This window comes from Salmo trutta, chromosome 7 (assembly GCF_901001165.1).
Source record: "Salmo trutta chromosome 7, fSalTru1.1, whole genome shotgun sequence".
Classification (NCBI taxonomy): domain Eukaryota; kingdom Metazoa; phylum Chordata; class Actinopteri; order Salmoniformes; family Salmonidae; genus Salmo; species Salmo trutta.
In genome coordinates this window covers 31,559,251-31,703,429 of record NC_042963.1, presented here as the reverse complement: position 1 = coordinate 31,703,429, position 144,179 = coordinate 31,559,251, and the positions used below count along the sequence as shown (strand labels likewise).

At 42.8% G+C, this 144,179-nt stretch overlaps 2 protein-coding genes and 1 pseudogene across 2 annotated transcripts in view; 1 reads left to right on the top strand and 2 right to left on the bottom strand.

Moving 5' to 3' along the window:
* The window catches only part of LOC115197238 (F-box only protein 40-like), a 46,381-nt gene extending 3,281 nt beyond the window's left edge, over window positions 1–43,100 (bottom strand). The window contains exons 1-3 of the mRNA XM_029758582.1: window positions 42,942–43,100; window positions 13,648–13,690; window positions 12,180–13,385 (exon numbers count right to left, since the gene is read on the bottom strand). Of these exons, the coding sequence (XP_029614442.1) occupies window positions 12,180–13,385; window positions 13,648–13,650 (1,209 nt within the window). The 5' untranslated portion in view covers window positions 13,651–13,690; window positions 42,942–43,100. The remainder of the gene's footprint in view (window positions 1–12,179; window positions 13,386–13,647; window positions 13,691–42,941) is intronic.
* Window positions 43,101–65,825: 22,725 nt separating this feature from the next.
* Window positions 65,826–68,884, bottom strand: LOC115196682 (beta-crystallin A1). The gene is made up of 5 exons (XM_029757516.1): window positions 68,852–68,884; window positions 67,753–67,944; window positions 67,358–67,499; window positions 66,886–67,028; window positions 65,826–66,478 (listed from the first exon to the last, which is right to left on the bottom strand). Exons 2-5 carry the CDS (start codon window positions 67,917–67,919, stop codon window positions 66,331–66,333), a joined length of 600 nt encoding a protein of 199 aa, XP_029613376.1. The 5' UTR covers window positions 67,920–67,944; window positions 68,852–68,884; the 3' UTR covers window positions 65,826–66,330.
* Window positions 68,885–75,146: 6,262 nt separating this feature from the next.
* On the top strand, window positions 75,147–139,529 carry LOC115197237 (protein unc-119 homolog A-like; annotated as a pseudogene).
* Window positions 139,530–144,179: the final 4,650 nt, after the last annotated feature.

The following is a 144,179-nucleotide window of genomic DNA, read 5'->3' as shown; positions in this document are numbered from 1 at the left end:
GTGGATGTTTTGGAGAGACTTCATGTGGAGTCTGGCATATGGGCTACGTTTGAGACCTATGAGGGCCAAGGCAGCAGCACAGATTCCATGGGAGCCTTTGCGTGAGATAAAATTGCTCACAGCTCCCGGGGAGGAGACAGTGCCAGGTGGCCAGATGCACAAAGACAGAACCCAAGACACTTGTGTCACCTGCAAGTGACGTGACGTGTTTGTGGGAAGTGTGTCAAGCAAGTAAAAGTGGACGATTTGTGTCAACTGTTAGGACAAGGAATAAGCGCTAAATGAAATCCAACTGATGTCATTGCGTGAAAATGCATGCCACGTAAGCATGAGCTGACAATAATTGACTATTTATGACTGCTGTCATATCGACACTTATATTAATTGTAATGCCATTATAGGTTTTGTGCTGATTTTCACTTTTTATCGAGCACACTTTGTGCTTATAATGATGTTTAAGCTACTGTTTTTATTATTTGATGGTGCATTTTGCTGACCGTGTGTCTTTGTGTCTAGGGTTAGGGTAAAAAAGGTATCTTTATAAAAATAAGCTGTTGCTGTATTCCAGCACTTATGCTTTCTGTTTAATAGCTGATACAAAAACACTCTACAAATACATTTGATTAAACAATTGAATTTGTGGGTTTTGTGGTATTTTGTTTTTACATAAAGTACCAGTCAAAAGTTTGGACACACCTACTCATACAAGGGTTTTCTTTATTTTCACTATTTTCTACATGGTTGAATAATAGTGAAGACATCAAAACAATGAAATAACACATGTGGAATCTAGCAGTAACCCAATGTTTTTTTAACAATTCTAAATACAGTGAGGGAAAAAAGTATTTGATCCCCTGCTGATTTTGTACGTTTGCCCACTGACAAAGAAATGATCAGTCTATAATTTTAATGGTAGGTTTATTTGAACAGTGAGAGACAGAATAACAACAACAAAAAATCCAGAAAAACGCATGTCAAAAATGTTATAAATTGATTTGCATTTTAATGAGGGAAATAAGTATTTGACCCCCTCTCAATCAGAAAGATTTCTGGCTCCCAGGTGTCTTTTATACAGGTAACGAGCTGAGATTAGGAGCACACTCTTAAATGGAGTGCTCCTAATCTCAGTTTGTTACCTGTATAAAAGACACCTGTCCACAGAAGCAATCAATCAATCAATCAAATTCCAAACTCTCCACCATGGCCAAGACCAAAGAGCTCTCCAAGGATGTCAGGGACAAGATTGTAGACCTACATAAGGCTGGAATGGGCTACAAGACCACCACCAAGCAGCTTGGTGAGAAGGTGACAACATTTGGTGCGATTATTCGCAAATGGAAGAAACACAAAAGAACTGTCATTCTCCCTCGGCCTGGGGCTCCATGCAAGATCTCACCTCGTGGAGTTGCAATGATTAGGAAGGACTGAAATCCTGCAGCGCCCGCAAGGTCCCCCTTCTCAAGAAAGCACATATACATGCCCGTCTGAAGTTTGCCAATGAACATCTGAATGATTCAGAGGACAACTGGGTGAAAGTGTTGTGGTCAGATGAGACCAAAATGGAGCTCTTTGGCATCAACTCAACTCGCCGTGTTTGGAGGAGGAGGAATGCTGTCTATGACCCCAAAGACTACCATCCCCACCGTCAAACATGGAGGTGGAAACATTATGCTTTGGGGGTGTTTTTCTGCTAAGGGGACAGGACAACTTCACCGCATCAAAGGGAGGATGGACGGGGCCATGTACCGTAAAATCTTGGGTGAGAACCTCCTTCCCTCAGCCAGGGCATTGAAAATGGGTTGTGAATGGGTATTCCAGCATGACAATGACCCAAAACACACGGCTAAGGCAACAAAGGTGTGGCTCAAGAAGAAGCACAGTAAGGTTCTGGAGTCGCCTAGCCAGTCTCCAGACCTTAATCCCATAGAAAATTTGTGGAGGGAGCTGAAGGTTCGAGTTGCCAAATGTCAGCCTCGAAACCTTAACCTCTCTAGGGTAGGGGGCAGTATTTGCACGGCCGGATAAAAAACGTACCCGATTTAATCTGGTTATTACTACTGCCCAGAAACTAGAATATGCATATAATTATTGGCTTTGGATAGAAAACACCCTAAAGTTTCTAAAACTGTTTGAATGGTGTCTGAGTATAACAGAACTCATATGGCAGGCAAAAACCCTCTCTGACCATTTCTTGGGCTTCTACACTCTCTATATTGAAAACTGAAGATCTCTGCTGTAACGTGACACTTCCTATGGCTCCCATAGGCTCTCAGAAGGCGGCAAAACGCTGAATGATGTTTTTGCAGGCCCTGGCTGAAAAACAGTAGCGCATTTGGATAATGGTCGATCAGAGAACAATGAGACTGAGGCGCGTGCACGAGGCGACACCATGTTTTTATTTTCTCTGTCTTTGAACGTAAACAGGGTTTCCCGGTCGGAATATTATCGCTCTTTTACGAGAAAAATCGCATAAAAATGGATTTTAAACAGCGGTTGACATGCTTAAAAGTACGGTAATGGAATATTTCGATTTTTTTTGTCACGAAACGCGTTGGGCGCGTCACCCTTCGTCACCCTTCGGATAGTGTCTTGAACGCACTAACAAAACAGAGGATATTTGAATATAACTATGGATTATTTTGAACCAAACCAACATTTGTTATTGAAGTAGAAGTCCTGGGAGTGCATTCTGACGAAGAACAGCAAAGGTAATCACATTTTTCTAATAGTAAATCGGAGTTTGGTGAGGGCCAAACTTGGTGGGTGTCAAATTAGCTAGCCCGTGATGACTGGGCTATCTACTCAGAATATTGCAAAATGTGCTTTTGCCGAAAAGCTATTTTAAAATCGGACATAGCGATTGCATAAAGGAGTTCTGTATCTATAATTCTTAAAATAATTGTTATGTTTTTTGTGAACGTTTATCGTGAGTAATTTAGTAAATTCACCGGAAGTTTGCGGTGGGTATGCTAGTTCTGAACGTCACATGCTAATGTAAAAAGCTGGTTTTTGATATAAATATGAACTTGATTGAACAAAACATGCATGTATTGTATAACATAATGTCCTAGAAGTGTCATCTGATGAAGATCAAAGGTTAGTGCTGCATTTAGCTGTGGTTTGGGTTTATGTGACATTATATGCTAGCTTGAAAAATGGGTGTCTGATTATTTCTGGCTGGGTACTCTGCTGACATAATCTAATGTTTTTCTTTCGTTGTAAAGCCTTTTTGAAATCGGACAGTGTGGTTAGATTAACGAGAGTCTTGTCTTTAATTAAAATGGTGTAAAATAGTCATATGTTTGAGAAATTGAAGTAATAACATTTCTAAGGTATTTGAATAACGCGCCACGGGATTCCACTGGCTGTTGAGTAGGTGGGACGATTTCGTCCCACATACCCTATAGAGGTTAATGACTTGGAGAAGATCTGCAAAGAGTAGTGGAACAAAATCAATCCTGAGATGTGAGCAAACCTGGTGGCCTACTACAAGAAACGTCTGACCTCTGTGATTGCCAACAAGGGTTTTGCCACCAAGTACTAAGTCATGTTTTGCAGAGGGGTCAAATACTCATTTCCCTCATTAAAATGCAAAACAATTTATAACATTTTTGTCATGGGTTTTTCTGGATTTTTTTGTTGTTATTCTGTCTCTCACTGTTCAAATAAACCTACCATTAAAATTATAGACTGATAATTTCTTTGTCAGTGGGAAATGTACAAAATCAGCAGGGGATCAAATACTTTTTTCCCTCACTGTAGATTTTAGATTCTGCGAAGTAGCCACCCTTTGCCTTGATGACAGCTTTGCACACTTTTGGCATTCTCTCAACCATCTTCACCTGGAAGGAGTTCCCACATATACTGAGCACTTGTTGGCTGCTTTTCCTTCCCTCTGCGGTCCAACTCATCCCAAACCATCTCAATTGGGTTGAGTTTGGGTGATTGTGGAAGCCAGGTCATCTGATGCAGCACTCCATCACTCTCCTTCTTGGCCAAATAGCCCTTACACAGTCTGGAGGTGTGTTGGGTCATTGTCCTGTTGAAAAACAAATGATAGTCACACAAGGCCCTCCCCTGCCCTCCCTCCATTTTGCTCCTCCCGTCCTGTAGGTAGAAACTCAAACAGGATGTACCCGTGATGAGAACTATTCAACGCTGGTCTGACCAATCGTAATCCACTCTTCAAGATTGTTTTGATCTCGCGGACTGCAGCTTCAGAGAATAATATCGATTTATACGCTGATTCTGTGAGTGAGATTATAAGGAAGTGCATTGTAGAAGTTGTACCCACTGTGACTATTAAAACCTACCCTAACCAGAAACCGTGGATAGATGGCGGCATTCGCTCAAAACTGAAAGCGCGAACAACCACATTTAACCATGGAAAGATGACTGGGAATATGGCCGAATACAAACAGTGTAGTTATTCCCTCCGCAAGGCAATCAAACAAGTGAAATGTTGGTATAGGGACAAAGTGTAGTCGCAATTCAACGGTTCAGACATGAGACGTATGTGGCAAGGTCTACAGGCAATCATGGACTACAAAAAGAAAACCAGTCACATCACGGACACCGACGTCTTTCTTCCAGACAAACTAGAACCTTCTTTGCCCACTTTGAGGATAATTTAGTGCCACCGATGCGGCCCGCTACCAAGGACTGCAGGCCCTCCTTCTCCGTGGCCGACTTGAGTAAGACTTTAAAACATGTTAACACTCGCAAGGCTGCCGGCCCAGACGGCATCTCTAGCCGCGTCCTCCTAGCATGCGCAGACCAGCTGGCTGGTGTGTTTAGAGACATATTCAACCTCTCCCTATCCCATTCTACTGTCCCCACATGCTTCAAGATGGCCACCATCGTTACTGTACCCAAGAAGACAAAGGTAACTGAACTAAATTACTATCGTCCCATAGCACTCACTTCTGTCATCATGAAGCGCTTTGAGAGACTAGACAAGGATCATATCACCTCCACCTTACCTGCCACCCTAGACCCACTTCAATTTGCATACCTCCCCAATTAGGTTCACAGATGACGCAATCACCATCACACTGCACACTGCCCTATCCCATCTGGACAAGAGGAACACCTTTGTAAGAATGCTGTTCATTGACTACAGCTCAGCATTTAACACCATAGTACCCTCCAAACTCGTCATTAAGCTCGAGACCCTGGGTCTCAACCCCACCCTGTGCAACTGGGTCCTGGACTTCCTGACGGGCCGCCCCCAGGTGGTGAGGGTAGGTAACAACATCTCCACCCCGCTGATCCTCAACACTGGGCCCCACAAGGGTGCGTTCTCAGCCCTCTCCTGTACTCCCTGTTCACCCACGACTGCGTGGCCATGCACACCTCCAACTCAATCATCAAGTTTGCAGACGACACTACGGTGGTAGGCTTGATTACCAACAATGACGAGACGGCCTACAGGGAGGAGGTGAGGGCCCTCGGAGTGTGGTGACAGGAAAATAACCTCACACTCAATGTCAACAATACAAAGGACATAGATGATCGTGGACTTCAGGAAACAGCAGAGGGAGCAGCCCCCTATCCACATCGACGGACAGTAGTGGAGAGGGTGGAAGGTTTTACATTCCTCGGCGTACACATCATGGACAAACTGAAACGGTCCACCCACACAGACAGCGTGGTGAAGAAGGTGCAGCAGCGCCTCTTCAATCTCAGGAGGCTGAAGAAATTTGGCTTGTCACCAAAAACACTCAAACTTTTACAGATGCACAATCGAGAGCATCCTGTCGGGCTGTATCATCGCTTGATACGGCAACTGCTCCGCCCATAACCGTAGGGCACTCCAGAGGGTAGTGAGGTCTGCACAACGCATCACCGGGGGCAAACTACCTGCCCTCCAGGACACGTACACCATCCGATGTCACAGGAAGGCCAAAAAGATCATCAAGGACAACAACCACCCGAGCCACTGCCTGTTCACCCTGCTATCATCCAGAAGGCGAGGTCAGTACAGGTGCATCAAAGTGGGGTCTGAGAGACTGAAAAACAGCGTTTATCACAAGGCCATCAGACTGTTAAACAGCCATCACTAACATTGAGTGGCTGCTGCCAACATACGGACTCAACTCTAGCCATTTTAATAATTCAAAAATGTATGTAATAAATGTATCACTAGCCACTTTATATAATGTTTACATACCCTACATTACTCATCTCATATGTATATACTGTACTCTATACCATCTACTGCATCTTGATGTAATAAATTAATCACTAGCCACTTTAAACAATGCCACTTTATATTATATTTACATACCCTACATTACTCATCTCATATGTAAAAACTGTACTCCATACCATCTAATGCATCTTGCCCATGCCGTTCAGCCATCACTCATTCATAGATTTTTATGTACATATTCTTATTATTCCTTTACACTTGTGTTTATAAGGTAGTTGTTATGAAATTGTTAGGTTAGATTACTTGTTAGATATTTCTACATGGTTGGAACTAGAAGCACAAGCATTTCGCTACACTCGCATTAACATTGCTAGCCATGTGTATGTGACAAATAAAATTTGATATGATTTGATGAAGGCCTGATTCGTACAGTCTCCTCCTCTCCTCTGAGCGCCTCGAACTCAGGCCCTGTGTGTAGCTAACTGACCCCTCTCTGCCCATTCATCGCCATTTACCCGTTGTTGCTGTCTTAGCTGTTTACCTGTTGTTGTCTTAGCCCTCCCAATCAACACCTGTGATTGCTTTATGCCACCCTCTAATGTCAATATACCTTGTATACTGTTGTTTAGGGCGGCTGTCATTGTTTTGTTTTACTGCGGAGCCCCTAGTCCCTCTCTACATGCCTCGGATAGCTCCTTGTCCCACCCCCCACACATGCGGAGACTGCACCTAGTTTCACTGGTGTTTCCAGAGATGCAGCCTCACTCATCGTCACTCAATGTCTAGGTTTACCTCCACTGTACTCGCACCCTACCATGCCCTTGTCTGTGCATTATGCCCTAAATCTATCCTACCACGCCCAGAAGTTTGCACCTTTTACTCTCTGTTCCGAACGCACTAGACGACCAGTTCTTATAGCCTTTAGCCGTACCCTTATCCTACTCCTCCTCTGTTCCTCTGGTGATGTAGAGGTTAACCCAGGCCCTGTGTGTCCCCAGGCGCTCTCATTTTTTTACTTCTGTAACCGGAAAAGCCTTGGGTTCATGCATGTTAACATCAGAAGCCTCGTCCCTAAATTTGCTTTATTCACTGCTTTAGCACACTCCGCCAACCCTGATGTCCTAGCCGTGTCTGAATCCTGGCTTAGGAAGGCCACCAAAAATTCTGAAATTTCCATCCCCAATTACAACATTTTCCATCAAGATAGAACTGCTAAAGGGGGCGGAGTTGCAATCTACTGCAGAGATAGCCTGCAGAGTTCTGCCATACTATCCAGGTCTATGCCCAAACAGTTCGAGCTACTACTTTTAAAAATCAATTTCTCCAGAAATAAGTCTCTCCTTTCACTGTTGCCACTTGTTGTAGACCCCCTTAAGCTCCCAGCTGTGCCCTGGACACCATATGTGAATTGATTGCCCCCCATCTATCATCAGAGTTCATAATGTTAGGTGACCTAAACTGGGATATGCTTTACTAGGGTGGGACGCAAACGTCCCACCTTGCCCAGGGAGGTTAACGCCCCGGCCGTCCTACAATCTAAGCTTGATGCCCTAAATCTCACACAAATTATCAAGGAACCTACCAGGTACAACCCCAAATCCGTAAACATGGGCACCCTCAAAGATATCATCCTGACCAACTTGCCCTCTAAATACACCTCTGCTTTTTTCAACCAGAATCTCAGCGATCACTGCCTCATTGCCTGCATCCGTTATGGGTCCGCGGTCAAACGACCACCCCTCATCACTGTCAAATGCTCCCTAAAACACTTGTGCTAGCAGGCCTTTCTAATCAACCTGGCCCGGGTATCCTGGAAGGATATTGACCTCATCCCGTCAGTAGAGGACGCCTGGTTGTTCTTCAGAAGTGCCTTCCTCACCATCTTAAATAAGCATGCCCCTTTCAAAAAAAGTGAACTAAGAACAGATATAGCCCATGGATCACTCAAGACTTGACTGCACTTGACCAGCACAAAAACATCCTGTGGCTCACTGCACTAGCTTCGAATAGTCCACTCGATATGCAACTTTTCAGGGAAGTCAGGAACCAATACACAGTCAGTTAGGAAAGCAAAGGGTAGCTTCTTCAAACAGAAATTTGCATCCTGCAGCACTAATTCAAAAAGTTTGGGGACACTAAAGTCCATGGAGAATAAGAGCACCTCCTCTCAGCTGCCCACTGCACTGAGGCCAGGAAACACTTTCACCACCGATAAATCCACGAAATCGAGAATTTAAATAAGCATTTCTCTACGGCTGGCCACACTTTCCACCTGGCTACCCCTACCCCGGCCAACAGCTCTGCACCCCCCGCAGCAACTTGCCAAAGCCCCCCCGCTTCTCCTTCACCCAAATCCAGACAGCTCATGTCCTGAAAGAGCTGCAAAATCTGGATCCCTACAAATCAGCTGGTCTAGACAATCTGGACCCTCTCTTCCTAAAATTATCGTCCGCCATTTTCACAACCCCTATTACTAGCCTGTTCAACCTCTCTTTCGTATCGTCTGAGACTCCTAAAGATTGGAAAGCGTCCACGGTCATCCCCCTCTTCAAAGGGGGAGACACTCTAGACCCAAACGGTTACAGACCTATATCCATCTTGCCCTGCTTTTCTAAAGTCTTCGAAAGCCAAGTGAACAAACAGATCGACCATCTCGAATCCCACCGTACCTTCTCCACTATGCAATCCAGTTTCCGAGCTGGTCACGGGTGCACCTCAGCCACGCTCAAGGTCTTAAACGATGTCATAACCACCATTGATAAAAAACAGTACTGTGCAGCTATCTTCATCGACCTAACCAAGTTTTTCGACTCTGTCAATCACCGCATTCTAATCGACAGACTCAACAGCCTTGGTTTCTCAAGTGACTGCCTCGCCTGGTTCATTAACTACTTCTCAAATAGAGTTCAGTGTGTCAAATTGGAGGGCCTGTTGTCCAGACCTGTGGCAGTCTCTATGGGGGTGCCACAAGGTTCAATTCTCGGGCCGACTCTTTTCTCTGTATATATCAATGATGCTGCTCTTGCTGCTGGTGATTCTTTGATCCACCTCTACGCAGATGACACCATGCTGTATACATCTTACCCTTCTTTGGACAATGTGTTAACAAACCTCCAAACAAGCTTCAATGCCATACAACACTTCTTCCGTGGCCTCCAACTGCTCTTAAACGCTAGTAAAACTAAATGCTTGCTCTTCAACCGATCGCTGCCCGCACCTGCCCGCCCGCCTAGCATCACTACTCTGGACGGTTCTGACTTAGAATATGTGGACAACTATAAATACCTAGGTGTCTGGTTAGACTGTAAACTCTCCTTCCAGACTCACATTAAGCATCTCCAATCCAAAGTTAAATCTCGAATTGGCTTCCTATTTTGCAACAAAGCCTCCTGATACAGCCCGACTCATGCTGCCAAACATGCCCTCGTAAAATTGACTATCCTGCTGATCCTTGACTTCGGCGATGTCATTTACAAAATAGCCTCCAACACTCTACTCATCAAATTGGATGCAGTCTATCACAGTGCCATCCGTTTTGTCACCAAAGACCCATATACTACCCACCATTGCGACCTGTATGCTCTCGTTGGCTGGTCCTCGCTACATATTCGTCGCCAAACCACTGGCTCCAGGTCATCTATAGGTCTTTGCTAGGTAAAGCTCCGCCTTATCTCAGCTCACTGGTCACCATAGCAACACCCACCCGTAGCACACGCTCCAGCAGGTATATTTCACTTGTCATCCCCAAAGCCAACACCTGCTTTGGCCGCCTTTCCTTCCAGTTCTCTGCTGCCAATGACTGGAACGAATTGCAAAAATCACTGAAGTTGGAGACATATCCCCCTCACTAACTTCAAGCATCGTCTGTCAGAGCAGCTTTCCGATCACTGCAGCTGTACACAGCCCATCTGTAAATAGCCTATCCAACCAACTACCTACCTCATCCCTATATAAAACATTTTCTGCTCTTTTGCACACCAGTATTTCTACTTGCACATCCTCATCTGCACATCTATCACTCCAGTGTTAATTGCTAAATTGTAATTACTTCTCCACTATAGCCTATTTATTGCCTTACCTCCTTACTTCATTTGCACACTGTATACAGTTTTTCTATTGTGTTATTGACTGTACGTTTGTTTATCCCATGTGTAACTCTGTGTTGTTGTTTTTGTCGCACTGCTATGCTTTAGGTTGCAGTTGTAAATTAGACTTGTTCTCAACTAGCCTACCTGGTTAAATAAAGGTGAAATAAAAAAACTAAAAAAACAACTAATGTTGAGATGTGTCTGTTACTTGAACTCTGAAGCATTTATTTGGGCTGCAATTTCTGAGGCTGGTAACTCCAATGAACATATTCTCTACAGCAGAGGTAACTCTGGGTCTTTCTTTCCTGTGGCGGTCCTCATGAGAGCCAGTTTCAACATAGCGCTTGATGGTTTTTGCGACTGCATTTGAAGAAACTTTCAAAGTTCTTTAAATGTTCTGTATTGACTTAACGTAATAATGGACTGTTGTTTCTCTTTGCTTATTTGAGCTGTTCTTGCCATAATATGGACTTGGTCTTTTACCAAATAAGGCTATCTTCTATATACCACCACTACCTTGTCACAACACAACTGATTGGCTCAAACGCATTAAGAAGGAAAGAAATTCTGCAAATTAACTTTTAAGAAGCCACACCTGTTAATTGAAATGCATTCCAAGTGATGACCTCATGAAGCTGGTTGAAAGAATGCCAAGAGCGTGCAAAGCGGTCATCAAAGAAAAGGAATGGTACTTTGAAGAACCGCAAATATAAAATATGAACACTTTTTTGGTTACTACATGATTCAATATTTGTTATGTCATAGTTTTGATGTCTTCACTATTATTCTACAATGTAGAAAATAATAAAAATAAAGAAAAACCCTTGAATGAGTTAGGTGTGTCCAAACTTTTTACTGGTACTGCATACTCTACAGTAACATAAACTAATGAAAATGCTATTTTGTTATTTGAAATGAGAAAATAAATCTTATTTTAATGCTACCTAATACCTTCATGAAAAGAACCAAATTATTATTTTAGCAATAGCATATATGAAATATATGAATTACACTGTTAGAATTTTACATTTCCTCAAGGCCCAGTGGTTCTAGTGTTAATGGGGTGGGTCTCCCATAGACACAAATGCAATAGCAGATGAGTCTGGTCTACTTAGTTCATTGACTTGAATTGATCCAGAGAAAAACAGCAAGTGGGGTCTCGCTTCCTCTTCCTTGTTTCTGCTGTAGCCTGCACCTGGCTGCCTGAGCCATGGAGCAAATTAAAATAAGGGGTGCAAACTAATGTTTTTGCACCTCCCTTTTTTCAACCATTCCATTGATCCTAAAGAGAAATCTCCACCCACCCGGGGCACCGGTACATGCAAAACAAACTCGCCCATTGTCTCAATAGTTAGGCTATCCATATTACCAGAGCTTATATTCTTTCAATTTCTATGGCGTAATCGCAGCCGCAATTGAGATAATGCATTGATATATTGCTAGCTTAATTGCATCTGGAATATGACACAGTTTCGCTGGAATGATCAAACGGGAAGAGTCAGACAAACGTCAACAGCTTGCACGGTTTAGCTGAGACTCATTTCTTGACAGGTAGTCTTTTTAAGAAATAATTATTTTCAACCTTAACTGAAATAGTGCTCACATAACTTTCATTAGCCAGCTAAGGTTAGCATACTAGCTAGTTACTCTGACAGCTGTCAGTCAGTAGCTTATTTGTCATTATTTCTCTGCAACACATGGAAATCACCACAACGTTCACACCCCCAATTTCTGAATATGTATTAGCATGAATGAGAATTTCCACTTTAGGAAAGGAATTACTCTAAATAGGTGCGGCAACTTCCTCTGAGGTGGGCACAAATTTTCAGTTAGGCATGAATTGATGCTAATAGGAGACTAATGAACTATAATGGGAGACTATTGGTCTGCAACTACTTTGACTGGAGATATCCAAAGAGTTCACCTTGAACTCTCACCTGCACCTCCTCCCAGATAGGCATGTCCTGTGGCTCCACCCCCAGGTCGCTGGTGTCCACGGCCGCATCCACCCTCTTCCGGTGTCCGGGGTTCCTGATGCGTGTGTGTTTGGCCGTGAAGCTGGTAGGAATCTTAAAGGTCCTCACTGTGTTGATTTTCATGGGCTCCAGCTGGCTGTAGTAATACATCTGCTTCTTCTTAGGGCCGGCCAGACAGGCCACACACTGGGGGTTGGGGCGTGTATCTGTGTGTGTGTGTGTGTCATTAAGTGCGTGTGTCCCTGTGGTGGTCAGGGTCTGTGATTGATGTGACTCCATCTCTTGACCTCTAACTCCTGATGCTTGACCCTGACCTCTGCCCCTTGCCCCTGCCTCTTGGTTAGCCTCAGCTATCATGCAGCCTCCCCTCTCCATGTTAAACATGCGCTCCCAGACGTAGGCCACCGGGCCCTCTGATCCTACCACCCTTCCCCTGGCCAGCTCCTCCCTCTCCTCCTGGGTCAGCTCTCTCTCCTCCTCCCTCTCTCTGTCCCGCTCCCTAACCGCCTCCTGAATATCCTCAGGGAGGGGTCCATACCATCCTCGATTAGCAGGAGACACACAGCCAACCCTGTTAGGGAAAGACACTCCTCCAACCACTCCCTGTGCCTCCAGGGCCTCCCTCTCCCTCTTCTTCTCTTCCTTCTCCCTCCTCCTCCCCTCCCTTCTCATCTGCTCCTCCCTCTCCTCCACTTCCACCCTCTCAATCAGCTCAGGGAAGAGATTCTTCATCTTCAGGGAGTGAAACAAATGGTGCTGATCTCTCAGAGCCATGGCCAGGTCCAGCGCCTCGCCGTGTCCTCCTCCCTCCTCCTTCACTAGGTTATCCTGCAGGGCCGAATGTGTGTGTGACTGGGCGTCCTCGGCTGGCCAGCGGTTCCACTCCATGGAACAGCACACCACGCTGGCTGGACAGACCTGCAGGTGGGCCGCCAGCCAGGAACGGGGCATGCTGATTGGACAGCCGAAGCCCGCGCTTAGGCATGGCACCCTCTCATTGGGGCAGAGTAGCGCATGCTCCTCCTCTTTGCACAGGTGAAAGAGGGCGCCACACAGCAGGCGGCAGGGGATGAGCACACATGACACCGAGATCTCCACAGGGGCCTTGCAGCACTGACTGAAACAGCTGTCACAGTGGCGGTGACCGCTGGGGCGGGAAGGACGAACCTTAGGGGAGGGCAAGACACAGGGAGAGAGGGAGGTAGAGGGAATGAGAGTGAGGGAGAGAGTGAGAAAAACAGAGAGAGGGAAAGAGGGAGGAAGGGAGCGAGGGACGAAGCAAGAGAGAGATAGTCATAGACAAAGAACAAGGGCAAAGAGTCAAAACTACTCTCAATCAAAAACATGAACATTTTATGACTGTCGTTATTTGGTTTCAATAGCTATTGAAATTTGATTCATTTTGAGTTCAAATTAATTTTGAACTTACCATATTCACAGAACTTCAGTGTGTCAAATAATTGGTGAATATCCTGAAAAACAAATAATTGATATGATTTGTCAATAAAGTTGTTTTGTGTCAACCTCCCTAAAGGTAGAGGTAATACCAACAAACAATAACAGGACAGATATAACACAGACAATCATCTGATCGGACTATCATGGGAATCACATTAACATTGTTTGCATGTAATCTGTCATTAATCTGCCATAAAGACATGCAATCATACTGTCATAATAGAGTCAATGTTGTGCCCTCCTCCCTCTATGTACACAACCATAAAACAAGAGTAGACATGGTCAGGTAGAGGCCTGGGGGTGGTCCAGCGGTTAGTCCCACCACCCCCATGGGTGGTAGTGTATGGTGTTGGCATGGGTACGAATCCGTCCCACTACCTATTTGACACAACATCTGTGTTCTTATTATCTACCCTTGTCCAGAAGTGTGCACTCGTTCACTCCCCCTTATGTATTTAAAAGCATTGGATTGGTGCAAGCATACCTGGTGGGAGTTTCCATCATTTCCCTCATACAAGTGCGCAATTCTGGGTAAGGTAGAGAATCTGAATGTAGTCCATGTTTTCTCCTGTCTTTCCTGTCCCCTCTAGTCACTTTCTATCAATGTAAGTAAAAACATGTTTAAAATTACAATGAACAAAAATATAAACGCAACATGCAACAATTTCAAAGATTTTACTGACTTATAGCTGAGGAAATCATTCAAATGAAATAAATTCATTAGGCCCTAATCTATGGATTGTTGGTCACAGATACCTTAAAAGATTGGGCCTCACAATGGGCCTCAGGATCTCGTCAAGGTATTACTTTGCAAACAAATTGACATCGATAAAATACAATTGTCTGCGGTTGTGAGACATTCCTGCAGTCAGCATGCCAATTGCACACTCCCTCAAAATTTGAGACATCTGTGGCATTGTGTTGTGTGATAAAACTGCACATTTTAGTGGCCTTTTATTGTCTCCAGAACAAGGGCCACCTGTGTAATGATCATGCTGTTTAATCAGCTTCTTGATATGCCACACCTGTAAGATGGATGGATTAACGCTCAATAACAGGGATGTAAACAAATTTGTGGACAGCATTTTGGAGAAATAAGCTTTTTGTGTGTATGGAACATTTCCGGGATCTGTTATTTCAACTCATGAAACATGGGACCAACACTTTACATGTTGCGTTTCTAATTTTGTTCAGTGTAGTTTATGAACAATATAATGATTTTCCTACATAAATGAATACATTTACAATATTACCTAACTTCCCCCATGATGTATTTTCTGAATACAGTCACGGATAAATGGCGTTGTCGTTCCACTCAACCCATTTACCTGTTTATTTATTTGGATCCCCATTAGCTTTTACAGAAGCAGCAGCTACTCTTCCTGGGATCCACAAAAAACACTAAGAAAGTAACAAAACACTGATACAGTGATAGACAAGGGGCCTGTTGCACAAAAGTAGAATTAAGACATCCGGGATAAATGACTCAGCTGAGCTCAATGAAGCCAAAACATGTGCGTCCAGGCTTAATTGGTTGCACAAAGACCAAGCCAGGATGAGCAGACACGGATTCATTAAGCCAGGTGAAACCAATCCTGGATAGGTGCGCGCTCACGGCTCACTCAAATAGACCCCGCCACAGATCACAGATTAACTGATTTACCATGGCAACTAGAGCCGCGTACTTTTCCCCGTCGGAAGCACAAATCCTCATGGAGGCATACGAGGAGGTAAAAGATATAATTAAGAAGAAAGGCAACACCGCCACAGTGATAAAGCAAAGAGAAAAAGCGTGGCAAAGTATTGCAGACCGCTTGAATGCGTAAGTAGTGCACAATTACACAGTCACCGCTCCGCTGAAACATCACAATTACAATTCAAATATTTAATTCACATCTCCAAAAATGCAGTTGTACTGTAATTATGAAACGGTTAAATTTTTAATTGAAATGCACTGCAGATATGAGTGAAATTGTGTAAAGTAACTCCATCACACTGTATAAAGCTATGATAGATTTTTAGATATTTTTACTGAAAACAAGACAAAAATACCAAGTAATTTTTTGCAGTGTGACTCCATTAAATGTGTGTGTGTGTGTGTGTGTGTGTGTGTGTGTGTGTGTGTGTGTGTGTGTGTGTGTGTGTGTGTAGATTAAACATGAACGGGCCAAAACGGACATGGCAGCAGGTCAAAATCAAATACAAGAACATTCTGCAGAATGGTATGGTCCCTGACTAATATTTAACAAAGCACAAGCATATATTGTACCCAGAAGGTGCCTGCTCACACATTGTCTGTACTGTTTTAGCAGTGAAAAAGAATACCCACAGACAAGGCACGGGTGGTGGGTCACCAAAGGCTGACCTTACCCCAGCAGAGGACATGGCCTTGGAGCTAAATAAAGGCAGGCCCGTCTTAGAGGGGATCCCTGGGGGGAAAGAGACGAGCATAGGTTCCTCCCAAGATGCCACCCGCTTCATTCAAGGTATGTCCTTCCATCTCTACATGGGATACAACCACATTCATATTGAATCAATTTGGACTGTCTGACTTTGGTTTACCTATTGCCTTGCAGTGTCTGGCAGCACTGTGTTCCTGTTAGAGCCACCAGCACAAGCACCAGACGATGTTGATCCAGTGAGTACTCCATCAAAGGCATACTGTAGGCCTGGCATGTCTTGTCTACTAGCTTCAATATGAATCCGATTAAATGTGATAGGGTGAAGGCCCCAGTGCAGCAGCAACAGCACATGATGGAGACGATGATGAGGAGGAGACCATCTCTCTGGATTCCAGAAGGCATGAGGTATCATGTTAAGACTGTGAAAGTACTATTTACTCTACAATGGTGAGGAGTCCTCATCAAAATCAAAAAATCTAATTTCTTTTACAGGACCCAGATGCTATACAGTGGGAAAACCAGCCTGGCAACATAGTGCGTATTAATAAAAGGACACCACATCCTGCCAAATTCCAGCTGCGCTAATTGTATTGTGTTCACAGAGCTCACAAGCTATCAGAAAGTTGTATGGCAACCACCTCCGGCGCCAAATAGAACTGGCAGACATAGACATTCAGTACAAGAAGAAAAAGATGGAAAATCTTGCACTGGAGTCCGAAATAAAAAAGAGGACAATTAGGAAACTGGACCTTGAAATAAAAAAACTTGAGAGGGAGGTGAGATATGCCTTCAATGTACACTGTATGCTAACTGTAACACAAATGTATTAATCATTATTTTTCTTTCCTCCCCCAGCTCCAAGAAGATGACACAGCTCAAAATAAAAATTAGGTATATTCTCGTAAAGTCAAGTGAGCCATGACATATGAGCTCTTATTGTGAGCACACAGGACGGTGGCATCTTTCTAAGGTTTTTTTAATTTTCCCAGCAATCAGTACAACCAAGTCATCGTTATAAGGCATCGCCCTCTTTTGCCCACCCCCCCAGCACCAGGTGTGGCCACTAGCCTATATGAAGGCCCAAAATTGTGTGTTCCTTTCTGCTCTGACAATGGCATGCCCATTCGTGCGAGATGTGGTGGATGAAGAAGCACTTGTGCTGAGGAGAGCCTTCAGGCGAGAAAGGGTCTTCAGGGACCGGTTGGACCCACTGGCCTTCCCTGATGACCATCTATATGAAAGATACAGGTTTTCTGCAGATGGCATCAGGTATCTATGCAGACTACTGGGTCCCAGGATTAAGCACCGCACTGCACGGAGCCATGCACTGAGTGTGGAGCAAATGGTTTGTGTGGCCTTGCGCTTTTTTGCTAGTGGAGCCTTCCTGTACTCAGTGGGGGATGCAGAACAGCGGAACAAGGCCACAATTTGCCGCACAATAAGGAGTGTGTGTCTGGCTATCAAAGCATTAGCAGATGTCTTCATCTCCTTCCCTGGCCACAGAAGACTCTGTGACATCAAAGAGGAGTTCTATAGGATTGCAGGTAAGAGGATCTACAAATTACAGGACAACTGTTAACACATAGTAGGATACTCATTACTTTGTGTGACAGGTTTCCCCAATGTCATTGGTGCAGTGGACTGCACACACATAAGGATAAAAGCCCCCTCAGGTGCCCATGAGGCCGATTTTGTGAATAGGAAATCCTTTCACAGCATTAATGTTCAGGTGAACATAACTTTTTGATATTGTCCATTGACGAACACTCTGCATTGCCAGTGATGTGCATTGATTGGTGTAATATTCCTCATCTTATGATTTCAGATGGTCTGCAATGCTGACTGTGTGATCAGCAATGTTGTGGCAAAATGGCCTGGCTCAGTCCATGACTCCAGAATCTTTCGGGCCTCTGAAATCTATCAGTGCCTATCACAAGGTAAGCCACACAACCCCTATTTATAACCATCATGGCTGTGTCAAGAATATCACTGTGTTTATGAGGTAGTAATGATGAGATTTTGTGTTGACAGGTGAATTCTCTGGTGTGTTGCTGGGAGACAGGGGGTATGGCTGCCAGCCTTTTCTCCTGACACCTTTCACAGACCCCCAGGAAGCACAGCAGGCCTACAACCATGCCCATGCCAGGACCAGGGCCAGAGTTGAAATGACCTTTGGCCTCCTGAAGGCACGCTTTCACTGCCTTCACAAATTAAGGGTCAGCCCTGTTAGGGCATGTGATATTACTGTGGCTTGTGCTGTCCTCCACAATGTGGCCTGCCTGAGGAAGGAGAGGGCCCCCAGAGTGCCACCAGCCATGGACTGGGACAATCCGGCAATCTTCCCTGATGACGACAGTGGTCGGCTGCTGAGGGACCAATATGTGTTGAATTATTTTAGTTAGTATGTGTGCTTTCAATTTTGGTTAAATATGTCCTGCGGTGGCAGAGGAATTGGGGTTTTTTTGGGTTCGTTTTTTTACGAATTTGGCCTCTTATGATGTTTGTGCGGTATACTGTGTGTAATACAAGGCTGCAGGGAGGCTACTGCATCCATTCATTTGTCTGTTCAGTTGATGTGTATGGATTTGTCCTGCATTTATTTTAGTGTGCAGACATGCAGGGTGTGTTATATACAGACCTTTGAATGTGTATGTATCATTTTGTATAATATGCTTGGATTCTGTGCTTTCCATCTTGTAGTCACTGTGACTTCAGTTTCGAAAGGAGCTGATGGTTTACCTGCTTTGTTTTGTCCTTATTCAATAAAGGAACATAATGTTACACATTGTGTTTTTATATTCATATGGAATGTGTATTTGTTTATATGACAGAGTACTAGGGCCACACTGAAGAAAAAGGATAAAGTCATAATTTTATGAGGCTGGTTCTTTCTGCAGAAAAGCTACATATTGTTTTTACAGTTTTGATACTTATGACAATGTGATACTTAATATTCTGGCACATCAGCATGTCTTTGTTTATGAAACCATACTGAAGTACAATTTCACGAAATGCCCCACATCTGTCATTTTAACAACTGTCCTCCTTTAAAACAACCGGTTACAATATTATTACTTGTGTTTTTTTCCCCTCTGTGGCCCTAATATTCTATCATTTTATATATAGCCTTATAGTCTATGGGAAACTGTAAATTATCTAATGATAGCAACATAATCTAAAAATTATTTTTTATCCAAAATAATTGAAATGAATGATCACAAACGTTTAAATAATGACAGTGGGTCTAGTTATATGTGATAACAATGTATAGTGAGCAGTGAAATAACTATTGGTTTCCATTTGTGGTGACTGCTGACTGACATTAGGGATGAGATTAAATAGATCCTGGAATTTAGCCTGGTCTGGAGCAGGCTAGCTCCACAGAATAAATCTCCATGGTAATTTATACCATAACATATCCTCCTGCCCCCTATCCATCTTTAGTGCAACCGGATTACGGATCAATTGAGCCAGGATCACCAAGATATCCTGGCTTAATCCCTTATCCTAGTTTTGTGCAACAGGCCCCAGGACAGTCACACAAACCAAAAAAGAATACAAACAATACAACTAAAAAACAGATGTGTGTCTTAGAGTATGTCTGTGTGTGCGTCACCTCACAGTCCCCGCCGTTCCTTTAGATGTTGTTTAATCCATTTTTTAAAGTTAATTTCGTTGATGTTTGGATCCTGACTGGACGAGCAGTGTTCCAAGCTCTGCTGTATTGGTCATCACAGGCACACTATGCCAACCAACAGTTCCATCATCACTGCACATTCATAAGAATATCATCATGTTGCTGTCCAAATCATCTCTTGTATTTATCTCAACTTGCACATTATTTCCCCTTGCTTCTGTCCTAACATTTTGTTTGGTACCAGTTGATTGATTTGCTATAATATTGCACTTCACTAGCGAGTCAAGACAGATAGAAAGGAAGGCAGACTGGCTGAGTAGAGAGATAAATGAAATTGAAATAGCATGAATTTTTATCAGGATATATTCTACTGTTTTTATTTGTTGGCTTTAGGCCTACCGTGCATTGAAAAAGTATTCAGACCACTTGACTTTTTCCACATTTTGTTACGTTACAGCCTTATTCTAAAATGTATTGTAAAAAAATGCTCATCAATCTACACACAATACCGCATAATGACGAAGCAAAAAACGTTTTTTTTTGCAAATGTATTAAAAATTTAAATCTGAAATATATTTACATAAGTATTTAGACCCTTTACTCAGTACTTTGTTGAAGCACCTTTGGCAGCGATTACAGCCTTGATTGAGGCTTCTTGGGTATGACGCTACAAATTTGGCACACCTGTATTTGTGGAGTTTCTCCCATTATTTTCTGCAGATACTGACAAGCTCTGTCAGGTTGGATAGGGAGCGTTGTTGCACAGCTATTTTCAGGTCTCTCCAGAGATTTTTGATCGGGTTCAAGTCCGGGCTCTGGCTGGGCCACTCAAGGACATTCAGAGACTTGTTCTGAAGCCACTCCTGCGATGTCTTGACTGTGTGCTTAGGGTCATTGTCCTGTTGGAAGGTGAACCTTCACCCCAGTCTGAGGTCCTGAGGGTTCTGGAGCAGGTTTTCATTAAGGATCTCTGTACTTTACTCGGTTCATCTTTTCCTCAATCCTGACTAGTATCCCAGTCCCTGCCGCTGAAAAACATGCCCACAGCATGATGCTGCCACCATCATTCTTCTCCGTAGGGATGGTGGCAGGTTTCCTCCAGACGTGGCACATGGCATTCAGGCCAAAGAGTTCAATCTTGGTTTTATCAGACCAGAAAATCTTGTTTCTCATGGTGTGAGAGTCTTTAGGTGCCTTTTGGCAAACTCCATGCGGGCTGTCATGTGCCTTTTACTGAGGAGTGGCTTCTGTCTGGCCATAAAGACCTGATTGGTAGAGTGCTGCAGAGATGGTTGTCCTTCTGGAAGGTTCTCCCATCTCCACAGAGGAGCTCTGGAGCTCTGTCAGAGTGACCATCGGGTTCTTGGTGAGCTCCCTGACCAGGCCCTTCTCCCTCGATTGCTCAGTTTGGCTGGACGGCCAGCTCAAGGAAGAGTCTTGGTAGTTCCAATGTGTAAATGGGACCATCAATGCTGCAGAAATGTTTTGGTACCCTAGATCTGTGCCTCAACACAATCCTGTCTTGGAGCTCAACAGAAAATTCCTTTGACCTCATGGCTTGGTTTTTGCTCTGACATGCATTGTCAACTGTGGGACCTTATATAGACAGGTGTGTGCGCCTTTCCAAATCATGTCCAATCAATTGAATTTACCACAGGTGGACTCCAATCAAGTTGTAGAATATTTTTTATTCTTCTCCCTTTTCTCTCCAATTTCGATCTTGTCTCATCGCTGCAACTCCCCAACGGGCAGGGGAGAGGCAAAGGTCGAGTCATGCATCCTCCGAAACATGACCCACCAAACAGCGCTTCTGATCACCCACCCAGCTGCACCAATGTGTCAGAGGAAACACCATTCAAATGATAGACACAATGTAAGTAACTTAATTTAGGTCCCTCTTACTGCCCTGAATGCCTCTGCTGAACCTACAGCTATTGTATGCAGTAATATATGCCTATGAACCAGAATTATACTGTTAAAACTGAGGTGGTGTGCCCTAGCAGGAAGTCCACTGTGTGCAGCTCACCCTGCACTAATTTAAAATAATCTTCCCAGTAAAGCAAGAAAAACAATCAAGCATCCCAGAAAAGTGTTAAAATAGCCCACATTAACATATGTAGCTTAAGAAACAAGGTTCATGAAATCACTCATTTGCTAGTAACAGATGACATTCATGTTCTGACATTCTCTGAAACTCACTTAGATAAAACATTTGATGGTATAGTGGTAGCAATACATGGTTATAAGATCTACAGAAAAGAGAAATGCCATACGGGGGCGGTTCGGTGGTCTATATTCAGAACCACATTCCTGTAAAGCTTAGAGAGGATCTCATGTTAAATACTGTTGAAGTAATAGGGCTACAGGTTCATCTGTCTTACCTAAAGCCCGTTCTGGTGGGAAGCTGCTATAGACCACCAAGTGCTAACAGTCAGTATCTGGATAATATGTGTGAAATGCTTGATAATCTATGTGATATCAATAGAGACGTATAATTTCTGGGTGATTTAAATATTGACTGGCTTTCATCAGGCTGCCCACTCAAAAAAGGAAAAGCTTCAAACTGTAACTAGTGCCTCCAACCTGGTTCAGGTTATCAATCAAACTACCAGGGTATTTACAAACAGCACAGAAATGAAATCATCAACATGTATTGATCATATCTTTACTAATACTGCAGAAATTAGTTTGAAAGCAGTATCCAAATCCATCGGATGTAGTGATCACAATATAGTAGCCATACCTAGGAAAGCCAGTATAGTACGTAAGAGGTCATACAAAATGTTTTGTAGTGATTCCTATGTTGTTGGTCCGTGGTGTGTAATGACGAGCAACCAGATGCTGCACATGACACATTTATGAAATTGCCTATCCCAGTTACTATTATGCATTCACCCATTAAGAAAATGACGGTAAAAACTGTTATATCCCCGTGGATTGATGAGGAATTGAAAAATTGTTTTGTTGAGAGGGATGAGGCAAAAGAGATGGCAAATAGGTCTGGCTGTACAACCGATTGGAAAATGTACTACAAATTGAGAAATCATGTGACAAAACTGAATAAAAAGAAGAAACTACACTTTGAAACAAAGATAAATGACAGAGAATGATAGTAAAAATCTTTGGAGCACCTTAAATGAAAAAGGCAAACTCAACTCCATCATAAATCAGCTGGCTCATTCATCACAAAACCCACTGATATTGGCAACTATTTTAATGATTTTTTTCATTGGCAAGATTAGCAAACTTAGGCATGACATGCCAGAAAAAAACGCTGACACTACCCGTCCAAATATATCTGACCAAATTATGAAAGACAAGCATTGTAATTTTGAATTCCGTAAAGTCAGTGTGGAAGAGGTAAAAAAGTTATTGTTGTCTATCAACAATGACAAGCCACCAGGGTCTGACAACTTGGATGGAAAATGACTGAGGATAATAGCAGACGATATTGCCACATCTTAAATTTAAGCCTACTTTCTAGTGTGCCCTCAGGCCTGGATGGAAGCAAAAGTTATTCCCCTACCTAAGAATAGTAAAACCCCCTTTACTGGCTCAAATAGCCAACCAATCAGCCTGTTACCAAACCTTAGTAAACTTCTGGAAAAAAATGTGATTGACCAGATACAATGCTATTTTACAGCACACTTCTAGAGAAGGACATTCAACAAGCACAGCACTTATACAAATGACTGATGATTGGCTGAGAGAAATTGATGATAAAAAGATTCTGGGGCTGTTTTGTTAGACTTTAGTACAGATTTTGACATTATCGATCATAGTCTGCTGCTGGAAAAATGTATGTTATGGTTTTACACCCCCTGCTATATTGTGGACAAACAGTTACCCGTCTAAAAAGAACACAGAGGGTGTTCTACCTGTCTGGGCTAGAGGGCAGTATTTTCACGGCCGGATGAAAACGTACCAAATTTAAACAGGTTACTACTCTGGCCCAGAAACTAGAATATGCATATTATTAGTAGATTTGGATAGAAAACACTCTGAAGTTTCTAAAACTGTTTGAATGGCGTCTGTGAGTATAACAGAACTCATATGGCAGGCAGAAACCTGAGAACAATCCAAGCAGGAAGTGAAAAGTCTGAGAATTGTAGTTCTTTTGATTCTCTATCGAAGCGCCAGTGTCTGTGGGGTGACGTTGCACTTCCTAAGGCTTCCATTGGCTGTCTAAAGCCTTCAGAAAGTGGTTTGAGCATTTTCCTGTCACTGGGCAGAGTATAGGAGCTCAGTTACTGAGTGGTCTGCCTGGCAACAAAGGGATTGGATATGCTCGGTCCCGCGAGCACGCCCCTCCTTTTTCTTCTTGAATGAATATGCTATTGTCCGGTTGGAATATTATCACAATTTTACGTTAAAAATACCATAAAGATTGATTTTAAACAGCGTTTGACCTGCTTCTAAGTACGGTAATGGAATATTTTGACTTTGTCTCTCGTTCCGCGTTCGCACGTTATGCCTTTGGAGAAGTGATCTGTATAAGTTGAATTATGACATTTTGTTGTTTTTGAATTTTCCGCCCTGATATTTCACTGGCTGTGTCCCGCAGGTGAGCGTCCCACCTAGCCCATAGAAGTTAACGGAAGCCTCTCCAACAAAATCCAGGTAGAATCAGGAATTCCCCAGGACAACTGTCTAGGCCCTTTACTTTTTTCAAGTAAAGCAAAGCCAGTGTGTCTATGTATGCGGATGACTCAACACACTATACACGTCAGCTACCACCGCAACTGAAATGACGGCAACACTTAACAAAAGAGCTGCAGTTAGTTTCAGAGTGGGTGGCAAGGAATAAGTTAGTCCTAAATATTTCAAAAAATAAAATACTTGTATTTGGAACAAATCATACACTAAACCCTTAACCTCAACTAAATATTGTAATAAATGATGTGGAAATTGAGCAAGTTGAGGAGACTAAACTGCTTGAAGTAACCCTGGATTGTAAACTGTCATGGTCAAAACATATTGATACAACAGTAGCCTGAACAGTATTCTGCATTATAAATAGCCCTATCAACAAGGCAGGTCCTACAGGCCCTAGTTTTGTCGCACCTGGACTACTGTTCAGTCATGTGGTCAGGTGCCAAAGAGGGACTTTGAAAAAAATTAATAAATTGCAATTAGCTCAGAACAGGGCAGCGCTGCTGGCCCTTGGTTGTACACAGAGAGTTAACATTAATAATATGCATGTCAATCTCTCCTGGCTCAAAGTGGAGAAGAGATTGACTTCATCACAATTTGTATTTGTGAGAGGTATTGACATGTTGAATGCACCAAGCTGTCTGTTTGAATTACTGGCACACAGCTCGGACACCCATCCATACCCCACAAGACATGCCATTGGAGGTCTCTTCACAGTCCCCAAGTCCAGAACAGATTATGGGAGGCGGACAGTACTACTGTCACGGCTGTCTGAAGGATCGGACCAAAATGCAGCATGTTTGTAGTTCCACATCTTTATTTATTTGTGAAACATAATGCAATACACTAAATACTTGAACTAACAAAAACAACAAACTGTGACGCAGAGAGAAAACACACTACTCAAAATATAATCACCCACAAAAACAGGTGGGACAAACATCAGCTTAAGTATGACCTCCAATTAGAGACAACGACAACCAGCTGCCTCTAATTGGAGATCATACCTAACAAAACCAACATAGAAATACAAAACTAGAAACTGAACATAGAAATACAAAAACAGACAAACACCCCCGTCACGCCCTGACCTACTCTACCATAGAAAATAACAACTTACTATGGTCAGGACGTGACAACTACATAGAGCCATGACTACATGGAACTCTATTCCACGTCAAGTAACTCCTGCAAGCAGTAAAATTTCATTTAAAAAAACAGATAAAAATACACCTTATGGAACAGCGGGGACTGTGAAGCAACACAAACATAGACACATGCATGCAAACACACAATAACATACAGTACACACACATATATATATATGTTGTAGTAGAGTAGGGGTCTGAGGGCTCATACTTAATACATTGTGAAATCTGTTATGAATGTATTGTAATGTGTTTAAAATGTATAACTGCCTTAATTTTGCTGGACTCCAGGTAGAGTAGCTGCTGCTTTTGCACTAGCTAATGTGGATCCATAATAAATACAAATGTTATGGGTATCCTTGTTAAGGCCTGGGGAGTTTTTCAGAATAAAAAAAGAAACAGAATGGAGCTTATCACAGGAAAAATCGTAGAGGAAAACCTGGTTCAGTCTGCTTTCCAACAGACACTGAGATTAATTCACCTTTCAGCAGGACAATAACCTAAAACACAAGGCCAAATCTACACTGGAGTTGCTTACCAAGAAGACAGTGAATGTTCCTGAGTGGCCGTGTTACAGTTTTGATGTCAATCTACTTCAAAATCTAAAAATAATAATGGGCAAATGTTGCACAATCCAGGTGTTGAAAGCTCTTTGAGACTTACCCAGAAAGACTCAATTGCTGCCAAAGGTGCTTCTACAAAGTATTGACAGAGGGGTGTGAACACTCACACTACCGTTCAGAAGTTTGGGGTCACTTAGAAATGTCCTTGTTTTTGAAAGAGATGCACATTTTTTGCCCATTAAAATAACATCAAATTGATCAGAAATACAGTGTAGACATTGTTAATGTTGTAAATGACTATTTTGAGCCTGTAATCGAACCCACAAATGCTGATGCTCCAGTTACTCAACTAGTCTAAAGAAGGCCAGTTTTATTGCTTCTTTAATCAGAACGGGGCGGCAGGTAGCCTAGTGGTTAAAGCATTGGACTAGTAACTGAAAGGTTGTAAGAGCGAATCCCCGAGCTGACAAGGTACACATCTGTTGTTCTGCCCCTGAACAATGCAGTTAACCCACTGTTCCTAGGCCGTCATTGAAAATAAGAATTTGTTCTTAACTGACTTGCCTAGTTAAGTAAAAAAGAAAAAAAGTTCAGCTGTGCTAACATAATTGCAAAAGGGTTTTCTAATGATCAATTAGCCTTTTAAAATGATAAACTTGGATTATCTAACACAATGTGCCATTGGAACACAAGGAGTGATGGTTGTTGATAATGGGCCTACGTGTCACGACTATCAGTGTAGCAGGAAGGGTCAGAGTCAAGGGCAGGAGACGGAGGTCCAAAAACACAGATGTTTATTAACACCGTTTGGAGAAAAAAATAGGCAGCCGTAATACTGTGTGCGCCTAAACACCCGACAGGAGCACAGCTCCAAAACAATATAGAGAACGGGGCGCAGCCCGGTAATAATAAATTGACAGCTCCACAAAACGCTGCATAAACAGGCAGCGTAAATACGAACAGCCCTTCGACATGACACAAAACAATCCCGCACGAATACCTGAACAAAAAGGACAAACTAAATACCCCCCCACACTAATTACAAACAAGGAACAGGTGCAGACCGAGACAGACAAAACCAAACAACACAGAAACATAGATCGGTGGCAGCTAGTAGGCCGGCGACGACGACCGCCGAGCGCCGCCCGACCGGGGAGGGGCGCCACCTTCCGTGGAAACTGTGACACTACGTAGATATTCCATTAACAATCTGCCGTATCCAGCTACAATAGTCATTTACAACACTAACAATGTCTACACTGTATTTCTGATCAATTATGTTTTTTTAAAAGACAAAAAATATATATTTTCTTTCAAAAACAAACATTTCTAAGTGACCCCAAACTTTTGAACGGTAGTGTATGTAAATGACATTTCTGTATTTCATTGTCAATACATTTTCAATAATTTCACATTTTTTTCTCACTTTGTCATTATGGGGTATTGTATGTAGAATGGTGAATTTATTTTTTAATCTATTTTGAATTCAGGCTGTAAAACAAAACAAAAATGGAATAAGGGGTATGTATATTTTTGAAGGCATTGATTGTATTTTACTTAGTTGATGATGGAAGTTCTAGGTCTACTGCTGCATTGACCTATTGGCTCTCTGAGTTCCATGCTCTTATTTCTTTAGCAGCGAATGGATCACGGAGTGTCACTGTGTCCATGTGGCGGAGGCTGGTGCTCTCGAGTTAGCTGCATTTGAACTTTTACATTTTAATTCAGATTTTTAGGATTAACCACATGACAATGATTTTGAGAAACAAAAAAAAGTTATTATTGAAATGAAACTGTTTCCACGAAAATGCATTATTTAAAAATGATCATAAATGGCATGCAGATCAGTAGAAATGGTAGGATAAATTGCAATCTTCCCCAAACTTGCAACTCTGACGCTGGCTATTGTCTTTACTATAACACCCATTAAAAAAAATAGGAGGTCCGGTGAAAGAAACGTGGAAATCAAATGCCCATCCACAAGCGCGTGCACAAATAGGAGGTCCGGTGAAAGAAACGTGGAAGTCAAATGCCCATCCAACTGATTCGTTCTGGAGCCCTGAGCTGTATGGTATCATGGTGGAAGCAGAAGTGAGTGGAAGATTCCAGGAGTGGTGGAAGCACGGTGCCTGCACCATATAGTGGATGGAAAGAAGGAAGAAAGTCAGTCGGTTTTACTGGTGTTTAATGAAGAGTATTTGCCTACACATGTAAAGATGGGATACATAAGATATGCTGTAAGAGCCTTTGTAAATAAACTGTTACAGTGGCGAAATTGTAGTTGAAGAATCTGAGGATGTACTGTGTAGCAATTGTGATTAGAGGTCGACCGATTAATCGGAATGGCCGATTAATTAGGGCAGATTTCAAGTTTTCCTAACAATCGGAAATCGGTATTTTTGGATGCCAATTTGGCCGATTTATTTTTTCTTCTTCTTTTTTTTCCTTCTTTTTTTAGACCTTTATTTAACTAGGCAAGTCAGTTAAGAACACATTCTTATTTTCAATGGCGGCCTAGGAACGGTGGGTTAACTGCCTTGTTCAGGGGCAGAACGACAGATTTTTACCTTGTCAGCTCAGGGATTCAATCTTGCAACCTTACGGGTAAATAGTCCAACGTTCTAACCACCTGCTTTACATTGCACTCCACGAGGTTACGCAAATGCAGTAAGAAGCTCAGGTAAGTTGATAGCTAGCATTAAACTTATCTTATAAAAAACAATCAATCATAATCACTAGTTAACTACACATGGTTGATGATATTACTAGTTTATCTAGCCTGTCCTGCGTTGCATATAATCGCTTAGGTACATGTTGCTCCAACCATAAACATCAATGCCTTTCTTAAAATCAATGCACAAGTATATATTTTTAAACCTGCATATTTTGTTAATATTGCCTGCTAACATGAATTTCTTTTAACTAGGGAAAATGTGTCACTTCTCTTGCAAACAGAGTCAGGGTATGTGCAGCAGTTTGGGCCGCCTGGCTCGTTGCGAACTGTGAAGACTATTTCTTCCTAACAATGACAGTCGACTTCGCCAAACGGGGATGATTTAACAAAAGCGCATTTGCGAAAAAAGTACAATCGTTGCACGACTGTACCCAACCATAAACATCAATGCCTTTCTTAAAATCAATACACAGAAGTATATATTTTTAAACCTGCATATTTAGCTAAAAGAAATCCAGGTTAGCAGGCAATATTAACCAGGTGAAATTGTGTCATTTTGCGTTCATTGCACGCAGAGTCGGTGTAAATGCAACAGTTTGGGCCGCCTGGCTTGTTGCGAACTAATTTGCCAGAATTTTACGTAATTATGACATAACATTGAAGATTGTGCAATGTAACAGGAATAACGTTTTGTTTTCGAGATGATAGTTTCCGGATTTGACCATATTAATGACCTAAGGCTTGCATTTCTGTGTGTTATTATGTTATAATTAAGTCTATGATTTGATAGAGCAGTCTGACTGAGCGTTGGTAGGCACCAGCAGGCTCGTAAGCATTCATTCAAAATAGCACTTTCGTGTGTTTTGCCAGCAGCCCTTCGCAATGCATTGCGCTGTTATGACTTCAAGCCTGTCACCTCCCGAGCTTAGGCTGGTGTAACCCATGTGAAATGGCTAGCTAGTTAGCCGGGTGCGTGCTAATAGCGTTTCAAACGTCACTTGCTCTGAGACTTGGAGTAGTTGTTTCCCCTTCCTCTACGTGGGTAACGCTGCTTCGAGGGTGGCTGTTGTCGATGTGTTCCTGGTTCAAGCCCAGGTAGGAGCGAGGAGAGGGTCGGAAGCTATACTGTTACACTGGCAAGGCTAAAGTGCCTATAAGAACATCCAATAGTCAAAGGTATATGAAATACAAATCGTATAGAGAGAAATAGTCCTATAATTCCTATAATATCTACAACCTAAAACATCTTACCTGGGAATATTGAAGACTCCTGTTAAAAGGAACCACCAGCTTTCATATGTTCTCATGTTCTGAGCAAGGAACTTAAACGTTAGCTTTTTTACATGGCACATATTGCACGTTTACATTCTTCTCCAACACTTTGTTTTTGCATTATTTAAACCAAATTGAACATGTTTCATTATTTATTTGAGGCTAAATTGATTTTATTGATGTATTATATTAAGTTAAAATAAGTGTTCATTCAGTATTGTTGTAATTGTCATTATTACAAATAAAAAATAAATACAAAATTAAAATAAAGAAATCGGCTGATTAATTGGCACCGGCTTTTTCGGTCCTCCAATAAATCGGTATCGGCGTTGAAAATTCAGAATCGGTTGACCTCTAATTGTGATGTAAATCACGTTGCCTTGTAAAGGAGTTTGAAGTTGCAAGGATCCGAGCTGTACAACAGATCTCCAACAGAGAGGAGCGAGAAATACTGTAGTTGAAGGAGCAAGTGGAGCTGAGGAAGCTATGGCAGTGGATGACCCGCAGCCGTTTCAGAATGTCGCTCAACAGTTTTTTTATTTAACATTTAACTAGGCAAGTCAGTTAAGAACAAATTCAAATTTACAATGACAGCCTACACCGACCAAACCCGGACGACGCTGGGCCAAATGTGCAGCGCCCTATGGGACTCCCAGTCACGGCCAGTTGTGATACAGCCTAGATTCGAACCATTGTGTCTGTAGTGACGCCTCAAGTGCTTAGACCACTGCACCACTCGGGAGCAAACAGTTGAGGGATAATGATACATTGATTGTAAAGAAGGTGGATTTTTGGTTTATTGGTTCTTTGGTTTATTGGTTTATTGCGCAGGTGATTCATTGTACTGCCCAAACAAACAAGAAGTATAATAATTGGACATAATTGTAGGTGCGGCTAAAAGGTTTTTGGGTCTGGGGGAATTAATAGATACACCAGATAGATGCAGTGAAATGTGTTGTTTTAACACCCAAAGCATTGCAGGGAATACACATTGAAGATGTTCCCCCACATTGAAGATATTTGTTTTGTGTGGTTCAGTGTTTTTGGTTTATGTTATCTATTTCTATGTGTTTTTCTAGTTTTCTATTTCTATGTTGGGTTTTTGGCAATGACCTCCAATTAGAGGCAGCTGGTTGTTGTTGTCTGTAATTGGAGGCCATATTTAGGTGGGTTTGTTTTCTCTTGTTTTTTTGTGGGTGGTTAATTTCTGTATAGCCTGTGTGCCTTATGGAACTGTTTCGTTGTTTGTTAGTATTTTTGTTAAAGTGTTCACTTTAATTTAAATCAATGAAGAAGAAGAGCACTATACCCGCTGCTCCTTGGTCCAATCCTTACGACGCCTATGACAGGTCATGGGCAGTGACGTTAAATCGACGATATTAGCAGACACGTTAGCTAGCGAATTAGCTATCCAACTAGCTAGCTAGCTAACATTAGGTCACAGACAACTAACTAGCCAAGTTATGTAGTTGGCTAGCTACAGAATTGGGACCTTCGGTCTTTGCTTCGGCAATGCGACACCATTAACCTGTTAGGGATAGGGGGCAGTATTTGCACGGCCGGATAAAAAACACGTACCCGATTTAATCTGGTTACTACTCCTGCCCAGTAACTAGAATATGCATATAATTAGTAGATGTGGATAGAAAACACTCTGAAGTTTCTAAAACTGTTTGAATGGTGTCTGAGTATAACAGAACTCATATGGCAGTCAAAACCCTGAAACAAATCCTAACAGTAAGTGGAAATCTGATGTGTGGAATCACTTTCAAGCTTTGCCATTGAAACACACAGGGACTTATTAATCATTTAGCACTTCCTAAGGCTTCCACTAGATGTCATCAGTCTTTACAAAGTGGTTTGAGTCTATGGTAGAAACTGTCCCAAAGAGAGGCTTGGGAAGTTGGTCACAGGGGGAGGGCCATTACTACTATGACGCGGGCGCCCATGGAAACCTTTTGTTCCAAAACGTTTAGTAAGACAATGCAATCGTCCGCCTTATTATTGAAGCTCTGGTTGAAAAAGGCCCTAAAGATTTATGTTATACAATGTTTGACATGTTTGAACGAACGTAAATATATATTTTTTGCACATTCGTGACGACAAGTCCCGCGCGCTTCAGTACATTATGAGTAGCCTTCGGAACGCGCTAACAAGAAGGAACTATTGGGACATAAATTATTAACTTTTTCGAACAAAACTACATTTGTTGTGGACCTGGGATTCCTGGAAGTGCCTTCTGATGAAGATAATCAAAGGTAAGGGAATATTTACAATAGTATATTTGATTTTAGATGGTTCCAAGATGGCGCTAACATGTACCGTCTAGCCTATTTTTCTGAGCATACCACATCGTTTATTGCAAAGTGTGATTTCCCAGTAAAGTTATTTTTAAATCTGGCAATGCGGTTGCATTCACGAGATGTTAATCTATAATTCTTTGAATGACAATATTACATTTTAACAATGTTTTCGAATAGTAATTTTGTAAATTGTAGCGCTGATTCACTGAACGTCGCGCGCCGATGTAAAATGCTGTTTTTATATATAAATATGAACTTTATCGAACAAAAAATGCATGTATTGTGTAACATGATGTCCTAGGAGTGTCATCTGATGAAGATTGTCAAAGGTTAGTGCTGCATTTAGCTGTGTTTTGGGTATATGTGATGCATGCTAGTTGCTTTGAAAATGGCAGTGTGATTATTTTTGGCAGGGTACTCTCCTAACATAATCTAATGTTTTGCTTTTGCTGTAAAGCCTTTTTGAAATCGGACAGTGTGGTTCGATTCAGGAGAGGTGTATCTATAAAATGGTGTAAAATAGTCATATGTTTGAGAAATTGAAGTTATAGCATATAGAGGTATTTGTATTTTGCGCGACTCGATTCCACTGGCTGTTGACTAGGGTGGGACGCGTCCCACGTTCCCAGACAGGTTAATACAGCATAACACAGTTTAAAAACAGACGGATTTGTGAAATTGCTTTATCCAACATTTTGCGGATGCATGAGGCTTGGTAATCACAGAATTAGTATGATATTGAACAAAAACTCAAATAGGCAACAGAAGCAGAAACAGCATAGGGCTGAGTGGCTCACTCATTCCTGGCTTTTGTTCAAAATAAGTTATCCTGTTTGGGATAGGGGGCAGTATTGAGAATTTTGGAAAAAATATGTGCCCATTTTTAACTGCCTCCTACACCAACTCAGAAGCTAGAATATGCATATTATTGTTCAGGTTTGGATAGAAAACACACTAAAGTTTCTAAAACTGTTTGAATGGTGTCTGTGAGTATAACAGAACTCCTATGGCAGGCAAAAACCTGACAAGGTTTCATGCAGGAAGTACCCTGTCTGACAAGGAGTCGTGCGTCTTGCATCTGTTTATTGAAAAGTAAGGATCTTAGCTGTAACGTGACAATTCCCAGGGCTCCGATAGGCTCTCAGAACCCGGGAAATACCTGAAGGTTGACGAGGCAGCCTCAGGCTGAAACACATTATCGCCTTTGGTAAGTGGCGGATCAGAGGACCTTTGAATGAGGCGCGTGCACGATTCGCTCCTGAGGAGAAATTTAATTCGGCTGTTTAGGCTCAATGCATATTCCTGGTCGGAATATTATCGCTTTTCTACGAGATAAATGGCATAAAAATTGGTTTTAAACAGCGGTTGACATGCTTCGAAGTACGGTAATGGAATATTTAGAAATTTTTTGTCACGCCAATGCGCCATGCGCGAGACCGTGATGTAGCATTCGGATAGTGTCTAGAACTCACGAACAAAACGTCGCTGTTTGGATATAACGATGGATTATTTGGGACCAAACCAACATTTGTTATTGAAGTAGAAGTCCTGGCAGTGTATTCTGACGAAGAACAAGCAAGGTAAGAACATTTTTCTTATAGGAAATGTGATTTTGGTGGAGGCTGACCTGGGTGGGTGTTTAAATAGCTAGCCCTGTGATGCCGGGCTATGTACTTAGATTATTGCAAAATGTGCTTCATCCGAAAAGCTATTTTAAAAATCGGACATATCGAGTGCATAGAGGAGTAATGTATCTATAATTCTTAAAATAATTGTTATGCTTTTTGTGAACGTTTATCGTGAGTAATTTAGCAAACTGTTAGTAAATTCCTCGGAAGTTTGCGGGGGTTATGCTTTTTCTGAACGTCACATGCTAATGTAAAAAGCTGTTTTTTGATATAAATATGAACTTGATTGAACAGACATGCATGTATTGTATAACACAATGTCCTAGGTGTGTCATCTGATGAAGATCATAAAAGGTTAGTGCTGCATTTAGCTGTGGTTTGGGTTTATGTGACATGATATGCTAGCTTGAAAAATGGGTGTCTGATTATTTCTGGCTGGGCACTCTGCTGACATAATCTAATGTTTTGCTTTCGTTGTAAAGCCTTTTTGAAATCGGACAGTGGGGTTAGATTAACGAGATTCTTGTCTTTAAATAGCTGTAAAATAGTCATATGTTTGAGAAATTGAAGTAATAGTATTTCTAACGATTCAAAAATCGCGCCACTGGATTTCAGTGGCCGTTACGTAGGTGGGACGAGTTCGTCCCACATGCGCCAGAGAGGTTATTATAATATAGGGTTAAAAACACATTCTTTCTGATTGTCTTTAGCATGCAGTCTCTCCTCTCACTACAGCTACTTTCATTTGAATTATTATGTGGATTATAATAAATTAATATATTTGTAGGGGTTGATGCATTTTTCGTTAGGGCAAATCTGGTCTGTGATATTGAGTTAGAAATACCTAAGCATCGAATGCAAGTTTTCCCTTTTTGGCCATTAGGATACTCTTTACAATAGGAGTCAACTCTGACTGACCACATGTAACGATGACGCTGTGAGTCGAGAAGCAGGTGTAGGTTTAATGAAAACAACAAACAAGACAGCATAACAGAAGCGAGGCAACATGAACACAGGTGCAATACCAACTGAGGAACGAACAGAAGGAAAGGACTTATAAAGGGGAGGTAATGAGGTCCAGGTGTGATTCATAATGATGAGAGAACTTGGGTAAATACAATGGCGCAATTACACTTGACATGTGGACTGCCGATTTTCGAAAAAGGGGATACTGCAGTTGAAAACTGCAGATAACATAAGGCCAGCTATTGCGAATTTCTATTATCTCTTCAAGAGGCATACTGTCCACCTGGTAATTGTGTGGTTCCAAAGGATAAAGCGTCACCTTCAGATGGATCTGTAGTTTCAGAGAGAAACCAGCTGCTTGCCTGCAACCAGGCACGTTGAATGACATCCTTTTCCTGCACAGTAATTTGCAGAAATCTAGTGACGAATGGACAGTTTTTTAAAAGTTATTGTTTTAGTATATTTATTTGTTGTCTAATATTAGAAGGCTTTTTAAAGTGATTTGAGTTGTCAAACTGTAGCACAAATTCCATTGTGAAAAAAACATATCTGTTCTCAATTCATGGCATGTATTATTTTTATCCAAATGTTAAATAGACAAGCAGACAAATTATTTAATGCAGGAAAAGAGGAATAACAGCCTACTGTTTGTAGTCATAAAAACAATTAGGTATATTATTTTGTTGGGTAACGGATTGGCTCTCGGAAGTCATTGAGGCGGCTTCGATCTTCAACATAATCATTCATTCTGAAGGTTAAACCCATAAGTCTTAGGCCTGCAGTAAATTAAATTAGATTGCCAGGTTCATTTTTCATTAGGTTATAATAATCCATGCCTTCTGGGAATGTTAAAAAGTCAAAACATTATGGGTGGAGTTAGAAATTTGGCTGTCAGAAGTATTACAATGGGAAATTACACTCACAAAACCGGACTGAAACATTCACACCTCCATGAATTTATGAAAAGATAGTCAATTTGTGCCACAGTTTAGACAACCGATAGACCAGCAACTTCCTCTTCTGATAATGTGGTGCAATGACAGAATCACGCAATTTACTACAACGTGCCACCATCTAACTCAAACGGTCGCACCCTGATCTGTTTCACCTGTCTTTGTGCTTGTCTCCACCCCCCTCCAGGTGTCACCCATCTTCCTCATTATCCCCAGTGTATTTATACCTGTGTTCTCTGTTTGTTTGTTGCCAGTTCATTTTGTTTTGTCAAGCATACCAGCGGTTTTCCCATGCTCCTGCCTTTCTCTAGTTCCTGTTTTCTATTTTTCCCCAGTTTTGACCATTCTGCCTGCCCTGACCCTCAGCCTGCCTGCCGTTCTGTACCTTTTGGACTCTGCTCTGGATTACTGATCTCTGCCTGCCTTTGACCTGTCGTTTGCTTGCCCCCTTGTTTTTGTAATAAACTTTTGTTACTTCGAAACTGTTGCATCTGAGTCTTCTCCTGAGCCTTGACAGCGGCATAAGCTCAAAATATTTAATTGAGGAACATTTAATTGAGGAACCACTGTAACTAGCTTAGTTGTAGAACACACATCTGCACAGTTTAACATTGTACATCACTCTGAAGTTATATGACATGTGCCACTAATTCTGACAACCCATTCATACATAAAGCAGCAGACTGTCGGAAACCATAACGTACGACGTACAGCCCATCGTACCATACATAAGTATCATCCCCTCAGCTCCTCAATGTCTCAATCAGTGTAGGCTCCTGAGAACAGGAAGGGGAGGACTATCCTTATCAGTGAATTTCATAAAAATACAAATAGTGAAACATTTAAAAAGTTATCCTTTAGATCAAACTATACTAAATGTCACCAAATAAGTGATTAAAAGACATTGTTTTGCAATGAAGGTCTAAGGCTGATGGTTCTCACCCCTTTCCATAGACTTACACAGTAGTTATGACAACTTCTGGAGGATGTCCTCCAACTTATCACAGCTCCGGCAGCATGAACTGACATGTTGTCCATCCAATCAAAGGGTCAGAGAATGAATCTATTACTGAAAGCATAAGCTACAGCTAGCTAGCAGTGCAGTGCATACAATGTGGTGGGTAGTTGACTCAGAGAGTAAAAAACAATAGTTGAACAGTTAAAAAAATATTAAGGAGAAGAGAGAGATAATTTGTTGTATAATTTTTTTCAGTTTCACTTACACTAGCTTATGCAGCTAATTAACCTACTCAACAACCTGACTCAAACAGAGAGGAGTTAAATTTATGTTAGGTAGCTGGCTAAGGCTATCCAACACGTCCAATCCAAGGTAATCTTTCGGGCTCGCCATGGTAACTGCTAAACTGCTGGCCGTACACTACTGCGTGATTCTACACATGGATTCGATGTTGGGTTTACTAACGCGTTAGCTCTAGTAGCTATGTTGACTCTGACATTATACAATATGATGACAATGATGTAGGCTGTGTGTAGACGTTATGGTATGAAGGTTTGGCTTGGAGTGTTTTTTTACCTGGTGTTGTGAATAAGGCTGGTCATTGTGACCTGATGACTCCTTCAGTCCCCCGACCGGACTTTGTTAACACTGAAACAGGAAGTATAAGAAGAAGCACAAGAAGGACAAGAAAAGGATCAGCCTGGATCCGCATGGCCCAGTTAAAGGCAGGGAGGAAGTGGCGGCTGTGGATGGTATGTATACAGATGTTCCTCTGCCTGAGGGCGGAATACATTTTTTATGGTGACACCCCCGTTGAACTCAAGCCTTGGGTTAGAGCTGGTGGAGCTGCCAGATGGCACATGGGCGTTGAAGCAGATGTCACCACAAATCATCGTCAAGTGTGAAGCAGACAATGTGTTACCTAACTCTGTCTAGACATCATGTGTAATGGAGATGACGTGTTGTGTAACTTTGCTTAAACACTCTTAAGGATCCGCCCCTTTTAAAAAATGTTTTTGCCTAAAATGACATACCCAAATCTAACTGCCTGTAGCTCAGGCCCTGAAGGAAGGATATGAATATTCGTGGTACCATTTGAAAGGAAAAACTTTGAAGTTAAAACAAAGAAAAAACAAACCGTTCTTTTGTATTTTTTTGTTCCATCATCTTTGAAATGCAAGAGAAATGCCATAATGTATTATTCCAGCCCAGGTGCAATTTAGATGTTGGCCACTAGATGGCAGCAGTGTATGCGCAACGTTTTAGACTGATCCAATGAACCATTGCATTTCTGTTCGAAATTGTGTCAAGACTGCCCAAATGTGCCTAATTTGTTTATTAATAACTTTCATGTTAAAATTGTGCACTCTCCTCAAACAACAGCATGGTGTTCTTTCACTGTGATAGCTACTGTAAATTGGACAGTGCAGTTAGATTAGCAAGAATTTAAGCTTTCTGCCAATATCTGATATGTTTATGTCCTGGGAAATGTTCTTGTTACTTACAACCTCATGCTAATCGCATTAGCCTACGTTAGCTCAACCATCCCGTGGAAGGGAGACCGATCCCAAAGAAGGTAACCCCATGGCGAAACGTAGCCTGCGAGTACAGAGACAGCAGTGTAGTAAGAGCCGTGCCACGTATTAAAATAGTACTTAGTGTACTATAATTAAATGTTGGATTGCTTAATAGCATTATATATTACAATAGCCCTCGCTGACTTATAGTATACCGTGTCACGAACTACCAGTGAAGTGTAATCAGTAGGAAGAAGTGAGCTAACCCCTGTGGCAAGCAGGGATAGACCAAGAGGGGTAACCCGATTGTTAAAGTTGAGTTTGATGCTCTAAACACAACTTAGGCTAGCATGACAGGGAGGCCCCCTCACTGGGAAAGAGGCTTATACCGTGGGATAATCCAGGCATTCAAGGTGTGGTGAGAGTTGACCCAACCTGTGAGGTCAAGTGAAGATCCACAGGCTAAGACTACCCATGCGCGAGTGAACGTAGTAGGATCGTCAGGGAGACAACCCATACTAGTCACCTCGACATTCTTGGCACCTAACGTGGATCTATGGATGTAATCTACAAAGTAACCTAAAGTAATTGGTTAGTAGAAAACAAGTGAGGCGTCGAACTAAAAAGGCCCTGAGAAATAAAGAATAAAAGGTACAAGAACTAAAAAGGCCCTAAGAAATAAAGAATAAAAGCAGAGGTACAAGAACTAACAAGGCCCTGAGAAATAAAGAATAAAAGCAGAGGTACAAGAACTAAAAAGGCCCTGAGAAATAAAGAATAAAAGGTGCAAGAACTAAAAAGGCCTTGAGAAATAAAGACTAAAAGCAGAGGTACAAGAACTGAAAAGGCCCTGAGACATAACGAATAAAAGCAGAGGTACTAAAAAGGCCTTGAGAAATAAAGAATAAAAAGGTACAAGAACTGAAAAGGCCCTGAGAAATAAAGACTAAAAGCAGAAGAACTAAAAAGGCCCTGAGAAATAAAGAATAAAAGCAGAGGTACAAGAACTAAAAAGACCCTGAGAAATAAAGAATAAAAGCAGAGGTACAAGAACTAAAAAGACCCTGAGAAATAAAGAATAAAAGCAGAGGTACAAGAACTAAAAAGACCCTGAGAAATAAAGAATAAAAGCAGAGGTACAAGAACTAAAAAGGCCCTGAGAAATAAAGAATAAAAGCAGAGGTACAAGAACTAAAAAGGCCCTGAGAAATAAAGAATAAAAGCAGATGTACAAGAACTAAAAAGTCCGTGAGAAATAAAGAATAAAAGCAGAGGTACAAGAACTAAAAAAGCACTGAGAAATAAAGAGTAAAAAGGCCCTGAGAAATAAAGAGTAAAAGATAGCAAGAAGTAAAATGGCCCTGAGAAATAAAGAATAAAAGCAGAGGTACAAGAACTAAAAAGGCCCTGAGAAATAAAGAATAAAAGCACAGGTACAAGCACTAAAACTCTAGGAACAGAGTCTTAATTAATTAAATACAATTAGAGACGTCCAGGCTATAACAGTTAAGTTTTGAGTTTATTGACCTGAGGTAACTGGTCTAAAGACAGCCAGCGTAAAATATATACTTAAATTAATTTGTTGTGAAAAGAAGCCTCTTATTCTTAGTATGGGACAAAATACCAGAAACAGCAAAAGGAAAGTTAATGAATGAACACATTGACTGTGATAAATGGATTCATTTAATGGTAGAATTGAAAGGAGGATAATTCAACTGGAACCCGGTTAAACCACAGGATAGGCTGTTACTGACCAGAGATCCTAGTTCAGCCTCAGTGGCAGAAGCCACATTGGAAAACTGGGTGGCCTGTTTTACAAAACGTCAGGAGAAGAGGGAAACTTAGGGAAAATAATTAGTACCTCCCTTAGAATGGATAGATGGCTGGAGGCTCTTGGAAAGTGAATATTCAGACGTGTGAGTATGTGGTTCCAGAGGATGTCATGGACAAGACACCCACAATAGTGACACAAGCAGACTATAAATGTATCTTACACTATGAGAGGGGAGTACCTAGTACAGTATGTGGGTATAGTAATTTAAGAAGTTCATACAGTGTTGGAACGGTGAATGACAGGCACTTGGGGAGAGATGGGGGGGTCAAGCAGAAACGCAGTATCCCCTTTAATGTCGACTCAGATGATGCCCTCAGACCTGCAATGGCATGCAGGCTGAGTACAGTTGCGCAAAAACTATAACTACATTTTTTCTACATTTGCAAAAATGTATACAAACCAGCTTTCGCTTTGTCATTATGGGGTATTGTGTGTAGATTGATGATGAAAATGTTTTATTTAATTAATTTTATAATAAGAATGTAATGTAACAAAATGTGGAAAATGTCAAGGGGTCAGAATACTTTCCAAATGCACTGGATAACAGATAGATCTCTAATGAGGACATGCTGCATTTCTCACTTTCAATGAGACTGTATGATCTGTAATTCTAATTCTGTGTACCTTTTTCTTTTTCAACAAAATGTAATATTAGCCTGTTAGCCCCCATGTAATTAGTTAGCTTTCCTTCATTGTTTACTGTAAAAGATAGCAGAGAAAATGTTATTAAATCAACACCTTTCTCGAATATTTAAACAGAAGGAAGAGATCATAATTAAACTTTCTCTGTGATTCAAGTGAAACTGTTGACAACTTTGTGCAATTTTTTGGAGGTCATTTAAAAAAATGCCAATGGCATAACATTAATATTTCTAAACCCCTTTTTCCAAGAAAACAAGTCAATGGATCATCTGGTGACCATTTTAGAGAATGCAGTTCTCAGCTGAGGTCCCAAATGTTGTTCAGGAATATTGAGGGGGAAAGAGGAGGGGAACAACTCATTTTAACATGCACAAGCTAATCCAAACTATCATTGTGTCTACAAGGGAACTGTCAGGAGAAAAATAAGAAATAAAAGGAAAACAGCAGCAGGAAAACGAGACAATAACTTCAACTAGACAATAACTTCAACTAGACTATAACGACAACTAGACTATAACGACAACTAGACTATAACGACAACTAGACTATGACGACAACTAGACTATGACGACAACTAGACTATGACGACAACTAGACTATGACGACAACTAGACTATGACGACAACTAGACTATGACGACAACTAGACTATGACGACAACTAGACTATGACGACAACTAGACTATAACTATAACTTTACCTAGACTATAACTTTACCTAGACTATAACTTCAACTAGAGTATAACTTCAACTAGACCATAACTTCAACTAGACTATAACTTCAACTACGACTATAACTTCAACTAGACCATAACTAGACTAACTTCAACTAGACCATAACTTCAACTAGACCCTAACTTCAACTAGACTATAACTACAACTACGACCATAACTACAACCATAACTACAACTACGACCATAACTACAACTACGACCATAACTTCAACTAGACTATAACTTCAACTAGACTATAACTTCAACTAGACTATAACTTCAACTAGACTATAACTTCTACTAGACTATAACTTCAACTACGACTATAACTTCAACTACGACTATAACTACAACTACGACTATAACTACAACTACGACCATAACTACAACTACGACCATAACTTCAACTACGACCATAACTTCAACTACGACCATAACTTCAACTACGACCATAACTTCAACTAGACTGTAACTTCAACTAGACTGTAACTTCAACTAGACTGTAACTTCAACTAGACTGTAACTTCAACTAGACTGTAACTTCAACTAGACTGTAACTTCAACTAGACTGTAACTTCAACTATAACTTCAACTAGACTAACTTCAACTAGACTACAATTTCAACTAGACTACAACTACAACTGGACAATAACTTCAACTATGACTACAACTATACTATAACTTCAACTAGACTATAACTACAACTAGACTATAACTACAACTAGACTATAACTACAACTAGACTATAACTACAACTAGACTACAATTATACTATAACTTCAACTCAATCAAATAGGTTTTTTGACTATTGTAGCGGAGAACCAATTCTCTCTATGACCAGAAAAGTCCAATGAAAGTGTGAATTGAGCACCAACAAATTGTCTATCTAGTCTGTCTGTGTGGCTAGGAGCCAATCCAGAATTTACCTCTAATCCAGAATTTACAGTATATCACTTGTGGTCCAAGAGAGCTGCGGCGTGTGGAGGTATTTGTCCCAACCCAACACTAACACACCTGATTTAAATAATCAGCTAATTCATCAAGACCTTGATTAGCTGAATATCATGTGTTAGTGCTGGGCTAGGACAGAATCCTGCTCATACTGCAACCAGGATTAGGGCATTGTCTTAAATCAGTGTGGCGAACTGACCGAGGAGTGTCACTTAGTAGTGTCACCACCTCAATTCCATTTAATTCAGTCAATTCAGGAAATAAAACAAAAATTCCAACTCCTATTCCAAAAATCTCAGTGCTTGTATATGAAAGAAAACATGGAATTGTAATTTCAGTTTACTTCCTGAATTGTCTGAATAGAAATGCAATTGACCTCAACCTTGACTGCAACCCTCCAGAACCAGGAGTTCAGAACAGTGTACTTACTAATCTGACAGTGTTGTCTTACCAGGGTATCAACGCTGAAGAGTCTTTCTTCTTGTCTCTCTCTCCTCTGAGGCTGAGGTCCAGCTATTAGCTTTTATAATTACTATTCCAGTCAGTCACCTCCTCAGTCAGACCGTCAGTCATACAGACGGTCGGTTAGTCAGTCAGTCATCCCTGCATGCGTTACAGTCCTGAAAATTAATTACGACATTGACTAGGGCAGTTTAAATATAGCCAGGTTGCATTCTGGTCCGCAGGGTGAAGGGGGTCTCTCTGGAGCAGTGGAGTCAGGTTACACCATGAGACAGACAGAAGGAAACCACTGCAGAGATTTCATTGGTGTTTCAAGGCATTATAGATCCAACACGGATGTCATGTTGTCAATCAGTTCAGTGTGTCTGTAATGGTCAGTGTCAGTGTGTCTGTAATGGTCAGAGTGTCTGACTGTCTCCCCATGGTGGAAACTGTCATGGGTTAGGCAGGCAGGCTTTCGTGGGTTGGACAGAGTTGCTTGCCATATTGCTTACACACATTCAGTTGTTTTCAGCTCTACAAGGGGCCATCAAGCCCTGTCTGAGAGGTAGGGCTATACTATACTAAGAGTGGGAGGCAGGAGTTGATATTCAACTGGGGCAATCAAAGCTTTAATTTCATGCAAGTTGTTTTGTAAACAACCACTGGAGGACACTGTGCTGTATATGGAGGGTTCCTCACATGGGCTTAGTTAAACATCACATCTTTGTATCCCATTGGGCAGTGCCATTGAGGTCATCTTCATTTTGAAGAAGTCAATTTTCTTATTATACTAGTTGAGTTGGTAAACACACTTAAAGGGTGCATACTGCCACCTGGAGTGTGTTGTTTGAACAGGTATGAAGCCAAGGTTGCTGATTTACTTTCACCTGCAGTTATGGAATATTTGCTCACAAGTATAATTCCTTGGCAGATCCCCCCCCGATGACCTGGATGTAATTGTGTGATCCTTCCTAAACCCATAGGAAGTCCCACCCAGTTGACTACTTTAAAATGGTGGAAGTCAATGGCAATGTCCATGCAAAAAACGATTATTTCCAGGCAGTGTTTGTATTTGTATGTATTAGGGATCCCCATTAGCTGCTGGGGTCCAAACACATTAAGTCACTTAATATATTACATATAAAACAAAATATAAAACAGTACATCATATAACATTATTACACCACTACAAAACAAAATGTATAATTCCACCATACAACAATATTACACTGTACGTGTGTATAGCGTTTGTGTGTCTGAATGTGTGTCTCTTCACAGTACTCACTGTTCCATAGGTGTATTTCTATCCGTTTTCTTAATTGGATTCCACTACTTGCATCAGTTCCATGGAGTCATGGCTCTATGTAGTATTTTGCGCCTCCCATAGTCTGTTCTGGACATGGGGATTGTGAAGAGACCTCTGGTGGCATGTCTTGTGGGGTATGCATGGGTGTCCAAGCTGTGTGCCAGTACTTTAACCTGTTTGGGCTAGGGGGCAGTATTGAGAATTTTGGAAAAAATATGTGCCCATTTTTAACTGCCTCCTACACCAACTCAGAAGCTAGAATATGCATATTATTGTTCAGGTTTGGATAGAAAACACCCTAAAGTTTCTAAAACTGTTTGAATGGTGTCTGTGAGTATAACAGAACTCCTATGGCAGGCAAAAATCTGAGAAGGTTTCATGCAGGAAGTGGCCTGTCTGACAAGGAGTCGTTCTTCTTGCCTCTGTTTATTGAAGAGTAAGGATCTTATCTGTAACGTGACAATTCCTAGGGCTCCAATAGGCTCTCAGAGCCCGGGAAAAACAGGAATGATGACGAGGCGGCCTCAGGCTGAAACAGATTATCGCCTTTTCCAAGTGTCCCATTAGGTGACAATGCAATGAGGCGCGTGCCTGATTCGCCCCCGTGGAGAAATTTCATTCGGCTGTTTAGCTTATTGCAGATTCCCGGTCGGAATATTATCGCTTTTCTACGAGATAAATGGCATAAAAATTGATTTTAAACAGCGGTTGACATGCTTCGAAGTACGGTAATGGAGTATTTAGACATTTTTTGTCACGCCATGCGCCATGCTCGTGACCGTGATTTAGTATTCTGATAGTGTCTAGAACGCAAGAACAAAACGTCGTTGATGGAACATAACGATGGATTATTTGGGACCAAACCTACATTTGTTATTGAAGTAGAAGTCCTGGGAGTGCATTCTGACGAAGAACAGGAAAGGTAATAACATTTTTCTTATAGGAAATGTGATTTTGGTGAAGGCTAATCTTGCCGGGTGTCTAAATAGCTAGCCCGTGATGGCTGGGCTATGTACTTAGAATATTGCAAAATGTGCTTCATCCGAAAAGCTATTTTAAAATCGGACATATCGAGTGCATAGAGGAGTAATGTATCTATAATTCTTAAAATAATTGTTATGCTTTTTGTGAACGTTTATCGTGAGTAATTTAGCAAACTGTTAGTAAATTCCCCGGAAGTTTGCGGGGGTATGCTTTTTCTGAACGTCACATGCTAATGTAAAAAGCTGGTTTTTGATGACCACTGGGTATCTGTATTCTCAGTCATGTGAAATCCATTGATTAGGGCCTAATGACTTTATTTCAATGGACTGAATTCCTTATAAACTAATTCAGTAAAATCTTTGAATTTGTTTAGTGTTGTGTTTATTTTTGTTCAGTATACTTTCCTTAGTAAAAATGTTGGTCTGATTTAATTTCAATGCAAATGTCTTTAAAATGTCTCTTGCTCACAGGTACGTAATTGTGACTTGTCATAAATCACTGTGACCACATCGTTGTTTTCACCGCTTATATATACACACACACACACACACACACACATCTTAACAATGGTACAAAACAATCCCCAACTCTTTGATAATCGATTATGTCTGTAGAGACATCCATTAACCCCCTAGAGTCTATTGACGCACCGGTGCGTCAATCTCAGTAACGTAAAAAAATCCCCATCAAAATCCGTCAATTTAAGCTAGAGATCGTTTTTTTGCATGAGCTGTGTCTCAATCCATCGCATCCAACTATGGTGGCCTTCCGCAGCTGCAGTGGATGGTGGCTGAGCTACAGACAGCGGTGTTTGAGACGTCCTGAAAATAAGTCTTCACACAAAGCGTTTGGGGTTACAAGCTAATGGGACCCCACTGGAAACATCAGATTCTCACAAAGACAATGGTGTTCTCCGTTTTGCTCTACGAATCCCACAAGTGTCAAGGGACTCGTCTGAAGGTAACCCGGACATTTTCATAAAATAATTGAAAGTATGGAGGTAATCTTGTGCCTACCCAAAAAAGGGGTTAAATATGTGGTCAAATATATATATATTTTAATATAAATATATATATTCCTGAAATTTCCAGCCCTAACTATAACATTTTCCGACAAGATAGAACTGCCAAAGGGGGCAGAGTTGCAATCTACTGCAGAGATAGCCTGCAGAGTTCTGTCATACTATCCAGGTCTGTGTCCAAACAATTCGAGCTTCTACTTCTAAAAATCCACCTTTCCAGAAACAAGTCTCATCGTTGCCGCTTGTTATAGGCCACCTTCTGCCCCCAGCTGTGCCCCCCGTGCTTAACACCCCGGCCGCCCTACAATCTAAGCTAGATGCCCTCAATCTTACACAAATTATCAGTGAACCTACCAGGTACAACCCCAAATCTGTAAACACGGGCACCCTCATAGATTTCATCCTGACCAACCTGCCCTCTAAATACACCTCTGCTGTCTTCAACCAGGATCTCAGCGATCACTGCCTCATTGTCTGCGTCCGTAATGAGTCTGCGGTCAAACGACCACCCCTCATCACTGTCAAACGCTCCTAAAACACTTCTGCGAGCAGGCCATTTTAAATCGACCTGGCCCGGATATCCTGAAAGGATATTGACCTCAATCCGTCAGTGGAGGATGCCAGGTTATTCTTTAAAAGTGCTTTCCTCACCATCTTAAATAAGCATGCCCCATTCAAAAAAATGTTGAACCAGGAACAGATATAGCCCTTGGTTCACTCCAGACCTCACTGCCCTTGACCAGCACAAAAACATCCTGTGGCGTACTGCATTAGCATCGAATATCCCCCGCGATATGCAACTTTTCAGGGAAATTAGGAACCAATATACAGAGGCAGTTAGGAAAGCAATTTGCATCCTTTAGCATAAACTCCAAAAAGTTCTGGGACACTGTAAAGTCCATTGTCACGTCCTGGCCAGTATAAGGGTTAATTGTTATTGTAGTTTGGTCAGGACGTGGCAGAGGGTATTTGTTTTATGTGGTTCAGGGTGGTGTGTTAGTTAGGAGGGCGTTTGATTTATTATTTCCGGGTTTTGAGTTATGGTCTATGTTTATGTATTTGTATGTGTAGTCTAGTAAGTGTGTTTCTATGTTGAGTTAATTGGGGTGGACTTCCAATTGAAGGCAGCTGTTTGGTGTTGCCTTTGATTGGAAGTCCTATATTAGTTGGGTGTGTTTGTCTGTGTATTTGTGGGAGATTGTTCTTGGATTGCTGTGTTGCCTTCAAGACTGTTATTTTGTCGTTCATCGTTTTGTTATTTTTGTATACGTGTTTGTTTGGTTTTTTCCTTCTTTTCCCGTAAATAAAGAAGATGAGTATACATGTCCCTGCTGCGTTTTGGTCCTCCATTTCTAACGACAAGCGTGACATCCATGGAGAATAAGAGCACCTTCTCCGAGCTGCCCACTGCACTGAGGTTAGGAAACACTCACCACCGATTAATCCACGATAGAGAATTTCAATAAGCATTTTTCTACGGCTGGCCATGCTTTCCCACTGGCTACACCTACCCCGTTCAACAGCCCTGCACCCCCCACAGGAACTTGCCCAAACCTCCCCAATTTCTCCTTCACCCAAATCCAGATAGCTGATGTTCTGAAAGAGTTGCAAAATCTGGACCCCTACTAATCAGCTGGGCTAGACGATCTGGACCCTCTCTAAAATTATCAGCCACAATTGTTGCAACCCCTAATACTAGCCTGTTCAACAACTCTTTCGTATCGTCCGAGATCCCCAAAGATTGGATATCTGCCGCGATCATCCCTCTATTCAAAGGGGGGACACACTCTAGACCCAAACTTTTACAGACCTATATCTATCATATCCTGCCTTTCTAAGGTCTTCGAACGCCAAGTTAACAAACAGATCACCGACCATTTCGAATCCCACCGGACCTTCTCCGCTATGCAATCTGGTTTCCGAGCTTGTCATGGGTGCACCTCAGCCATGCTCAAGGTCCTAAACGATATCATAACCGCCATCGAAAAAGACAATACTGTGCAGCCGTATTCATCGACCTGGCCAAGGCTTTCGACACTGTCAATCACCGTATTCTTATCGGCAGACTCAAAAGCTTTGGTTTCTCAAATGACTGACTCGCCTGGTTCACCAACTACTTCTCTCATAGAGTTCGGTGTGTCAAATCGGAGGGCCTGTTGTCCGGACCTCTGGCAGTCTCTATGGGGTGCCACAGGTTTCAATTCTCGGGCCGACTCTTTTCTCTGTATACATCAATGATGTCGCTTTTGCTGCTAATGATTCTCTGATCCACCTCTATGCAGACAACACCATTCTGTATACTTCTGGCCCTTCTTTGGACACTGTTAACTAACCTCCAGACCAGCTTCAATGCCATACAACTCTCCTTCCGTGGCCTCCAACTGCTCTTAAATGCAAGTAAAACTAAATGCTTGCTCTTCAACCGATCGCTGCCTGTACCTGACGGTTCTGACTTAGAATGTGTGGGCAATTACAAATAACTAGGTGTCTGTAAACTCTCCTTCCAGACTCACATTAAGCATCTACAATCCAAAATGAAATCTAGAATCGGCTTCCTATATTGAAACAAAGCATCCTTCACTCATGCAGCCGAACATACCCTTGTAAAACTGACTATCCTACTGATCCTTGACTTCGGCGATGTCATTTACAAAATAGCCTCCAACACTCTAGTCAGAAAATTGGATGCAGTCTATCACTTTGTCATCTGTTTTGTCACCAAAGCCCCATATACTACTCACCACTGCGACCTGTATGCTCTCGTTGGCTGGCTCTCGCTTCATATTCGGCGCCAAACCCACTGGCTCCAGGTCATCTATAAGTCTTTGCTAGGTAAAGCCCTGCCTTATCTCAGCTCACTGGTCACTAAAGCAGCACCCACCCATAGCACGCGCTCCAGCAGGTATATTTCAATGGTCATCCCCAAAGCCTATTCCTCCTTTGGCCACATTTTCTTCCAGTTCTCTGCTGCCAGTGACAGGAACGAATTGCAAAAATCACTGAAGCTGAGGTGTCATATCTCCCTCACTAACTTTAAGCATCAGCTGTCAGAGCAGCTCACAGATCATTGCATCTGTACACAGCCCATTTGTAAATAGCCCATCCAACTACCTCATTCCCATATTCTTTTTTTTTCTCTCTCCTTTGCACCCCAGTAACTCTATTTGCACATTCATCTTCTGCACATCTATAACTCCAGTGTTTAATTGCTAAATTGTAATTACTTCGTCACTACGGCCAATTTATTGCCTTAACTCCCTAATCTTACCTCATTTGCACACAGTGTATATATATCTATTGTGTTGACTATATTTGTTTATTCCATGTGTAACTCTGTGTCGCACTGCTTTGCTTTATCTTGGACAGGTCGCAGTTGTAAATGAGAACTTGTTCTCAACTGGCCTACCTGGTTAAATGAAAGTGAAATGTATATATATTTTTTTTAAATAAAAAAATCCTGAGATTTCTTATTCAATATCTTCAAGATGTCGGACAGACACTTCAAAACCTTATTCCTTATAAAAAAAATTGACTGTCTTTTTTGTCATTCATGAATGTGTTATTCAATGCGTTTTTATGGGATTTGGTAGTAAAGACCACATTTTATATATGCTACTGTTCAAAAGTTTGGGGTCATTTAGAAATGTCCTTGATTTTGAAAAAAAAAAAAAATTGTCCATTAAAATAGCATCAAATTGATCAGAAATACAGTATAGACATTGTTAATGTTGTAAATGACTATTGTAGCTGGAAACGGCTGATTTCATGGAATATCTATATAGGCATACAGAGGCCCATTATCAGCAACCATCACTCCTGTGTTCCAATGGCATGTTGTGTTAGCTATTCCAAGTTTATAATTTTAAACGGCTAATTGATCATTAGAAAAACCTTTTGCAATTAGGTTAGCACAGCAGAAAACTGTTCTTCTGATTAAAGAAGCATTAAAATGGGCCTTCTTTAGACTAGATGAGTATCTGGAGCATTAGCATTTGTGGGTTCGATTACAGACTCAAAATGGCCAGAAACAAAGAACATTCCTTCTGAAACTCCAGTCTATCCTTGTTCTGAAAAATGAAGGCTATTCCATGTGAGAAATTGCCAAGAAACTGAAGATCTCATACAACGCTGTGTACTACTCCCTTAAAAGAACAGCGCAAACTGGCTCTAACCAGAATAGAAAGAGGAGTGGGAGGCCCCAGTGCACAGCTGAGCAAGAGGACATGTACGTTAGAGTGTCTAGTTTGAGAAACAGACGCCTCACAAGTCCTCAACTGACAGCTTCATTAATCTCTTTAGGGTAGGGGGCAGTATTTGCACGGCCGGATAAAAAACGTACCCGATGTAATCTGGTTATTACTACTGCCCAGAAACTAGAATATGCATATAATTGTTTGATTTGGATAGAAAACACCCTAAAGTTTCTAAAACTGTTTGAATGGTGTCTGAGTATAACAGAACTCATATGGCAGGCAAAAACCTGAGAAGATTCCCTACAGGATGTGCCCTCTCTGACCATTTCTTGGCCTTCTACACTCTCTTTATTGAAAACTGAGGATCTCTGCTGTAACGTGACACTTCCTACGGCTCCCATAGGCTCTCAGAAGGCGGCAGAACGTTGAATGATGACTTTGCAGCCCATTGCTGAAAAACAGTAGCGCATTTGGATAGTGGTCGATCAGAGAACAATGAGACTGGGGCGCGCGTGCACGAGAAGAGTCCATTTTAGATTTTTTGTCTTTGAACGAAAACAGGGTTTCCCGGTCGGCATATTATCGCTTTTTTTAACGAGAAAAATCGCATAAAAATTGATTTTAAACAGCGGGTGACATGCTTCGAAGTACGGTAATGGAATATTTAGAAATTTTGTGTCACGAAACACGTCGGGCGCGTCACCCTTCGGATAGTGTCTTGAATGCACGAACAAAACAGAGAATATTTGAACATAACTATGGATTATTTTGAACCAAACCAACATTTGTTATTGAAGTAGAAGTCCTGGGAGTGCATTCTGACGAAGAACAGCAAAGGTAATCCAATTTTTCTAATAGTAATTCTGAGTTTGGCGAGTGCCAAACTTGGTGGGTGTCAAAATAGCTAGCCTGTGATGGCGAGCTATCTACTCAGAATATTGCAAAATGTGCTTTTGCCGAAAAGCTATTTTAAAAATCGGACACCGCGATTGCATAAAGGAGTTCTGGATCTATAATTCTTAAAATAATTGTTATGTTTTTTGTGAACGTTTATCGTGAGTAATTTAGTAAATTTACCAGAAGTTTGCGGTGGGTATGCTAGTTCTGAACGTCACATGCTAATATAAAAAGCTGGTTTTTGATATAAATATGAACTTGATTGAACAAAACATGCATGTATTGTATAACATAATGTCCTAGGAATATCATCTGATGAAGATCAAAGGTTAGTGCTGCATTTAGCTGTGGTTTGGGTTTATGTGACATTATATGCTAGCTTGAAAAATGGGTGTCTGATTATTTCTGGCTGGGTACTCTGCTGACATAATCTAATGTTTTGCTTTCATTGTAAAGCCTTTTTGAAATCGGACAGTGTGGTTAGATTAACGAGAGTCTTGTCTTTAAAATGGTGTAAAATAGTCATATGTTTGAGAAACTGAAGTAATAGCATTTCTAAGGTATTTGAATATCGCGCCACGGGATTCCACTGGCTGTTGAGTAGGTGGGACGATTTCGTCCAACATACCCTAGAGAGGTTAAATAGTACCCGCAAAACACGAGTCTCAACATCAACAGTGAAGAGGCGACTCTGGGATGCTGTCCTTCTAGGCAGAGTTGCAAAGAAAAAGCCATATCTCAGACTTGCCAATAAAAAGAAACGATTAAGATGGTCAAAATAACACAGACACTGGACAGAGGAGGGGTCAGCACAGTCACCGGATCTCAACCCTATTGATCTGTTGTGGGAGCAGCTTGACTGTATGGTATGTAAGCTGTACCCATCAAGCCAATTCAACTTGAGGGAGGTGCTTTGGGAAGCATGGGGTGAAATCTCTTCAGATTACCTCAAGAAAGTGACAACTAGAATGTCATATTTCTTCAATAGATGTTCAAATGTGAATAAAAATATTCCTTTCCTTTGTACATTGGAATTTTATCAGATCCTTCTTTTAATACGGAATTAAAAGCACTCTTTACCTCCAGACCACTTAAAATATCTTTACAGGTTAACATTAATTTGTTGTTATCATTTTCTTTAGCATATTGTCACAGGCCGGCTCATAGCCTGTGGCAAAAATGAGGGGACACGAACAGGTATAGGCCAATCAAAAAGGTTCTTTATTATAAACCAAAAACTAATAAGAGAACAAACCAGATGGAGTTATAAAGGCAGCAATCTCACAAGCTCTTTTGGTAAGGGGTACTTACCAATATCCCTTTAAAAGATCAAATTTGCTAACATACTTTGCTGACCCAACTTGATCAATACAGTCCATCCTAGGAAGAGGGTAAAAGTCTGCTTTAGTAACATTGTTAACTTTTCTATAATCAGTGCAATGTCTGAAAGTGGAATCAGACTTTTTGACCAGAAGACAGGGTTAAGCCCAATTTTAACAACATGGCTCCGCAATACCATTGTCCAACATACACTGCACCTCTGCTTCCAATTGCAGTCTCTTCTCCTCAGATACACGATAAAATCTGTTTGATAGGCTTAGCATCTCCGATGTCTATGTCATGCTCAATTAAGTGGGCTTGCGATAGAGTGTCAGAAACCAAAACAGGGTCGTTTCTAATAAGTGCTACCAATTCATCACGTTTCTCAGAGTCTAAATGATCTACCAAAACCAAGGTTTTGCAAAGTCTGGGAGTTTTTCAACCGACCTTGTAAGACCTCATCCGAAACCCTAACTACCTCCTCTTCTCCCCCCTCCAACGTTAAAGCCACAAGATGCAGTGACTGGAGCAGCAGTCAACGCTGACCTCACCGCTGGAGTGCCTTCCACTGTGCTTAGATCACAGGAGTGATAACATTTTAACAGGTTCACATGGCATAATTTAGAGGACTTCCTATGACCAGGGGTTTCAATAAGATAGTTCAAATCTGACACTTTGCACAACACAGTGAAAGGACCACAGTATTTTGCCTGAAAATGTGAACTTACAAGAGGTAGAAAAGCAAGTACACGATCACCGGGACTAAACTCACACAGCTCAGCCTGTCTGTCATATTTCAGTTTAATTTTCTGTTGAGATCATTTTAGTTTTTCTTTTGCCAGTTCACCAGCCCTATACAACTTCAGCCTAAAACTCATTTACATAGTCAATAAGGTTCCGAGGGGGTTCCTCAGGCAAACAACCATCCTGCAGCACTGCTATAGGCCCACACGCCTTATGACCAAACACTAAGTCATTTGGGATAAACCCTGTGCTTTCCTGCACTACTTCACGAGCAGCTAGTAATAGCCAAGGTAACCCCTCCTCCCAATCTGCAGACAGTTCTGTACAGTATGCACGAAGCAAGGATTTTAAAGTTTGATGAAAACGTTTCAAAGCTCCCTGACTCTGAGCATGGAACGCAGTAGACTTATTGTGTTTAACTTTAAGCCGTTTGAGAACCTGAGCAAATAAATGAGAGGTAAAGTTAGACCCCTGATCTGACTGGATGATTTTTGGAATCCCAAATGTTGAAATAAATTGAGTTAACGCTTTAACTACTGATTTTTAAGTTATGGTACGCAAGGAAAAAGCTGCCGGATATCTAGTTGCTTGACACATAACAGTTAATAAGTAGCTATGACCTGACTTGGACCGTGGTAAAGGCCCAACACAATCGATAAAAAGATGCTCAAAAGGTTGCCCTACGGCTGGTATTGGATACAAAGGTGCTGGCTTTACAACCTGGTTTGGCTTGCTTGTGCGCTGACACGCATGACAAGTTTTAATAAACTGAGCTGCATCCCGCTTTAAACGTGGCCAGAAAAAAATTATGGAGTATGCAATCATAAGTTTTACGAACACCGATATGACCTGGCACATCACCATGTGAAGTTTGCAACACTATTTCGCAAAGTAGTAGGTACAACTATTTGAATGACTGGTTCTCCTAGACCCTGATCATAGTGTGGAACCCATTTCCTAACCAACAGCCCATCAAGAAGAAAATAACACTGAGCACTATTCCTCACCACTGAATCAGGAACAACTGTATCAAACAGATCAGCCAAGGTAGTATCGGCCTTTTGCTCAGCCATCAATGAATCTCTAGAACTAGTCAACTGTTCTGTCTGGAGTTTGACTGGCAACTCAAGACTTTCTGGCTTACTCTCAACCATATTACGAAATGAAGGTTGCTTCTTAAAGATGTTTAGTTTGCCATCTGCCCACACCTTACTACCTGCCAAGTCATTCCCCAAAATCATGTGGACTCCCTCTACTGGCAACTGGGGTCTAACCCCAACATCTACATCACCCTCTACCAGACCACATTTTAGGGTAACTTCATGTAAAGGAGAAGAGAATGGAACTAAACCCATACCACGTACCATTACACAACTGCCAGTATCAGACTCCTTAGAGAACAGCAAAACAAGCTCCAGTGTCTCTTAAGATCTTGATTGAAACATTTTGGTTGCCATCAACCAGGGACACTACACCATCTGAAATAAAGGCTGAAAAATCACAGTGGGAAGACTGAGAATCAAACTCAACTAGTGGCTGAAAAAGCTCACCCTGGTGGTCAGAGGCTGAAACAGGAGCTGCTATCACAGCAGGTTTAACTTGACCTGACTTTTTTGATTTAAGTAGAGGACAATCTTTCTTCCAATGTCTTTCAACTAAACAGTAGCGACAGGTATTAGCATTAATCGGTGCTTTAAGTCCTCCAGACCCAAACTTCTGCTGAGGCCTTTGGAAAAAAGCTCCAAAAAAAGGTGACCTACTATTCCTAGAAGTAAAGTTATTTTTATGGTACATGTCACTGTTTGACTCAAAATGGCTTTTATGTGTTAGCCTGTACTCGTCTGCAAGGACTACTGCATCACTGGGAGACTTAACTTTACGTTCATTCATGTATGTAGCAACCTGGTCACACACAGAATTTAACTGTTCTAACACAATCAAATTAGACAGACCCTCAAAAGTACTAACTTCAGAAGCTGTACACTAACGATTAAATGCAGTAGTCAAATCACGAACAAACTCAGAATAGGTTTGTGAATCTAACTTTTTCCTGTAACGAAAACGTTGACGATATGCCTCTAGCACAAGTTCGTAAACCTTCAGAACTGCTGATTTAACTTTAGCATACACTTTACTGTCAGCTACACTCAGTGCTGCAAAAGCCTCACGTGCTTTACCTGTAAGTACACATTGCAACAACATAGTCATGTCCAAATCTGACCAAGCTCTAGCTTCCGCAATACGCTCAAATAAAGCAAAGTATGTGTCTGGATCTGACTCATCAAATTTAGGCAACAAACGAAGATTCTGTGAAACAAACTGTGGTAGTCCTTCTGGTCTATTAGCGCGATTGAGAAATGCTATCTCCAACTGCATTTGCAACAGCTCCCTCTGCTGCTCAAAAGTTAATGAAGGGCTAGACTGAAAACTTGTACCCTCACTACTAGCAGACTGACCCCCAAAAACACCTATTTCCCTAAGACCCTACTTTAATTTAGCTTTAAGTCTCTTTAATTTTTTTTGCAACAATCTCAATCTGATAATGTTCAGCAATTTCAATTAACTGCTCCTTAGTACACAACTCTAAGGCTACCTCTGAAGGAGCTTGAACAAAACTACTCAGAATGGAAGACATTTTCCTTACCAATACAACTATTACAAATGCTAAAAAAAAATACACAACTCACCTGCCGTCAGTCTGGGTTCAAGGACAGGAGCCACACCCCACTATCCTCCAAAAACAACTAACTAACTGGCATTGGTCTTCGTGCAGTCACATGTGGGGGGGTTTTATGCACTTCCCTGTAGCTCAGTTGGTAGAGCATGGTGTTTGTAACACCAGGGTTGTGGGTTCGATTCCCACGGGGGGCCAGCACAGAAAAAAAAAAGAAAAAAAATGAAAAAATGTATGAAATTGTATGAAATGTATGCATTCACTACTGTAAGTCGCTCTGGATAAGAGCGTCTGCTAAATGATGTAAATGTAAATGTAAATGTAACAAAACCAGTGGAGTGGAAAAGAAAACCAGAACTGGCGGCCCCCCCATAACCATGGAGGTGCTCCCGAGCCGATGTAAGGGAAAAGGAAAAGGGAAGCTCTACCCACGTTCACTGCCACCTAAAACAAAAACACCACGAGCCTCCTACTGACACTCGCTGATAAGCCTGAACAGGAGAGGACTCCCACATGAACAAAAAAACAGAAAAACCCAGAGTGAATTGCTAACAAAATTTAGCTACCAAGCTAACTGAACCAAAATAACACATGGCTCTCAACGCTCTCTTCAAAAATATTGGCCCAACCAAAACATCCCCTCAAACAAAATGTGGCAATCTGAACTAAACTAACCCAAATTAACTATAAAACAATAGTCAAATAAGCCAAATTACAAATAAACAAACATATCAATAATAAAGCAAAGACAATCTAGACAAAACTAAAATACTAAAGTAAGACTAAAGTACAATTAACTTTATCTTACGGACGAGCCCCCACTTGTCACAGGCCAGCTCATAGCCTTTGGCAAAAATGAGGGGACACGAACAACATGTATAGGCCAATCAAAAGTTTCTTTATAATAAACCAAAAACGATGAACTTTAAACAAAGAAAAAGGAATGAGGTGTGGAAATGTCATAATGTAGGGTGTATGTAAAGTGCAGGGATGCATGAATCTGTGTGTGTGAATATGACTGAGTGGAAACTACGTAAAACTACAAAGGAACAAACAAAACAGGATCATACCTGGAGGAGCTGAAAGAGAGAGAGAGAAGAGTGGTTCGTGAAGCAGTTTAAATACCCTGAGCCCAGGTGGCTCCAATCACTAACGACCCTCCTCTGCCTGCAGGAGGAACCGCCTCTGCACTGCAGAGGAGGGGCCGTGACAATATGCACTGATGTCAAACAAATCCAATTAAAATTGTGAGTTTATATTGTGTCGTGCCAGGACAACAACCTCTCCCTCAACGTGATCAAGACAAAGGAGATGATTGTGGACTACAGGAAAAGGAGGACCAAGCACGCCCCAATTCTCATCGACGGGGCTGTAGTGGAGCAGATTGAGAGCTTCAAGTACCTTGGTGTCCACATCACCAACAAACTAACATGGTGCAAGCACACCAAGGCAGTCATGAAGAATACAAAACCTATTCCCCCTCAGGAGACTGAAAAGACTTGGCATGGGTTTTCAGATCCTCAAAAGGTCCGAGAGCATCCTGACTGGTTGCATCACTGCCTGGTATAGCAACTGCTCGGCCTCCGACCGCAAGGCAGTACAGAGGGTAGTGCGTATGGCCCAGTACATCACTGGGGCCAAGCTTCCTGCCATCCAGGACCTCTACACCAGGCGGTGTCAGAGGAAGGCCCTAAAAATTGTCAAAGACTCCAGCCACCCTAGTTATATACTGTTCTCTCTGCTACCGCACGGCAAGCGGTACCGGAGCTCTAAGCCTAGGTCCATGAGGCTTCTAAACAGCTTTTACCCCCAAGCCATAAGACTCCTGAACATCTAATCAAATGGCTACCCAGACAATTTGCATTGCCCACCCCTCTTGCTGCTACTCTCTGTTATTATCTATGCATAGTCACTTTAATAACTCTACCTACATGTACATATTACCTCGACTATCCGGTGCCCCCGCACATTGACTCTGTATCAGTACCCCCTGTATATAGTCTCGCTATTTGTTATTTTACTGCTGCTCTTAATTACTTGTTCCTTTTACATTATTTTTTTCTTATTTCTTTTTTGTTAAACTGCATTGTTGGTTAGGCACTTGTAAGTAAGCATTTCACTGTAAGGTCTACACCTATTGTATTTGGAGCAAGTGACTAATACAATTTGATTTGATTTGATCAATAACTATTTCTTTTAAAATGAATAGGGACCTGATGATGCAATGTGTAACTATCCTGCGCTGATCCATTCCTCCCGATTAATATGATCTAAATATGATCGTTTCAGTGTTTATTTTCCAAATATATATTGGGGTTTGAGGGGTTGTAGTAAATAACTTTCATAAGTGATGCACGTTTATCATCCATTACTTGATGTCTAAGAATTTCAGAAAAGACACACATGCATTTAGATTTCATTCGAGTATAAAATCAGTTACCATTTTAGAAACATTGCCAACATCCACAGTTTCATTACCCTGCATATTGTCTACATCCACAGTTTCATTACCCTGCATTTTTAACATGCAGAGATCTGTTACATAGTCAAAAGTTTGGTCACCTACTTTATTTTTTATATTTTCTACATTGTAGAATAATAGTGAAGACATCAGAACTATGAAATAACACATATGGAACCACGTAGTAACTAAAGAAGTGTTAAACAAATCAAAATGCATTTTATATTTGAGATTGTTCAAAGTAGCCACCCTTTGCCTTGATAACAGCTTTGCACACTTAATCCCAGATTCTTGGCATTTTCTCAACCAGCTTTACCTGGAATGCTTTTCCAACAGTCTTGAAGGAGTTCACACATATAATGAGCACTTCTTGACTGTTTTTCCTTCACTCTGCACTCCAACTCATCCCAAACCATCTCAATTGTGTTGAGGTCGTATGATTATGGAGGCCAGGTCATCAGATACAGCACTCCATCACTCTCCTTCTTGGTCAAATAGACCGTACAAAGCCTGTTGGTCTGTTGGGTCATTGTTGTGTTGAAAACAAATGATAGTCCCACTAAGCGCAAACCAGATAGGAAGTCGTATCGCTGCAGAATGCTGTGGTAGCCATGCTGGTTAAGTGTTCCTTGAATTCTAAATAAATTACAAACCGTGTCACCAGCAAAGCACCCCCACACCATCACACCTCCTCCTCCATGCTTCACGGTGGGAACCACACATGCGGAGATCATCCGTTCATCCGTCAGTTGGAACCAAAAATCTAAAATTTGGACCAAAGGACAGATTTCCACCGGTCTAATGGCCATTGCTCGTGTTTCTTGACCCAAACAAGTCTCTTCTTATTAGTGTCCTTTAGTAATGGTTTCTTTGCAACATTTTGACCATGAAGATCTGATTCACGCAGTCTCGTCTGAACAGTTGATGTTGAGATGTGTCTGTTACTTGAACTCTGTGAAGCATTTATTTGGGATGCAATTTCTGAGACTGGTAACTCTAATGAACTTATCTTCTGCTGCAGAGGTAACTCTGGGTCTTCCTTTCCTGTGGCAGTACTCATGAGAGCCAGTTTCATCATAGTGCTTGATTGTCTTTGCGACTGCACTTGAAGAAACTTTCTTGAAATGTATTGACTGACCTTCATGTCTTAACCTGTCTGGGCTAGGGGGCAGTATTTTCACGGCCGGATTAAAAAACATACCCAATATAAACAGGTTACTACTCTGGCCCAGAAACTAGAATATGCATATTATTAGTAGATTTGGATAGAAAACACTCTGAAGTTTCTAACACTGTTTGAATGGTGTCTGTGAGTATAACATAACTCATATGGCAGCCAAAAACCTGAGATAAATCTAAGCAGGAAGTGGAAAGTCTGAGAATTGTAGTTCTTCTTTTGATTCTCTATCGAAGCTACAGTGTCTGTGGGGGACGTTGCACTTCCCAAGGCTTCCATTGGCTGTCTAAAGCCTTCAGAAAGTGGTTTGAGCCTTCTCCTATCACTGGGCAGATTATAGGAGCTCAGTTATTGAGTGGTCTGCCTGGCAACAAAGGGATTGGATATGCTCGGTCCCGCGAGCGTGCCCCTCCTTTTATTTTCTTCTTGAATGAATACGCTATTGTCCGGTTGGAATATTATCACAATTTTACATGAAAAATAGCATAAAGATTGATTTTAAACAGCGTTTGACATGCTTCTAAGTACGGTAATGGAACATTTAGACTTTGTCTCTGGTTCTGCGCTCGCGTGTTATGCCTTTGGATAAGTGATCTGTACGCACGAACAAAACGGAGGTATTTGTACATAATATGGATTATTTGGAACAAAAACAACATTTCTTGTGGAAGTAGCGGTCCTGGGAGTGCATTCTGACGAAGATCAGCAAAGGTAAGAGGATATTTCTAATACTAATTCTGAGTTTAGGTTGCCGCGAACTTGGCGGGTGTCTGAATAGCTCACCGTGATGGCTGAGCTATGTACTCAGAATATTGAAAAATGTGCATTCTCCGTAAAGCTATTTTAAAATCTGACACAGCTGTTGCATCCAGGGGTAGTCTATCTATAATTCTTAAAATAATTGTTATATATTTTGTCAACTTTTATGATGAGTATTTTTAAAAATATTTAACACCATTTTAAAGACAAGACTCCCGTTAATCTAACCACACTGTCCGATTTCAAAAAGGCTTTACAACTAAAGTAAAACATTAGATTATGTCAGCAGAGTACCCAGCCAGAAATAATCAGACACCCATTTTTCAAGCTAGCATATAATGTCACAAAAAACAAAACCACAGCTAAATGCAGCACTAACCTTTGATGATCTTCATCAGATGACACCCATAGGACATTATGTTATACAATACATGCATGTTTTGTTCAATCAAGTTCATATTTATATCAAAAACCAGCTTTTTACATTAGCATGTGACGTTCAGAACTAGCATACCCACCGCAAACTTCCGGTGAATTTACTAAATTACTCTTGATAAACGTTCACAAAAAACATAACAATTATTTTAAGAATTATAGATACAGAACTCCTCTATGCACTCGCTATGTCCGATTTTAAAATAGCTTTTCGGTGAAAGCACATTTTGCAATATTCTAAGTAGATAGCCCGGCATGACAGGGCTAGCTATTTAGACACCCACCAAGTTTAGCCCTCACCAAAGTCAGATTTACTATAAGAAAAATGTTATTACCTTTGCTGTTCTTCGTCAGAATGCACTCCCAGGACTTCTACTTCAATAACAAATGTTGGTTTGGTTCAAAATAATCCATAGTTATGTTCAAATATCCTCTGTTTTGTTTGTGCGTTTAAGACACTATCCGAAGGGTAAATAAGGGTGATGCGCCCGACGTGTTTTGTGACAAAAAAAATCTAAATATTCCATTACCGTACTTCGAAGCATGTCAACCGCTGTTTAAAATCAATTTTTATGCAATTGTTCTCGTTAAAAAAGCGATACAATTCTGACCGGGAAACCGTGTTTTAGTACAAAGAGAGAGAAAATAAAAACATGGGGTCGCCTCGTGCACGCGCCTCAGCTCATTGTCCTCTGATAGACCACTTACCAAAGGCGCTAATGTTTTTCAGCCAGGGGCTGGAATTACATCATTCAGCTTTTTCCCGGGTTCTGAGAGCCTATGGGAGCCATAGGAAGTGTCACGTAACAGCAAAGATCCTAAGTTTTCAATAAACAGAGTCAAGAAGCTCAAGGAATGGTCAGAGAGGGCACTTCCTGTACAGAATCTTCTCAGGTTTTTGCCTGCCATATCAGTTCTGTTATACTCACAGACACCATTCAAACAGTTTTAGAAACTTTAGGGTGTTTTCTATCCAAAGCCAATAATGATATGCAAATTCTAGTTTCTGGGCAGTAGTAATAACCAGATTAAATCGGGTACGTTTTTTATCCGGCCGTGTAAATACTGCCCCCTAGCCCTAACAGGTTAACCTGTTGTTCTGATAGATAGGTGCAGGGGCATATCACGTCAGTGTTACCACCCACAGTCACACTCTAGTTGATCTTCAACATCCGACAGGATTAACTCTGATCTGACAGCCTGACACTGTTTCAACCCTTCAATACATTTCTGTTCTATTAGGAATATCTTTTGACTAAGACACACAAAACACATTCTGGAAAACACTCCGTTCACTTGAGGTAAAATCTACCTTGTGTTTTACAAAATTCCTTGCCTTCATTGAGTAAAATGTAAGCATAGGCTGTGAAGGCATGAAAACACCACCAATACGACCATCCGAACATTTCCACTCATGCCCCAACATGTCTGGATGTACAGTGAGGGAAAAAAGTACTTGATCCCCTGCTGATTTTGTACATTTGTCCACTGACAAAGAAATTATCAGTCTATCATTTTAATGGTAGGTTTATTTGAACAGTGAGAGACGGAATAACAACAAATAAATCCATAAAAACGCATGTCAAAAATGTTATAAATTGATTTGCATTTTAATGAGGGAAATAAGTATTGACCCCCTCTCAATCAGAAAGATTTCTGGCTCCCGGGTGTCTTTTATACAGGTAACGAACTGAGATTAGGAGCACACTCATAAAGGGAGTGCTCCTAACCGCAGCTTGTTACCTGTATAAAAGACACCTGTCCACAGAAGCAATCAATCAATCAGATTCCAAACTCTCCACCATGGCCAAGACCAAAGAGCTCTCCAAGGATGTCAGGGACAAGATTGTAGACCTACACAAGGCTGGAATGGGCTACAAGACCATCGCCAAGCAGCTTGGTGAGAAGGTGACAACAGTTGGTGCGATTATTCGCAAATGGAAGAAACACAAAAGAACTGTCAATCTCCCTCGGCCTGGGGCTCCATGCAAGATCTCACCTCGTGGAGTTGCAATGATCATGAGAACGATGAGGAATCAGCCCAGAACTACACGGGAGGATCTTGTCAATGATCTCAAGGCAGCTGGGACCATAGTCACCAAGAAAACAATTGGTAACACACTATGCCGTGAAGGACTGAAATCCTGCAGCGTCCGCGAGGTCCCCCTGCTCAAGAAAGCACATATACATTCCCGTCTGAAGTTTGCCAATGAACATCTGAATGATTCAGAGGACAACTGGGTGAAAGTGTTGTGGTCAGATGAGACCAAAATGGAGCTCTTTGGCATCAAGTCAACTCGCTGTGTTTGGAGGAGGAGGAATGCTGCCTATGACCTCAAGAACACCATTCCCACCATCAAACATGAAGGTGGAAACATTATGCTTTGGGGGTGTTTTTCTGCTAAGGGGACAGGACAACTTCACCGCATCAAAGGGACGATGGACGGGGCCATGTACCGTCAAATCTTGGGTGAGAACCTCCTTCCCTCAGCCAGGGCATTGAAAATGGGTCGTGGATGGGTATTCCAGCATGACAATGACCCAAAACACACGGCCAAGGCAACAAAGGAGTGGCTCAAGAAGAAGCACATTAAGGTCCTGGAGTGGCCTAGCCAGTCTCCAGACCTTAAAACCTGTTGAGGCCAGGGGGCAGGATCTTATCCCGGTATTGGGATTCATTGTCATGTGACCATGGCGGGGAATTCAAAACTGCAAGAGTAATCATTTCAAATAATCAAATAATCAACTATTTTCCTCCATTTGAAAGATATATCTCCTAAATCTAACCACGCTGTCCGATTTTCAGAGGCTTTACGGAGAATGCATAAAGTTAGGTTATGTGAGGAGAGTACATTGACAATAGCTGCGTGTAATGTTTAGCCAATTCAAAGAAGGGCATCAACAGACAGAAAACTAGCTAGAATTATGCACTTACCTTTGACAATCTGCATCAGATGACACTCATAGGACATTATGTTAGACAATACATGCATTTTTAGTTCCATCAAGTTCATATTTATATCCAAAAACAGCATTTACAGTCACGGTGAAATTCAGAATTTTTTTCGGCTCGAATGCTCCCAGTGAATCCAGCATTACAAATCACGGAATTACTATTCGAAATCATTGGTAAATTATAATATTGTCATTCAAAGAATAATATATTATCATCTCGTAATTGCTACCGAATGGCCAGATCTCAAAATAACTTTACTGGGAAATCACATTTTGCTATAAACTGGGTACTATGCTAACAACATAAGCTAAGCTATAAGCTAAGCTAAGCTATACCGTTAGCATTAGCATCATCTAATATCGATAATAACATTCTAAATATCCCCTTACCTTTGATTATCTCCATCAGAAGGCGCTGCCAGCGATCCCAGGTCCAGAACAAATGTGGTTTCTTTTGATAAAGTTCATAATTTATGTCCAAATAGTTAGCGTTCAGTAGGCTCCCACAAAATGAGGTGGGCAGTGTAAAGTCACGCCGAAAAGCTAAAAAAAACCTAGTAAATAATCTATTTATGTTTGTTCAAACATGTCAAACGTTGTTTAGCATTAATCTTTTGGTCCATTTTTAACGTGAAACATCAGTAAACATCAGTAATATTTTCACACAACCTATCAAGTGTCTAGAATAAACGATTATGACAAAGACACTCTTCTCAGATTCATGCGCAGGCGCAAAAAAATGAAGTGATGACGTGTCAACTTGTAAGCATTCTAATTCGGTCTGTATTCATCACAGATGCTTCAAACAACTTTCTAAAGATCGTTGACATCTAGTGGAAGCAGTAGGAGTTGCGAACTGAATCCTTTCTCACTGTGGTATCTTTAAAACAATGACACTAAATAGTACAGTCACAAAATTCTCATTTTTTTAAATCTATTTTTCACAGGTTTTTGCCTACAATATGAGTTTTGTTATACTTACAGACACCATTCAAACTGTTTTAGAAAATTCAGAGTGTTTTCTATCCGAATGTGTTAATAATATGCATATCCTAGCTTCTGAGTTGGTGTAGGAGGCAGTTAAAAATGGGCACATATTTTTTTCAAAATTCTCAATACTGCCCCCGTGGCCCGTAGAGGTTAATCCCATAGAAAATCTGTGGAGGGAGCTGAAGGTTTGAGTTGCCAAACGTCAGCCTCGAAACCGTAATGACTTGGAGAAGATCTGCAAAGAGAGGTGGGACAAAATCTCTCCTGAGATGTGTGCAAACCTGGTGGCCAACTACAAGAAACGTCTGACCTCTGTGATTGCCAGCAAGGGTTTTGCCACCAAGTACTAAGCCATGTTTTGCAGAGGGGTCAAATACTTATTTCCCTCATTAAAATGCAAATACATTTAGAACATTTTTGACATACTTTTTTCCCTCACTGCAGTTGAAGAATTTATGTCAAACTAGGCATTGTTTTCTTGGGCGCTGACACAATCATTGCGTCTTCATTATCCGGATGGACCCTTAGTAGACTAGACCCGTTGATAGATTTCTCGGGTGTTATAATCTACATGTTGGGTACTTGACCCAGCTCCATGGCTGTTTGACTGGGTATATCTTGTTTCACTCAGACATGTCTGAACAAATAACCTTAAGTTTTGTGACTTATATATAGCCAAAGTGGATTAAAAAAATAAAAAGATCAGAGCATGTTCGGATCAAAGTAATCATAACATGGTGACCCCACAGTTATAACATTTTATAACCAAATTGCATTACCTCCTGCCACGCCCCCCTCATAAATCCTTATGCTCCACCACTTTCAACCAAGACACTATGCAGTACAATATTCCCAAGCCAAGCCTCATCTGTATCCCCCCTCTCCCCAATATGTATGTGTGTATGTGTGTGTGCGTGCGTGCGTGCTTGCGTGTGAGGGAGGGACAGGACGAACACAGTGTGAGTTACATGCCAGTCATTGTCTTGTCTCGCTTTCTTTTGCTCGATCACTTTATTCATCAATCTCATACAATGTTTACCATGACAGTGACAGGCAATAGTGATGATGATGGTGATGATGAAGAAAAATAAGCTGATGATGATGTGGATGAAGAAGAGCAAAAGGTTCGGAGGTGTTTTCGTAGTTCTGCGACCAGCCTCTGGGAGGAGTCGCGGATGTATTCTTTCATGTTACTGTTTCTCTCAGTTCTGTTATTCCCTCTATCTGTCTTTCTTTCTTTCAATTGGTCTTTGTTTTTTGTCAGTTTTTTTTCGTGCCATGAACATGTAACGTCGCCAGTAAGCACCTGAGACCCGGCCCACAATCCTGCCAGGACTAGCCTGATTAGTGGAACTGGGAGGGGCAAGGGAGAGGAGGTGTAGGAGAGGGGAGAGAAGAGTGGGAAGAGGAGTAGGAAGTAGAACCGTAGGAAGAAGAAGGAGAGGAGGAGTAGAAGAGGAGGGATGAAAGCGGTTCCTGCTCAGTGCTGAATCCTCCTGATGGACTGGATCTGAGGGGTCTGGGCGTGGGAGCCAAACTCACGGTAGCACTTATACTCTCCTCCGTGGCAGTCACACTCCATGATGTACTGGTGGCCACGGTAGCCGGGGAACTGGTAGCACACGAAGCTACAGGGAGAGAAGAGAGCAGGCCAATCAGATACACTGTTACTGTGAGGTGAGTCATAGTGGGCCAATGGCAATGACGGTGGGGATCAACTTGGCAATAGGACAGCATAATGCAGGCAATATAAGTGCAAAAATCACTACAGTAGTATAGTACTGGAGTAGCAGCTTCAGATTTGCAATTATAGAGTAAAGATTGGTCTGTGCTAGAAATGTACAGTAGTAGTAGCACGAGTTGTAGAAGCAATCATTATTAGCACTAGATATTGGTCTGTGTCGGTAGTGTACAAGTAGTGGTAGTACAAGTAGTAGTAGAGTAGTAGTAGTCGGTGGCAATTGTGTACAGAAGTAGCAGTGGTGGTATATTTAATGTGAAGTGGCAGTGTCCCTGTCATGGCATTAGTACTTACGCTCCGCTCTGGATGTGCATGGATCCAACCTCATTGTTGAACCAGCCCATGGCCTGCAGGGAGGGGTAGTCATCACACATCTCAAACTGGCGACCAGTCATGTTCTCCTTCTCATAGATGGTTATGCGGGACTCCTTGTGGCTCTGATAGAGATGGAGAGAGGGAGATAGATAGAGAAAGGAGGGATGGTGAGAGCGATGAGCAATAGAGGGATGATGGGATGAAAAGAGAGAGACATTTTAACACACAGTTTACATTCTTATAGTATTTCATATATTGTTATTGATAATTGAATGTATCATAAGGTTATACAATGTTATGCAATGTAAATATAATCTGGTAACATTGGCATGGTAATATGTTATGTTCATTATGTAATAAAGTAAAGATATTGCAGTGTGATTTGATGTATTGTAGATACTGTTGATAATTTGATTTGATTTTGATTTGATTTGAATGTGGAGTGACTCACAGCGGAGCAGATGGGTCTGAAGGAGATCATCCTCTCAATGCGGTAGGAGTTGCTGCCGCTGTAGGCCTCGAAACGGGGGTAGTCTCCCTTCTCCAGGACAAACTGCTGGCCACAGAAACTGGAGTGCTCATAACCCACCCAACTAGAGGGAGGGAGAGAAAGGGAGATGGAAAGAGGGAGATAGTGATGGAGGGAGATGGATTGAGAGAGAGGACGATGTAGGGAGACAAAGGAAGGTAGGGAGAGAGAGGTAAAGAGAAAAAAAAGGGAGATATTGAGATTGAAATCAAGGAAAGAAAGACAGTGATGGATGGAAGGAGAATTGAAAGAAGAGATGAATAAGGAGAGAGAGTGATTAGTTAGTGCCCAATGTAAAAAGTTTTGGGACTACTTACGCTCCACACTCAACCTTCAGGGATCGGATGTTCTCCATGCCACACTCCATGATGTTTTGGCAGCAGGCGGTGAACTCCATACGTTTTCCCTGGAAGTACTCCTGGTCGTACACAGTAATCTTCCATGGGCCCATGGGCATGGTATTCATAGGGTTGGTCAGAGCCATTATGTCCTTCTGTCTCAGTGCTGACCTGGAGAGAGAGAGGAGGGAGGGAGTTAAAACAAATAAACATGTAATCATCCATACTGACATTCTTCTCCAAGCATGTCTCTGCAAATAGACAATCATCACTGTATAAAAACATAGAAGCTCTCACGGAAAAAGTCTGATATATATATAAATAATTCGGTTAATTCTTGATAAAATATATTTTTATCAAGAATGTCTTGAAGCCCGCAGTGAATGACCCATAGCCTCTGGTCCCCTGACCTGTAGCTACAGAACAACACAGTTCATTGAATCATGAGGTAAAGCCTTAGACAGATGCCTGACCAGCTCTTTTAAATAAACAGAGTGATCTATGCATGATGACCAGTCATTTATACCTCTCCACTGAAGCTCCCTGTCATCAGAGCCTCAAAGGTTCTCAGACTATTTTATACCATGATCCACTTAAACTGAAGCCTTTCAAATAATAGCATTGTAATCCTCCAAATAAGACAAAACAAAATGTATCTTAATTCTAACAGGTCTTCCGTGAGAACTCCCAGTCACCCCCCACCACTGTTTCCAGATACATAATTTGGGAAACACTACCCTGTAGTCCCGTTCTAACAGCCCTGCGAAGCTCTATCACACAGACAAATAGAGTTCTATGGGCCGGCTTCTGGGACACAGATCAAGCCTGAAGCCTAACGTCCTGAACTAAAAATCATGGTCAATGGAGAATCTCCGATAAAACAGCTTTATAGTTAATATAAAAAAAAGCTATGTCAAGACCCATCAGATCAGACCTATCCAAACAGATAGGACTAAATTAAGTCTGTTAGATAAACATGAAGCTATGTGTCAAGACCCATCAGATCAGACCTATCCAAACAGACAGGACTAAATTAAGTCTGTTAGATAAACATGAAGCAATGTGCTAGCAGACCTACCTAAAACGTAAGCTGTGTCTGTCACAGGGTTCCACTGAGTGGTCTGCCAGAGAGGTGTGTGTGTGGGTATATATACACCCCGGGGCCTGGGGCTAGGGGGTCGGCCACACCCGATTCACTGTCAGCACTTTGCTTTGGGATCCATTGTTACTAAGCCTGAACCTGCCTGAGATGGGGTTAACACACATACATATGCATACATGGGCGTACGCAGACACACACACAGAAATAATTAAGGCAGGTCTTTATACCTTAGAGTGTTCATATATGGATTAATTGTGTATTCAGTAAATGGACATGCACACACACACATTTGCTCACAGAGACACAGGAGCACAGACTTACAGACACATAAAGTCAGACCACTGTAGATACTGATGGGGGGAGGGGGGGGGCAACTCAATATTAGGAAGATGTTGCTAATGTTTGGTATACTCAGTGTATAAAAAATATTACTAACTGGGTAGTTTGGGTCCTGGATGCTGATTGATTGAAACAGCATTTCAGCTGTGTGTATATCAGACAATAGACCATGGGTATGAAACAAATAATACTTGTTTACTGTTCTACTGATGTTGGTAACCAATTTATAATAGCAAAAGACTTTGCGTCGTGCATAAGAACAGCCCTTAGCCTTGGTATATTGGCCATTATAAACTGGGTGGTTCGAGCCCTGAATGCTGATTGGCTGACAGCCGTGGTATATCAGACCGTATACCACGGGTATGACAAAACATTTATTTTTTACTAATTACATTGGTAACCAGTTTATAATAGCAATAAAGCACCTTGGGGGTTTGTGGTATATTGACCAATATGCCACGGCTAAGGGCTGTATCCAGGCACTTCGCGTTGCGTCGTGTGTAAGAACAGCCCTTAGCCGTGCTATATTGGCCATATACCACACCTCCCCGTGCCTTATTGCGTAAGTATACCACTAACTCTTTATTATGATAACAGTGTAATGTAACTTTACTTACTATGCATTTTTAGCTCAGTGTAACAGTGTTGGTCAAAAATACACGTTATGGGTCATTTGTGAATGACATAACTGATCAGCATTTTGGGAATAGTAGAAGGACATTTGTTAGGATGAGGGGGCAGTGGTACAATGCCAGGGGGGTAATGAGGGGGCAATATAACCCTGGTCTCTGCCATGGAGGATAGAGTGGTAGTTGGGTAGATCTTTGCACTGGTAAAGTCTGGTACAGTTTATTGGTACTGGCTGGTTATTTCTGATCTCGAATGGACCATGATTTAATAAAATATCAGATGTGGGGGGTGGTATAAAAGAGCGAGAAAGAAAAAAAGAGAAAGAGAGAGAAAAAGAAGAGCTCTTGTTGCCAAGGATACAGAGAGAAAAAGAAGAGCTCTTGTTGCCAAGGATACAGAGAGAAAAAGAAGAGCTATTGTTGCCATGGATACAGAGAGAAAAGGAAGAGCTCTTGTTGCCATGGATACAGAGAGAAAAAGAAGAGCTCTTGTTGCCATGGATACAGAGTAAAAAAGAAGAGCTCTTGTTGCCATGGATACAGAGTGAAAAAGAAGAGCTCTTGTTGCCATGGATACAGTAGGAAAAAGAAGATCTCTTGTTGCCATGGATACAGAGAGAAAAAGAAGAGCTCTTGTTGCCATGGATGCAGAGAGAAAAAGAAGATCTCGTGTTGCCATGGATACAGAGAGAAAAAGAAGAGCTCTTGTTGCCATGGATGCAGAGAGAAAAAGAAGAGCTCTTGTTGCCATGGATACAGAAAAAAGAAGATATCTTGTTGCCATGGATACAGAGAAAAAAGAAGAGCTCTTGTTGCCATGGATACAGAAGAAAAAAAAAAAGAAGATCTCTTGTTGCCATGGATACAGAGAGAAAAAGAAGAGCTCTTGTTGCCATGGATACAGAGAGAAAAAGAAGAGCTCTTCTTGCCATGGATACAGAGGAAAAGGACGAGCTCTTGTTGCCATGGATACAGAGAGAAAAAGAAGGGCTCTTGTTGCCATGGATACAGAGGGAGAAAAGAAGAGCTCTTCTTGCCATGGATACAGGGTAAAAAGAAGAGCTGTTGTTGCCATGGAGACAGAGAGAAAAAGAAGAGCTCTTGTTGCCATGGAGACAGAGAGAAAAAGAAGAGCTCTTGTTACCATGGATACAGAGAGAGAAAAGAAGAGCTGTTCTTGCCATGGATACAGAGAGAAAAGGAAGAGCTCTTGTTGCCATGGATACAGAGAGAAAAAGAAGAGCTCTTGTTGCCATGGATACTGAGAGAAAAAGAAGAGCTCTTGTTGCCATGGATACAGAGAAAAAAGAAGAGCTCTTGTTGCCATGGAGACAGAGAGAAAAATAAGAGCTCTTCTTGCCATGGATACAGAGAGAAAAAGAAGAGCTCTTGTTGCCATGGATACAGAGAGAAAAAGAAGAGCTCTTCTTGCCATGGATACAGAGAGAAAAAGAAGAACTCTTGTTGCCATGGATACAGAAATAAAAAGAAGAGCTCTTGTTGCCATGGATACAGAGAGAAAAAGAAGGGATCTTGTTGCCATGGATACAGAGAGAGAAAAGAAGAGCTCTTCTTGCCATGGATACAGAGAGAAAAAGAAGAGCTGTTGTTGCCATGGAGACAGAGAGAAAACGAAGAGCTCTTGTTGCCATGGAGACAGAGAGAAAAAGAAGAGCTCTTCTTGCCATGGATACAGAGAGAAAAAGAAGAGCTCTTGTTACCATGGATACAGAGAGAGAAAAGAAGAGCTGTTCTTGCCATGGATACAGAGAGAAAAGGAAGAGCTCTATTTGCCATGGATACAGAGAGAAAAAGAAGAGCTCTTGTTGCCATGGATACAGAGAGAAAAAGAAGAGCTCTTCTTGCCATGGATACAGAGAGAAAAAGAAGAGCTCTTGTTGCCATGGATACAGAGAGAAAAAGAAGAGCTCTTCTTGTCATGGACACAGAGAGAAAAAGAAGAGCTCTTGTTTCCATGGATACAGAGAGAAAAATAGATTTGTTCTTCTCTGGAGAATGTTGCAGTTTTTGGATGAGATGCAGAAGAGTTGTTTGTCAACGTTACTCACTGTTCATATAGCCATTGTTCATTTGTTTGTGTTCTAAAGTAGTGTATAGTTAAGTATGTAGCTAATTATTTACATTAGCCATCAACATTTTAGTTGTATTCAAGATTCTTCCTAGATTTATTTTGTTTGTGTCTATATGCTTGTGTATGTACACTTGTCTGTCCTAAGTAAATGCACTGATATGCTGAAAGCAGTGACAAACTGTGTCTTGGACTAGTTTCTAGTAAAGCATGCATTTACCAATATGCTGGAGGCAGAGCAATTTTCCATTTCACCTCCTTTTTCCTTTTCTTTTTTACAATCAATCTAAATGAACATGAATTGTGGCGCTGTCATTATTTCCATGTACAGTACGGTGTAGTGAACTGTACATCCATACTTAAGGCAAAGCAGGCACGCTCTTTCTGGTACAATGGGAGATTAGACAGGACAGAGCTATAGTAAAATGCTATAGCCTATTCTAAATCTCTATGGCGCTATGCCTCTCTCCCCTGTATGTCATTGTCCTGCTAAAGCAAACAAGCAGAGATGGGACAAAACAGTATAGCGAGAGACTGGTGGGACTGTAGAATGCTTAGCATCTAACAGAGGCTACAGCATCCATCCATCCACTCCTCTCACCAAACAATGAACACGTTGGGAACAGCTTACTGAGGTCAGCACATTGCCCAGACCTCTGTGTGTGTGTGTTTGTGTGTGTGTGTTTCTCAGTGAATGTCGGTCTATGCATATGTTTGGATGTTTTGGTGTGCAGCGGCTTTGTTGCTAGTATGTGTATAAAGCATATGTCACGTCCTGACCAGTAAAAGGGGTTATTTGTTATTGTAGTTTGGTCAGGGCGTGGCAGGGGGTGTTTGGTTTGTGTGTTTCGGGGTTTTTGGTTTATGTTCTAGATGATCTATTTCTATGTGTTTATCTAGCTTATCTATTTCTATGTTAGTTTTGTCAATGACCTCCAATTAGAGGCAGCTGGTTGTTGTTATCTCTGATTGGAGGCCATATTTAATTGTGTGTGTTTTCACTTGTGTTTGTGGATGGTTGTTTCCGGTATAGTCTGTGCACCTTACTGGACTGTTTTCGTCGTTTGTTTTGTTTAAGTGTTTTTCTTTAATAAAATAAAGAAGATGATAAATATACCCGCTGCATTTTGGTCCACTCCTTACGATGACCGTTAGAGCATATCAATGTATGTGTGTGTGTGTGTCTGTGTGTGCGTGTGTGTGTGTGTGTGTCTCTGTGTGAGTGTGTGTGTGCGTCCGTGTGACACCCTTAGCATGTATTCCTCTGTGTGTGTGTCTGTGAGTGTTTCTGCTGATGTTAGCAGCAGCCTAGAAGTGACAAAGAGACAAGCACTGTCAGCAAGCCTATGGGAGGAGCTCTCTGTGACCATATATACTCTACCGTATACAGACATCGGCCATTCAACAAACACGCAGGCGGACAGACACACTCACGCCTTAGACCTGTGCTAAGAAACATAATCACCTTATCAGATGAAAATGTACACAGGTTGCTGTTTGTTTTGGATGAACCGATTCTTCAGTGCTGCAAACATTTTTTGGTGGGTGAAAAAGCTAAACATAATCCACAAAGAAAAGACTGCTAATAATTCTCCACAATCATAGAGTCCGCCCTTCTTTTGCGGTGTTCTCTTTCCGTTATTGCACCTTTTATGGAAATGTATTCTAGTAAACAAACTCAGCAATGTATTTTTTACAAATGGACTTCAGGAAAAATGTGAAAATGCTCCTTTTCAGCCTTGATGACAAACCAAATCATAACAAACCCATCCTGAAATGTCCACTGTGACTGGTTCTGCAGTAGAGGCCTGTAGGATGCAGCATTTCCTCATGGATGAACTTGTAGAAATGCTGTGACATTTTGGAACAGCTGTGACATTCCAGAATCTGTTTGACTTTCTTAGAATGTCTGGGATATTCACTGGAAATCTCATGGACTAGACTGTATGCCATTGGCCATATTGGCATAGGCCTGTCCGTTTTACCATATGGCACATTTTAATAACCTAAAGTTGCCATCTCCACATGCACCTACCTTCTCACCGATCTGAAAGAACAGGCCAGCCTGGTGAATGCAAACCTTTTGCAAACCTTTGGCATTTGCTTTATTGCAGAGGCAAGGAGAGAAGGCCACTTTTTTAATATGCAACTATGACCATATAGGAAATAACCCGAAATGATGTATAGACTGCCGTCTAGTCCAGTGACACTACATGGTCTGGTCAGTACAGTGTAGGGTACTGATAGGCTGTGGTAAATACTAGTCTCGGAAAGTCAAACCCACTCTCCACAGAGTCGGCAGAAAGTGGATGTTTCTGGTTTTCAAGGGTACAGTATTTTCAACCTAACTTCCATTTCCCCTGAAAAATGGAAGTGGGGACTCAGTTTAGGCTTCTTTTTATGCCTGCTACCTGCTACCTAGGCAAGCTGGAATATTGGTACATTGTGTGTGGTAACCAGTATGTCTAGAGAGACAAATTAAATACTGCTAAGGCATTCAGTGTTGTGGTTCTGACCTATTACTCAATTGTACTTCCTAATGCACCTGCTGCAAATAATGAAACAATATGGAGAAATTTAGGCTATATAGGTTTATAGGCCTACCTCACATGATTAATATATCTGTTTGGTCCTCTGACAAACCAATAGGCCTAATTGACTTCTCTTGATGGAAATCAGCAGGCAGTATCATTTCAGTTGACATGGCAAAACATTTTTGGAGTGACATCCAAACGGGCCATACATAATTGAGAGATAGGGGTAGCGCCCAATAGGGATCAAATAAAATATTATATCAGATGTCTAAAACCTTGCATTGTTTTTAAATGTGACATGTTAGTGGAGAAGCTGCATTTTGGGCATTTGGATCTCAACCAGCGCCACTTCCCTTTTTCCAATTACGACGAAAAGGCACAATGCTCACTTTGCCTTGCAATCTTTACGAGGCAGCTGCAAGCCCGCAGACGACTCCACCAGAGACTGTTTCAGTCAGGATACAGTGCGCTGTTGGTGGATTTGTTCGACGTTAGGAAGAGAGAGAGCATCTCCATAGCAGTATCATCTCCTGCAGACAGCAGACTTCAACTCAGAAAGAAGAAGGGCTTTGAATTAAGCACCAAGCAACTACAGACAGCAGCTGTGCAGCCTTTGGAGAGGGAGGGAGGGAGGGAGGACGACTGTTTTGTATCTTGCAGGCACGGGCTAGGAGAAGGGGGAGGAGAGACAGAGAATGAGCTATTCTTGCAGCAGCAGACGCAACAGCCGGGACCGTCAAGCGCTAAGAAGTCCACAGGTAATAATCCTGGCAGTTGCTGTGGTGGCAGAGATACCGGAGTAAACAGCAGTAACAACATCAACAGCCAGGCTAGCCCGAACGCGAACCAAAGCCCAACAGCAGCAATGAAAGTAAAAAAAGGCTGCAACTCAACGGGTGTGGGGGTCCCAGCGACCACGGAAGAGGAACTGCTCGGGAACACGGCGATCACTCCCGAGGACGTATTGGGCTTGCAGAAGATCACCGAGAGTAAGTTCGATAGTCCATATACCACACTAGGCTTACCGATTGACTGGCTGCTTTGGGTAGCCTAATAATAAGACACACATAAAACCCCATTCATTTAGTGAATGAAGTGTGAAAAACCTAAGCAAATTGTTGCAGAGAGGGTGTTTCATTTATTAAACAGTTTCCTTCTCTTCCACAATGTTCATGCATTCATTGCAACAATGTAACCACGTTCCATCTTCTCTGGTTAATAATACATTGTCAACAGCTGAATTTTACGGGAAACTGCCCAGCTAGCACAGTGGATCTGGGCCGATTCCAGCTGAGAGTCGGGGCACTCAGCTGAGAGTCAGACTCGGCCGATGTCATGTGGCCCGAGTCTGGGCCGCCTTCGGCAGTATTACTTATGGCTAGGATGCGGGGATTGAGCTCGGGGAGATTCCGATGTGAGTTATCTGGCCCAAATGTATTACTTGGGGCTTAGGCCGATTGAGCTACTCTCTGGCAGATGATTATACGGGCTGCTTTATGTAATTAGCATTTCATTATTTATTTGGCCATATTTTCTCTTTGTTTCTGTGATCCAAAATATAATTAACATTTAAATGAAATTCTTTAAGAGTCCTGTGTAGTATTTTAGTATTTTGATACTTTGTGCAAGGCAATTGATAAGCATTAAAAACTGTGTGGATGGAGCCTCCCGAGTGGTGCAGCGGTCTAAGACACTGCATCGCAGTGCAAACTGCGTTGCTACCGGGAGACCAATGAGGCCACCCACAATTGGCCCAGCGTCGTCTAAGTTAGTGGAGGGTTTGGCTGGCCGGGATGTCCTTGTCCCATCACGCTGTAGTGACTCCTGTGGAAAAGGTCAAGGTTTCTGAATACTTTTCCAATGCACTGTGGAGAGAGAGAGAGAGAATGGTTTAGCAGCTATATTTATCCATCTCTGATGCCCTAACCCCACTAACCTCCGTGTGCAGGAAGTTAAGTAACAGGTGGCCAGTAGGGCACTTAACTATTTTAAGTAATACCTTCTTACACAACAGGTGACGTCCCAAATGGCACCCTGTTCCTTATATATGTAGGGAATAGGGTGGCATTTGATGCCCATCCAAACACCCTCCCTCCCCTCACACGTAGCCTATAAAATGCTGGTTGTTGTTTTACTTAATCAAATCAAATTTATTTATAAAGCCCTTCTTACATCAGCTGATGTCTCAAAGTGCTGTACAGAAACCCAGCCTAAAACCCCAAACAGAAAGCAATGCAGGTGTAGAAGCACGGTGGCTAGGAAAACTCCCTAGAAAGGCCAGAACCTAGTGAGAAACCTAGAGAGGAACCAGGCTATGAGGGGTGGCCAGTCCTCTTCTGGCTGTGCCGGGTGGAGATTATAACAGAACATGGCCAAGATGTTCAAATGTTCATAAATGACCAGCAGGATCAAATAATAATAATCACAGTAGTTGTCGAGGGTGCAACAGGTCAGCACCTCAGGAGTAAATGTCAGTTGGCTTTTCATAGCCGATCATTCAGAATATCTCTACCGCTCCTGCTATCTCTAGAGAGTTAAAAACAGCAGGTCTGGGACAGGTAGCACGTCCGGTGAACAGGTCAGGGTTCCGTAGCCGCAGGCTGAACAGTTGAAACTGGAGCAGCTTCTGTTACTCTGGATAGCATGCTGACCTCCAGCCATACACTTATAAATTAGGATTCTTCCTCTGCACTACAGGGATGAGAGTTCCTCATGGAACCTCTTTTAATCCAGAACTTCTTCAGAACAATCTTCTCTATGAAAGAAATGGTTCTCTGTTAGATGAAAATGTTCTACCTGGAAGGATCCTTCTAGATGGACAAGTCGAGAACCCTTTCTTATACAGTGCTACTGCCATAGAAACAGAACAAGAGTAGTGTTGAACAATGTCCAGCTGGGAATACCCTAATGAGCCCAACTCCCAGGCCGGGACAAGCTCCAACTCGGAGTGTCGGGACGAGAGGGGAGTCATGCTTGGATGGCTGCAGCATCTTGGAAAATCTCTCCATGGTTACAGCAGCCTATCTCTCTGTGGCCTAACAGGAACACACACACAGAGACAGTCCTCTCTGTGTCAGGAGGGAGAGTCTGTCTCTCTGTCTGTCCATTCGTCCGCCTGGCTGTCTGTCTGCCTGCCTCGTTGGCTTGCTAGCTGGCTCATTCGCTGTCTGCCTGTCTGTTGGCCTTGTTTCCTCTGTCCCCTGAAGAACAAAGGGATCTCACTCTTTCAGAGGCTGACACGATTTCTTCCAGTCAGAGAGAAAGAGGGAGACAGAGAGAGGAGAAGGACGCCTTATAGTCAGTGTTTGTGTGTGAGTTTATTGAGTTCTAACAGAGCACACAATGGACAAGACAGGAGTCTGACAGTCAGTGACTTTCATTTAGTTCTGTGACGACCCTCCCACTCTGTCTGCCGAATTCTTTCTCTTTGCTCTTGTGTTCCTTAATAGGATGTCGGTGGGCGGAGCTGGGAGGGTCTTCAACGAAATGGGACACACCCGGGATAAATACACCTTTTCCCCATTCATTGAGGAGACTCTCTCCATGCAGACACACTATTGGATTTTGGTTGTGGCATTTTTGTGGCCTTTTTGGTTGTTTGCTTTGGCACCTTTCAACACATCTCATTATCACATCTACAGTGGGGAGAACAAGTATTTGATACACTGCCGATTTTGCAGGTTTTCCTACTTACAAAGCATGTAGAGGTCTGACATTTTTATCATAGGTACACTTAAACTGTGATAGACGGAATCTAAAACAAAAATCCAGAAAATCACATTGTATGATTTTTAAGTAAATACTTTGCATTTTATTGCATGACATAAGTATTTCATACATCAGAAAAGCAGAACTTCATATTTGGTACAGAAACCTTGGTTTACAATTACAGAGATCATACGTTTCCTGTTGTTCTTGACCAGGTTTGCACACACTGCAGCAGGGATTTTGGCCCACTCCTCCATACAGACCTTCTCCAGATCCTTCAGGTTTCGGGGCTGTCGCTGGGCAATACAGACTTTCAGCTCTCTCCAAAGATTTTCTATTGGGTTCAGGGCTGGAGACTGGCTAGGCCACTCCAGGACCTTGAGATGCTTCTTACGGAGCCACTCCTTAGTTGCCCTGGCTGTGTGTTTGGGGACGTTGTCATGCTGGAAGACCCAGACACGACCCATCTTCAATGCTCTTACTGAGGGAAGGAGGTTGTTGGCCAAGATCTTGCGATACATGGCCCCATCCATCCTCCCCTCAATACGGTGCAGTCGTCCTGTCCCCTTTGCAGAAAAGCATCCCCAAAGAATGATGTTTCCACCTCCATGCTTCACGGTTGGGACGGTGTTCTTGGGGTTGTACTCATCCTTCTTCTTCCTCCAAACACGGCAAGTGGAGTTTAGACCAAAAAGCTATATTTTTGTCTCATCAGACCACATGACCTTCTCCCATTCCTCCTCTGGTTCATCCAGATGGTCATGGGCAAACTTCAGATGGGCCTGGACATGCGCTGGCTTGAGCAGGGGGACCTTGCGTGCGCTGCAGGATTTTAATCCATGACGGCGTAGTGTGTTACTAATGGTTTTCTTTGAGACTGTGGTCCCAGCTCTCTTTAGGTCATTGACCAGGTCCTGCCGTGTAGTTCTATGCTGATCCCTCACCTTCCTCATGATCATTGATGCCCCACGAGGTGAGATCTTGCATGGAGCCCCAGACCGAAGGTGATTGACCGTCATCTTGAACTTCTTCCATTTTCTAATAATTGCGCCAACAGTTGTTGCCTTCTCACCAAGCTGCTTGCCTATTGTCCTGTAGCCCATCCCAGCCTTGTGCAGGTCTACAATTTTATCCCTGATGTCCTTACACAGCTCTCTGGTCTTGGCCATTGTGGAGAGGTTGGAGTCTGTTTGATTGAGTGTGTGGACAGGTGTCTTTAATACATGTAACGAGTTCAAACAGGTGCAGTTAATACAGGTAATGAGTGGAGAACAGGAGGGCTTCTTAAAGAAAAACTAACAGGTCTGTGAGAGCCGGAATTCTTACTGGTTCGTAGGTGATCAAATACTTATGTCATGCAATAAAATGCAAATGAATTACTTAAAGATCATACAATTGTTTTTGATGTGATTTTCTGGATTTTTGTTTTAGATTCCGTCTCTCACAGTTGAAGTGTACCTTTGATACAAAATTACAGACCTCTACATGCTTTGTAAGTAGGAAAACCTGCAAAATCGGCAGTGTATCAAATACTTGTTCTCCCCACTGTATGTACACAACCACTCACTTACGCTACTGATTACTGACTACACACACCAATGTTAATTGTATTTAGGTTGCGTTTTTTTTATTTAGGTTAATAAATATATTTTGTTATTCCTTATCTCCACATTGTCTCCCTTTTTGTTACGGACTTCGAGCTGGTTTGTGACAGTTCACTGTTCTTGTCCTTTAAAGACATGCTCCGGGACTTTAGCAAATTGGGCTAAACTACATTAGTATTTTTTTAACATCCCGCTTTAGGGTGGATGTGTCAATGTGTAGTTCATACATGTGTAATCTATGAGCAGAATTACTGTTTTACCTTAATAAGCCATGAAATCCCTAGTTTGAAAGTGACTGTTGATTGGTAACTGTGTGGCACCATTTTCCTATTCAGGGAATCTACACACATTTTAGTGACATACTGCAAGCTTGGCCCATGTGGGCCAGCCCGCTAGCGATTTGAGTTCCAGCCCCTTGCTATTATTTTCAACATGTCAACCAAATAAGGTTTCACACAATCTATACATAGTGTATTTATGAACGGGGATTTACAAACTGATGTATTTTATAAGATCACTGTTTGCTAGTCGAGCTAGGCTAACTAGTTAGCTATAGCCAGAGCCATATATATATATATATTTATATATAGCTATATTTAGAAACACGAAATACATGGCTCTCTGGCCATAGCTAGCTAACATATCATAATAAGGCTCTGGATTATTTGAAAAATAAATAGAAAGGAAAATACTCCACATAGTACCTATGTAGCTAATGCAAATATTCTACTGATAAAGCTACAGGATTAGTAGCACCCATTCATAACTTCACTAATTAATTTGTATTACTTGCAATTTACATATAACATGTAAAAACCATAAGTCTATTAGTAGCTTGCTTCCCATATTGATAATCAATTTATACAATGTGTTGCTCATCATCAGACTAGCCGAGGGAAAGAACATGATCTACGGATAAAAGGAGGACGAGGACGGGCTGTGCAAGGTGCTCCCCTGGGCCAGGCTTGAGTTGCACTGGGGCGACGTTCAGCAGAGAGGGACTGGAATAGATGGTCCAAGTGAGGAGAGACAGAATGCGGGAGCAGATGATGAAACAGTAGGATAAGAATTTGCAATTGCGCTCAGCATAGCAAAATGTCAACAGATAATGTCCTGGGCCTAATTAATTATACCGTTCATAACTTGTAAACATAACTCTCTTTCCCACTGTAACGCATTGATATTTAATAGCATGAATAAACAATATGCAATATCATTCCAGTAGCCTATGAAACATTTTCTAGCACAATAGTAATAATAATAGTTACACCTGTAAAACTGTGCTATTTATGACCATTTCGAAAGGGTCTCTATGAATCATAACGAGTCTTATAATGCTACTCCTGAAACATGTAACTAACATACAGTGGGGGAAAAAAGTATTTGATCCCCTGCTGATTTTGTACGTTTGCCCACTTACAAAGAAATGATCAGTCTATAATTTTAATGGTAGGTTTATTTGAACAGTGAGAGACAGAATAACAACAAAAAAATCCATGTCAAAAATGTTATAAATTGATTTGCATTTTAATGAGGGAAATAAGTATTTGACCCCTCTGCAAAACATGACTTAGTACTTGGTGGCAAAACCCTTGTTGGCAATCACAGAGGTCAGACGTTTCTTGTAGTTGGCCACCAGGTTTGCACACATCTCAGGAGGGATTTTGTCCCACTCCTCTTTGCAGATCTTCTCCAAGTCATTAAGGTTTCGAGGCTGACGTTTGGCAACTCAAACCTTCAGCTCTCTCCACAGATTTTCTATGGGATTAAGGTCTGGAGACTGGCTAGGCCACTCGAGGACCTTAATGTGCTTCTTCTTGAGCCACTCCTTTGTTGCCTTGGCCGTGAGTGTTGGGTCATTGTCATGCTGGAATACCCATCCACGACCCATTTTCAATGCCCTGGCTGAGGGAAGGATGTTCTCACCCAAGATTTGACGGTACATGGCCCTGTCCATCGTCCCTTTGATGCGGGGAAGTTGTCCTGTCCCCTTAGCAGAAAAACACCCCCAAAGCATAATGTTTCCACCTCCATGTTTGACGGTGGAGATGGTGTTCTTGGTGTCATAGGCAGCATTCCTCCTCCTCCAAACACGGCGAGTTGAGTTGATGCCAAAGAGCTCCATTTTGGTCTCATCTGACCACAACACTTTCACCAGTTGTCCTCTGAGTTATTCAGATGTTCATTGGCAAACTTCAGACGGGCATGTATATGCATTCTTAAGCAGGGGGACCTTGCGGGCGCTGCAGGATTTCAGTCCTTCATGGCGTAGTGTGTTACCAATTGTTTTCTTGGTGACTATGGTCCCAGCTGCCTTGAGATCATTGACAAGATCCTCCCGTGTAGTTCTGGGCTGATTCCTCACCGTTCTCATGATCATTGCAACCCCACAAGGTGAGATCTTGCATGGAGCCCCAGGCCGAGGGATATTGACAGTTCTTTTGTGTTTCTTCCATTTGCGAATAATCGCACCAAATGTTGTCACCTTCTCACCAAGATGCTTGGCGATGGTCTTGTAGCCCATTCCAGCCTTGTGTAGGTCTACAATCTTGTTCCTGACATCCTTGGAGAGCTCTTTGGTCTTGGCCATGGGGGAGAGTTTGGAATCTGATTGATTGATTGCTTCTGTGGACAGGTGTCTTTTTTACAGATAACAAGCTGCGGTTAGAAGCACTCCCTTTAAGAGTGTGCTCCTAATCTCAGCTTGTTACCTGTATAAAAGACACCTGGGAGCCAGAAATCTTTCTGATTGAGAGGTGGTCAATACTTACTTCCCTCATTAAAATGCAAATCAATTTATAACATTTTTGACATGCATTTTTCTGGATATTTTTGTTGTTATTCTGTCTCTCACTGTTCAAATAAACCTACCATTATAATTCTAGACTGATCCTTTCTTTATCAGTGGCAAACGTACAAAATCAGCAGGGGATCAAATACTTTTTCCCCCACTGTAAGTGGACTATGTCTTATGAAGTAGGCCACATTCATACAAAACCATAATACAGAACTATATGCTTGACAGTATATTGTCATGTGAGAAACCACAAGGTTGCTTTATCGAATCCCTGAGCCGACAAGGTAAAGATCTGTCATTCTACCCAAGAGCAAGGCAATTAAACCCCACACCAGCTGCTCCCGGGAGCCGATGATGTTGATTAAGGCAGTTCCCTGCACCTCTCTGATTAAGAGGGGATGGGTTAGATGCGGAAGACACATTTCGATTGAATGCATTCAGTTGTGCAATGACTAGGTATAGTGCATTTGGAAAGTATTCAGACCCCTTGCAAATCAATTTACAATATTTTTGACATGCATTTTTCTGGATTTGTTTGTTGTTATTCTGTCTCTCACTGTTCAAATAAACCTACGATTAAAATTATAGACTGATCATTTCTTTGTCAGTGTGCAGACATACAAAATCAGCAGGGGATCAAATACTTTTTTCCCTCACTGTATATATAGGGCGTACATGTATCAACTTTCACAGTGAATGCTTTTGTTCAAATGTTTTGTGTGCGTATTAATTGAATATTACCAAATGCATAAGTAAAAAATATTGCACCTATTTAATGTAACCCTTGCCGTTAATAGATTGTAAAGCAGCATAGAACTGACCTAAACGTTTGGAAAATATAAGTTCACTTTTGTATCCATAGTATTAAAACACATCTGAAGTGCAGTGCACTGTTTAGCTGGGGAGGCTGGGGAGGACATCTACTGCTGATCACTAAAATATCCTAATGACTATCACACTTCCTCAAGCCAAATATTATGGTGACACTATACCAAAGATGGTTTGGTATGGTTTAGAAACCAAGCTTGAGTTATCAGTGTAACCCTGATAACCAATCACAGATGGTGTTGGGATCCAGAATGTCCTCCACCTGAACCCAACACCGCTCCTCTGGGCCATACCCCTCCCAGTCCACCAGATAGTGGAGCCATCCCCCAAGATGTTGGGAGTCCAGTAGAGATCTGGCGGCATAGGCCGGACTCCCCCTCGATGTCCAGGGGGGACAGCATCAGGAGACCAGGAACCACCGGCCTGAGAAGGTAGACATGAAAAGGTGAGATCCAATAGTCACTGGGAATCTGTAGCCTATACGTCACCTCGTTCACCCTCCGGATAAACTTCAATGACCCCACAAACCGGGGGCTCAGCTTCTTGCTGGCCAGGCAGAGTGGGAGGTTCCTGGTAGAGAGCCAGACAATCCCCAGGGTGGTACATGGAGGGGGGGGGGGGGGGGGCATTCTTCCTGCTCCTTCTGACGGTTGATGGCACGCTGGAGTCTCACGTGAGCATCGCGCCACACTTCTGCGCACCTGAACCACTCATCAACCGCAGGAGCTTTGGTCTGGCCCGGGGTCCACGGAGCCAGAGCCGGCTGAAAACCCAGAACACACTGGAAGGGGGTCAACCCAGTGGAGGAGTGACGCGGCAAGTTCTGGGCGTACTCTGCCCATGGAAGGAATCGAGCCCACTCTCCCTGCCAGTCCTGAAAGTGACTCCTCAGGAACCTCCCCAGCTCCTGGTTCATCCTCTCCACCTGCCCGTTGGACTATACCTCGAGGCCTATACCTGGAAGTGAAGCTGACCATGACCCTGAGCTTCTCCATAAAGGCTCTCCATACCCGTGATGTGAACTGGGGGCCACGGTCGTAGACAATGTCCTCCAGAAGGCCATAATGCCGGAAGACCTGCTGGCATAGTGCCTCAGCAACCTGGAGAGCTCTAGGGAGACCAGAAAGAGGGATTAAACAGGATTTTGAAAGTCTATCCACAACCACCAAAATGGTGGTGAACCAGTCAGAGAGGAGATCAGTAACAAAGTCAATGGATAGATGGGACCAGGGATGCTGCGGCACGGGAAGGAGTTTCCCTGCTGGAGAGTTCCGGGGGGATTTGGTTTGGGCACATACGGAACAGGAGTTGACGTAGCGAGTGACGTCATGTGCCAAGGTGGGCTACCAGTACTTCTCAGAGATGGATTGGTAGTGCGAGAAATACCTGGATGTCCAGCGATGACAGCTGTGTGTGCCGAGGTCAGCAGCCGATCCCTTATCCTCGTGGGAACGTAGATGCGTTCGGGAGGACAGTTAGTGGGTGCGGGCTCCCTCTCCAAAGCCTGGCGAATGCCCACCTTGCTTGGCACAGATTCAGCCTCCTCGCTGTTCAGGTTCCGATGGTCGGTGAGGATGACGAATGGTTCCTTGGCACCCTCCAGCCAGTGTCTCCACTCCTCTACTACTCCACTACTCACCGCCAGGAGCTCTCGATCACCGATGTCGTAATTCCTCTCTGCAGGGGACAGTTTTTTAGAGTAATATGCACACGGACTCAATTTCTGTGGATTACCGTCGTTGAGACAGAACTGCTCCCATGCCCCCCTCTGAAATGTCCACCTCCAATACCGTGGGATATCGTGGGATCTGGGTGTTTGAGCAATGGGGCGGAGGTGAAACGTCCATTTTACATTTACATTTTACATTTACGTCATTTAGCAGACGCTCTTATCCAGAGCGACTTACAAATTGGTGCATTCACTTTATGATATCCAGTGGAACAACAACTTTACAATAGTACATCTATATCTTTTTTTGGGGGGGGGGTTAGAAGGATTACTATATCCTATCCCAGGTATTCCTTAAAGAGGTGGGGTTTCAGGTGTCTACGGAAGGTGGTGATTGACTCCGCTGTCCTGGCGTAGTGAGGGAGCTTGTTCCACCATTGGGGTGCCAGAGCAGCGAACAGTTTTAACTGGGCTGAGCGGGAACTGTGCTTCCGCAGAGGTAGGGAGGCCAGCAGGCCAGAGGTGGATGAACGCAGTGCCCTTGTTTGGGTGTAGGGCCTGATCAGAGCCTGAAGGTACGGAGGTGCCGTTCCCCTCACAGCTCCGTAGGCAAGCACCATGGTTTTGTAGCAGATGCGAGCTTCAACTGGAAGCCAGTGGAGTGTGCGGAGGAGCGGGGTGACGTGAGAGAACTTGGGAAGGTTGAACACCAGACGGGCTGCGGCGTTCTGGATGAGTTGTAGGGGTTTAATGGCACAGGCAGGGAGCCCCGCCAACAGGGAGTTGCAGTAATCCAGACGGGAGATGACAAGTGCCTGGATTAGGACTTGCACCGCTTCCTGTGTAAGGCAGGGTCGTGCAAATATTTTATAGCATAAACCTACAGGATCGGGTCACCGCCTTGATGTTAGCGGAGAACGACAGGGTGTTGTCCAGGGTCACGCCGAGGCTCTTAGCACTCTGGGAGGAGGACACAATGGAATTGTCCACCGTGATGGCGAGATCATGGAAAGGGCAGTCCTTCCCCGGCAGGAAGAGCAGCTCCGTCTTGCCTAGGTTCAGCTTGAGGTGATGATCCGTCATCCACACTGATATGTCTGCCAGACATGCAGAGATGCGATTCGCCACCTGGTTATCAGAAGGGGGACAGGAGAAGATGAATTGTGTGTCGTCTGCGTAGCAATGATAGGAGAGACCATGTGAGGATATGACAGAGCCAAGTGACTTGGTGTATAGCGAGAATAGGAGAAGGCCTAGAACTGAGCCCTGGGGGACACCAGTGGTGAGAGCACGTGGTGCGGAGACGGATTCTCGCCACACCACCTGGTAGGAGCGACCTGTCAGGTAGGACGCAATCCAAGAGTGAGCCGCGCCGGAGATACCCAACTCGGAGAGGGTGGAGAGGAGGATCTGATGGTTCACAGTATCAAAGGCAGCAGATAGGTCTAGAAGGATGAGAGCAGAGGAGAGAGAGTTATCTTTAGCAGTGCGGAGAGCCTCCGTGACACAGAGAAGAGCAGTCTCAGTTGAATGACCAGCCTTGAAACCTGACTGATTTGGATCGAAAAGGTCATTCTGAGAGAGATAGCAGGAGAGCTGGCCAAGGATGGCACGTTCAAGAGTTTTGGAGAGAAAAGATAGAAGGGATACTGGTCTGTAGTTGTTGACATCGGAGGGATCGAGTGTAGGTTTTTTGAAAAGGGGTGCAACTCTCGCTCTCTTGAAGACGGAAGGGACGTAGCCAGCGGTCAAGGATGAGTTGATGAGCGAGGTGAGGTAAGGGAGAAGGTCTCCGGAAATGGTCTGGAGAAGAGAGGAGGGGATAGGGTCAATCGGGCAGGTTGTTGGGCGGCCGGCCATCACAAGACGCAAGATTTCATCTGGAGAGAGAGGGGAGAAAGAGGTCAAAGCATAGGGTAGGGCAATGTGAGCAGGACCAGCTGTGTCGTTTCACTTAACAAACGAGGATCGGATGTCGTCGACCTTCTTTTCAAAATGGTTGACGAAGTCATCCGCAGAGAGGGAGGGGGGGGGAGGGGGAGGAGGATTCAGGAGGGAGGAGAAGGTGGCAAAGAGCTTCCTAGGGTTAGTGGCAGATGCTTGGAAGTAAGAGGGGTAGAAAGTGGCTTTAGCAGCAGAAACAGAGGAGGAAAACGTAGAGAGGAGGGAGTGAAAAGATGCCAGGTCCGCAGGGAGGCTAGTTTTCCTCCATTTCCGCTCGGCTGCCCGGAGCCCTGTTCTGTGAGCTCGCAATGAGTCGTCAAGCCACGGAACAGGAGGGGAGGACCGAGCCGGTCGGGAGGATAGGGGACATAGAGAGTCAAAGGATGCAGAAAGGGAGGAGAGGAGGGTTGAGGAGGCAGAATCAGGAGATTGGTTGGAGAAGGATTGAGCAGAGGGAAGAGATGATAGGATGGAAGAGGAGAGAGTAGCAGGAGAGAGAGAGCGGAGGTTGCGACGGCGCAATACCATCTGAGTAGGGGCAGAGTGAGTAGTGTTGGAGGAGAGCGAGAGGGAAAAGGATACAAGGTAGCGATCGGAGACTTGGAGGGGAGTTGCAGTGAGATTAGTAGAAGAACAGCATCTAGTGAAGATGAGGTCAAGCGTATTACCTGCCTTGTGAGTAGAGGGGGACAGTGAGAGGGTGAAGTCAAAAGAGGAGAGGAGTGGAAAGAAGGAGGCAGAGAGAAATGAGTCAAAGGTAGACGTAGGGAGGTTAATTAAAGTCACCCAGAACTGTGAGGGGTGAGCCATCCTCAGGAAAGGAACTTATCAAGCCGTCAAGCTCATTGATGAACTCTCCAAGGGAACCTGGAGGGCGATAAATGGTAAGGATGTTAAGCTTGAATGGGCTAGTGATTGTGACAGCATGGAATTCAAATGAGGAAATAGACAGATGGGTCAGGGGAGAAAGAGAGAATGTCCACTTGGGAGAGATGAGGATTCCAGTGCCACCATCCCGCTGACCAGATGCTCTCGGGGTATGCGAGAACACGTGGTCAGACGAGGAGAGAGCAGTAGGAGTAGCAGTGTTTTTAGTGGTAATCCATGTTTCCAACAGCGCCAAGAAGTTGAGGGACTGGAGGGTAGCATAGGCTGAGATGAACTCTGCCTTGTTGGCCGCAGACCGGCAGTTCCAGAGGCTGCCGGAGAGCTGGAACTCCACGTGGGTCGTGCGCGCCAGGTTAGAGTGGCAGCGGCCACGCGATGTGAATCATTTGTATGGCCTGTGCAGAGAGGAGAGAACAGGGCTAGACAGACACATAGTTGATAGGCTACAGGAGAGGCTACGCTAATGCAAAGGAGATTGGCATGAAAATTAACTAAACAACTGGGGAAGCGAGAGAGCAGGGCCTCCCGCACTAACAATTCACTGAAACACTAAAACGCTAAAATATAACTTTTTTTCCTAGCTACCACTAGAAATTAAAATTGATGTGAACTACAGTGGTTCAATGTTTCCAGGAATAGGCTCAAACTTAGTTTATTCCGCTAGATAAGTACAGTATTCTTCCGTGAAAACCCACCTAGTGCACCGTGTCCTATGACGCCGTAGCTAACTAGCTAACTAGCATGCTAGCATCCTATAACACACGGTTAGCACCAATACTTGGTAACAACAAGCTACCAATGGATCATTCGTGTCCGTGTCTAGTTCATAATGCAGAAGTAATTAAACGTTGGCTAGCTAACACAAAGTCAGTCCTGCTAGCTACACAGGGGGACTACACATCTCGAATGTTCAGAAAGTTAAGGTTACTTTGCAAAAATCTTATTGACTAAAAGTGATACAGCTCGCTGGTAGGGTTAGCTAGCTAGCAGTGGGCGCGTTGTTGACTATTTAAGAAAATGTAACTGGCTAGCTAACCTCGATAGTTACTCTGTACTACGCCTTTATCTTGATACAAAGACAACTATGTAGCTAGCTAACATTACACTAGTCAAATCGTTCCGTTGTAATGTATATAGTTTCTACAGTACTGCTGATTGGTAAAGTTGGCTAGCTAGCTGTGGTGTTATGGTGTTGACGTCCCTTAGGGAGATGGAAGGCCTCGGCTAAGGAGAGAGGTGAGAGGGGCGGCTACGGAGCGGAAGTTCCTGATAAAACGGCGTTAGGGGTTGGCAAACCCAAAAAACTGTTCTAACCCCTTTATGGTGGTTGGGACTGGCCATGACCTGACCGCATCTACCTTCTTGTTGTCCATCCTCACTCTCTGCAGGCTGATTTCGTAGCCTAAGAAGGAAACAGCCTTCTGATGAAATTGGCACTTCTCAGCCTTGACGAACAGGTGGTTAGCAAGGAGGCGTTCCAGGACTGCTCGAACGTGAGAGATGTGATCCTCCAGGGTAGCCGAGTATACCAGGATGTTATCAAGATACACAACCACCTGGCATCCGAGCATGTCCCTGAACACCTCATTAACGAATGCCTGGAACACTGACGGAGCATTGGCTAAGCCAAATGGCATCACCAAGTACATGTAGTGGCCAGACATTGTGCTAAACGCAATCTTCCATTCATCCCCCTCCCGGATGCAGATGAAATTGTATGCACTCTGGGGGTCCAGTTTAGTAAAGAACCGGGCACCACGGAGCTGTTAGATGGCTGCCGGGACCAATGGGAGAGGGTAACGGTACTTCGTGGTGATTTCATTGAATCCTCTAATCAATGCAGGGACGTAACCCTCCATCCTTCTTGGCCACAAAGAAGAAACCAGCCGACGCGGGAGAAGTAGACGTGCGGATGAAACCTTGTTGGAGTGTCTCTTGGATGTAATCCTTCATGGCCTGGGTATCAGCCACCAACAGAGGGTAGATGCGGAGGGTATCTTGCGACCTGGTGCACTGGTGATAAAGGGGATGTTCTCCTGATGAATGGACTCCACAGTGAGGGTGATGTGTGTGATGGTTCCGGATCCTTGTGGCCGATTATCGAGGCCTTGATCCGGGAAAGGAGAGTAGAGTGGGTATGTGATGATGTTAAGAGAGGCAAGGGTCTAGTCAATAAAGTTCCCCGCAGCACTGTAATCCACCAACGGTGTAGTTGACAGTCCCTCTTGTACTGTCTCTAGTGTGATGGACAAAAAAATAAAACAAATAGAGTTTAGCAGAAAGTGATGAAGATGAAATACTCACTCCTGCACCAGGAGGTAGAAGATCACTTGACCATCCCTCTGCTCTTGTGGATCCCGGATTAGGAAGTGTCGGACACCGCTGGAGCTGGTGCCTTCCTTGACCACAATACAGACAGAGCCCCAGTTGTCTCCATCTGCGTCTCTCCACCGCGGGGAGACATGTGACCCCTACCTCCATGGGTTCAGGCTCTGATCCTGAGTTTTCAGTGAGGGAGGGAGAGAAGCAATGAGTATACCGACACTCCCGAAGTAGGTTATCCAGATAGATGGCCATCGCAATGAGTGCGTCTAGGAAGAGGTTGTCGTCGCGACAGGCCAGTTCAGTCTGGACCTCCTCACGCAGACCGCTTCTGAATAGCGTACGAAGCATCTGCTGGATGCTGCTACTGTCCGGAAGGTGACTGTGCATTCGGCAGCCGTCTGGTCCCCCAGCCACAATTGAAGTAGGCGCTCACCCCCCTCTCTGCCCTCCAGGGGATGATCAAAGCATTTGAACAGAGCCATGAACCCCTCATATGAATCTAGCACCTCCTCTCCTCTCTCCCAGATGGCCGTAGCCCATTCCAATGCTCACCCGGTCAGCAGAGAAATAACTGTGGCAACATTAGACCTCTCGGTAGTGGGAGACCCATGTGGTGCGTAAAGTAGAGGGAGGACTGAAGCAGGAAGCCACGGCATTTAGGTGGGGTGCCATCATATTTAGTGGGGGGGATAAATGGGCATCGCTGACCTGAGTGAGTTGCTGAATGAGCTGTTGTGCTGGCTCTCTGGGTCAACTGGTTGCAGAGTATACTCCGCTAGTTGACGATAACGCCTCCTGGGTGTGTTCAAGACGTTGCACAGTGTGAAGAACCTCTCACATAGCCATCCCCAGTTGTACCAACTGGTCATGGTGAACAAATCAAAAATCAAATCAAATTTATTTATATAGCCCTTCGTATATCAGCTGAAATCTCAAAGTGCTGTACAGAAACCCAGCCTAAAACCCCAAACAGCAAGCAATGCATGTGAAAGAAGCACGGTGGCTAGGAAAAACTCCCTAGGAAAAACTCCCTAGAAAGGCCAAAAACCTAGGAAGAAACCTAGAGAGGAACCAGGCTATGAGGGGTGGCCAGTCCTCTTCTGGCTGTGCCGGGTGGATATTATAACAGAACATGGTCAAGATGCTAAAATGTTCATAAATGACCAGCATGGTCAAATAACAATAATCATTGTAGTTGTCGAGGGTGCAACAAGCACGTCCGGTGAACAGGTCAGGGTTCCGTAGCCGCAGGCAGAACAGTTGAAACTGGAGCAGCAGCATGGCCAGGTGGACTGGGGACAGCAAGGAGTCATCATGCCAGGTAGTCCCGAGGCATGGTCCTAGGGCTCAGGTCCTCCGAGAGAAAGAAAGAAAGAGAGAAAGAGAGAATTAGAGAGAGCATATTTAAATTCACACAGGACACCGGATAAGACAAGAGAATACTCCAGATGTAACAGACTGACCCTAGCCCCCCGGCACATAAACTACTGCAGCATAAATACTGGAGGCTGAGACAGGAGGGATCAGAAGACACTGTGGCCCCATCCGATGATACCCCCGGACAGGGCCAAACAGGCAGGATATAACCCCACCCACTTTGCCAAAGCACAGCCCCCACACCACTAGTGATGACATAGAAGGTATCCCTGCTCGTCAACTGTCTGGAGATGCTCTGTTTTCCTGCTGCCTCCATTGTTGGAGTCAGTGTTCTGTAACGGAGACGCTGAGAGTCGAGAAGCAGGTGAAAGGTTTAATAAAACGATAAACATGGAACGAGACAATATAACAGCATGTATAAACACAGGAATAATACTGACTGGGGAAAGAACCTAAGGGAGTGCCAGATATAGGGGAGGTAATAAGTGAGGTAATGGAGTCCAGGTGTGCCTCATGATGACGTACAGGTGCGCGTAATGATTGATGTTAGGTGTGCGTAATGATGGATCCCAGGACCGGTGGTTAGTATACTGGCGACGTCAAACGCCAAAGGGGAGGAGTGGAGAATGCGTGACACTAAGAAAATTGAGGAGAGAGCAAACCCCAACTTAATTAGGTCTATAATCAATAGCCTAACTGTTAACCTGTTGAACCCCGTTCTGCCTGCGGAACCCCAAGCCAACAGCCAATGGCATCGCACGGCGTGAAATACAAAACCAACTAAAATACCACAATTCAATTTTCTCAAACAATCAACTATTTTACACCATTTTAAAGATACGACTCTTGTTAATCTAACCACATTGTCTGATTTCAAAATGGCTTTACAGCGAAAGCAAAACATTAGATTATGTTAGGAGAGTACATAGACACAAATAATCACACAGGCATTTTCCAAGCAAGCATATATTTCACATAAACCAAAACCACAGCTAAATGCAGCACTAACCTTTGATGATCTTCATCAGATGACACTCCTAGGACATTATGTTATACAATACATGCATGTTTTGTTCAATCAAGGTCATATTTATATCAAAAACCAGCTTTTTACATTAGCATGTGATGTTCAGAACTAGCATACCCACCGCAAACTTCCGGTGAATTTACTAAATTACTCATGATAAACGTTGACAAAATACATAACAATTATTTTAAGAATTATAGATACAGAACTCCTTCATGCAATCGCTATGTCCGATTTTAAAATAGCTTTTCGGCGAAAGCACATTTTGCAATATTCTAAGTACATAGCTCGGCCATCACGGCTAGCTATTTTGACATCCGCCAACTTCGGGGTCACCTAAACTCAGAATTACTATTAGAAAATTGAATTACCTTTGCTGTTCTTCATCAGAATGCACTCCCAGGCCTCCTACGTCAACAACAAATGTTGTTTTGGTTCCAAATAATCCATAGTTATATCCAAATACCTCCGTTTTGTTCGTGCGTTCAGGTCACTATCCGAAGGGTAACGTGCGAGCGCATTTTGTGACAAAAGTTTTCAAAATATTCCATTACCGTACTTAGAAGCATGTCAAACGCTGTTTAAAATACATTTTATGCTATTTTTCTCGTAAAATAGCGATAATATTCCAACCGGGCAACGTTGTATTCATTCAAAGACTGAAAGAAAAACATGGCAAGTTTTCTTGACCGCGCATCTCCAGTCTCACTGTCCCCAGGCTGACAACTTACAAACTCTGCTCCTATACTTTGCCCAGAGACAGCAGACACCCCATTCCACATTCTGGCGGCTTTAGAGAGCCAATGGAAGCCTTGGAAAGTGTCACGTTACAGCACAGATGCTGTAATGTTGATAGAGATGCAAGAGAAGGACAACAAATTGTCAGACAGGGCACTTCCTGTATGGAATCTTCTCAGGTTTTGGCCTGCCATATGAGTTCTGTTATACTCACAGACACCATTCAAACAGTTTTAGAAACTTTAGAGTGTTTTCTATCGAAATCTACAAATTATATGCATATTCTCGTTTCTGGGCAGGAGTAGTAACCAGATTAAATCGTGTACGTTTGTTATCTGGCCGTGAAAATACTGCCCCCTATCCCAAAGAAGTTAAATGTGCCTGTTTTTTTAAATCATCCATATACAGTACCAGTCAAAAGTTTGGACACCTACTCATTCAAGAGTTTTTCTTTATTTTTACTATTTTACTATTATACATTGTAGAATAATAATAATGAAGACAAAACTATGAAATAACACATATGGAATCATGTAGTAACCAAAAAAGTGTTTTTCAAATGAAAATACATTTTAGATTCTTCAAAGTAGCCACCCTTTGCCTTGATGTCAGCTTTGCACAGGCTTGGCATTCTCTCAACCAGCTTCACCTGGAATGCTTTTCCAACAGTCTTGAATGACTTCCCACATACAGTTGAAGTCGGAAGTTTACATACACCTTAGCCAAATACATTTAAACATAGTTTTTCACACTTCCTGACATTTAATCTGAGTAACAATGCCCTGTCTTAGGTCAGTTAGGAACACCACTTTATATTTTGAATGTGAGATGTCAGAATTATAGTAGAGAGAATCATTTATTTCAGCTTTTATTTCTTTCATCACATTCCCCGTGAGTCAGAAGTTTACATACTGTCACGACTTCCGCTGAAGTCGGTCCATCTCATTGTTCGGGCGGCATTCGGCGGTCGACGTCACCAGTCTTCTAGCCATCGCTGCTCAACTTTTCATTTTCCATTTGTTTTGTCTTGTTTTCCTGCACACCTGGTTTACATCTCCTCAGAATTACTATGTGTACTTAGCCCTCTGTTCCCTCTATGTCTGTGTGGGGTATTGTTTATTGTCAAGGTTGACAAGCTTCCGGCTGGTTTGCGCCAGGTTTTGTTTTGTACCCGTGCTTTGTGGCAGCCGGTACTTTGTACTTGGTTTTTGTACTTTGTGCTGCCTCACTTGTTCTTTGGGCATTTGTTTTTGTGACGCGGATTGAGTTTTGTTCAAATGATTGCCTAAGTAAAGTGCTTTGTCCACTCATCTCTGCTCTCCTGCTCCTGACTTCCATGCACCAGCTACACCCACCGTTGACACATACACTCAATTAGTATTTCGTAGCATTGCCTTTAAATTGTTTAACTTGGGTCAAACGTTTCGTGTAGCCCTACAAGCTTCCCACAATAAGTTGGGTGAATTTTGGGCCATTCCTCCTGACAGAGCTGGTGTAACTGAATCAGGTTTGTAGGCCTCCTTGCTCGCACACGCTTTTTCAGTTCAGCCCACACATTTTCTATGGGATTGAGGTCAGGGCTTTGTGATGGCCACTCCAATATCTTGACTTTGTTGTCCTTAAGCAATTTTGCCACAACTTTGGGAGGTATGCTTGGGGTCATTGTCCATTTGGAAGACCCATTTGCGACCAAGCTTTAACTTCCTGACTGACGTCTTGAGATGTTGCTTCAATATATACACATAATTTTCCATCCTCATGACGCCATCTATTTTGTGAAGTGTACCAGTCCCTCCTGCAGCAAAGCACCCACCCACAACATGATGCTACCACCCCCGTACTTCACGGTTGGGATGGTGTTCTTCGGCTTGCAAGCCTCCCCCTTTTTCCTCCAAACATAACGATGGTCATCATGGCCAAATAGTTCTATTTTTGTTTCATCAGACCAGTGGACATTTCTCCAAAAACTATGAACTTTGTCCCCATGTGCAGTTGCAAATCGTAGTCTGGCTTTTTCTATGGCGGTTTTGGAGCAGTGGCTTCTTCCTTGCTGAGCGGCCTTTCAGGTTATGTTGATATAGGACTCGCTTTACTGTGGATATAGATACTTTTGTACCTGTTTCCTCCAGGAACTTCACAAGGTCCATTGCTGTTGTTTTGGGATTGATATACACTTTTTGCAGCAAAGTACGTTCATCTCTAAGAGACAGAACGCGTCTCCCTGAGCGTTATGACGGCTGCTTGGTCCCATTGTGGTTATACTTGCGTACTATTGTTTGTACAGATGAACGTGGTACCTTTAGGCATTTGGAAATTGCTCCCAAGGATGAACCAGACTTGTGGAGGTCTACAATTTTGTTTCGGAGGTCTTGGCTGATTTCTTTTGATTTTCTCATGATGTCAATCAAATAGGCGCTGAGTTTGAAGGTAGGCCTTGAAATACATCCACAGGTACACCTCCAATGGACTCAAATGATGTCAATTAGCCTATCAGAAGCTTCTAAAGCCATGGCATCATTTTCTGGAATTCTCCAAGCTGTTTAAAGGCACAGTCAACTTTGTGTATGTAAACTTCTGACCCACTGGAATTGTGATAAAGTGAATTATAAGTGAAATAATCTGTCAGTAAAGAATTGTTGGAAAAATAACTTGTGTCATGCACAAAGTAGATGTCCTAACCGACTTGCCAAACCTATAGTTTGTTAACTTCTATGAGCTAGGTGGGATGCTAGCTATGGGCTACGTCCACCTGCGGGACACACTATTCAACAGCCAGTGAAATAGCATGGCGCGAAATACAAAACAGCAAAAATATCATAATTTCATTTTCTCAAACAATCAACTATTTTACACCATTTTAAAGATAAACTTCTCGTTAATCTAACCACATTGTCCGATTTCAAAAAGGCTTTACGGCGAAAGCATAAAATTAGATTATGTTAGGACATAAACTTCACAAGAAAAACCACACAGCCATTTTCCAAGCAAGGACATGCATCATACAAACCAAAAATACAGCTAAAATATTCACTAACCTTTGATGATCTTCATCAGATGGCACTCACTTCATGTTATACAATACATGTATGTTTTTCTCAATAAAGTTCATATTTATATCCAAAAACCCCATTTTTACATTGGCGCGTGATGTTCAAAAAATTTATTCCCACCAAAACACCCGGTGAATGTGCACATCAATTTACAAAAATACTCATCATAAACATTAATAAAAATTTACAAAAGTTTTTGAAAGAATTATAGATATACTTCTCCTTAATGCAACCGCTGTGTCAGATTTTAAAATAGCTTTACGGAGAAAGCACATTTTTCAATATTCTGAGTACATAGCTTGCCATCAAAGCAAGCTATACAGATACGCGCCAAGTTCCGGGGTCAACTAAACTCAGAAATAGTATTATAAATATTCTCTTACCTTTGCTGATCTTCGTCAGAATGCACTCCCAGGACTCCTCGAAATACTACATATTTATGTCCAAATACCTCCGTTTTGTTCGTGCGTTCAGATCACTATCCAAAGGCATAACGCGCGAGCGTAAATCCAGACGCGAAAAGTCACATAGTTCCATTACCGTTCGTAGAAACATGTCAAACGTTGTTTACAATCAATCCTTAGGGTCTTTTTAACATAAAACGTATTCCAACCGGACAATAGCGTATTCATTACAGAGGAAAAAGAAGGAGAGGCGGGCCAACGTGCCCATGCAGTAAACAACTCACTGGTCCCAGGCAGTCCATTCATTGACTGAGCTCCTATTTTCTGCCCAGTAACAGGAGAAGGATGAAACACGTTTCTAAAGGCTGTTGACAGCCAATGGAAGCCTTAGGAAGTGCAATGTGACCCCACTGACACTGTAGTTTCGATAGGGATTCAAAAGAAAAACTACAATTCTCAGATTTCCCACTTCCTGGTTGGATTTTTCTCAGGTTTTTGCCTGCCGTATGAGTTCTGTTATACTCACAGACATCATTCAAACAGTTTTAGAAACGTCGGAGTGTTTTCTATCCAAATCTACTAATAATATGCAAATATTTGACTCTGGGCCCGAGTATTAGGCAGTTTTTTCTGGGCATGCTTTTCATCCGAAAATGAAAATACTGCCCCCTATACCTTAAAAAGTTAACAAGAAATTTGGGGAGTGGTTGAAAAACGAGTTTTAATGACTCCAACCTAATTGTATGTAAATTTACGACTTCCACTGTATGCTGAGCACTTGTTGGCTGCTTTTCCTTCACTCTGCGGTCCAACTCATCCCAAACCATCTCAATTGGGTTGAGGTCGGATGATGGTGGAGGCCTGGTTATCTGATGCAGCACTCCATCACTCTCCATCTTGGTCAAATATCCCTTACACAGCCTGGAGGTGTGTTGGGTCATTGTCCTGTTGAAAAACAAATAATAGTCCCACTAAGCACAAACCAGTTGGGATGGCGTATCGCCGCAGAATGCTGTGGCAACCATGTTGGTTAAGTGTGCCTTAAATTCTAAATACATCACAGACAGTATTACCAGCAAAGCACCCACACACCATCTCACCTCCTCCTCCATGCTTCACTGTGGGAACCACACATGCGGAGATCATCCGCTCACCTGCTCTGCGTCTCACAATGACACGGTTGGAACCAAAAATGTCAAATTTGGACTGAGACCAAAGGACAGATTTTGGTGTCATGTCCATTGCTCGTGTTTCTTGGCCCAAGCAAGTCTCCTCTTTTTATTGGTGTCCTTTAGTAGTGGTTTAGTTGCAGTAATCGATTCACGCAGTCTCCCCTGAACAGTTGATGTTGAGATGTGTCTGTTACTTGAACTCTGTGAAGCATTTATTTGGGCTGCAATCTGAGGTACAGTTAACTCTAATGAGCTTATCCTCTGCATTAGAGGTAGCTCTGGGTCTTCCTTTCCTGTGGTGGTCCTCATGAGAGCCAGTTTCATCATAGCGCTTGATGGTTTTTTCGACTGCACTTGAAGAAACTTACAAAGTTCTTGAAATTTTCTATATTGAGTGACCCCTTTGCCTTAAAGTAATGATAGACTGTCGTTTCTCTTTGCTTATTTGAGCTGTTCTGGCCATAATATGGACTTGGTCTTTTACCAAATAGGGCTATTTTCTGTGTACCACCCCTACCTTGTCACAATACAACTGATTGGCTCAAATGCATTAAGAAGGGAAGAAATTCCACAAATTAACTCTAAACAGGGCAATTGAAATGTGGTCGAGGTGACTACCTCATGAAGCTGTTTGAGAAAATGCCAAGTGTGTGCAAGAGTGTGCAAAGCTGTTAGCAAGTCAAAGGGTGGGTACTTTGAAGAATCTCAAATATAATAAATATTTATTATATTAACAATATTTTTATTTAACCAGGCAAGTCAATTAAGAACAAATTCGTATTTTCAATGACGGTGTACCCCGGCCAAACCCTCCCTTAACCCGGACGACGCAGGGCCAATGGTGCGCCGCCCTATGCGACTCCCGATCACGGCCGGTTGTGGTACAGCCCGGGATCGTAACAAGGTCTGTAGTGACTCCCCTAGCACTAAGATGCAGTGCCTTAGACCGCTGCGCCCCTCATGAGCTACTCATTTTCGCCCTACCCTCTGTAGCTCCTTGCAGTTGGATGGCAAGCAGTTGACATACCAAGTCAAGATGCTCTCAATGGTGCAGCTGTATAACTTTTTGAGGATCTGAGGGCCCATGCAAAATCTTTTCAGTTTCCTGAGGGGGAAGAGGTGTTGTTGTGCCTTCTTCACAACTGTGTTGGTGTGTAGACCATGATAGATTCTTAGTGATGTAGACGCCAAGGAACTTGAATCTCTCGACCCGCTCCACTACAGCCCTGTCGATGTGAATGGGGGCGTGCTCGTCCCTCCGTTTCCTGTAGTCCACGATCAGCTCCATTGTCTTCTTGACATTGAGGGAGAGATTGTTGTCATGGCACCACAGTGCCAGATCTCTGACCTCCTCCCTATAGGCTGTCTCATTGCCCTCTGTGATCAGGTCGTCAGCGAACTTAATGATGGTGTTGGAGTCTTGCGCAGCCACCAGTCGTGGGTGAACAGGGAGTACAGGAGGGGGGGACTAAGCATGCACCACTGAGGGGCCCGGTGTTGTGGTCATCCTGGTGGATGTGTTGTTGTCTACCCTCACTACCTGGGGGCGGCCCATCAGAAAGTCAGGATCCAGTTGCAGAGGGTGGTATTCAATCCCAGTGTTCTTAGCTTAGTGATGAGCTTGGAGGGCACGATGGTGTTAAACGCTGAGCTGTAGTCAATGAACAGCATTCTCAAAAAATTTTTTTACAGGAAACAAGCACAGCACTTACACAAATAACTGATGATTGGCTGAGAGAAATTGATGCTTAACAAGAGCGCTACACAAACAAGGAGGTGATTCCACCTTGGGAGGCAGGAAGGAGGCAGTAGGCTAGCTAGCTCGCCTTGACGAGTCAGCTAATGTCACGTTTCGATGGCAGGAAAAGGGGTGAAGTCAAGCGCAGGAGATGGAGGTCCGTTGAACAAAACGTTTAATAATCTATAAACAAAAATGCCGCAACAAGCCAGGGTGCAAAGTCCCAACAAGGCAGGAGAACAGCTCCAAAATACAAAATAGACGGGCCGCAGCCCGGCAACCCTAAAACCTAAATAGTACGCGGCGTAGTCTAATACATAAATAAATCCTGGCCACAACGTAAAACATATCAAGCAACAATCTCACACAAATCCCCAAACCAAGCAGACAAACTAAATACCCCCCTAATTACAAACAAGGAACAGGTGCAGACAAAAAACAGACATAACTAACAGACACTGAAACATGGATCGGTGGCAGCTAGTAGGCCGGCGACGACGACCGCCGACGACAAAGGCGCCACCTTCTGTGGATGTTGTGACAGCTAACCTGACTAGCACGCTTTGCAGTGCTGTTTAGTTAGCCTGATCCCGTCCACATAAGAACAGATCGTCAACAAAGTCAAGGAAGAGAGGTAAACATGCATGAGCGAGGCAGGCACAGGCTGCAGGGAGTGCCCAACAACCTAACCGCCCTCTTGCTTCAAGTCGCCTCCCTTACCCGGCGACAGAGCACACAGCAGCCGGGTTGAGCTAGAGCAGCTTTCGCATGCCTCAGCCCAGGCAGACAATATAAGCCCCTAATCCTTCCCTGGGTTCCGTAACCCAGCTGAGGTACGGGCAGCTGTGAGAGGAAGCCATAAGAATTCCACATGTTTTCCAAGGGAACCTACCTGCAGCATGGACTAGGGGAACATGCCAGGCGTGGTCAAGACGCTGTTACGTGTTCAGCCCGCACACAAGCTTACACGAGTGGGGGGCAGCCGGAGCATGCACCGTGCTGAGACATACCATACATCAAGAACATCTTTTAATTTATTTGGGCATGGTCTTGAACCCGAACCCAGCTTTTTAGCCTTCGTCGTTTTGGTTGCGTTAGCCATCTTAGCCAGTTAGCCAGGCTAAATAGGCCTAAGAATAACTAACAGATTCAGCAGGAAACTCACAAAACCAGTTGCCAAGAGTTAACCAGAAGGATGAGCACGCTCTCTTTAAGTGGGACAGTTAAGTTGGAGTAAAGGCTGACAGATTTCACGTTTACATGTTTATTTAAAAAAATGTGTGAAATTGTTCTGCTCAGCTCAAGGTGAATAGCAGAAGAATTTAAGGAATTTATCTCTGCCTCGGTTATCAGTGGAAGGCGGGGCATCCAGTGAGGCACAGGTTCATTGACCTTGTCAGGCGTGATTCAAATGGGATTCAGTAGAGGGTGCTAGCGCAAACTCCCCAAAGCTGTGTTGTACGTAGTTGACCGACTGAAATGGAACTGAACATACACTCCCAATAACAACATCTGCTTTAGACTCAGGTGTCAAGTCTCTTGGCCAAATTACTACACTCTGCTTCTGTTCTGTGGGAGTTCTTTCTCTGTCCCCTGCTTCCATCTGTCTGCCTGCCAGCCTGCTTGTCCGTCCAACTGTCTGTGTAGTGTTGTGTTAGAATGAAGTGACCCATCCTCTGATTGGAGAGGACTACATGGTCACACCATGACAACATCATGGATCACCAAGCCCTGGGGAGTTAGCGTTCAGAGGCAGGGCTGGACATATACTACATGCCACTGTTACGAACATGTCAAAATAGTTATTCCCTGTTACGAACATGTCAAAATAGTTATTCCCTGTTATGAACGTGTCAAAATAGTAATTCCCTGTTACGAACATGTCAAAATAGTAATTCCCTGTTACGAACGTGTCAAAATAGTTATTCCCTGTTACGAATGTGTCAAAATACTAATTCCCTGTTACGAACGTGTCAAAATAGTAATTCCCTGTTACGAACCTGTCAAAATAGTAATTCCCTGTTACGAACGTGTCAAAATAGTTATTCCCTGTTACGAACGTGTCAAAATAGTAATTCCCTGTTACGAACGTGTCAAAATAGTAATTCGCTGTTACGAACATGTCAGAATAGTAATTCCCTGTTATGAACATGTCAAAATAGTTATTTACATTTATTTCCTGTTATGAACGTGTGAAAATAGTAATTCCCTGTTATGAACGTGTCAGAATAGTAATTCCCTGTTACGAAGATTGTTTCAGATCTGCAATGGGCCATTAAGTGTTGTCTTGGGGTAGACGTCAGAGTAGGGCCTGATTTTGGAACTAGGCATCTGTCTTTCACCTGCAGCACAGCCCCATATCCAGCCCCATCACATCCCCTCTGGGCCAGCACAAAATAATTTGGCAGCAGACCACCATACTGTACCCTCCTTCCCTCCCTCTTCACTCAGATTCTCTCCAACCCTGCCCACCTACGTCACCTGCTAACCTCCCTCTACTAACCATACTGTGTCCCCCCCTGCCCCTCTGGTCCTAAACCTTCTCCCCTACCCCCTCTTGCTCCCCCCTGCCTCCCTCTCTCCCCCCACTCTCCAGTGAGTGATAAAATGGATATGCTTCCTTGCGAGTCACTAGTCCCGTTGAGCTGTGTTAAAGCGCAGTGGCTTCCTGCTCGTCCCTGATTGGCTGTTCAAACAGACCTGAGTGGTCACTCTGGCTGCACATGTATTCTTTTATAATCCTGTTTTATTCTTCTCTCCTTTGATGGCTAGAGAGTGACACATAACATGGTCATCATGATCCTCATGGTAATCTATTGAGTGTTAAGGAAAAGACAGGCCATTCTCCATTCAAACTCAGCTTAATGTGATGTTAGTTTTGAGAAATACAACTTTGTTATATGTCAAGTTCAAAACTGTAGCCTACATTTGAAAAGAGAACACTAAAAGCTTCACTCCCCACAACTCCAGTTCAAACCCCACTGTTTCCTTTATGAGGCATGCTAGATGTATGTAGCCTTCAGACAGTGTGTGTCTGTTTTATTATATCCATACACAACTAAAAGCCAAACGCTGTGGTTACAGTGACACAGACTCTGCTCTGCCGTTCATTTCACAACTCTGTTTTATGTAATCCCTACTGTATGTATTTCTAGCCACATCCTGATTCGCATCCTGATTGGCTCAGTGGAGAAAGAACAAGCCCTCATTGGTCAAAGGCCGGGACAACTGTGATGATGTCAGGGTGATGATGTCAGTTAATGGTATCATCATCATATTTTACATCTCCAGGTGGGGGTTTGGATAGAGAGGTGAGGTGAGGTGCCCAGTGTGAGTAAGTGATTTGAGGGCAGGGGACCATGGTAATGCTGCTTGCAGTGGTTAGAAGGCTACCCATCACTGTGAGAGTCAGTTGGCTTTTTCAGGGGTGTCATGGTGATTAATTATACAGTCCAGCTGATGAGAACTGGGTCAAATGCACCTACAGTTTGGGGTCATGTACAGCTATGTGGGCTGTATGGATAAGTGGGTCTCCTATTGTTATTGTATGAAGCCTATAGCTTACTTAGTGAATGGACTGATAGTGATTTAAAATATCAGCCTTCTATACAAGCGTTTTGTTAGCTGTTAGGTGCACATTTGTGGCTGTTGAATGGTAATGAGTGGAAATGTCATTTCAACTGCTGTTGTGTTGGCTTCCTTTGGTACAAAACCTGTCTTCTCTGCTATGTTCTGCTCTCCTCTCTTGCTCTTTTTCAGTTCCCATTCGCTCCTCCCTTGTGCTCAGTTTCTCTCTCTCTCTCGCTCTCTCTCTCTCTCTCTCTCTCTAATGTCAATGTTTTCTATTCTCTAAACACACACACACCCTACTAATCCCCAGGAGGCTAATCTGAGATCGAGGATTAGTGTCTAAATAAAGGCACCGTCGTCCCTCAGCTTTCTGTCCCCATATACCACCGTCACATGACATCACCCACATGACCCAGGCATCCCACTGCTGGCTTGCCTCTGAAGCTAAACAGGGTTGGTCCTGGTCGGTCCCTGTATGGGAGACCAGATATTGGTAAAAGTGATGTTGGAGGGCCAGTAGGAGGCACGTTAAACAGGTGTCCTGAGACTCTGTGATCATGGCACTTAGCGTAAGAGTAGAGGTGTTAAACCTGGTGTCCTGGTTAAATTCCCAATCTGACCCAGCTCCTCAGTAAAAGGCACATGACAGCCCGCCTAGAGTTTGCCAACAGGCAGCTAAAGGACTCTCAGACCATGAGAAACAAGATTCTCTGGTCTGATGAAACCAAGATTGAACTCTTTGGCCTGAATGCCAAGCATCACGTCTGGAGGAAACCTGGCACCATCCCAACGGTGAAGCATGGTGGTGGCAGCATCATGCAGTGGGGTGTTTTTCAGAGGCAGGGACTGGTTGAATAGTCAGGATCGAGGGAAAGATGGACGGGGCAAAGTACATAGACATCCTTGATGAAAACCTGCTCCTGAGCGCTTAGGACCAGGGCGAAGATTCACCTTCCAACAGGACAACGACCCAAAGCACACATTCAAGATGCAGGAGTGGGAGTGGGACAAGTCTCTGAATGTCCTTGAGTGGCCCAGCCGGAGTTTGGACTTGAATCTGATCAAAAATCTCTGGAGAGACCTGAAAATAGCTCTTCGGCGACGCTGCCCATCCAAGCTGACAGAGTTTGAGAGGATCTGCAGAGAAGAATGGGAGAAACTCCCCAAATACAGGTGTGCCAAACTTGTAGTGTCATACCCAAGAACACTCAAGGCTGTAATCGCTGCCAAAGGTGCTTCAACAAAGTACTGAGTACAGAGTCTGAGTACTTATGTAAAAAAATGTTTTATACATTTGCAAATATTTCTAAAAAACAGTTTTTGCTTTGTCATTATGGGGTATTGTGTGTAGATTAATGAGAAATAAACAATTTAATAAATTTTAGAATTAGGCTGTAACATAACAAAATGTGGTAAAAGTCTAGGGGTCTGAATCCTTTCCGAATGCCCTGAATGTAGTCATTTTCTCTCATATTATTTTAATTCAAGTAGGATAGCAACCTACACAAGAAATAACTGATAACCATTTATACTGGAAAAAAAAATATATATATAAATGCAACATGTGTTGGTCCATGTTTCATGAGCTGAATAAAAGATCCCAGAAATGTTCCGTATGCACAAAAAGGTGATTTCTCTAAAATGTTGTGCACAAATTTGTTTACATCCCTGTTAGTGAGCATTTCTCCTTTGCCAAGATAATCTATCCACCTGACAGGTGTGGCATGTCAAGAAGCTGATTTAACAGCATGATCATTACACAGGTGCACCTTGTGCCGGGGACAATAAAAGGCCACTCTAAAATGTGCCACAGATGTCTCAAGTTTTGAGGGAGCATGCAATTGGCACGCTGACTGCAGCAATGTCCACCAGAGCTGTTGCCAGAGAATTTTATGTTCATTTCTCTACCATAAGCAACGTTGTTTTAGAGAATTTGGCAGTATGTCCAAACGGCCTCACATCCGCAGACCACGTGTACCCGCGCCAGCCCAGGACCTCCACATCTGGCTTCTTTACCTGCGGGACGGTCTAAGACGAGCCACCCAGACAGCTGATGAAACTGTGGGTTTGCACAACTGAAGAACTTCTAAAAAAACGGTCAGAAACCGTCTCTGGGAAGCTCATCAGCGTGCTCGTCGTCCTCACCAGGGTCTTGACCTCACTGCAGTTCGGCGTCGTAACCGACTTCTTCAGTGGGCTAATGCTCACATTCCATGGCCACTGGCACAGTGGAGAATTTTTGTTCAGTGTAGATGTCACCTTGATACATACAGTCTACTACTCAATGGTGAGGGCATGAACGGCAACAACAGGGCAACAATACCAGGACACAGTGCTTTTCGTTCCCACTTGACAAGCACTACTGTCTGGCAATGGAATGGGAAGTACCTAGCCAATATCAGGGTGACCTTCACAGGAAGCACATGCATACAACACACAAAGCAATAGTAGACCTATCAGCAATACTTAAAAAAATACATATTATTTGTTTGTTTTTTTTACCCCATTTTCGTGGGATCCAATTGGTAGTTACAGTCTTGTCTCATCGCTGCAACTCCCTTACTCGGGAGAGGCAAAGGTCGAGAGCCGTGTGTCCTCCAAAACACAACCCAACCAAGCCGCACTGCTTCTTGAAACAATGCCCACTTAACCTGGAAGCCAGCCGCACCAATATGTCAGAGGAAACACCGTACACCTGGCAACCGTGTACAGCCCACCACAGGAGTCACTAATGCGTGACGGGACAAGGACATCCCTGCCGGCCAAACCCTGCCCTAGCCCAGACGACGCTGGGCCAACTATGCCCCACCCCATTGGTCTCTCCTGGACTTGAACCCAGGATCTCTAGTGGCACAGCTAGCACTGCAATTCATTGTCTTAGACCACAGCCCCACTCGGGAGGCCAAGCAATACTTTTAATAAAAAATAAACAATCGTTAGTTTTATAACTGAAAATGTACAATTATTTGTGTAAGACTAGCATTGAAATATGACTCATCCTCTGGCTTAAAAACAGAAGTCCAAACTCTCGCGGTACAGTAGCTCAATGCAGTTGCATGGTAAGAAACTAAAAGAAAAAAATACAGCTCAATCAAAACTGTCTAACCAAAAGCAGAGCACTTTCGACATACCCACTCCTTTCTACACGCCAAGTACTTTCCTTTTGACATACCCACTCCTTTCTACACGCCAAGTACTTTCGTTTCGACATACCCACTCCTTTCTACACGCCCAGTACTTTCCTTTCTACATGCCCAGTACTTTCTACACGCCAAGTACTTTCCTTTCGACATACCCACTCCTTTCTACACGCCCAGTACTTTCCTTTCTACATGCCCAGTACTTTCTACACGCCAAGTACTTTCCTTTCGACATACCCACTCCTTTCTACACGCCCAGTACTTTCCTTTCTACATGCCCAGTACTTTCTACACGCCAAGTACTTTCCTTTCGACATACCCACTCCTTTCTACACGCCCAGTACTTTCCTTTCTACATGCCCAGTACTTTCCTTTCGACACCCACTCGCCCATACTCAGATCGCCATATTGGAATACAGCTACCCCCTTCTCCTCATGCCATCAGGGCCACCTAATCATCCCCAGCTTCAAATTGGCTTATTCATCCTCCCTCCTCTCCCCTGTCACTGTTCCCCAGGTCGTTGCTGTAAATAACAATGTGTTCTCAGTCAACTTACCTGGTAAAATAAAAATACATTAAACAGGGAAAAACTCTGAGCCACAAAAGATACATTATTGGCCAGGGAGTGTAAATCAAATCAAATTTTTATTGGTCACATACACATGGTTAGAAGATGTTAATGTGAGTGTAGCATAATGCTTGTGCTTCTAGTTCCTACAGGGCAGTAACAAGTAATCTAACAATTCCCTACTAACTACCTAATACACACAAATCTAAAGGGGTGAATGAGAATATGTACATATAAATATATGGATGAGAGGTGGCCAAGTGGCATAGGCAAGGTGCAGTAGATGGTATAAAATACAGTATATACATGTGATATGAGTGATGTAAGATATGCAAACATTATTAATAAAGTGGCATTATTTAAAGTGGCATTGTTTAAATTGACTAGTGATCCATTTATTAAAGTGGCCAGTGATTGGGTCTCAATGTAGGCAGCAGCCTCTCTGAGTTAGTGATTGCTGTTTAGCAGTCTGATGGCCTTAAGATAGAAGCTGTTTTTCAGCCTCTCGGTCCCAGCTGTGATGTACCTGTACTGACCTCGCCTTCTGGATGGTAGCGGTGTGAACAGGCAGTGGCTCAGGTGGTTGTTGTCCTTGATTAACTTTTTGGCCTTCCTGTGACATCGGGTGCTGTAGGTGTCATGGAGGGCAGGTAGTTTGCCCCCGGTGATGCGTTGTGCAGACCGCACCACCCTCTGGAGAGCCTTGCGTTTGAGAGCGGTGCGGTTGCCACACCAGGCTGTGATACAGCCCAACAGGATGCTCTCGATTGTGCATCTGTAAAAGTTAGTGAGGGTTTTGGGTGACAAGCCACATTTCTTCAGCCTCCTGAGGTTGAAGAGGCACTGTTGCACCTTCTTCACCACACTATTTGTGTGGGTGGACCATTTCAGTTTGTCTGTGATGTGTACGCCGAGAAACTTAAAACTTTCCACCTTCTCCACTACTGTCCCTTCGATGTGGATAGGGCGGTGCTCTCTCTGCTGTTTCCTGAAGTCCACAATCAACTCCTTTGTTTTGTTGACGTTGAGTGAGAGGTTGTACGCTATAGATTCAGGGTAGATATTGAATGTACAGTAGCTGGGTTACAGTGCATTCAGTAATTATTCATACCCCTTGACTTATGCCACATTTTCTTGTGTTACAGCTTGATTTGTTTTTTTTACACACAATTACCTATGTTTTTGGAAATGTTTGCAAAGGTATTGAAAATGAAATACCTCATTTACAGTGCATTCGCGAAGTATTCAGACCCCTTGACTTTTTCCACATTATGTTACATTAGTCTTATTAAAAAATTGATTAAATAAAAATAAATCCTCAGCAATCTACAAACAATACCCCATAATTGTCACGCCCTGACCTTAGAGATCCCTTTTATTCTTGTAACGCCCTGGCCATAGAGAGCGTTTTTTTTGGTTAGGCCAGGGTGTTACATTGGGTGGGCGTTCTATGTTCCTTTCTCTATGTTTTTGTTTTTCTTTGTTTTGGGCCGTGTGTGGCTCCCAATCAGGCACAGCTGAAGCTTGTTCTTGCTGATTGGGAGTCACACATAAGGAGCATGTTTTTCCTTTGGGTTTTGTGGGTAATTGTTTCTGTTCAGTGTGTTTCCTGTCAGTACTGTTTGGCTGTCGGTTTTCCTGTTTTTTTGTATAGTGTTCTCTTTGTTTGAATTAAATGTCAAGATGAACACTAACTCCGCTGCACCTTGGTCTTCTTCCGACGACAGCCCTTACAGAATTACCCACCAAAAACGGACCAAGCAGCGGAGGAAGGAGAGGCACCAGGAGAAGGACTCATGGACTTTGGAGAAAATGGAGAGGATCGTTCAGGATTCCTGGAGATGGGAGAAATTACTGGACGAAGGTGGACCATGGGCTCAAGCTGGGAATTATCGCCGCCCGCAGTGGGAGATCGAGGCAGCGAGAGCTGAGAGGCGCTGGTATGAGGAAAGGGAGCGCAGCAGACACGAGAGGCAGCCCCAAAAAACATTTTGGGGGGAGGCACACGGGGAGATTGGCGGAGTCAGGCGGTAGACCTGAGCCAACTCCCCGTGCTTACCGGAAGCAGCGTGGTACTGGTAAGATACCGTGTTATGCTGTGGAGCGCATGGTGTCCCCAGTGCGCGTTCAAAGCCCGGTGCGCTTCATACCAGCCCCCCGCAAGTGCCATGCGAGTGCAGGCATTGAGCCAGGGTGGATGGTGCCAGCTCAGCGCGTCTGGTCTCCAGTGCGCCTCCTCGGTCCAGGTTATCCTGCGCCGGCGTTGCGCACTGTGTCTCCAGAGCGCTGGGAGGGTCCAGTTCGCCCAATGCCTGCTCTCCGCCCGTGCCGGGCCAAAGTGGGCATTCAGCCTGGAGTGTGGGTAAAGAGCGTCCGTACCAGAACTCCAGTGCTCCCCCACAACCCGGTTTATCCTGTGCCTCCTCCTCGGACCAGGCCTCCAGTGGGTCTCCCCATCCTGGTCCGTCCTGTGCCACCTCCCAGGACTAGGCCTCCAGTGGGTCTCCCCATCCTGGTCCGTCCTGTGCCACCTCCCAGGACTAGCCCTCCAGTGGGTCTTGCCAGTCCGGAGCCGCCAGAGCTGCCCGCCAGTCCGGAGCCGCCAGAGCTGCCCGCCAGTCCGGAGCCGCCAGTGCCGTCCGCCAGTCAGGAGCCGTCAGAGCCGCCCGCCAGTCAGGAGCCGCCAGAGCCGTCCGCCAGTCAGGAGCCGCCAGAGCCGCCCGCCAGTCAGGAGCCGCCAGAGCCGCCCGCCAGTCAGGAGCCGCCAGAGCCGCCCGCCAGTCAGGAGCCGCCAGAGCCGCCCGCCTGTCCGGAGCCGCCAGAGCCGCCCGCCAGTCAGGAGACGCCAGAGCCGCCCGCCAGTCAGGAGACGCCAGAGCCGCCCGCCTCTCCGGAGCCGCCAGAGCCGCCCGCCTGTCCGGAGCCGCCAGAGCCGCCCGCCTGTCCGGAGCCGCCAGAGCCGCCCGCCTGTCCGGAGCCGCCAGAGCCGTCCGCCTGTCCGGAGCCGCCAGAGCCGTCCGCCTGTCCGGAGCCGCCAGAGCCGCCCGGTGAGTCCTGTGCCTACGCCTAGGGCCAGGCCTCTTTCATGTCTCCCAAGCCTGGTGAGTCCTGTGCCTGTGCCCAGGGCCAGGCCTCCTTCATGTCTCCCCAGCCTGGTGAATCCTGGGCCAGAGCCGCCAGAGCCGCCCACCAGCCCGGAGCCGCCGGAGCCGCCAGAGCCGCCAGAGCCGCTCGCCAGACTGGTGAGTCCTCTGCCTGCACCCAGGGCCTGGCCTCCTTCATATCTCCCCAGCCTGGTGAATCCTGGGTCAGTGCCACCGGAGCCGCCAGGGACGCCCGCCAGCCGGGCGCAACCAGGGTTGCCCGCCAGCCAGGCGCAACCATCACCGCCCGCCAGCCGGGCGCAACCAGGGTCGCCCGCCAGCCGGGCGCAGCCATCGCCGCCCGCCAGCCGGGCGCAGTCAGGGTCGCCCACCAGACCTTCGGCGCGGCCAGGTGTGCCACCTAAGAGGGCAACACCAGGGGTGGAGCAGAGGCCACGTCCCGCACCTGAGCCGCCGCCATAAGAAGGCCCACCCGGACCCTCCCCTTCAGAGTCAGGTTTTGTGGCCGTTGTCCGCACCTTTGGGGGGGGGGGTACTGTAACGCCCTGGCCATAGAGAGGGGTTTTTTGTTCTTTATTTTGGTTAGGCTAGGGTGTTACATTGGGTAGGCGTTCTATGTTCCTTTCTCTATGTTTTTGTATTTCTTTGTTTTGGGCCGTGTGTGGCTCCCAATCAGGCACAGCTGAAGCTCGTTGTTGCTGATTGGGAGTCACACATAGGGAGCATGTTTTTCCTTTGGGTTTTGGGGGTAATTGTTTCTGTTCAGTGTGTTTCCTGTCAGTACTGTTTGGCTATCGGTTTTCCTGTTTTTTGTATAGTGTTCTCTTTGTTTGAATTAAATGTCAAGATGAACACTAACTCCGCTGCACCTTGGTCTTCTTCCGACGACAGCCCTTACAATTCTCTATTTGGTTAGGTCAGGGTGTGACTAGGGTGGGAAATCTATGTTACTTATTTCTATGCTGGCCTGATATGGTTTCCAATCAGAGGCAGCTGTCTATCGTTGTCTCTGGTTGGGGATCATATTTAGGCAGCCTTTTCCCACCTGTTGTTTGTGGGATCTTATTTTGAGTTAGTGCATGTTGCACCGCTGTTGTCACGGTTTGTTGTTTTGTTTATAGTTTGTTGTATATCTTGCTTAGTTTCACATATTAATAAAGATGTGGAACGATACTCACGCTGCGCCTTGGTCCTTCTCTACACACAAACGTGACAATAATGACAAAGTAAAAACTGTTTTTTAGACATGTTCAGAAATACAATATTTACATATTTATTCAAACCATTTGCTATGACACACAAAATTGAATTCAGGTACATCCTGTTTCCATTGATCATCCTTGAGATGATCCTACAACTTTATTGGAGTCCATCTGTGGTAAATTCAATTGATTGGACTTGATTTGGAAAGGCACACACCTGTTTATATAAGGTCCCACTGTTGACAGGTTTAATTGAGATTCTTCAAAGTAGCCAGCCTTTGCCTTGATGACAGCTTTGCACACTCTTGGCATTCTCTCAACCAGCATCATGAGGTAGTCACCTGGAATGCATTTCAACTAACAGGTGTGCCTTGTTAAATTGTGGAATTTATTTCCTTCTTAATGTGTTTGAGCCAATCAGTTGTGTTGTGACAAGGTACGGGTGGTATACAGAAGATAGGCCTATTTGGCAAAATTCGAAATTGTGTTTTTTTACATTGGTTTAACAGGCACTGAGCAACAAAATGGCATATCATACACTGCATTTGAGGAACTATGTGAAAGTAATTCTGCTTTGAATGTTGATAAACTTGTAACCTCACTTTTGAGATAAAGGCCAAAATATAATGTTTTGGTACCTACTGGAGAGCTCTTCTTTGTCTACACCCATTCAGCATCGTTCTCACCCTCTTAAGCTTTAGTCCCCACCCAAACTCCAACCATTTTACTCGCCCTAGCAGAGCTGGTTAGGCTGTTTTCATGTTATTCAGAGCATTGGTGACTATAACTGTGCTGCTTACAACAATTTATTACGCTTTTTTGCCAACGTTTACTGACACCGGCCATGGGTGTTGAGCGTTCGTAAATTCATCATTTATTCTGAGCTTTGGCACACTCAGATGAGAGTGCTCTGAAATCGGAGTAGATGGCCAGACTGAATTTACGAACAAACCCGAAATGGTTACTTGCACAGTGGAGTCTTTTGTTAAGACATTTAGCTAGCTAGCTAGGTAAACAATGAACCATAATCTCAACTCATGATGTTACTACCCTGCTTGAATCTGCAGGTAGCTAACCAACCAGGTTCAATGTTAGCTAGCTAACATTAGGCCATAACTAGCAATGCAAATGGCTCTGAGATACGAGTAACAAGATCATACACATAACGTTAGCTAGTGAGCCAGCCAGCTAATGTTCGCTAGCTAACAGTACACTTTATGAAACCACTTTCAAAATTAGAAATGTGTAATGTCTGAAAATGTAGCTAGCTAGACTATCTTACCCGTATTCATCATGGATGGACACGTCTCCTGTCACGGATAGAAAATAAAACATAGAATGCCCACCCACCTATCACACCCTGGTCTAGCTAAACAGAGAAAACACAGTTCTCCTAGGTCAGTGTGACATCATGAATGGACACGTCTGCTGTCGGTTGCCATGGTTGTACTATCTCCTTAGCTATCATACTCAAATTCCACTGATTTCAAAACTAGGTCCTCCAGAAAGTGGAGAGCAACACTTATGCAGTTTTACTATGCGATACATTGACACAAAAAGAAGTGTTAGACAGGATTACCTACACATACTGACCAGCTCAAATAGACAGAACCGTGCTATATAGTAGACAAATCCAAACTCCTCTCTCAGCATGTCCAGCCCACTCATTATCTCAGACAATCATGGCTAGCAGAAAGGTTCCTGTTTTTTTCTGTGGCTAAACCAACTAGGCTCGTAATTTAACAATTTTATTTGTATTTACAGATGACATACACGTTTGTTATTAAGGCACATGAAAGATCACATGTTCGAGAAGGCATTTCTGCCAATTAAGGCATTTTGATTTAAAAAAAAGTTTACGTTGAAATGGCGACATATGCCTAGTTTCTTGAAATGGGCCACATATTATGGCAAGAACAGCTCAAATAAGCAAAGAGAAATGACAGTCTATCATTACTTTAAGGCATGAAGGTCCGTCAATCCGGAAAATGTCAAGAACTTTGAAACTTTCTTCAAGTGCAGTCACAAAAATCATCAAGTGCTATGATGAAACTGGCTCTCATGAAGACCGCCACAGGAAAGGAAGTTCATTAGAGTTACCAGCCTCAGAAATCATCATTTAACTGCACCTCAGATTGGACATCAAAGAGTTCAAGTAACAGACACATCTCAACATCAACTGTTCAGAGGAGACTGTGTGATTCAGGCCTTCATCATATAATTGCTGTAAAGAAATCACTACTAAAGGACACCAATGAGAAGAAGAGACTTGCTTGGGCAAAGAGACATGAGCAATGGACATTAGACCGGTGGATATCTGCTTTTTGGTCTGATTTTGAGATTTTTGGTTCCAACCGCCATGTCTTTGTGAGATGCAGAGTAGGTGAATGATGATCTCCGCATGTGTGGTTTCCACCGTGAAGCATGGAGGAGGAGGTGTGATGGTGTGGGGGTACTTTGCTGGTGACACTGTCTGTGATTTATTTAGAATTCAAGGCACACTTAACCAGCATGGCTACCCCAGCATTCTGCAGCTATACGTCATCCCATCTGGTTTGCGCTTAATGGGACTATCATTTGTTTTTCAGCAGGACAATTACCCAAAACACACCTCCAGTCTGTGTAAGGAGAGTGATGCAGTGCTGCATCAGATGACCTGGCCTCCACAATCACCTGACTTCAAACCAATTGAGATGGTTTGGGATGAGTTGGACCGCAGAGTGAAGGAAAAGCAGCCAATAGGTGCTCATCATATGTGGGAACTCCTTCAAGACTGTTGGAAAAGCATTCCAAGTGAAGCTGGCTGAGAGAATGCCAAGAGTGTGCAAAGCTGTCATCAAGGCAAAAGGTGGCTACTTTGAAGAATTGATTTGTTTAACACTTTTCTGGTTACTGCATGATTCCATATGTGTTTTTCATAGTTTTGATGTCTTCACTATTAATATACAATGTATAAAATAGTCCAAATAAAGACAAACCCATGAAGGTGTGTCCAAACTTTTGACTGGTACCGTAGATATTCACACCCATGATTTAAAATCATCTTTGGCAGTGATTACAGCTGTGAGTCTTTCTGGGTAAGTCTCTAAGTGCTTTGCACACCTGGATTATGCAACATTTGCCCATTATTATTTTAATAATTATTCAAGCACTGTCAAATTGGTTGTTGATCATTGCTAGATAGTTCTTGCTATAGATTTTCAACTAGATTTAAGTCAAAACTGTAACTAGGCCACTCAGGAACATTCAGTCTTGGTAAGCAACTTCACTGTATATTTGGCCTTTGTATAATACAAACAGGCAAACATGTATTGGAACATATTTATTCTGTACAGGCTTCCTTCTTTTTACTCTGTCATGTAGGTTAGTATTGTGGAGTAACTAAAATGTTGTTATTCTATCCTCAGTTTTCTCCTATCACAGCCATTAAACTCTGTAACTGTTTTAAAGTCACCATTGGCCTCATGGTGAAATCTCTGAGTGATTTTCTTCCTCTGTACGCCCTAACAGAGAAAAAAAGCATCTGTGGAAGACACACACACAAAAACACCCACCAAATAAAACACCTAGCACAGACACACAAACATGCAAGCAAAAACAGGAAACCGACAACAAAGGACAAACCACTTCAGTCACGCTACAATAAGTCCCTCTCGCACTCTCTCTCTCTCACACACACACACACACACACACACACACACACACACACACACACACACACACACACACACACACACTACATAAAGTTGAAGTCGGAAGTTTACATACAGTTAGGTGGGAGTTATTAAAACTCGTTTTTCAACCACTCCACAAATTTCTCGTTAACGAACTGTAGTTTTTGCAAGTCGTTTAGGACATCTACTTTGTGCATGACACAAGTAATTTTTCCAACTATTGTTTAGAGACAGATTATTTAACTTATAATTCACTGTATCAAAATTCCAGTGGGTCAGAAGTTTACATATACTAAGTTGTCTGTGCCTTTAAACAGCTTGTAAAATTCCAGATTATGATGTCATGGCTTTAGAATCTACTGATAGGCTAATTGACATCATTTGAGTCAATTGTGGGAGGTAGCCTAGTGGTTAGAGCGTTGGACTAGTAACCAAAAGGTTGTTAAAGCTCAAATCCCTGAGCGGACAAGGTAAAAATCTGTTGTTCTGCCCCTCAACAAGGCAGTTAACCCGCTGTTCCTAGGCTGTCAATGAAAATAAGAATTTGTTCTTAACTGACTTGCCTAGTTAAATAAATAAACATTTTGATATGTGGATGTATTTCAAGGCCTACCTTCAAACTCAGTGCCTCTTTGTTTGACATCATGGGAAAATCTAAAGAAATCAGCCAAGATCTCCGAAAAATATTGTAGACCTCCACAAGTCTGGTTCATCTTTGGGAGCGTGGCCTCTCTTCCACCCTTGGCGTCGCCCTCTTAGGTGGCGCACCTGGCCGCGCCGAAGGTCTGGCGGGCGACCCTGACTGTGCCCGGCTGGCGGGCGGCCCTGGTTGCGCCCGGCTGGCGGGCGGCGATGGCTGCGCCCGGCTGGCGGGCGACCCTGGTTGCGCCCGGCTGGCGGGCGTCCCTGGCTGCGCCCTGCTGGCGGGCGTCCCTGGCTGCGCCCAGCTGGCGGGCGTCCCTGGCGGCTCCGGCGGCACTGACCCAGGATTCACCAGGCTGGGGAGATATGAAGGTGGCCTGGCCCTGGGCGCAGGCACAGGACTCACCAGTCTGGCGGGCGGCTCTGGCGGCTCCGGGCTGGCGGGCGGCTCTGGCGGCTCTGGCCCAGGATTCACCAGGCTGGGGAGACATGAAGAAGGCCTGGCCCTGGGCACAGGCACAGGACTCACCAGGCTGGGGAGACATGAAAGAGGCCTTGCCCTAGGCGTAGGCACAGGACTCACTGGGCTGGCAGGCGGCTCTGACTGCTCTGGACAGGCGGGCGGCTCTGGCGGCTCCGGACAGGCGGGCGGCTCTGGCGGCTCCGGACAGGCGGGCGGCTCTGACGGCTCCTGACTGGTGGGCGGCTATGGCGGCTCCTGACTGGCGGGCGGCTCTGGCGGCTCCTGACTGGCGGGCGGCTCTGGCGGCTCCGGATTGGCGGGCAGCTCTGGCGGCTCCGGACTGGCGGGCAGCTCTGGCGGCTCCGGACTGGCGGGCAGCTCTGGCGGCTCCGGACTGGCGAGACCCACTGGAGGCCTGGTCCGAGGAGGCGGCACAGGAGAGACCAGGATGAGGTGACCCACTGGAGGTCTGGTCCGTGGAGCAGGCACAGGACTGACCAGGATGGGGAGACCCACTGGCGGCCTGGTCCGTGGAGCAGGCACAGGACTGACCGGGATGGGGAGACCCACTGGAGGCCTGGTCCGAGGAGGAGGCACAGGACTGACCAGGATGGGGAGACCCACTGGAGGCCTGGTCCGTGGAAGCGGCACAGGAGAGACCAGGATGGGGAGACCCACTGGAGGCCTGGTCCGTGGAGCAGGCACAGGCCTGACCAGGATGGGAGACATGCAGGAGGCCTGGTTCTGGGCGCAGGCACAGGATAGACCGGGTCCTGAAGACGCACTGGAGGTCTAGAACGCACGGCCTGCCCAACCCATCCTGGCTCGATGCCCAATCTCCCCCGGCAGATGTTAGGAGCTGGGATGTCACGCACCGGGCTCTCAACGCGTACTGGGGACACAGTGCGCTTTACTGCATAACACGGTGCCTGACCAGTACTACGTTGCCTCCTGTAAGCACGGGGAGCTGGCTCAGGTCTCCAACCTGACTCTGCCACACTCCCCGTGTGCCCCCCCCAAAACATTTTTGGGGCTGCCTCTCGGGCTTCCTTGCCAGCCGTGTTCCCTCATTCCGTTGGTCCTTCTTTCCTGCTGCCTCCACTCTTCTGAGTGCCTCTACCTGTTCCCATGGGAGGCGATCCCTTCCGACCAGGATCTCTTCCCAAGTGTAGGATCCCTTGCCATCCAGGATGTCCTCCCATGTCCAGTCCTTTCTCTCCCTGGTCCAGGATCCTTGCTCCTCCTGGCGCTGCTCCTTCCTCCGCTGCTTGGTCCGTTGTTGGTGGATGATTCTGTAACGGCTGTCTGTGGAAGTAGACCAAGGTGCAGCAAAGGATGTGTTCATCATTAGAATTTTAATAGAACAACGTGAACACTATCCAAAAAACAAGAAAACTGACAGCCAAAACAGTCCTGTCAGGTGCAAACACTAACAGAAACAATTACCCCCAAAACCCAAAGGAAATACATGCTCCCTATGTGTGACTCCCAATCAGCAACAACTTGCTTCAGCTGTGCCTGATTGGGAGCCACACACGGCCCAAAACAAAGAAATACAAAAACATAGAAAAAGGAACATAGAATGCCCACCCAATGTAACACCCTGGCCTAACCAAAATAAAGAACAAAAACCCCTCTCTATGGCCAGGGCGTTACACAAGTAAATTACATGTCGGAAACAAAACATGACAGGCCTGATGGAAACAGAAAATTTGTCAGTAAACTTTACGAATGTCGACAAAACAAAATACACCAGACATGGTGGGATCTTTTTGTGTCGGTTAAATTAATTATGCGAGAAATGTCAGTGGAAACGCTTTTACGAGCAAATATTGTTGTGTGGTCCTCCCACTACGACTCATCGGGAAAGCATACAGTTTATTAGGCTACAGATAAAATAAGTGATGATGAACTTCACAGCGTGGTGAAAGTGCAAGGTGATGAGCTTGATGGTCCTTTCCAATAAAGGAAATCTTTATTGGAAAGATACTTAACTACCATTTGACAAATACAAATAACCTTGCTCTTTTGTCCATAAAAAATCATAATAATTGTGCTTTCAAGACAACTGGAACTCTGGGACAACTGGGGGAAAAATAGATCAAATCATAAAGTCAGAGATAATCAGGCCAGAAAGTCGAAGCTCTAGAAATAGGCTCAAGTTCCCCACCTGGAATTCCGAGTTGGATGACCGGTTAAAACAACTTTTCCCAGTTCCGAGTTGTCTTGAACACACTGAAGTCGGAAGTCGGAGATTTCCAAGTTCCGACTTTCCAGTTGTTTTGAACACAGCATAATGTCATCATGGGTACTCAACTCTTACCATACGAGATCCAGAGACTGCTGGTTTTCTTTTCTATCTCATAATTAATTGCACACACTTGGTGTCCCAGGTCTAAATCTGTCCCTAATTTGAGGGGAACCGATGAGCAACTCAATATTAGAAAGGTGTTGTTAATTTTTTGTGGACTGTGTAAATATCTGGGTATCTGGATTGATGAAAAGCTATCTTTCAAAAAGCATATTGATGAATAGGTTAAGAAGTTACGAATTAAAATGGGCCTCCTTTATAGGAATAGGGCATTCCTTTCGTTAAATAGCAGAAAACAAATAATTCAGTCGACATTCATTCTGGCTTCAGATTATGGCGATATCGTCTATATGAATGCAGCTGTCACTGTATTTAAACCATTGTAAACAGTTTATCATAATGCACTATCCTTTATTGCGGGTGATAGGTTGCGGGTGAAAGTAGGCTGGACCTCTTAAAACTCGCAGATCAATGCGCTGCTCTCTTTTTGTTTATAAAATCCTTACTTCATTATTGAATTACAGACATTTGAGTCACCAGACCCGATCACAGGTATGGCTAACTTTGGAGATCCCTTCGGTCTCCACAGAGTTAGGTTTAGTTTTTTTGCTTACTTTTTTTTCTTACTTGTGGAATGATCTCCAGAACTCTCTAAAGTTAAATGTTTTGGTGCCACTAGGGGCAGTTCAGACGGCTGGTTGAGGAATGTGTTTGTTTTTCATGATTGGATTTTGTAAGTTACTTTTCTTACATTTCTTGTAAATATTGTTTTTCTTTACTTTGGTATTGTGAATTTATATGATTGTGTGCCAGGCTCCCTTGTAAAAGAAGCCTTGGTCTCAATAGGATGTCCCTGTTTAAATAAGATGTAAATAAAGATAGAATATTGCTTTGGTAATCTCCTGCCTGTGTACTCCTAGTAACCTAACCTATTTACACTGTATGTGTGATCCTCAAGGTTATTGTTATGCACTCTGCATTGGCAACCATTTATTTAAAGACTTTTCAGAAACAGAGGATCAGTAGACGAAGACTTCCTTTCTTCTGTAAAGAAAGAAAATAGTATATAATTGTGTTTATATTAACATCCTTTCTTTCTCTCCTTTTCCCTGCCTTAACACCCCCTCTCCCTCCCTCCCTCCCTCCCTCCCTCCCTCCCTCCCTCCATCAGACTACTTATGTGGGCCAGGTCAGAATGTGTACAGCATTGACTTCACCAGGTTCAAGATCAGAGACATGGAGACAGGCACAGTGCTGTTCGAAATCACCAAACCTCCTCATACAGGTGAGACACACACACACACACACACAGGGGTCTGATTGGCCTATTATGATGAGTGTTACCTTTGAGTGTTATCTCTGTCTGTCTGTCTGTCTGTCTGTCTGTCTGTCTGTCTGTCTGTCTGTCTGTCTGTCTGTCTGTCTGTCTGTCTGTCTGTCTGTCTGTCTGTCTGTCTGTCTGTCTGTCTGTCTGTCTGTCTGTCTGTCTGTCTGTCTGTGCGTAGATAAAGCAGGAGATAAAAGCGCCATTGATCCAAACGCCGGGAGGTTTGTCCGCTACCAGTTCACCCCCGCCTTCCTCCGGCTAAGACAAGTTGGCGCCACGTAAGTCTAACCAATTAACTCACAAGGAGGTCTGTAACCCTAATCCCCATTTTACACAGAAGTCTAACCCTAACCCCCAATCTACACAAGTCTGTAACCCTAACCCCAAATTTACACATAAGTCTAAACCTAACCCTCAGTTTACACAGAAGTCTAACTCTAACCTACAAAGAGGGACGCATTTTAATCCCAAGGATATTGCCTCTTCCCCTCCCCCGCCCCCCCCTCTCTTTCTGCCTTTATCTCACCATCCTTCCCCTCTCTCAGTGTTGAGTTCACCGTAGGAGACATGCCCATAGAGAACTTCCGGATGATTGAGAGGCACTACTTCAGAGAGAAGCTGCTCAAAAGCTTTGACTTTGAGTTTGGCTTCTGTATGCCCAGTAGCAAGAACACTTGCGAACACATCTATGAGTTCCCCCCTCTGTCTGAGGATGTCAGTGAGTACACACACACACACACACACACACACACACACACACACACACACACACACACACAGCGAGAGAGAGAGAGAGGGGCCTGGGAAATGTGCTGATAGACAGTGGTTGTGTCCAAATACCCATACTTGCATCCTAAATAGTAGGCCATTTGAGTATACGAAAAAATTACGTTTAATAGTATGCAACATTTCCAAAATCGAGCATACTTTAAATGCCTGGATGTCATTAATTCCGGCTTTGACAAAAGCTGATCAATTAGATATGAGGATGTGCTACCAAAATCAATGAATAGCAGGAAACAATGCAATTGCACATGACTCATTCTCAGTATGCGAAAATAGAATTCTAGTTATAGTATGTACATTTTAAAAAATCGAGTATGGTTTAAATGCCAGGATGTTATACTCATTTTGGATCTTCGTCTAGTAGAATTCGATGCACACTTTTCCACAATACATTGGAAGAGGTGGGCTGCGAGTGAGAGGACATAGTTCTCTTCAAGTAGCCAAACAACAATACTAGGCTACTTAATTGGGAAGAGGCCGAATAGCAAAGCTTCTGCACAGGTGTTCAAATGTAGGCTAAGTAGTTTTGTTCTCCTTAACATGATCACAAGTATTGTATCGTAGCCTACTTGAAAACAGAAGTCTATATATTTGTTGTTTTACCCAAAGTGGATTTCTGTTTTCTCATTGAAAAGTGTTTCTGGTTTTCTTGGCCTTCGTCAGAGCTTCAAATAGATTAAATTAAGATTGTTTTGGTCAGTGTTTACACACAATACCCCATAATGTCAAAGTAGTTTTTACATTTTTACAAATTAATTACAAATGAAAGGCTGAAATGTCTTGAGTCAGTAAATAAGTATTCAACCCCTTTGTTATGGAAAGCCTAAATAAGCTCAGGAGAAAAACTGTGCATAAGAAGTCCCATAATAAGTTGCATGGACTCACTCTATGAGCAATAATAGTGTTTAACATGATTTTTTTATGACTACCTCGTCTCTGTACATACAAATATCTGTAAGGTCCCTCAGTCAAGCAGTGAATTTTAAGCACAGATTCAAGCACAAAGACCAGGGAGGTTTCCCAATACCTCGCTAATAAGGGCACCTATTGGTAGATGGGTAAAATGAAAAAATCTGACATTGAAGTTATTAGTTACACTTTAGATGGTGTATCAATATACCCAGTCACTGCAAAGATATAGGTGTTCTTCCTAACTAAGTTGCCGGAGAGGAAGGAAACCGCTCAGGATTTTCACCATGATGCCAATGGTGACTTGGCTGGGATCCAATACAACACATTACTGAGTATCACTCTCCATATTTTCAAGCATAGTGGTGGCTGCATCATGTTATAATGGGTATGTAATCGTTAAGGACTGGGGAGTTTTTCAGGATAAAAATAATCTTAGAGGAAACCTGGTTTAGTCTGCTTTTCACCACACTGGGAGATGAATTCACCTTTCAGCTGGACAATAACCTAAAACACAAGGCCAAATCTACACTGGAGTTGCTTACTAAGAAGACAGTGAACGCTCCTGAGTGGCCGTGTTACAGTTTTGACTTAAATCTACTTGAAAATCTATAGCAAGACCTGTCTAGCAATGATCAACAACCGATTTGACAGAGCTTGAAGAATTGTTTAAATAATAATGGGAAAATGTTGCACAATCCAGGTGTGGAAAGCTCTTAGAAATGTACCCTGAAAGACTCTGTAATCGCTGCCAAAGGTGCTTCTACAAAGTATTGACTCAGGGGTGTGAAAATTCAGACGTTTGATTGCAAATGCCGAGGGAGTCGAAAATAGAACACAGAAGGCTGTGTAATCTCTGAATTACATCTTCAAACTAAGGGCAAGCATCCGTGACAGAGACAGAGAAAGATCTGATGATTCTTATGGCATTGCACATGGTCAGTGTGAACCAGAGTGACTTGACACAATGGGCCAAGCAAGCTGTACAAACAAAACGGAAACGACAGAGGACGTCTTATTTTAAGAAATGGGTTGCAGTCTGCCGTGAAGCATTCATCCATGTATACGGGTAAGAGTCTAGCTGCATTTTCAGATATTAGAAGTTTCTCATTTTGTCAGAAAGTTGTTTTCATTGCAAGTTAACACATACTGTTAGCTAGCTAACATTGAACCTAGTTGGTTAGCTTTAGCTACCTGCAGATCATGGTGTATAGCAATGACAATTTGTTTCTATTGCTACTGTGTGAGGATTATGGTTCATTGTTTAGCTAGCAAGCTAGTAGCATGCCTAAACAAAATACTCCACTTCGCCAGATGATTACATGACCAATCAAGTTAGCCAGGTGTACAGTCGTGGCCAAAAGTTTTGAGAATAACACAAATATTAATTTTCCCAAAGTTTGCTGCTTCAGTGTCTTTAGATATTTTTGTGAGATGTTACTATGGAATACTGAAGTATAATTACAAGTGTCAAAGGCTTTTATTGACAATTACATGAAGTTAATGCAAAGAGTCAATATTTGCAGTGTTGACCCTTCTTTTTCAAGACCTCTGCAATCTGCCTTGGCATGCTGTCAATTAACTTCTGGTCCACATCCTGACTGATGGCATCCCATTCTTGCATAACCAATGCTTGGAGTTTGTCAGAATTTGTGGGGTTTTGTTTGTCCACCCGCCTCTTGAGGATTGACCACAAGTTCTCAATGGGATTAAGGTCTGGGGAGTTTCCTGGCCATGGACCCAAAATATTGATGTTTTGTTCCCCGAGCCACTTAGTTATCACTTTTGCCTTATGGCAAGGTGCTCCATCATGCTGGAAAAGGCATTGTTCGTCTCCAAACTGTTCCTGGATGGTTGGGAGAAGATCGCCCGGCAGATGTTAGGAGCTGGGATGTAGCGCACCGGGCGCTCAACACGTACTGGGGACACCGTGCGCTCTGCTGCATAACACGGTGCCTGACCAGTACTACGCTGCCTCCTGTAAGCACGGGAAGTTAGCTCAGAATTCCTTCCTGACTCAGGCCAACTTCTCGTGTGCCCCCCCCCCCCCCAATTTTTTTGGGGGGGGCTGCCTCTCATGCCTGCCTTGCCTCATACCACCGCCTCTCAGCTTTCGCTGCCTCCAGTTCCTCTTTCGGGCGGCGATATTCCCCAGCTTGTCTTTTCCGTCCATAATTTGTCCCTTTCCGTCCAGAATTTCCTCCCAAGTCCACGAATCCTGAACCCTCTGCTCCCTGTTACCACGCTGCTTGGTCCTCTTATGGTGGGTAGATCTGTAACGGTCATTGTGAACACAGGACCAAAACGCAGCGGGGATATGAATGCTCATCTTTTTTAATATTGAGAAAAGTGAACACTTACAAAATAAACAAAACAACGACTACACAGTTCCATAAGGCAAAGTAGCTATACGGAAAACATCTACCCATAAAACCCAAAGGAAAAACAGGCTACCTAAGTATGACTCCCAATCAGCAACAGCAACATACAGCTGTTCCTGATTGAGAGCCATACCCGGCCGAAACAAAGAAATCCCAAACATAGAAACACGGACATAGAATGCCCACCCAAATCACACCCTGACCAAACCTAAATAGAGACATAAAAAGGCTCTCTCAGGTCAGGGCGTGACACTTGTGGGGGCCGTAGAGCAAAACGGTGAACACCAGTGTGTTTGTGAGAGTCTCCCATTGTGTTCGTGAGAGTCATAATAGTAGGTGAAACTGTTCGAACGCTACAGATGTTTACGTGAGAAGACAGATATTCGGGATGTCTCATGGTCAGACAAAACCAGTCCTTTCACCCCAGATGCAGAAGTGTGACACTGGCAAAAAAATGTATATCTCTAGCTTAAACAAACAGATATTGATGGGAATTTTTGTTATGTTACTTAGATAGACAGTGTGTTAATCAACTCTAGTGGCTTAAGTGTTGTTAGATTACATAGTTACCTCAATCATTATTTCAAATAATTTCTGTGACATCACAGCAATTGCAGCAATTGCTAGCTAGCAGGCTCAGCTAAATAAAAATCCCTCTAGATACAGCCACTTCTCATAGTCATGTCATGAGATTTGTAAATTTGTAAATGAAAGAGGAATATAATAATAAGAATCGAATGGAGTTTCCCATCTCTGCATTTGGAGAATTTCTGGTGCAGCACAGATGGTGTGACAAAGGCATTTCCTAAAAGACCTGCTAACTTTCTTTGTTAATTTTAAGGTTGGAACCAACATGCACTACCTCCAGCAGGCAGAGAGGCAAGAATGATTCGTCCGCCAGCTCAGGGACAAGCTACAATTTTAACACCCCTGTGTAATGTTCAATGTAATTGCATTGCTGGACTTCTTGAAACTAAATGTATTTGTATTGTAAAAATGTTTTATTTCTAAAAGGAAATGTATTGTTTAAACATGTCTTTAATGTTTATTTGTTTTAGCTGATAGTGATAATTCTCTAAGTGTTAATACATTTATGTATGTGTTATGAATGACCAAAGGTGTCTGACTTTATAGATAGTACAGCGTCATATGATACAAGGCATGTATGTATGTGTTATAAACAGGGGCGAAAATCTGATATCAACTTTGGAGGGGACAATTACATGAAATTTTCTCAAGAGCAATTCCTGAAGGGGACACAAAAGTAGTGCTGTAACACATAGCCTACATTGTAATATAGTAAATGTATATTGAGGAACCAAAGAAATAAGGTGTTTGCCGTACTCCTAACTACCGGTACCCAAAACTACACAACTAATCACAACAGCAATACCATTGCCTTTAACAAATCTTAGTTCAGTCCCCAGTTTAAGTTGAGAGTGGGGGTATCCATGGCATTTTCCAATTATGTTCCTATTTTACAAGTAAAAAAAATTGAGAACCTTTCATAATGTTGCCAAACAAAGACTCAACAAACTTACCTGAGACTCCCTGTCTCTGCTAGTCTGTCCCTGCATATCTGTCCCCAACTCTGCTGTCTGTGTGCCATCTGTTGCCTGCTCTGCCTAATGACATCATTGTGAAACATTTCCGTTAGAATTTCATTTCTTTCTTATGAACATTTTATCAACTAGTCTTTGAGATATTAGGCTACTAGGGTTCTTACTTTGCGTTTTGGTGTACTGAAAAATACTCTGATGTCCGTCTTTTATTTTTCTGCCATTTTTCTACCTGTCTGGCTGGCTGGCTGGCTGGCTACACACACACACAGTGTGTAGGTTATTTACAGTAGGAGATGGGCTTCTATCATCTTATCTTTTATCATTCTATTTGGGCTTCGATCTAAAAGGTAGCTAGCAAATGTGAAATGGATTAAAATGACAAGAGTTGACAGCTGTATGAATTCACCATTTACACAACATATGCTGCAACCTTTTGTAATTTTAATAGTTTGTTTCATATTGGCTGGCTTCCAACAATAGCTGAATTTGTAAAGCTAGCGAGCATCAATTCCGTTTCAGTGGTGTTTGCTATAATCTTTGCTACCCGGGTGAAATAAAGGTGAAATAAAATAAATAAATAAAAGTTCCCTTGCGACAATTTTGCTTTTGCAACGAGACCATTAAATATATTTAAGACAATGGTAGAAGAGAGTGTAGTTCTGTTCAGTTTGGACTTCAGTTTATCGCTAACCTTATCACAGGGACTTTGAAGCACTAACTTACATCATCTGCATGCTGATCTTGGAATAAATTGACGATAGCAAAGATTCCATCTTTGACGAGGCCACATGAATGGAATAGGTATTAGCTAGCTTAATAGTTAATATTTGCACGCTAGCTCTACATATTCAGCTAGTGTGTGTGCGCGATTGACTGGATTAACCTCACGTCAGTTACGTTCATTGAGTGCCTTTCAGACAGTGGATACGACTCCTCTGTTCCCTTGCCAACTAAGGAACTGGCAGTGGATCAAACCATTGTGAGGCAAAGGGTGGGGGGGTCGCAATCTTTTGAAACTTAAAAACGCGCTACTAAGTGTCTATAATCAGCACAATTGCTTTCATTGCATATTATTAATATTATTTAAATTACATAGTTATGTTTCAGTGATATATTGGGGGGGACAAATCATATTTTTCCCAGGATGGGGGGGGGTCGTGTCCCCCCCGTCCCCCCCGGGATTTCCGCCCCTGGTTATAAATTTCCAAAGGGATCTGACTTTAAAGTACAGTGTCATGCGATGTAGAGTCTTTATGGATGTGTTTTGAATGACTGAAGGCGTCTCACTTCAATCTAAGTATTACATGACACTACATAAAGTGTCAATAAATAGGTTATTAACGTTCTGCTGACTCATGAAGGACAGCAGCAAAATCATAATTAGGGCTTAATTCTGGCCATTTCCACAATTTCTCTTCTTAAAATTGTATTTTAAACCTAACACTAGCTAATGAAGGACAAGTTTGATGTGTTGGTCCACCAGATCTTCTGTACATTTGAGCAGAAGTGTCTAGGAACGAGATTAGGTGTAATGTGACTAACATGACTTCACAGAGTGTGTGCCATCTTTCAGCACAACATGCCACCCTTTATACAAAACACATGTTTATATCATATTTGACATAAGTGAGTTATGTCACATTTGACATTGGTGATTATGTCACACAGTTATGCCACATTTATGAACCCTTCATAAAGCATGACATATGGTTATAGATGTTTTGTATCACATGTAGTACTAATGAAGGCATTATGAAGCCTTTATAAGCTGAATGTAATTTAAAATGGGATAAAATATGGTCATCTAGAAATTTTCTATTTTTATATTGCCACTATTCAAATAACAATTTCAGTGTACCGTTTCTACCTTCTGTATCCTGTGACATTAAACTTTGATTTGATATAGTGTGTGTTTACCAGGGACAGTAATGTGAAGAACAACATGACCTGCACCAAAGTCAGATTAGGATATAGGACAAGGACTAGATAAAGTGTATTTTTACCTGGAGTTTTTGCTTATTGTAGGCTACTGCTTTCACCACTTTTAGTCTTGAAATCTTTGTTTATTTACTGCACTATCTTGCTCTGTTTAGCACATGGCCTTAAAGAGATGGGTGGGGCTAAGGCTTAAGTGTTACGTCCTGACCATAGAAAGCTTTTATTTTCTATGGTAGAGTAGGTCACGGTGTGACAGGGGTTTTTTGTCTAGTTTATTTATGTCTATGTTGGTTCTAGTTTCTTTTTTCTATGTTGGGGGTTTTGTCTAGTTTATGTATTTCTATGTGGGGTTCTAGTTTCTGTATTTCTATGTTGTTGTTTTTTGGGATGATCTCCAATTAGAGGCAGCTGGTCATCGTTGTCTCTAATTGGGGATCATATTTAAGTTGTTGTTTTTCCCACTAGGTTTTGTGGGAGATTATTTTGAGTTAGTGTATGTTGCACCTCTTCGTCATGGTTTGTTGTTTTGTTTATTCGTATGTCTTGCATAGTTTCACAGTTATAATAAAATGTGGAACGATACATACGCTGCGCTTTGGTCCCATTCTTCAGACAGCCGTGACATTAAGAGGGTGTAAACGAGATTGAATGAGTGTAAACAAAGAAGAGCTCTCTAGTACAAAAACATTCAAAGGCCATTTTCTTAAAAGTGGGGTTACAAATTTCTAAACAGCATTACTTTTCAATTGTTCCTTAACGGGTTAGCAATGAACCCTGAGACGGGATTGCTAGCAAGGCTGGAAATTCAAAACATCAAAAATCTAATAATTTCAATTTCTCAAACAATCAACTATTTTACACCATTTAAAAGATAAACATCTCCTTAATCTAACCACATTGTTCGATTTTCAAAGAGGCTTTACGGCAAAAGCATAAAGTTAGATTATGTTAGGACAGTACATAGCCACAAAAGAACAAACATCCATTTTCAATTCAAGGTCAGGCATCACCAAAAGCAGAAACCAGCTAAAATGATGCACACCCTTTGACAATCTCCATCAGATGACACTCCTAGGACATTATGTTATACAATACATGCATTTTTTGTTCCATCAAGTTCATATTTATATCCAAAAACAGCATTTTACAGTAGCGGTGAAATTCAGATTTTTTTCTTCTCTGAAATGCTTCCGGTGAACAACGTTACAATTTTCAAAATTACTATTCGAAAACATTGGTAAATTATAATATTGTCATTCAAATAATTATAGTTTAACATTTCGTAAATGCTACTGTATTGCCAGATTTCAAAATAACTTTACTGGGAAATCACAAGTTGCAATAAACCGGGTGCTGTGCTAAGAAGAATAGGCTACGCTATATAGGTTAGCATCATCTTGTAACCATGTAATATCAATAATACTATCGTCAATAATCCCTTACCTTTGATTATCTTCATCCATTGGCACTTCCAGGAATCCCAGGTCCACAACAAATGTGGTTTCTTTTGACAAAGTTCATAATTGATGTCCAAATAACTCCAAGTTGTTCCATGTTGTTAGCGCTTCGGTGGCTACTAAAAAGTAGCGCGAGGGGGGGATGTGAAGTCACGCCGAAAAGTTAAAAAAGTTACAAAAATAATCTATTTACGTTCGTTCAAACATGTCAAACGTTGTTTAGCATCAATCTTTATAGAGCCATTTTTAACGTGAAACATCAGTAATGTTTCAACCCGACCTCACCTGTGTCTAGATTAACGTTTTTGAAAAATGTCTCGTGTCTCATGATTGCGCAGGTGCAGGCAATAATGGAAGTGACGACATCCCAGGGACGTCAACTTCACTGCATTCTTATTTGCTCTCTGTTCATCATAAACGCTTCAAACAACTTTATAAAGATCGCTGACATCTAGTGGAAGCCGTAGGAGTTGCGAAATGAATCCTTTCTCACTGTGGTATCTATAAAACAATGACTCAAAAAAAATAGTACAGCCACAAAATTCTTTTTTTCTCTCAGGTTTTCTCAGGTTTTTGCCTGCCATATGAGTTGTGTTATACTTACAGACACCATTCAAACAGTTTTAGAAAATTCAGAGTGTTTTCTATCCAAATCTGGTAATAATATGCATATCCTAGCTTCTGAGTTGGTGTAGGTGGCAGTTAAAAATGGGCACATATTTTTTCCAAAATTCTCAATACTGCCCCCGTAGCCCGTAGAGGTTAACTGTAGTGCATTGTATATAAATTTGAAGCTCTGAGTCAGTACTTTTATCCAATGTAGATAACACCATTTCACATTTTGGAACATAAGATCGTAAAGAGATGGTCGGTCATATTTGGCCTTGTGTTTTAGGTTATTGTCCTGCTTAAAGGTGGATTTGTCTCCAAGTGTGTGGGAAAGCAGATTGAACCAGGTTTTCCTCTAGGATTTTGCCTGTGCTTAGTGTTTCTTTTTATACTTATCTCCATACTGTTAATTTGAATACTAAAAAACTCCCTAGTCCTTGCGATTACAAGCATACCCATAACATGATGCAGCCATTACTATGCTTGAACATATGAAGAGTGATGTGTTGTGTTGGATTTGCCCCAAACATAACGCTTTGTATTGAGGACATAAAGTACATTTTTTTGTCAAATTTTTTTGAGTTTTACTTTGGTGCCTTATTGCAAACAGTATGCATGTTTTGGAATATTTTTTTTCAGTACAGGCTTCATTATTTTCACTCTGTCATTTGAGTTAGTATTGTGGAGTAACTAGAATGTTATTGAGTCATCCTCCGTTTTCTCATATCACAGCCATTAAACACTGTAACTGTCTTAAGGTCATCATTGGACTCATGCTGAAATCCCTGAGTGGTTTCCCTTTCACCTTTATTTAACCAGGTAGGCTAGTTGAGAACAAGTTCTCATTTGCAACTGCGACCTGGCCAAGATAAAGCAAAGCAGTGCGACACATACAACAACACAGAGTTACACATGGAATAAACAAACATACAGTCAATAATACAGTAGAAAAAATACATTTAAAAAAGTATATATACAGTGTGTTCAAATGAGGTAAGATAAGGGAGGTAAGGCAATAAAATAGGCCATAGTGGCGAGGTAATTACGAGATAGCAATTAAACACTGGAGTGAAAGATGTACAGAAGATGAATGTGCAAGTTGAGATACTGGGGTGCAAAGGAGCAAGATAAATAATACAGTATGGGGATGAGGTAGTTGGATAGGCTATTTACAGATGGGCTATGTACAGGTGCAATGATCTGTGAGCTGCTCTGACTGCTGGTGCTTGAAGTTAGTGAGGGAGATGAAAGTCTCCAGTTTCAGTGATTTTTGCAGTTCGTTCCAGTCATTGGTAGCAGAGAACTGGAAGGAAAGGCAGCCAAAGTAGGAATTGGCTTTGGGGGTGACCAGTGAAATATACCTGCTGGAGCGCGTGCTGCGGATGGGTGCCGCAATGGTGACCAGTGAACTGAGATAAGGCGGGGCTTTACCTAGCAAAGACTTCTAGAAGACCTGGAGCCAGTGGGTTTGGCGACAAGTATGAAGCGAGGGCCAGCCATTGAGAGCGTACAGGTCGCAGTGGTGGGTAGTATATGGGGCTTTGGTGACAAAATGGATGGCACTGTGACAGACTGCATCCAATTTGTTGAGTAGAGTGTTGGAGGCTATTTTGGAAATGACATCGCCGAAGTCGAGGATTGGTAGGATACTCAGATTTACAAGGGCATGTTTGGCAGAATGAGTGAAGGATGCTTTGTTGTGAAATAGGAAGCCAATTCTAGATTTCATTTTGGATTGGATGCTTAATGTGCATCTGGAAGGAGAGTTTACAGTCTAACCAGACACCTAGGTATTTGTAGTTGTCCACATATTCTAGGTCAGAACTGTCCAGAGTAGTGATGCTGGACGGGCGGGCAGGTGTGGGCAGCAATCGGTTGAAGAGCATGCATTTGGTTTTACTTGCATTTAAATCAAATCAAATCAAATCAAATTTATTTATATAGCCCTTCGTACATCAGCTGAAATCTCAAAGTGCTGTACAGAAACCCAGCCTAAAACCCCAAACAGCAAGCAATGCATGTGAAAGAAGCACGGTGGCTGGGAAAAACTCCCTAGGAAAAACTCCTGAGAAAGGCCAAAAACCTAGGAAGAAACCTAGAGAGGAACCAGGCTATGAGGGGTGGCCAGTCCTCTTCTGGCTGTGCCGGGTGGATATTATAACAGAACATGGTCAAGATGTTAAAATGTTCGTAAATGACCAGCATGGTCAAATAATAATAATCATAGTAGTTGTCGAGGGTGCAACAAGCACGTCCGGTGAACAGGTCAGGGTTCCGTAGCCGCAGGCAGAACAGTTGAAACTGGAGCAGCAGCATGGCCAGGTGGACTGGGGACAGCAAGGAGTCATCATGCCAGGTAGTCCTGAGGCATGGTCCTAGGGCTCAGGTCCTCCGAGAGAAAGAAAGAAAGAGAGAATTAGAGAGAGCATATATAAATTCACACAGGACACCGGATAAGACAAGAGAATACTCCAGATGTAACAGACTGACCCTAGCCCCCCGACACATAAACTACTGCAGCATAAATACTGGAGGCTGAGACAGGAGGGATCAGAAGACACTGTGGCCCCATCCGATGATACCCCCGGACAGGGCCAAACAGGCAGGATATAACCCCACCCACTTTGCCAAAGCACAGCCCCCACACCACTAGAGGGATATCTACAACCACCAACTTACCGTCCGAAGACAAGGCCGAGTATAGCCCACAAAGATCTCCGCCACGGCACAACCCAAGGGGGGGCGCCAACCCAGACAGGAAGACCACGTCAGTGGCTCAACCTACTCAAGTGACGCACCACTCCCATGGACGGCATGGAAGAACACCAGTAAGTCAGTGACTCAGCCCCTGTAAAAGGGTTAGAGGCAGAGAATCCCAGTGGGAAGAGGGGAACCGACAAGGCAGAGACAGCAAGGGCGGTTCGTTGCTCCAGCCTTTCCGTTCACCTTCACACTCCTGGGCCAGACTATACTTAATCATAGGACCTACTGAAGAGATAAGTCTTCAGTAAAGACTTAAAGGTTGAGACTGAGTCTGCGTCTCTCACATGGGTAGGCAGACCATTCCATAAAAATGGAGCTCTATAGGAGAAAGCCCTACCTCCAGCCGTTTGCTTAGAAATTCTAGGGACAATTAGGAGGCCTGCGTCTTGTGACCGTAGCGTACGTGTAGGTATGTACGGCAGGACCAAATCGGAAAGATAGGTAGGAGCAAGCCCATGTAATGCTTTGTAGGTTAGCAGTAAAACCTTGAAATCAGCCCTTGCCTTAACAGGAAGCCAGTGTAGGGAGGCTAGCACTGGAGTAATATGATCAAATTTTTTGGTTCTAGTCAGGATTCTAGCAGCCGTATTTAGCACTAACTGAAGTTTGTTTAGTGCTTTATCCGGGTAGCCGGAAAGTAGAGCATTGCAGTAGTCGAGCCTAGAAGTAACAAAAGCATGGATTAATTTTTCTGCGTCATTTTTGGACAGAAAGTTTCTGATTTTTGCAATGTTACGTAGATGGAAAAAAGCTGTCCTTGAAGCAGTCTTGATATGTTCTTCAAAAGAGAGATCAGGGTCCAGAGTAACGCCGAGGTCCTTCACAGTTTTATTTGAGACGACTGTACAACCATCCAGATTAATTGTCAGATTCAACAGAAGATCTCTTTGTTTCTTGGGACCTAGGACAAGCATCTCTGTTTTGTCCGAGTTTAAGAGTAGAAAATTTGCAGCCATCCACTTCCTTATGTCTGAAACACAGGCTTCTAGCGAGGGCAATTTTGGGGCTTCACCATGTTTCATTGAAATGTACAGCTGTGTGTCGTCCGCATAGCAGTGAAATTTAACATTATGTTTTCGAATGACATCCCCAAGAGGTAAAATATATAGTGAAAACAATAGTGGTCCTAGAACGGAACCTTGAGGAACACCGAAATTTACAATTGATTTGTCAGAGGACGAACCATTCACAGAGACAAACTGATATCTTTCCGACAGATAAGATCTAAACCAGGCCAGAACTTGTCCATGTAGACCAATTTGGGTTTCCAATCTCTCCAAAAGAATGTGGTGATCGATGGTATCAAAAGCGGCACTAAGATCTAGGAGCATGAGGACAGATGCAGAGCCTCGGTCTGACGTCATTAAAAGGTCATTTACCACCTTCACAAGTGCAGTCTCAGTGCTATGATGGGGTCTAAAACCAGACTGAAGCGTTTCGTATACATTGTTTGTCTTCACGAAGGCAGTGAGTTGCTGCGCAACAACTTTTTCTAAAATTTTTGAGAGGAATGGAAGATTCGATATAGGCCGATAGTTTTTTATAATTTCTGGGTCAAGATTCGGCTTTTTCAAGAGAGGCTTTATTACTGCCACTTTTAGTGAGCTTGGTACACATCCGGTGGATAGAGAGCCGTTTATTATGTTCAACATAGGAGGGCCAAGCACAGGAAGCAGCTCTTTCAGTAGTTTAGTTGGAATAGGGTCCAGTATGCAGCTTGAGGGTTTGGAGGCCATGATTATTTTCATCATTATGTCAAGAGATATAGTACTAAAACACTTTAGTATCTCCCTTGATCCTAGGTCCTGGCAGAGTTGTGCAGACTCAGGACAATGGAGCCCTGGAGGAATACCCAGATTTAAAGAGGAGTCCGTAATTTGCTTTCTAATGATCATGATCTTTTCCTCAAAGAAGTTCATAAATTTATTACTGCTGAAGTGAAAGCCATCCTCCATTTGCGAATGCTGCTTTTAAGTTAACTTTGCGACAGTGTCAAAAAGAAATTTCGGATTGTTCTTATTTTCCTCAATTAAGTTGGAAAAATAGGATGATCGTGCAGCAGTGAGGGCTCTTCGATACTGCACGGTACTGTCTTTCCAAGCTAGTCGGAAGACTTCCAGTTTAGTGTGGCGCCATTTCCGTTCCAATTTTCTGGAAGCTTGCTTCAGAGCTCGTGTATTTTCTGTATACCAGGGAGCTAGTTTCTTATGACAGATGTTTTTAATTTTTAGGGGTGCAACTGCATCTAGGGTATTGCGCAAGGTTAAATTGAGTTCCTCGGTTAGGTGGTTAACTGATTCTTGTCCTCTGACGTCCTTGGGTAGGCAGAGGGAGTCTGGAAGGGCATCAAGGAATCTTTGGGTTGTCTGAGAATTTATAGCACGACTTTTAATCTTCCTTGGTTGGGGTCTGAGCAGATTATTTGTTGCAATTGTAAACGCAATAAAATGGTGGTCCGATAATCCAGGATTATGAGGAAAAACATTAAGATCCACAACATTTATTCCATGGGACAAAACTAGGTCCAGAGTATGACTGTGGCAGTGAGTAGGTCCAGAGACATGTTGGACAAAACCCACTGAGTCGATGATGGCTCCGAAAGCCTTTTGGAGTGGGTCTGTGGACTTTTCCATGTGAATGTTAAAGTCACCAAAAATTAGAATATTATCTGCTATGACTACAAGATCCGATAGGAATTCAGGGAACTCAGTAAGGAACACTGCATATGGCCCAGGAGGCCTGTAAACAGTAGCTATAAAAAGTGATTGAGTAGGAGCAGTTGGAGGCCACGGATGGAGAGTTGTATGGCATTGAAGCTCGTCTGGAGGGTAGTTAGCACAGTGTCCAAAGAAGGGCCAGAAGTATACAAAATGGTGTCGTCTGCGTAGAGGTGGATCAGAGAATCACCAGCAGCAAGAGCGACAACATTGATGTATACAGAGAAGAGAGTCGGCCTGAGAATTGAACCCTGTGGCACCCCCATAGAGACTGCCAGAGGTCCGGACAACAGGCCCTCCGATTTGACACACTGAACTGTATCAGAGAAGTAGTTGGTGAACCAGGCGAAGCAGTCATTTGAGAAACCAAGGATGTTAAGTCTGCCAATAAGAATGTGGTGATTGACAGAGTCAAAAGCCTTGGCCAGGTCGATGAATTACGATATCGTTTAGGACCTTGAGCGTGGCTGAGGTGCACCCATGAGCAGCTCTGAAACCAGATTGCATAGCGGAGAAGGTGCGGTGGGATTCGAAATGGTCGGTAATCTGTTTGTTAACAGCTTTCGAAGACCTTAGAAAGGCAGGGTAGGATAGATATAGGTCTGTAGCAGTTTGGGTCAAGAGTGTCCCCCCCTTTGAAGAGGGGCATGACCGCAGCTGCTTTCCAATCTTTGGGAATCTCAGACGACATAAAGGTGAAATAAATAAATACAAATAAAATGCTAGCTAGTAGCTAGTTAGCTGGCTAGCTTCTGTTGGGGGATTCTGGTTCGAAAGTAAAGAAAAATATTTTAGAAAGTAGCAGATCCATACCACATTGGGTGAGGCGGGTTGTAGGAGAGTATATTGAAGTTGAGGTTTAGGAAAAATATAAAAAGATATGCGAAGAAAAAGATACAAAAGATATATACACGGGACACGGGACAAGACGAGGACAACGACATCTGACTCCTACTCCATCTTGGATTCCTGTCCAGCAACTGGGTTAGGAAGGATGCCTGAGTCTTTGTAATGACTGGGTGTATTGATACACCATCCAAAGTGTAATGAATAACTTCACATGTTCAAAGGGATATTCAATGTCTGTGTTTTTATATTTTTAACCAATCTACCGATAGGTGCCCATCTTTGTGAGGCATTGGAATACCTTGGTCTTTGTGGTTGAATCTGTGTTTTAAATGCACTGCTCGACTGAGGGACCTTATAGATAATTGTATGTGTGGGGTAAAGAGATGAGGTAGTCATTCAAAAATCATGTTAAACTCTATTATTGCACACAGTGAGTCCATGCAACGTATTACAAGACATTTCAGCTTTTCATGTTTTATTATTTTAATAAAATTCCACTTGGACATTGAGGAGTACTGTGTGTAGGCCATTGGAACAAAATCTAACTTGAATACATGTTAATTTCAGGCTGTAACACAACAAAACATGGAAAAATAAAGGGGTGTGAATACTTTCTGAAGGCACTGTATAACTATATTCCTATTCTATTCAGAGTTTAGAGAGAAAATCTAATTGGATATTAGCTATTATCCAGGCTGGTTAATGAGATGTATGTCTGTTGAATTTGAAAAAGAAACACCCTCACTCGGCCCCGCCCCACCTACTCAGCCAGTCAGGATCCGCTAGTCCATTGTGGGCATGGCATACTGCATGCTTTTTATTGAAGAGTATGTGCTATATAGTATGCAACGATGAGTACAAATTATGCAGTTTAAGCATGTAGTACGCTAGTATGGGTATTCGGACACAGCCACAGTGTTGTTATGTGGTGATTTTGATCTGTTTGGTAAATAAAAACCCAATAATGTTGTTGGTGCAACAGACCCTCAAACACTGGGTGAATAACAAAAACATGAACACCACACATGGGTTACAGTTATTTTCAACTGCTAATATGCATTGGTCAAAACTGAAGTCACATTGTCCAAACTCTTCACACAGTCAACGAAACAGAACTGTACGTGGAAAAACTGTGAATCATTTTTTATTGCTTTCACACAAAATACATTCAATGACCACATTCTCTGAAATCCATGAACTCTTTTCTCATTCATACTCCACCACCTGCAAAACGATATATTTGCAGCACATGTTTTCAAATGCTAACACACCATTTCCAAAACTGTTGATGGCAAATGTCGTGCATTTCTGCAGTAACCAGATTGAAACATAGATAATCTCAGAAGAAAATTTAATCGTTCCAAACATAGCTGATTGCAATTTCATCTGAAAGCCTACCCAAGTGTCCTTTTTTTTGTGTCGTTACCAAACAGACAAAAGAGGACGGCTTTGGGATGATTTAGTTTGGAAACATGGATCAAGGAAGACAGGTTAGTGTGGAAAGAAGAGTGTCAGGGAGAGGGAGAATGCGTGGATGACAAAAGAGAGGAAGACCAAGAGCGGTGGTCTCTGATGAGATAAGGGCCACAATTATTGACCATGTTGTAAACCATGGTCTCTCTTTGAGAGAGGCCGGTTTAAGGGTGCAGCCAAATCTGCAGCGTTCAACAGTTGCATCTATAGTACGAATTTTCCGGCAAAACAACAGGTGAGATGTGCATCCTTCAATGAAAATTGAACTACATATTACAGTACAATACAGTATGTTCACATTTTTGTTCAGTATGTTTATCCCCGCTAAACACCAGTCTCAACGTCAACAGTGAAGAGGTGACTCTGGGATGCTGGCATTTTAGGCAGAGTTGCAAAAAAAAAGCCATATATCAGACTGGAGAATAAAATAAAAGATTACATGGGTAAAAGAACACAGACACTGCTAAACTGAAGGCCAGCATCCCGGAGTCGCCGAATTACTGTTGAAGTTGAGACTGGTGTTTAGCGGGTTCTATTTAATGACGCTGCCAGTTGAGGACTTGCGAGGCATCTGTTTCTCAAACTAGACACTCTAAAGTATTTGTCCTCTTGCTCAGTTGTGCACCGGGGCCTCCCACTCCTCTTTCTATTCTGGTTAGGGACAGTTTGCGCTGTTCTGTGAAGGGAGAAGTACACAGTGTTGTACGAGATCTTCAGTTTCTTGGCAATTTCTTGCATGTAATAGCCTTCATTTCTCAGAACAAGAATAGACACAGAAGGAAGTTCTTTGTTTCTAGCCATTTTGAGCCTGTAATTGAACCCACAAATGCTGAAGCCCTGAGGCTTCAACTAGTCAAAAGAAGGCCCGTTTTATTGCTTCTTTAATCAGAACAGTTTTCAGCTGTGCTAACATAATTGCAAAAGGGGTTTTCTAATGATCAATTATCCTTTTAAAATGATAAACTTAGCTAACACAACGTGCCATTGGAACACAGGAGGGATGGTTGCTGATAATGGGCCTCTGTACGCCTATGTAGATATTCCATAAAAAAATCAGCTGTTTCCAGCTACAATAGTCATTTACAACATTAACAATGTCTACACTGTATTTCTGATCAACTTGATGTTATTTTAATGGACAAAACAATGTATTTTCTTTTAAAATCAAGGACATTTCTAAGTGACCCCAATCTTTTGAACGGTAGTGTATGTATGAGTACATGTGTGAATGTTTATGTGTGTGTATATATATATATATATATATATATATATATATATATATATATATATATATATATACGCTTTTGAACGGTAGTGTATTTTAGTACAGTTAATAAAGTGAAAAGGTGTTATTCTTATTCTATAATGAAATACTGATTTATGTGAAAAATCATTCACACTTCAAAGAGAAAAGTTCATCATTTATGTAATGCTCCATGTTGTTAGTGTTTTTTAGGTCAGTGTGTTATGAGTGACAATGTATGCTTTCTGAGTGAGAATTGTTGCCAGTGTTATGGTCGAACGAGCTTATTTTGAGACGTACAGTATGAAGTGTTTTGGTGGTTTGAGGGAGTTTTGGAGGTGAGATTAATTATTTTGCGTGTAATGCAGACTGTGTGAAGAGTTTTGAAAAAGTGCCTTCAGTATTGACCGATGCTTGTTAGCAATTGAAAAAAAACAAATATATATAATGTGTTGTGTCTCTGTCGCTCCCTGCAGTGCGAGAGATGATCCTTCACCCGTACAAGACACAGTCCGACAGTTTCTACTTTGTGGACAACAAGCTGGTGATGCACAACAAGGCAGACTACTCCTACAGTGGCGGCCCATAGAGGATAGAGGACCAACCAGGCTCCTGCAGACACAGACAGAGGGACCATGTTACTCAGTGGCACTGTTAAAAACCCACTGATCCCATGCTCTCATCCTCCCTCTCAGCCCTATGGAAAAGCTACAGAAACACCACTGAACAGACCCAACTCAGTTGCTGTGTGTGTGTGTGTGTGTGTGTGTGTGTGTGTGTGTGTGTGTGTGTGTGTGTGTGTGTGTGTGTGTGTGTGTGTGTGTGTGTGTAGCTTGTCTGTCAGAGCCTGGGAACACATGCACCAACACACAAACACACACAAAGCGACAGAGGCAATAAGACCAGCAAGTTTCTGTATAGGACCAGTAGAGGCTAGAGAAGAAACGTGTCATTAAAACGTCTCTGTATATTTATTCTGTGGGTGTGTGTACAAGACTGTATGTTTGTTATGACTGTGTGTGCGTGCGCATGCATATATGTGTATGTCAGTGTGTACAACATGTGAGTCTAAAACTTAATAAAAGTAGTTAACTGATTTTGAAAAGTTTTTCAGTTATACTCTTCGTCCATCACAATAACTCAGTTTTACTGCATAATATCATATGACTGGTATATATACATAGATTTGACATCACATATCATGGTAAATCACAGGTAAATATACATGTACATTTCACTTTATATTTATCAACAATAGGGAATTTTTATGGAACTTTATGGACATAGGACTTTCCAAATAAAGTTAAAACTAGTTAATTTGGTGCCTTCAGAAAGTATTCACAACCCTTGACCTTTTCCACATTTTGTTGTGTTACAGCCTAAATTTTAAATTGATTAAATTGAGATTTTGTGTCACTGGCCCACACACAATACCCCATAATGTCAAAGTGGAATTGTTTTTTTAGAGATTTTTACAAATGAATAACTCTTTTGTTATGGCAAGCCCAAATATGTTCAGGAGTAAAACATGTCTTAACAAGTCACATAAGTTGCATGGACTCTTTGTGCAATAATGTTTAACATGATTTTTTAATGACTGCCTCATCTCTGTATCCCACACATACAATTATCTGTAAGGTCCCTCAGTCAAGCAGTGAATTTCAACCACAAAGACCAGGGAGCTTTTTCCAATGCCTCGCAAATAAGGGCACCTATTGGTAGATGGATAAAAAATACAAAAAGCAAATATTGAATATTCATTTGAGCATGGTGAAGTTATTAATTACACTTCAGATGGTGTATTTTTTAACCTTTATTTAACTAGGCAAGTCAGTTAAGAACAAATTCGTATTTTCAATGACAGCCTAGGAACAATGGGTAAACTGACTTGTTCAGGTGCAGAATGACAGATTTTTTATATATTTTTTTACCTTGTCAGCTTGGTGATTTGATCTTGAAACCTTTCGGTTGTTAGTCCAACACTCTAACTACTAGGCTACCTGCCACCCTGCCCCATGTATCAATACACCCAGCCACTACAAAGATACAGACTTCCTTCCTAACTCAGTTGCCGGAGAGGATAGAAACCGCTCCGGAATTTCCCCATGAGGCCAATGGTGACTTTAAAACAGTTACAGTTAATGGCTGTGAAAGGAGAAAATGGAGGATGGATCAACAACATTGTAGTTACTCCACAATACTAAACTAATTGACAGAGTGAAAAGAAGGATGCCTGTACAGAATATAAATATTCCAAAAGATGCATCTTGTTTGCAACAAGGCACTAAAGTAATTCTGCAAAAAAATGTGGCAACGCAATTAACTTTTTGTCATGAATACAAAGCATTATGTTTGAGGCAAATTCAATACAACACATTACTGAGTACCACTCTCCATATTTTTAAGCATAGTGGTGGCTGTATCATGTTATGGGTATACTTGTAATCATTAAGGACTGGGGAGTTTTCCAGGATTAAAAAGAACAGTCAAAATCCTAGAGGAAAACCTGTTTCGGTCTGCTTCCCTCCAGACACAGGGAGATGAATTCACCTTTCAGCAGGACAATAACCTAAAACACAAGGCAAAATATACACTTAAGTTGCTTACCAAGACGACATTGAATGTTCCAGAGTGGCCTAGTTATATTTTTGACTTAAATCGACTTGAAAATCTATGGCAAGACTTGAAAATGCCTATGTAGCAATGACCATCAACCAACTTGACAGAGTTTGAAGAATTTGTGAAAATATTGTACAATCGAGGTGTGCAGAGCTCTTAGAGACTTAACTAAAAAGATACATCTGTAATCACTGCCAAAGGTGATTCTAACATGTATTGACTAAGTGGTGTGAATACTTATGTAAATTAGATATTTCTGTTTTTCTTTTTCAATAAATTTGCAAACATTTCTAAAAACATGTTTTCCCTTCGTCATTATAGGGTATTGTGTGTAGATGGGTGAGAGAAAAAAATATTGAATCCATTTTGAATTCAGGCTGAAACTCAGCAAAATGTGGAATAAGACAAGGGGTATGAAAACTTTCTGAAGTCATTATATAAGATAGCCAATAGATTGGTAGTGTATCCATTCAAAACAAAAGTATTATATTTACCATATGTACAGTACCAGCCAAAGTGTGGACACACCTACTCATTCCAGGGTTTTCCTATATTTTTACTATTTTCTACATTGTAGAATATTAGCGAAGACATCAAGACTATTAATAACACATATCTTTATTATAATAGTGAAGACATAAACTATGAAACAAAACTTATGGAATCATGTAGTAACTAAGTTTTAAACAAATCAAATGCATTTTATATTTGAGATTGTTCAAAGTAGCCACCCTTTGCCTTGACAGCTTTGCATACTTTTGGCATTCTCTCAACCAGCTTCATGAGGTAGTGACCTGGAATGCATTTAAATTAACAGGTGTGCATTGTTAAAGCTCATTGGTGGAATTTTGTGTTGTTTTGTGACAAGGTATGGGTGGTATACAGAAGATAGCCCTATTTGGTAAAAGACCAAGTCCATATTATGGAAAGAACAGCTCAAATAAACAAAGAGAACTGACAGTCCATCATTACTTCAAGACATTACTTTCAGTCAATGTGGAAAATAACTTTGAAAGTTTCTTCAACTGCAGTCGCAAAAACCATCAAGTGCTATTATGAAATTGGCTCTCATGATGACCGCCACAGGAAAGGAAGACCCAGAGTTACCTTTTCTGTAGAGGATAAGTTCATTAGAGATACCAACCTCAGAAATTGCAGCCCAAATAAAAGCTTCAAAGAGTTCAAGTAACAGACACATCTCAACATCAACTATTCAGAGGAGACTGCGTGAATCAGGCCTTCATGGTCAAATTGCTGCAAAGAAACCAGTACTAAAGGACAACAATAAGAAGAAGAGACTTGCTTGCGCCAAGGAACACGAGCAATGGACATTAGACCGATGGAAATCTGTCCTTTGGTCTGATGAGTCCAAATTTGAGATTTTTGGTTCCAACCGCCATGTTTTTGTGAGACGCAGAGTAGGTGAACAGATTATCACTGCATGTGTGGTTCCCACCGTGAAGCATGGAGGAGGAAGTGTGATGGTGTGGGGGTGCTTTGCTGTTGACACTGTCTGTGATTTATATAGAATTCAAGGCACACTTAACCAGCATGGCTACCACAACATTCTTCAGCGATACACCATCCCATCTGGTTTGCGCTTAGTGGGACTATCATTTGTTTTTCAACACAACAATGACCCAACACACCTACAGGCTTTGTACGGTCTATTTGACCAAGAAGGAGAGAGATTGAGTGCTGCATCAGATGACCTGGCCTCCACAATCACCCAACCTCAAAACAAATGAGATGGTTTGGGATGAGTTGGACCGCAGAGTGAAGGAATAAGTAGCCAACAAGTGCTCAGCATATGTGGGACCCCCTTCAAGACTGTTGGAAAAACATTTCAGGTGATGCTGGTTGAGAGAATGCCAAGAGTGTGCAAAGCTGTCATCAAGGCAAAGGGTGGCTACTTTGAAGAATCTAAAATCTAAAATATATTTTGATTTGTTTAACACTTTATTGGTTACAACATGATTTCATACGTTTTATTTCATAGTTTATGTCTTCACTATTAATCTACAATGTAGTACAAATTAAGAAAAACCCTTGAATGAGTAGGTGTGTCCAAACTTTTGACTGGTACTGTATATCAAGTATTTTGCACTGTTCCTTAGCAATCATTTAAAGCACAACACCTTAGTTTATCCATTGTCATCATGGGAGAAAAACTAACATTTTACAATGCTACCATACCAGCAGACCTGTCCAGTCAGTCTTTGTTTTCACACAACATTTGTGTTAGGTTCTGTAAATGTTACAACTGTGTTATTATCAGCACTATGAAATTGGGGCTAGTTCAGGGCTTCAGGGTTTTTCTTTCAGGTAATTTAGAAAATCATTTTGAGAATGTTCAGACGTTTCTTTGTTATGAAACGTATTGCAAAATGATTCATATCTAGTAAATATTTTGGATACTTTTCTCCCTCTTTCTTTCTCTTTCATTCTTTGCACGTCTGTATTATCTGAGTTCCTCTTACTCTCTTTTTTTGTCATTCCCACATCTCTCCGTCCCCCTCTCTCTCTGCCTGTCCCTCTTTCTCTGCCTCTCCCTCCCTCTCACTCTCTCCCACTGTCCCGACACATCCATCTCGGTCTCTAACGTTTACCTCCTCTCTTTCTATCAGAAACACATTCCAATGTGTTAAGCAGCATACAGATGTCATGTTCCCCAGTAAGATAAAATGGATGAACTGGAATGACCATGTTAGTCAAACAAGTTCAACAGATTTTATGATTCATTCATGTAACATGATTTAGAAAATTAACTGATAAATATGTCATGTTTTTAACCATTCTATTGCCAGTCTGGGTGAACCAAAAATAAATAAAGTTTTGCGTGAATTTTTTTAATAAGAAATAACTTTTTTATTTGAAAAAATGATTACAGGTTTTGTGTGTGCGTGTGTGCATGCGCACATGCGTGTATAGTGTATCTGTATTTGTAGCTGATGCTGAAGTTGAAAGGGATGTGACCTGTCTGCACAGATTCTCTAAATACAGTACAGTACCTCTAGATACAGTAAATAAAAGTGATGTAAACATCTCTGAGCAAAGAGCAGAGTTTGCAGTGTTACTTGATTATCCAATATGTAAGTCGCTCTGGATAAGAGCGTCTGCTAAATGACTTAAATGT

Coding starts and splice junctions, on each gene's coding strand:
- LOC115196682 (XM_029757516.1), bottom strand. CDS start 67,919: ATGGCTCTGACCAACCCTATGAATACCATGCCCATGGGCCCATGGAAG. Junction 67,500..67,752: donor CTGAAGGTTGAGTGTGGAGC/GTAAGTAGTCCC, acceptor CCCTCCCTCTAG/TTGGGTGGGTTATGAGCACT. Junction 67,029..67,357: donor TCAGACCCATCTGCTCCGCT/GTGAGTCACTCC, acceptor CATCTCTATCAG/AGCCACAAGGAGTCCCGCAT.